At 42.4% G+C, this 121,723-nt stretch overlaps 2 protein-coding genes across 29 annotated transcripts; both read left to right on the forward strand.

The window, feature by feature from the left end:
- The first annotated feature begins 7,939 nt into the window (after positions 1 to 7,939).
- LOC135552441 (ubiquitin-associated protein 2-like) lies at positions 7,940 to 95,083 on the forward strand. Of its 14 annotated transcripts, none has more exons than XM_064984055.1 (30): positions 7,940 to 8,148; positions 14,703 to 14,849; positions 28,088 to 28,165; positions 33,100 to 33,210; positions 33,425 to 33,599; positions 33,851 to 33,946; positions 37,603 to 37,657; positions 40,853 to 40,897; positions 43,572 to 43,678; positions 49,408 to 49,470; positions 49,588 to 49,640; positions 50,033 to 50,118; positions 52,162 to 52,345; positions 60,250 to 60,442; positions 60,697 to 60,989; positions 61,226 to 61,398; positions 61,591 to 61,699; positions 61,919 to 61,955; positions 63,312 to 63,510; positions 74,055 to 74,121; positions 74,267 to 74,591; positions 81,714 to 81,802; positions 84,905 to 84,958; positions 85,184 to 85,265; positions 85,688 to 85,908; positions 86,862 to 86,967; positions 88,770 to 88,895; positions 92,987 to 93,057; positions 93,230 to 93,433; positions 93,556 to 95,083. In XM_064984055.1, exons 2-30 carry the CDS (start codon positions 14,748 to 14,750, stop codon positions 93,649 to 93,651), a joined length of 3,600 nt encoding a protein of 1,199 aa, XP_064840127.1. In that variant the 5' UTR covers positions 7,940 to 8,148; positions 14,703 to 14,747; the 3' UTR covers positions 93,652 to 95,083. The 14 variants fall into 14 exon arrangements, with proteins under 14 accessions (XP_064840127.1, XP_064840125.1, XP_064840126.1 ...); XM_064984053.1 differs by having other exon boundaries at positions 74,267 to 74,590; positions 81,701 to 81,802; XM_064984054.1 differs by having other exon boundaries at positions 74,267 to 74,590; positions 81,701 to 81,802; positions 93,233 to 93,433.
- Positions 95,084 to 95,545: 462 nt separating this feature from the next.
- On the forward strand, positions 95,546 to 109,206 carry hax1 (HCLS1 associated protein X-1). Of its 15 annotated transcripts, none has more exons than XR_010457438.1 (10): positions 95,546 to 95,929; positions 96,319 to 96,569; positions 96,934 to 97,166; positions 97,326 to 97,389; positions 103,652 to 103,782; positions 104,079 to 104,193; positions 105,804 to 107,563; positions 107,799 to 107,843; positions 108,007 to 108,204; positions 108,512 to 109,206. XR_010457438.1 is itself a non-coding variant. In XM_064984067.1 (7 exons), the coding sequence occupies exons 1-7, from the start codon at positions 95,856 to 95,858 to the stop codon at positions 104,535 to 104,537; spliced, it is 1,026 nt and encodes a 341-aa protein (XP_064840139.1). In that variant the 5' UTR covers positions 95,563 to 95,855; the 3' UTR covers positions 104,538 to 105,673. The 15 variants fall into 15 exon arrangements, 3 of the variants coding, with proteins under 3 accessions (XP_064840139.1, XP_064840140.1, XP_064840141.1); XR_010457439.1 differs by having other exon boundaries at positions 105,804 to 106,435; positions 106,728 to 106,763; positions 107,161 to 108,204; XR_010457441.1 differs by having other exon boundaries at positions 105,804 to 105,930; positions 106,728 to 106,763; positions 107,161 to 108,204.
- The last annotated feature ends 12,517 nt before the right edge of the window (positions 109,207 to 121,723 follow it).

Below are 121,723 nucleotides of genomic sequence, written 5' to 3' on the forward strand. Positions count from 1 at the left end.
CAGGTGCATTTATACGGAGACTTGATTACACACAGGTGGATTGTATTTATCATCATTAGTCATTTAGGTCAACATTGGATCATTCAGAGATCCTCACTGAACTTCTGGAGAGAGTTTGCTGCACTGAAAGTAAAGGGGCTGAATAATTTTGCACGCCCAATTTTTCAGTTTTTGATTTGTTAAAAAAGTTTGAAATATCCAATAAATGTCATTCCACTTCATGATTGTGTCCCACTTGTTGTTGATTCTTCACAAAAAAATACAGTTTTATATCTTTATGTTTGAAGCCTGAAATGTGGCAAAAGGTTGCAAAGTTCAAGGGGTCCGAATACTTTCGCAAGGCACTGTAGGGTGTTCCCCCCAGAATTTGTTTGGGTGTCTAAAGCTAATTTTCAGAAATTTTACACATTCAAATATGGCATCTCTAGAACAAAAAGTAAGCAAAAATGCCCACAGTCATCAAGCTAGGTAAAATATCATTATTAAATATGTTTAACTGATTCATAAGACTGAACAAGATGAAAGGTAATTCAATAATAAATATTGTGTTGCACCTTTAACCAATAGCCTAACATATGAAGAACTCTTGAAAAAATACAAAGACTTTTGATTGTATTTCGTAAAACGTCCTCTATATCAAATTTCAGCCAGACCGACCAGCCAGACCGAGCCGCCTGCACACCCGACCCCCACTAGTCTAGTCAATAACTCAATTCTCTCCAAACACAACTTCCCAGTTCACACCTTCAATTTGTTTTATTCCCAAGGGAAAGGTTTTGAAAAAACAACAACAAAAAACTTTACACCTCATACAGACAGAAACAACAAATCCTCCATATAATTAATCTCATAGGACTAATAGTACTGTATAGCTCTTTTTACTTGTACACAATATAGCTCGGTAGCCCCGTCCTGACCCTAGGGGTCCACCACCCTGCAGTGCCCCAACCCAACACATCCCACTCAGCTTTAGGATCTTAGTGAACATTCATTATTGGTTACGGGTGTGTTAGGCTGTTAATTGGTTACACAGTTTCTTCAAATAACAGTCTCCAGTATCAGCATTTCCAAGCAAACAAAAACAGGGAGAAGGGAGACATGCTGAGATAAAATAACATACTCTTTGCCAGAATTCAGCCAGCCTTCACAAGACCATAATATACAGTATGTACATATGTCCCGTTTTGTGTTTTACACCTCCGGCAGAGGAATTACATTTCTCAGTGCTTGATAATCAGTTTCACTGGCATATATGTTCTATGGATGGTCTTAAACGGCAGTAATTTATGTCTGAGATGATGTGAATATGACTGGGCATTCTAACATATCTGATCTGTATTCATTCATCACCATCAATAGCTTCCAGGTCCAGGTCTTCCTCACATTTTTGTTTTACATGTTTTGTGTCATTGGGAAAAGCCGCTATCAACCCTTGATAAAGTTTTGAAATCAACTTTGGAAGTTTGTCAGACTGCCTTAAAATAACATCTGTCTTGTCCAGTGTTTACTGCACAGAGAGAACAAAGTATTGTATCTCCAAGAATTCACCTCACCTCCATCACAGACTGGTCTTCCCTGGCTGCCTGACCCTGTTGAGACCCCTGTCACCATCTGATCCCCCCTACAGTCAGACAAATGACTTTGATATTAAACATTTTTTGTTGTCTGACAGATTATTTGGAATCGGTCTTCTATCTGCTTTGTATGCTTTAACCTTGTGAAGTCTCTCCCAATCTGTCTGTTGGGATTTCCTGTTTGGTACTCTGCTTGTTGCAGGAGGCCAGTGGACAGAGCTGGGAGGATTGTCAGCTGATGTGGCACACCTGGGCAGGCTTGGCCTGCAGGCTACAAAGGGTGGCCACATCAGCCAACACTCTCTCTCTTCCCTGACTGGCAGGCTGGCTTCCATCTCATTTAGTTTTTTTGGTCTGTTTCCACAACACCCACACACTGCATACACTGCTGATCATACAGACATCCACTGCTTATGTTACATTTTTGTATTTATTATTTAGTTTAATAAATGTATACATGTTTTACCTTGAGGTCATGTGTGGTCTCCCTTTGTTGTGAGCCAGGTCGTAACACTGTGGGGGCTAGTCCAATTGGAGACTTTGGTTATATGGGAGTATGTTACTTGTAAATTTGGCAAATTTAATTGGGTCGGCATTTGGTTTGGACCCTGTTGTGTAGGGGTAGTAATTGGGGCCAAATTGGGTTCAGTTGTGTTACTGTAGTTCTTAAAATGCAATGTGGTACATTGTTTGGTAATCTTTGTTAAACAAAGTTTGGGCATGTCACTGATTTGTCTCAGGATTTTTCCTTGATTGTGTAAGCTTTAGGTGTTTTGGTGGATGCTGGAAGGGAAGCAGCTCTTGTTCCCAGTGTTTGTCTACAAAGCCATTTCTTTTCTATTTCCATTGGCGTTTTAGGTGCTGGTACATGTGTTACATTGCTTTGGGAAGGATGTTCACTTCAGTTGGTAGGAACCACATATCACCTTGTAGGTTTCAGGAACTGATCTCCTTTTAAGATCAAGTCATTTTGTTTTCTCCCTAGTGTGGTGGATACTGCAGGTAGGGTCAATTTGTGATACATTGCCTTGGGAGCACTTCCTTGGCTTCAGATCAGTCACTGCATTTTCTGTTGCCTTTCTGATGGAACCAGTGCATAAATGAATACCCCCTGGCGGTATCTGCATGAAGACTAGGGTTGCAATGATATGGTCAGTTAGGTTTATTAGTTAGAATAGGGCTGGGGCAGTACCATTTTTGTATTTGTTGCCCTTCACATTATCAGTGTACACTATATGCCAACACTAGTTGTTGTGTTTTGTCTGTCTAAATTGGTTATTTTATTTGTATTTGTCATGGCTAGTAAATTGATTGCCCGTCTGAAGCACTTTTGGAGCAGTGCACTAAAGAGCAGATGGCACAGACTGCAGAGCACTACAATATTGGATTATAAGCAATTGAAAGACATTATGAAGACGTGTCTAAAAGCCAAGAATTCAGTACCAGTGTGATGCAACTTTATATTAGTGAGCAAAAGGTGAACTCCTAGTGTGGCAGCAGTTCTCAGATGAGTGTCTTGATCTGTAAAAGCTTTTTTTAATGGATCCTGGTAGTCATACTAAAACTGCCCTTAAGGAGTACGCCTCCCCTCGCCAAAAGTTTAAAGCTGAGAGCAGATCAATGTTCTAACGTTGATCATGCCGTACGAGATAGAAATGATCTGAACAGAGTTTGTAACATTGGAAAAGGGGACATTGGAAAAATGAATATCCTGTCCTCAAAGCAAAAAATTCTGGTGGCAACTCACAAGTACAATTCTGGCCTAGCTATGTCACTTAATCCAAGTACTATATCTCAGCTTGAGAAGCATGCAGAACCTTCTGGAAAAGCCAGGGCTTCTGACTGTGCTGCATACATTTCTGAGGATTCCATCTCCCTGGTAGGACGTGATGAGAGGATGCATGTCAAAATCTTGAGACACATGCTCTGTGGAATAATTTGTTTCTGAATCCGTATTGCCGTTCAGATGCAGGTGATTCTATACTAATTTGTGGGATGGGGTTTGTTTTTCCTGTGCATACATTGCAACTTGACTCAGATCCTGTGAAAGGAAAGGTTGGTGTCCCCTCATCTACCAGTGGAGGGTAATGAGCTTAGTCTGGGTAACCAGCTAGCTGGTGTACAGGTCAGGGCTGGGGTGCCACCAGGTTGTGTGGTTATACAGCAAACCCCTGTTATCCCTGCTCCTGAGTTAGAGAACTCTCCGGACAGTCCAGTTATCTATCCAGCTTGTCAGCAACTGAACAAAATTCTATGTCTGTTATAGATCCGCTTGACTCGCCTTTGCCTCAGCTTCTCGTGGTGATTTGAAGAAGGAACATCAGGATGACCCCTCTTTGAAGGAGCTATTTAAGTGTTCCCAGCTGATAGGATGGAAAGCTCTGCACAAGGTTACTCGATTCAGAACAGTATGCTCGCTAGCAGGTCGGTGCTTCATGGGGAAAACTTTGTAGGTGATCCCACCATGCAGATTGTAGTGCCCTCTAAGTTTTGCCAGACAATTCTTCAAATCTCCCATGATCATGTTGCTGGACATTTTGGATTTAGGAATATAACTGTATTTTGCATTACTTTTCTAAGGTTTAAACGTGACATCTCTGCTTACGTTAAAACATGTCACACATGCTAGTTGACTGGTAAGCCAAATTAGTCAATTAAACTTGCTGCTCTGTATCCTATTCCTGCCGTTGGTCAGCGTTTTGAACATTTGGTCATTAACTGTTGGTCCTTTGCCCCGCTCTAAGTCTGGCAGTAGCTATTTGCTTAGTGATGTGCCTTGCAACCAGGTACCCTGTTGCTTATCTGCTACACACTAACTACCAAGTCTGTTGTGAAGGCTTTATCTCAGTTCATCTCTGTATTTGGTATTCATTCAGAGTGACAAAGGCTCTAATTTTACCTCACACATTCTTGCACAAGTGCTACAGCAGCTTTGTGTCAAGTGTAACAGTCCTCTGCCTATCATGCACAGTCTCATGGTGCATTAGAATGTTTTCATCAAACCCTGAAGTCTCTCCTGTGCATACCATACAGAGCAAGATCGTGATTGGGAAGGTTTGCCATGGTTACTGTTGGCAGCTAGAGAAGTTGTCCAGGAGAGAATAAGATTTAGTCTGACTGATCTGTTTTTTGGAAATTCAGTGTGACCCTCTGGCTGTGTTGCAGGACAGGTGGGGAACAGAGCCACCACTAAATGTATTCTTCTGTCAGTGGTTTAGACTGGTAATATACTGTTCTCTGCTGGTGAAATGGCAAAAGAGAAACTAAAGTGCACAAGTAAAGATAAAGCATATTTATGACTGTTGGTCTGAACATAGACAATTTAGCCCTGGTTTCCAGGTTTTAGCTGTTACCTATTGTAGGTTATCCTTTTCAGGTGACGTTTACTGGTCCTTCCATGGTGGTGCGCAAAGTGTCTGAACAGAACTGATTGCAACTCCTAAGCGCAGGAAGGCCACCCAACTTTTTCATGTGAATTTGGATTGTTGAAACCTTAGTACTCTTGTGCATCGACTCCTGTTAAGTCAGGTGATTATTTAACTTAGTTCTGCTCTTTCTGCATTCTCAGTACGTTGTATGAGGAGAGTTCAGCTCCTGATGCTGTTTTGCAAGGCCGTTTGAGACGTTCAGGTTGGGGAATTTGCATGCTCTGCGGCATTTGGATGATGGTAAACATACGGAGTTGGTTGAACACATTGAAAGTTATCCTGCGCCATTTTCTGATACGCCCTCTCGTACTCATCTCATTGACCATGATGTTGGAGATGCTCAACCAATAAGGCATCGCTTCTACCATGTTTCTCCTGACAAGCGCAAGTACTTGACTTCTGAATTTAAGTGCATGATGGGTAACAATATTACTGAACATTCTTCTCGTTCTAGTTGGGCTTCACCTTGTCTGTTAGTCAGGAAGCCTGCATCTTTTAGGCCATGCAGACTATCGTGAAGTTAACATTCCAAAGCCTGATTCCTTTCCTCTTCCTTGTATTGAGGATTGTGTTGATCAAGTGGGTTCTGCACAATTTGTGAGCAAGTTTGATGTTCTGGTAGGTCCCCTAGTTTCTGAGAGCAAGGGAGATATGCTTTAATCACAACCTCTGGACTGTGTTCTTATACACAGTTATGCCTTTTGGTTGCGTAATGCACCTGCAACATTTCAGGGCCTCATGAACCGTGTCTCTGGTCTGGACAGATGTGGGATGTATTTGGATAATGTGGTCATTTTATAGTGACACCTGGTCTCTGCGTGTCCAAAGTATACAAGCTCTGTTTGATCGTTAATCTGGCCAAATGTGAGTTTGCACTTATCTGGGCAAAGTGGTCTGTCAGAATGTGGTTCGCCCAGTGCATGCCAAAGTGGAAGCTGTTGAGCAGTGTCCCATCCCATGACAATGAAGGAGCTTATGCATTTTCTCGATTATGGTTGGTTATTAGGGATAGGCATCCCGTTAACGGGGCAGTTGTAAATCATGCAGCGCCGTGTGTCACGATCGCAGATTTTTAGAGAAACAACAAATGTAGGTACATATAAGTGTATATCGGCTGAAAGCTTGAATTCTTAAATATAACTGCACTGTCCAATTTACAGTAGCTATTACAGAGAAAAAATGCCATGCTATTGTTTGAGAGTTCCTAACAAACCACTTTTTTTCACCGTGATAGGTTTGATAAATTCACCTCTGAAATCCTGCTCTGATTTATCATGCAAAGGGTCCCAGCGATAAAATCCTTTTTCATATCCTGAAAAGGTCCATATAGCATGCACGATCCATTTTGTATTTCCACGCGTTCGTTTTGCAAAGAAAGTGAATCTGTAAAAATAACCCTAAACCCTAAATAACCCTAAACCCTAACCCTAAATGTTTCAACCAGTCAAATCATGTTTGTGTTTATTCCTCAGAGATCCTAGAACGTAACCAGACTTCACTATATCATTAGGAGTGTAGTATATCCTATAGGACACCAAATTTGGTCAGATAGCAAAGCCTTTCATGGCACGCCGATGATGCGGCCGGTCTAAACTTAACTAACTTAGTCAAAAAAGCACCAATCGGTGTCAAACAAAGCTAGCTTGATAGCTAATGAGCTGTGCTTTACGGGAGTAAAGGAAACCCTATATCTGTTGCAAAATGTTGCTGCTAACCTTGTGCGACAGCAAGCCTTTTCCTTTTGGACAAAAATTACAAGAATATGGATAGTTATGAAAATTGGGTGTTTTGCAAATGTTGAACTTATAATATGGCTACTCATACTGGAAAAGCTAAATCAAAGTCCAAGTATACAGATCTGACAATATTCTTGCAGAAAAATGTAACGTAAATGTCTCCTTCACGATTTGCCTAAATGTACCTAGGTGACTTCACACAAAATGTCATGTAGTTTGCTCATACTTCAAGTTATCTGCCTGAAACTTTGCACATACAATGACGTCACCTTGTGGACACCATCAGAATTACAACCAGAGTGATGGCTAGATTTGGGACCTTTCTGTTGCATTTCAATGATTGTGGTAGAAAAATGGTTTTTTTTTTTTCTACCAGATCTATTGTGTGATATTCTTCTACATACAATTTACATTTCCAAAAACTTCAATGTTTCCTTTCAAATGCTACCAAGAATATCCTTGCTTCAGGGCCTGAGCTACAGGCAGTTCATTTGGGTATGTCATTTTAGGCAAAAATTGGAAAAAAAGGGGACTATCCTTATTAAGGCTTAGGTGCAGTATATTTGGTTGGACAGATGCCAAGTTGCATTTTTGAGAATGTGAAGACACTTGTGTTCTGCCCCAGTGCTTGTTGCCGCTGGTTTGAATGATCTGTTCATACTCCATGTACAGTACGCGTCAAAAGTTTGGACACCTACTCATTCAAATATTTTTATTTGTTTATTACAACATTGTAGAATAATAGTAAAGACCAACTATATGAAATAACACATATGGAATCATGTAGTGACCAAAAAAGTGTTAAACAAATTAGCTTTGCGCACACTTGCGAAGTGTGCAAAGCTGTCAAGGCAAAGGGTGGCTACTTTGAAGAATATAAAATATATTTTGCTTTAACACTTTTGGTTACCACATGATTCCCTATCTGTTATTTCATGGTTTTGATTTCTCCGCTATTATACAATGTAGAAAATAGTACAAATAAAGAAACCCTTGAATGAGTAGGTGTCAACTTTGGACTGGTACTGTATATTAGCCTTATAGTGGTCCTGCTAAACACCCAATCAATAAGACAAATCGGACAGTCTAGGATAGGCAATCACTATAAATATTTTAGTTTATCTATTTTATTGCAGTTCTTAGAGGTGGGTGACCACGTGTCGAATGTCGAGCTTCCTTGAAGCGCCCAGTCAACCACATGACGGAGCTATATGAAGCGTCAGAGTGGAAAAGAAACAGGTACATTCCAAGTCCCCCGCTTATTGTCTGCGCGAGTCGGTTCGGCCTAATTCCTCACATAGATACGTGTATTACTCTAGGGGTTTTATTTAGTCGAATTCCGACTAGGAGGTCGGCAGAGAGACCGCTTGGTCGGTTGTGTTGCAGAATCAGACTTCAACTGGGTTTCTGGTCAGTATATCGTTTATTTACATTATTTTGGGCCTACGGGCCTGCCTAGAGCCTCTGTGTGTATATACAAGAACACATCGGTAGCGTTTCTAAAGGGGTGTCTTGGTTCTGCATAGTGCAATTTGTGCGTTAATTACCACGTTAATGTGCGGGCCTATGCGTCTGTGCTCAATAGCATGCGGTACGAATGAACATGTGGATAAGTTAAGCTAACGGTGATGATTTGAGTGGTTGAAAACAACAATGTAGTTAGCTAGTTGCAATGCTGATTGTTAGTCTTATTTTCGCCATCGTCGAGGTTGAGAAGAACGGAATCTCATCGACAACTTCGATAAAGCTAACGTTAGCTGGATGTCCCCTAAAAAATGACATAGCATCTTAGCTAGCTAAATGTTATAATTGTTCCGAAAACATTGACTATTTCTTGAAATACCTGATGTTGACTAACTCATGGTTTTAGTTAAATAATATTCATGGAGTTTATGTAACGTCAGCAAGCCTAGTTACGCCAAAGACACCAATAGCTAGTTAGCGCGCAAACGTCAGCTAAATAAAAACATGTTGAGAATATATCCATAGTGATGTTGCATCGTTCGCTAGTAGACACCATTAAAACATGCTAAGTTAGCTAGCAAGCTACCTAGTAGTTATTTTTAGTTGACGTTAGCTAGCTAACTTCCCAGCAAATGTGGGACAAACGTAATTTTCCTGGTCTCAATTAGTTAACGAACTCCCATTTCATCGGACAGCATTTGCATATAAGAGTTATCTAACGTTACCCAATTAAAGTGAATTAGTTAACGTTAGCTGTCCAATTAGCTAACTTGGTTACAACCAAATTGTTTAAAATTAGTTATCGTTAGCTAGTTAACCATAACTTTGTATGGGTCGTTACCACGACCAAAGTCATAAACCATGTCTATTTCCACAAGTTCACTAATGAAAATTAGGGCTGGGAATTGCCATGATACTATATTCTCAGGTTCTTAAGTGCTACTACGATTTAATTGAACATTTTATTTAACATTCATATTTACAATGACGGCCTACCAAAAGGCCTCATCCTAGGATTAAAAATAAAATAACAAATATATAAATATAGGACAAAACACACATCACGAGACGCAACATAAAGCGAGACCTAAAGTCAACAACATAGCAAGGCAGCAACACATGACATGGTAGCAGCACAAAACATGGTACAAACATTATTGGACACAGACAACAGCACAAAGGGCAAGAAGGTAGAGACAACAATAAATCACACAAAGCAGCCACGGAACTGTCCAGTAAGTGTCGATGATTGAGTCTTTGAATAAAGAGATGTGGGATAAAACTGTCCAGTTTGAGTGTTTGTTGCAGCTTGTTCCAGTCACTAGCTGCAGCAAACTGAAGAGGAGCGACCCAGGAATGTGTGCTTTGGGGACCTTTAACAGAATGTGACTGGCAGAACGGGTGTTGTAAGTAGAGGATGAGGGCTGTAGTAGATGTCTCAAATAGGGGTGAGTGAGGCCTCTGAGGGTTTTTAGAAATGAGCATCAACCGTGTCTGTCTTGCGATAGGTATAAAGAGATGACCAGCTTCCAGAGGAGTATAGAGTGCAGCAGTAGCGTGCCGTGGTTCTGGGTCCTGGGCCTTCAGTGAAGTCCTACACAGTCCCACCTGAATTAATCCACCTCTTATTACCATCATTATGATGCCATGGCTCTAGACACTATACATTTAGACAGAAATGCAGTATAACCAGGCGTTGCGTCACCTTGAAATTGACATTTTTATTCAGAGAATTGCAGGGGAAGAGTACAATACCTTTTTCATTGTGCAGCTTCGTTGCCCTGCGCGCTTGTTCGTTGAGCTGTAGATCCACTCAGGTGTCCTTAAAAGTTTTCAAAAGCACCATTGCTTGTAAGTGCCCAGCCGTACTTTGGTGTCTCGTTGCTGCCTTGGTTCGACAACTCAGGTTTGCAAAGCCAGTGTGGCTCCAAATACCAAATCGATCACTTGCAAATAGTAGGCATTCCCAGCAGTACAGTTTGCAGTGCTTCTCGGAGCCTGTGAGTCATTGATAGCGCCCATAATTGAAAGTGGCGAACGAACCCCTTTCACGCCTGTGACAGGCTTTGTAGCGTCGGCGTCTACCTCTCCTCACAATGTCTCACTTTTCTTGAAAAGTTTGTCTTGAGAATGGCGTTATAATTATATCCTCGACCAAATCGATATATTCTCCTTCCACCATTGTGGGTTGAAAAAACAGCTTAGTAGTATGCGAATTAATTCGTTGATCAATTTCAGTTTCCTAGTTCTGAGACCTGCCCATATAGGACCTGCTTCTCAATATTGGTAATCCAATCAAAAGACGTGCACGCACTACGCCTGCTAGCTGGCTCCTGTGTAACACTGGAGCCAGCCAGCAGGTGTACAATAGCCAACTCTAAAGCTGATTGGTTGACACTAAATTGTAATTTCGATTCACTTTAAGCTACAAGTGCCCGCATTGTTGATTCTGAAGGCCTGAGGGCAGATTTTAGACCCCTGGCAACACATGATGGCTGAATATGATTGAATAAAAGATCTAACATAAAGACCAGCCCTCAATCTCAACCTGGGGCTGGAAGCAGTGCAACCAAGAGGAACACTATGAAATGAAGAGTGTAACTTACTCTGTGGAATAATTTAATACATATTTGTGGGAAAATATATTTTAAAAATATATATATTCTGATGATGTTTAGGCCAGCAGCGAAGGCCTTGCTTGCCCTGACGGCCCACCACTGGAGTGCAGTGATTGTGTCCTATAAGGAGCATTGGTGGCAAATCTTATGGCCGAATGGTAAATAACGTCTGTCTGCTTGAGAGCACCCTTACCTGCCAATCTATAAATTGTCTCTGTAATCTAGCGTGGGTAGGACGGTCATTTGAATCAGGGTTAGTTTGGCAGTTGGGGAGAAAGAGGAAAAATTACGATAGAGGAAACCAAGTCTAGATTTAACTTTTGCCTGCAGCTTTGATATGTGCTAAGAGAAGGACAGTGTACCATCTAGCCATACTCCCAAGTACTTGTATGAGGTGACTACCTCGTGCTAAACCCTCAGGTAGTAATCACACTTGTGGGGAAGGGCATTCTTTATGCCAAACCATATAACCTTTGTTTTGGATGTGTTCATAACAAGGTTAAGGGTAGAGAGAGCTTGTTTGACACTAAGAAAGCTTTGTTGTAGAGTATTTAACACAAAATCTGGGCGGGGCCTGCTGAGTATAAGACTATCATTTGCATATAAATGGATGAGCGCTTCCTACTGCCTGAGCTATTTTGATGTAAATTGTGAAGAGCATGGGGCCAAGGATCGAGCCTTTGGGTACTCCCTTGGTGACGGGCAGTGGCTGAGACAGCAGATTTTCTGACTTTATGCACTACACTCTTTGAGAGAGATAGTTAGCAAACCAGGCCAAAGACCCTGTCGAGACACCAATACTCCTTTGCCGGCCCACAAGAATGGAATGGTCTACCGTATCAAAAACTTTGGCCAAGTCAATAAAAATAGCAGCACAACATTGCTTAAAATCAAGGGCAATGGTGACATCATTCAGGACCTTTACAGTTGCAGTGACACATCATAACCTGAGCGGAAACCCCGATTGCATACCAGAGAGAATAATATAGACATCAAGATAGCCAGTCAATCGATTATTGACAAGTTTGGTCAACACTTGATATAAAGAGCAAAATGGTAATAGGCCTATAACCGTTAGGATCAGCTTGATCTCCCCCTTTTAAATCAAGGATGAACCGTGGCTGCGTTCCAAGCAATGGGAACCTCCCCAGAAAGGAGAGATGGACTTGGCGATGATAGGGGCAGCAACCTTAACTTCTTAGGGCTGCAATCCTGTTAACGGGATCGCTATGACAACAGCCAGTGAAAGTGCAGGGCGCCAAATTCAAAACAAGGGAAATCTCATAATTAAAATTCCTCACATGTATCTTATACCGTTTTGAAGGTAATCTTGTTGTTAATCCCACCACAGTGTCCAATGTCAAATAGGCTTTACAGTGAAAGCACCACAAACGATTTAGGTCACCCACCAACTCAGAGAAAAATACAGCCATTTTTCCAGCCAAAGGGAGGAGTCACAAAATGCACAAATAGAGATAAAATTAATCACTAACCTTTGATCTTCATCAGATGACACTCATAGGACTTCATGTTACACAATACATGTATGCTTTGTTTGATAAAGTTCATTTTTATATACAAAAATCTCAGTATACATTGGCGCGCTACGTTCACTAGTTCACGAGCTCCTTGCGCACCTCGGACTCAGTGACTGCTTGGAGGGAGAAACTTTGTTGAGGGGCAGGGGAAAAAGAGGGAGCAGCATCGGGGATAGTCACATTAGAAGGTGTGGAGGATGAGAATGTTGGACGGGGATGAGGAAATGTTGGACGGGGATGAGGAAATTTTGGATGGGCAAGGAGGCATGGCGGAGTCAAATAGGAATCCTGACTTAATGAAGTGGTGATTAAAGCTCAGCCATGTGCTTCTTGTCAGTAATAACCACATCAACATTAAAGGACATGGGCAGTTGTAAGGAGCAGGGTTTATTCTCCACGTCTTTAACCGTTTTCCAGAACTTCTTGGGGTTAGTCCCACAGAGAGAGAACTGCTCCTTAAACTAACTGACTTTGGCCTTCCGGATAGGCTGAGTGTGCTTTTCCCCCTCATTTGCCTGAATGATATGTATTGCTATTCTCACGATTCTATACAGAACAGAAATATAAACGTAAGATTCAACAAGTTCAAAGGTTTTACTGAGTTACAGTTCATAGAAGGAAATTAGTCAATTGAATTAAATTAATTAGGTTGTAATTTATGGATTTCACATGACTGGGCAGGGACGCAGCCATGGTGCCTTGGGAATGCATAGGCCCACCCACTGGGGAGCTCGGCCCAGACAATCAGAATGAGTCCCACAAAAGGACTTTATACAGACATAAACACTCCACCTCATTCCAACTATCCTGCAGGTGAAGAAAACGGATGTGGAGGTCCTGGGTTGGTGTGGTTACACGTGGTAGCGGTTGTGTGTCTGGTTGGACGTACTGTTAAAGTCTCTAAAATAATATTGAAGGCGGCTTATGGTAGAGAAATTAACATTCAATTCTCTGGCAACAGCCCTGTTGGACATTCCTGCAGTCTCTGCATTCCAATTGCACACTACCTCAACTTAAGACATCTGTGGCATTGTATTGTTACAACTGCACATTTTAGTGGCCTTTTGTCCCCAGAACAAGGAGCATCTCTGTCATGATCATGCTGTTCAATCTTTTTTTGATATACCACACCTGTCAGGTGGATGGATTATTTTGGCAAAGAAGAAATGCTCTCTAAAAGGGGTGTAAACAAATTTGTGCACCACATTTGAGAGAAATACACTTCTTGTGCATAGGAAACATTTCTGGGATATTTTATTTCAGCTCATGAAACATTGGACCAACACTACATGTTGCATTTTTATATTTTTGAACAGTATTTTTATGGCTATTTAATGTTCCAAACAGATTGCTCACCATATGCAGCAGAGGGTAAAGAGAGCCACTAGAATGAGTTTTGAACTGTCATGAAAACAAATTGGCTTCCTATTTAAAAGGATGGTGGACAAGCTATGAAGGAAAAATAGGTTTATGGTACAGGAAACTTGTGCAATTTTTGTTGTTGTTGTGATATTACAAAAATGAGACTATATTCAAATAGTATCCCGATATACAGTGGGGCACAAAAGTATTTCATCAGCCACCAATTGTGCAAGTTCTCCCACTTAAAAAGATGAGAGGCCTGTAATTTTCATCATAGGTACACTTCAACTATGACAGACAAAATGAGAAAAAAAAATCCAGAAAATCACATTATAGGATTTAGAATTAATTTATTTGCAAATTATGGTGGGGAAAAAGTATTTGGTCAATAACAAAAGTTTATCAATACTTTGCTATATACCCTTTGTTGGCAATGACGGAGACTAAATACTTTTTTGCCCCATTGGACAGTATTTACTGTGAGTTTGTCAAACCATTTGGGGGGGGAACATGAAGTTGTTCCTGTGAGAAGTACAGGCAGGGTGCGCATTACCCTGTGGCTGATTACCCCAAGTTACCCTAAGAGTTAGGCCTACATTATATTCCTGTGTTTATGCAAGTTTTTTGGGACATACAATTCATCAATAGGATGCTGATTAGTTAAAATATTTACTTTTGGGATCTAGCTAATGATTAGCCCAATAGGGTAAATGTTTCAGCCGAATTATTTATAGCCACTATGCTGCATCATTTGGACTACATGTGATAATGTTTATTGCTAATAGCATACCTGATAGTATAAACTATATGCATGGTCCTGTATATTAAGAATTTTACCCATCTTATTGTAGAAATCATGTTTCATTCATTTAGGTTGTGGAATGTCCTTCTAAAGTCACCAGAACTGAGCTTCTTAGTCTGGGAGGAACCTGGACCCCTTCTATTTGCCACAGAACCTCACTCTCCCACTTTTCTTTTGCAGGTGTTATTCCTTTGTAAATACTGTTATTTGTATATACTGTAAACTATGACCCCAGTGGGCGGAAACCGAGCCCGCGGCAGCTGGGAGCAGCAGACGCAGACAGGCCAGACGCAGACAGGCCAGACACAGCACAAGCAGAGGCCTCAGGTTGGTACCCGGCCCTCGACCCTGCTGCCCACACAGGATGTCATGCACTTAGTCACCTCACACACTGACCCAACAGCTGATGCATTAGTTTTCATGGTGAAACACATTGGAAGTGGTTCTGGATGATTTTACATTGGGGTGTGTCCCACATGACACCTTATTTCCTAAAGTGCACTACTTTTGACCAGAGCCCTATGGTCAAAAGTAGGGCCAAGACAAACCAGTATCGCGATACGCATTAGTATCATGGCAAGGAATCACAACACAAAGCAGATTGATCTTCTTAAGGAAAACAGCCCTAAAGTTTGAAACAAACATGTTGTCATCCAAACTATAGCACACAGTATTTTACATACAGCAGGTTTTTAAAAGACCTGCTGCATGGTCTGCTTTGTGTCTTCATTTTTGCCATGCAAAAAACATTGGATTTACAGCCCTAGTCAAAATCAGTGCACCATTTTAAGGAATAGGGTGCCATTTCGGGGAGCACACACTGACCCAACAGCAGACGCTTTAGTTTTTATGGTGCAATGCCTTAGTTGGAAGTAATACTCAGTGTTTTCCACAGGTATCTGGAGTAGCCAGCCAAATAAAAAAAGTAACCAGCCAGGCCTCCCCCGAGCAAAAACATTTTTTGCCGCCTGACCCATATTTTGGTGCCTCTGGTACATTCTAATGGTTCCATCTGAAATACACAGCAAAATGATTGAGTACTTTATCAAATTTACCTCCCAGATTAAGAAATGTGATATTTTATTTAACTAGGCAAGTCAGTTAAAGAAAAACTAACAGGTCTGTGAGAGCTGGAATTCTTACTTGGTTGGTAGGTGATCAAATACTTATGTCATACAATAAAATGCAAATTAATTACTTAAAAATCATACAATGTGATTTTCTGGATTTTTGTTTTAGATTCCGTCTCTCACAGTTGTGTACCTATGATAAAAAATTACAGAACTCTACATGCTTTGTAAGTAGGAAACACTGCCGATTTTGCAGGTTATCAAATTACTTGTTCTCCCCACTGTGTGTGTAGACATACATACATACATGAGGTTGACCGATTTTATGATTTTTCAACGCCGATATACCGATTTTATTTGATGATCAAAAAAAGCCGATACCGATTAATCGGTAGTTCAGTTACCTTTGTTCCTGTACCCTAGAAATCAATGGTGGACATATCGAAGCAAGTTGTGACAGCAGACTGGAATAGGGAGAGATTGAACATGCCGTTAACACTCCAGCCAGACATGGAACCCAAACCATCTGTGCTCATGCACCATTGTGCATAAATTTAATTTTGTCCCCCCACACCAAACACGATCACGACACACCGGTTAAAATATCAAAACAAACTCTGAATCAATTATATTAATATGGGGACAGGTCAAAATGCATTAAACATTTATGGAAATTTAGCTAGCTAGCTTGCACTTGCTAGCTAATTTGTCCTGGGATATAAACATTAAGTTATGTTACCTGAAATGCACAAGGTCCTCTACTCCATCAACTCTACTCTAATCCATACATAAAACGGTCAACCGACTCGTTTCTAGTCATCTCTCATTCTTCCAGACGTATTCTTCTCGTGACTTTATATTGCGGTTGGAAACTTTCATAAATTCTGTGCATTTCCGCCACTGACCTCGTTTGTCTTCAGTCACCCAAGTGGGTATAACCAATGAGGAGATGGGAGAGGCAGGACTTGCAGCTCGATTTCCCTTTGTAGACCTTGCCGCTTGTCTCGTGTCTAAGCTGTTGACTTATTACTCCACTTGGTCTCTACTGACTTTTTGCCTGTTTGTTTGCCTTACGGAGGGGACTACAAATATACTTTTCGTATTTGATCATATACCCAGTCACCTTGCCATGGTTAAATGTGGTGGATCGTGCTTTCAGGTTTGCGTGAATGCTGCCATCTATCCACGGTTTCTGGTTTGGGTAGGTTTTAATAGTTCCAGTGGGAACAACATCCCCTATATACTTCCTGATGAACTCAGTCGCTGTGTCTGTGTATACATCAAATGTTTTTCTGAGGCTACCTGGCACATGTCCCAGTCTGTGTGACCAAAACAATCTTGAAGCATGGATTCCGATTGGTCAGTCCAGTGTTGAATAGACCTTTAAGCGCTCGTGATGCACCGATATGACATTTTGGCCGACACCGATATCTGATATTTTCTATGCCAAATAAAAACAATACCGATATTTAAAATTTTGCGCCGCCTTAAGCATTCTAGTACAGTTAAATAGTTAACACACAAATGGAAGCAGCGGTCCAAGGCACTGCATCTCAATACAAGAGGTGTCACTACAGTCCCTGGTCGGATCCAGGCTGTATCACATCCGGTCGGGATTGGGAGTCCCATAGGGCGGTGCATAATTGGCCCAGCATCGTCCTGGTTTGGCCGGGGCAGGCCGAACCAAAACCTATTTTTTTTCACTTACTTACTGTGCTGTTTCGTTCAGTCGTTTCATTCTCAACCAGGATTTCTATGGAAGGCCGTTTGGGTCTTTGCGTGTCAAAAAATGTACTATTTAAGACTTTGACATGTCAAATAAGCTTTTTGACCAATCAGGACCTGATTATGATTGCGCGTCACAATTTAACGCGTTCATACATTTTTTTACGTAGTTATTACACATTGATTACACTCACTCGTATTTCAGATGTCATAACGATTCATCGATATGTATGCTATGATGCTGGTAAAGTTGTCTCGTGCGCCTAGAGTACTGGTCATAAATAAAGCTAGCCAGCTCATGGATGCAAACAATCTGTTTCAGTTACTATAGTTAACTAGCTAACTATATAGCTAGGTGTCATCTAAAATAATCCTAATTTATAAGGCAGTTCTTATTTGATTAATGGTGGTCGGACCCATCTATGTTGTAGCTAGCCACAAAAAGGATTAGCCACAATAGTGGACTTTGAGGTTAGCCTTCAAAATAAAATGATGGCATAATTCCACTATTTGTATAATTTGCATCACTGTCAATTACATACTTGTATTTTGAAGGCAAACTGCAAATTCCGCTATTGTGCCTAATCCTTTTTGTGGCTTGCTCCACAACACATATCCCAGTCCGGTCGAGCCTCACTAGCCAGATGACGCTAGCTGGCTGCTTATACCGTTAGCTTTGGGCAACAGGTTAAGTAGCTGACTAGCTATTTTATATTCATGAACTGAAGTTTAATTTCACTAGGCGAACAACAAGTGGCAACCTAGCTAATACTTACTCACAAGGATTCCTAAATCATTGCTAAGAATAATGAAAATGACTGCAGTTTCTACTGGTCATTGTTTTCAGGCTAGTTGTATTGGTGCTAGCTAGGTACCAAGCTAAAGCTAGCTACCCCAGAAGTTGTGGTCGAACAAATTATGCTGTATTACCAACGTGGTTTTGTAAACACATCGTTCGAGGCCGGTGCTGACTTTTTTGTACAGCTTTGACCGTACTAATATATATTTTTTACACGCAAAGACCCAAACGGTGTTCCATAGTATGTATATCGCGAAGCTAATTACCGTGATGCTATTACTGTAACTCTGGTAGGGCAACATCGGAAAAATAGCGCACTTGGTAGATTTATCCGGTGCTCGACCAGTCGGCGAAAGCCAACATCACCCACAACAGAGAGCGGTTGATTGGCAATGAATTACATTATCTTGGCTTTAATGGATTTCGCCTTTTGAGTTTTCTCGCTGACATTTTGTTACTCTTTCAAATGACTCCTTGACTTGTTTACTGCTTAATCCACACAGCACACATTGTGGGCTAGTTTAGGAATGCTGTGTTGCACGTATTGCGCAAAACATTTTATGTGGCGTCATTACGTCATGTACCTTCGTTATATAGGTAAGCACGTCAGCTTTGATATCGGTTTTGCACATCGAGCGTTAAACTAGACATTGGCCGATAACAATGTTGGCATTTTTAGCTAATATCGTCCGATTCTGATAAGTTCACCGATATATTATGCATCTCTACTTAGCACGGGTACCTTGTGTGTCTGTCTATAGGAAGGGAGGAGCAGAATGGAGTTGTGATTTGATTTGCATAAGGGAAGATGGCCTTGTAGCCATGCTAGGAGAGAGAGTAACAATGGTTGAGAGTTTTTGAAGCGTGAGTACTACAGGCAATGTGTTGACAGAACTTCTGTAGCGTTTTACTCAGATTTTATTTTTTTAAAGTCCTCAGCTAGAATAAATGCTGCCTCAGGATATGTGGTTTGCAGTTTGAACAAAGTCCAGTGTAATTCCTCAAGGGCTATTGTGGTATTGGCTTGAGGGGGAATATACACGGCTGTGACTAACCAGAGATAATTCTCTTTGGAGGTAATACGGTCAGGCATTTCATTGTGAGGTATTCTAGGTCGGGTGAACAAAAGGACTTGATTTTTGTACGTTATCACAATCACATCATGAGTAGTCAATCATGAAACACTCCTCTGCCTTTCTTCTTCCCGGAGAGTTCTTTATTCCAGTCTGTGCGACGTACTGAGAACCCAGCTGGCCTTATGGACGGGGACAGTTCATCCGGAGAGAGCCATGATTTTGTGAAACAGTATGTTACAGTCCCTGATGTCTTTCTGGAAGGAGATCCGGGCCCTGAGCTCATCTACTTTATTGACCAGGGGCTGAACATTAGCGAGTAATATACTCGGAATCGGTGGATGGTGTGCACGCCTCCTGGATTCAGACTAGAAGTCCACTCCTTAAACCTTTTCTCCACCGGTGGCGTCTTGGAGCAGCCTCTGGGATAAGTTCAATTTCCTTGAGGGGTACGTACAAATGATCCAATTCATAAAAGTCATGTTTCTGGTCCGTTGGCACACATTTTAAGGCCTATACAGTGCATTCGGAAAGCTTTCAGACCCCTTTAATTTTTCCACATTTTAAGTTACAACCTTATTTGAAAATGGATTTTAAAAAATAATTAAAAATTATCTAAACACAATATCCCATTATGACAAAACCAGAAATTTTTGCTAATATATTTGAAAAAAAAAAAAGATATCACATTTACATACAGTTGAAGTCGGAAGTGTACATACACCTTAGCCAAATACATTTTAAACTCTGTTTTTCACAATTCCTGACATATAATCCGAGTAAAGATTCCCTGTTTTAGGTCAGTTAGGATCACCACTTTATTTTAAGAATGTGAAATGTCAGAATAATACTAGAGAATGATTTTTCAGCTTTTATTTCTTTCACCACATTCCCAGTGGGTCAGAAGATTACATACACTCAATTTGTATTTGGTAGCATTGCCTTTAAATTGTTTAACTTGGGTCAAACATTTTGGTTAGCCTTCCACAGGCTTCCCATAATAAGTTGGGTGATTTTTGGCCCATTCCTGACACAGCTGGTGTAAATGAGTCAGGTTTCTAGGCCTCCTTCCTTGCACACGCTTCTTCAGTTTTGCCCACAAATCCTGACAAGGATTGTTGTCAGGGCTTTGTGATGGCCACTCCAATACCTTGACTTTGATGTCCTTAAGCCTTTTTGCCACAACTTTGGAAGTATGCTTGGGATCGTTGTCCATTTGCGACCAAGCTTTAACTCCTGACTGATGTCTTGAGATGTTACTTAAATATATCCACATAATTATCCTGCCTCATGATGCCATCTATTTTGTGAAGTGCACCAGTCCCTCCTGCAGCAAAGCACCCCCACAACATGATGCTGCCACCCCCCCAGTGCTTCACGGTTTGGATGGTGTTCTTCGGCTTGCAAGTCTCCCCTTTTTCCTCCAAACATAACAATGGTATTATGGCCAAAGAGTTATATTTTTTGTTTCATCAGATGAGATGCACAATCAAAATGCACGATCTTTGTCCCCATGTGCAGTTGCAAACTGTAGTCTGGCTTTTTTATGGCGGTTGTGGAGCAGTGGCTTCTTCCTTGCTGAGCTGCCTTTCAGATTATGTCGATATAGGTTTTTACTACTAGTTTTTTTTTTACTGTGGATACAGATAGTTTTGTACCTGTTTCCTCCAGCATCTTCACAAGGTCCTTTGCTGCTGTTCTGAGATTGTTTTGAACTTTTCGCGTCAAAGTACGTTCATCTCTGGGAGATAGAACGCGTCTCCTTCCTGAGCTTGTGACGGCTACGTGATCCAATGGTGTTTATACTTGCATACTATTGTTAGTACAGGTGAACGTGGTACCTTCAGGCGTTTGGAAATTGCTCCCAAGGATGAACAAGACTTGTGGAAGTCTACAATTTTTTTTCTGATGTCTTGGATGATTTTCTTTTGATTTTCAAATCTAATTTTATTGGTCACATACACATGGCGAGTGTAGCGATGGCCGAACGGCATATGCAAGATACAGTAGATGGTATAAAGTACAGTATATACATATGAGATGAGTATGTAAACAATATATGAAGTGGCATTTGTTTAAAGGGACTAGTGATACCTTTATTACATCCCATTTTTAATTATTAAAGTGGCTAGAGATTTTGAGCCAGTATATGTTGGCAGCAGCTACTCAATGTTAGTGATGGCTGTTTAACAGTCTGATGGCCTTGAGATAGAAGCTGTTTTTCAGTCTCTCGGGTACCAGCTTTGATGCACCTGTTCTGACCTCGCCTTCTGGATGATAGCGGGGTGAACAGGCAGTGGCTCGGGTGGTTGTTGTCTTTGATAATTTTGGCCTTCCTGTGACATCTGGTGTTGTAGGTGTCCTGGAGGGCAGGTTGTTTTCCCCCGGTGATATGTTGTGCAGACCTCACTACCCTCTGGAGGGCCTTACGGTTGTGGGGGTAGCAGTTGCCGTACCAGGCGGTGATACAGCCCGACAGGATGCTCTCGATTGTGCATCTGTGAAGGTTTGTGTGTTTTTGGTGACGAGCCACATTTCTTCAGCCTCCTGAGGTTTAAAGAGGCACTGTTGCGCCTTCACCGCTGTCTGTGGGTGGACCATTTCAGTTTGTTCCTTGATGTGTACGCCGAGGAACTTAACTTTCCACCTTCTACACTACTGTCCCGTCTATGGATAGCGGGGTGCTCCCTGTGCTGTTTCCTGAAGTCCACGAGCATCTCCTTTTGTTGACTTTGAGTGTGAGCTGGGCCCTCACCTCCTCCCTGTAAGCCATTGTGTCGTTGTTGGTAATCAAGCCTGTTGTGTCACCTGCAAACTTGATGATTGAGTTGGAGGCGTGCATGGCCACGCAGTCATGGGTGATCAGGGTGTACAGGAGAGGGCTAAGAACCCACCCATGTGGGGTCCCAGTGTTTATTTATTTTTTATTTATTTCACCTTTTATTTAACAAGGCAGGCAAGTTGAGAACAAGTTCTCATTTACAATTGTGACCTGGCCAAGATAAAGCAAAGCAGTTTGACACATACAACGACACAGAGTTACACATGGAGTAAAACAAACATACAGTCAATAATACAGTATTAACAAGTCTATATACGATGTGAGCAAATGAGGTGAGATAAGGGAGGTAAAGGCAAAAAAAGGCCATGGTGGCAAAGTAAATACAATATAGCAAGTAAAACACTGGAATGGTAGATTTGCAATGGAAGAACGTGCAAAGTAGAAATAAAAATAATGGGGTGCAAAGGAAAAATAAATAAATAAATTAAATACAGTAGGGAAAGAGGTAGTAGTTTGGGCAAAATTATAGGTGGGCTAGGTGCAGTAATCTGTGAGCAGCTCTGACAGTTGGTGCTTCAAGCTAGTGAAGGAGATAAGTGTTTCCAGTTTCAGAGATTTTTGTAGTTCGTTCCAGTCATTGGCAGCAGAGAACTGGAAGGAGAGGCGGCCAAAGAAGGAATTGGTTTTGGGGGTGACTAGAGAGCTATACCTGCTGGAGCGTGTGCTACTGGTGGGAGATGCTATGGTGACCAGCGAGCTGAGAAAAGGGGGGACTTTACCTAGCAGGGTCTTGTAGATGACATGGAGCCAGTGGGTTTGGCGACGAGTATGAAGCGAGGGCCAGCCAACGAGAGCGTACAGGTCGCAATGGTGGGTAGTATATGGGCTTTGGTGACAAAACGGATCGCACTGTGATAGACTGCATCCAATTTGTTGAGTAGGGTATTGGAGGCTATTTTGTAAATGACATCGCCAAAGTCGAGGATTGGTAGGATGGTCAGTTTTACAAGGGTATGTTTGGCATCATGAGTGAAGGATGCTTTGTTGGTTGCGAAATAGGAAGCCAATTCTAGATTTAACTTTGGATTGGAGATGTTTGATATGGGTCTGGAAGGAGAGTTTACAGTCTAACCAGACACCTAAGTATTTGTAGTTGTCCACGTATTCTAAGTCAGAGCCGTCCAGAGTAGTGATGTTGGACAGGCGGGTAGGTGCAGGTAGCGATCGGTTGAAGAGCATGCATTTACTTTTATTTGTAATTAAGAGCAATTGGAGGCCATGGAAAGAGTTGTATGGCATTGAAGCTTGCCTGGAGGGTTGTTAACAGTGTCCAAAGAAGGGCCAGAAGTATACAGAATGGTGTCGTCTGCGTAGAGGTGGATCAGAGACCCACCAGCAGCAAGAGCGACCTCATTGATGAATACAGAGAAGAGAGTCAGTCCAAGAATTGAACCCTGTGGCACCCCCATAGAGACTGCCAGAGGTCCGGACAGCAGACCCTCCGATTTGTCACACTGAACTCTATCAGAGAAGTAGTTGGTGAACCAGGCGAGGCAATAATTTGAGAAACCAAGGCTGTCGAGTCTGCCGATGAGGATGTGGTGATTGACAGAGTCGAAAGCCTTGTCCAGATCAATGATTACGGCTGCACAGTAATGTTTCTTATCGATGGCGGTTAAGTTATCGTTTAGGACCTTGAGCGTGGCTGAGGTGCACCCATGACCAGCTCTGAAAGCAGATTTCATAGCAGAGAAGGTATGGTGATTCGAAATGGTCGGTAATCTGTTTGTTGACTTGGCTTTCAAAGACCTTAGAAAGGCATGGTAGGATAGATAGTCTGTAGCAGTTTGGGTCAAGAGTGTCCCCCCCTTTGAAGAAGGGGATGATCGCAGCTGCTTTCCAATCTTTGGGAATCTCAGACGACACGAAAGAGAGGTTGAACAGGCTAGTAATAGGGGTGGCAACAATTTTTGGCAGATAATTTTAGAAAGAAAGGGTCCAGATTGTCTAGCCCGGCTGATTTGTAGGCGTCCAGATTTTGCAGCTCTTTCAGAACATCAGCTGAACGGATTTGGGAGAAGGAGAAATGGGGAAGGCTTGGGCGAGTTGCTGTGGGGGGTGCAGTGCTGTTGACCAGGGTAGGAGTAGCCAGGTGGAAAGCCTGGCCAGCCGTAGAAAAATGCTTATTGAAATTCTCAATTATGGTGGATTTATCAGTGGTGACAGTGTTTCCTATCTTCAGTGCAGTGGGCAGCTGGGAGGAGGTGTTCTTATTCTCCATGGACTTTACAGTGTCCCAGAACTTTTTTTAGTTAGTGTTGCAGGAAGCAAATTTCTGCTTGAAAAAGCTAGCCTTGGCTATTCTAACTGCCTGTGTATAATGGTTTCTAGCTTCCCTGAACAGCTGCATATCACGGGGGATGTTCGATGCTAATGCAGAACGCCATAGGATGTTTTTGTGTTGGTTAAGGACAGTCAGGTCTGGGGAGAACCAAAGGCTATATCTGTTCCTGGTTCTAAATTTATTGAATGGGGCATGTTTATTTAAGATGGTTAGGAAGGCATTTAAAAAAAATATCCAGGCATCCTCTACTGACGGGATGAGATCAATATCCTTCCAGGATACCCCGGCCAGGTCGATTAGAAAGGCCTGCTCGCTGAAGTGTTTCAGGGAGCGTTTTACAGTGCTGAGTGGAGGCTGTTTGACCGCTGACCCATTACGGATGCAGGCAGTGATCGCTGAGATCTTGGTTGAAGACAGCAGAGGTGTATTTAGAGGGAAAGTTGGTTAGGACGATATCTATGAGGGTGCCCGTGTTTAAGGCTTTGGGGAGGTACCTGGTAGGTTCATTGATAATTTGTGTGAGATTGAGGGCATCAAGTTTAGATTGTAGGATGGCTGGGGTGTTAAGCATGTTCCAGTTTAGGTTGCCTAGCAGCACGAGCTCTGAAGAAAGATGGGGGGCAATCAGTTCACATATGGTGCCCAGAGCACAGCTGGGGGCAGAGGGTGGTCTATAGCAGGCGGCAACGGTGAGAGACTTGTTTTTAGAGAGGTGTAGAAGTTCAAATTGTTTGGGTACAGACCTGGATAGTAGGACAGAACTCTCAGAATATTTGCAGTAGATTGCAACACCGCCCCTTTTGGCAGTTCTATCTTGTCTGAAAATGTTGTAGTTTGGAATTAAAATTTCAGAATTTTTGGTGGTCTTCCTAAGCCAGGATTCAGACACAGCTAGAACATCCGGGTTGGCAGAGTGTGCTAAAGCAGTGAATAGAACAAACTTAGGGAGGAGGCTTCTAATGTTAACATGCATGAAACCAAGGCTATTACGGTTACAGAAGTCGTCAAAAGAGAGCGCCTGGGGAATAGGAGTGGAGCTCGGCACTGCAGGGCCTGGATTCACCTCTACATCGACAGAGGAGGAGTAGAATAATGGTGCAGCTAAAAGCAATAAGAATTGGTCGTCTGGAACGTCTGGAACAGAGAGTAAAAGGAGGTTTCTGGGGGCGATAAAATAGCATCAAGGTATAATGTACAGACAAAGGTATGGTAGGATGTGAATACAGTGGAGGTAAACCAAGGTATTGAGTGATGAAGTGAGAGATATTGTCTCTTGAAACATCATTGAAACCAGGAATGTCATTGCATGTGTGGGTGGTGGAACTAATAGGTTGGATAAGGTATAGTGAGCAGGACTAGAGGCTCTACAGTGAAATAAGCCAATAAACACTAACCAGAACAGCAATGGACAAGGCATATTGACATTAAGGAGAGGCATGCTTAGTCGAGTGATCAAAAGGGTCCGGTGAGTGGAGAGGTTGGTTGGGGGTCACAGTGATTTTGACAGCTAGCCAGGCCATCGGTAGCAAGCTAGCATAGGATGGAGGTCTGTTAGCCACCTCTTGCGTTCCTTAGCCACCTCTTGCATTCTGAAATAGCTTCTGGCTAGCACCTGGCTAGCTTCTTGGAGTTTCTGGCTAGCTTCTTGGAGGATTACAGATTTGAGGTAAATAATACTTTTTTATAAATTAGTAAGGTGGGTTTGCAGGAGAGTGTTTTGAAGATGAGTTTATGGAAAATTAAAAAAATGTATGTGAAAAAAGGGTAGGAAACATCTCCACGCAGCTGATGCTCAACACTTCAATACTTCTTCCAAGATACCCTCACCACCTGGGGGCGTCCCGTCAAGTCCAGGACCCAGATGCACAGGGCAGGGTCGAAACCCAGGGTCTCGAGCTTAATGACAAGTTTGGAGGGTACTATGGTGTTAAATGCTGTCCTGTAGTCAATTAACAGCATTCTTACATAGGTATTTCTCTTGTCCAGATGCTTTAGGGCAGTGTGATTGCGTCATCTCTGGACCTATTGGGGCGGTAAGCAAATTGGAGTGGGTCTAGGGTGTCAGGTAGGGTGAAGGCGATATGATCCTTGACTAATCTCTCAAAGCACTTCATGATGACGGTAGTTTCCCATGATGTCAAGCACAGAAGCAATGAGTATGAAGGTAGGCCTTGAAATGCATCCACATGTACACCTCCAATTGACTCAAATGATGGCTAGGCTATCAGAAGCTTCTTTAAGCCATTACATTTTCTGGAATTTTCCAAGCTTTTTAAAGGCACAGCCAACTCATTGTATGTAAACATTTGACCCACTGGAATTGTGATACAGTGAATTGTAAGTGAAATCATCTGTCTGTCAACAATTGTTGGAAAAATGATTTGTGTCATGCACAAATTAGATGTCCTAACCACCTAAACTATAGTTTGTTAACAAGACATTTGTGGAGTGGTTGAAAAACGAGTTTTAATGACTCCAACCTAAGTGTGTGTAAACTTCTGACTTCAACTAAGTATTCAGACCCTTTATTCAGTACTTTGTTGAAGCACCTTTCGCAGCGATTACATTGTCGAGTCTTCTTGGGTATGATGCTACAGGAGTGAGAGTCCTTTTAGGTTCCTTTTGGCGTACTCCAAGAGGGCTATCCTGTGCCTTTTACTGAGCAGTGACTTCTGTTTGGCCACTCTTCCATGAAGGCTTGATTTGGTGGAGTTCTGCAGAGATGGTTGTCTTCCTGGATGGTACTCTTATATCCACAGAGGAACTCTAGAGCTCTGTCAGTGACCATTGGGTTCTTGGTCACCTCCCTGACCTTATATACACAGGTGTGTGCCTTTCCAAATTATGTCCAGTCAATTGAATTTACCAGAGTTGGACATCAATCAAGTTGTAGAAACATCTCAAGGATGATCAATGGAAACACAATGCACCTGATCTCAATTTCAAGTCTCATATCAAAGGGGCTGAGTACTTATGTACAGGTTTTTCTGTTTTTTATTTTGAATAAATTTGCACAAAAAAAACAACTTGTTTTTGCTCTGTCATTAAGAGGGAATTGTGTGTAGATTGTGAAAAAACATTTATTTAGAATAAGACTGTTACGTAATAAAGTTGAGAAAGTCAAGAGGTCTGAATACTTTGCGAATGCACTGTATATGAGTAAAATGGTAGTACAAAAGAACCCTGAAATTCTCTCACGAACGATGAAGCATTTTTCTCTCCTCACTCCGTGTAATGAAATTGAACTACAACCACCCCAGTGCACAAATAACACTGCCCACATGTACTGTGATGCGGAGCAGACTGTCAAACCAGCAGTGTTTTTCTGTCATCACTCGCTTGATGACTGACAGGGCGACACCTGTCCTAACAATAGATAGCTAGGAGATGCATATTGTTCCTTCTAGTGGAGAGGGCTCGGACAACTTTTATTTCTGACTAGCGAATTGAAAAATGACCTATATTAATTTATGTTGTCAGGATCACCCACCTGTGCATTTTTTGACTTGGGGCTCTATCCAATCTGTATCGCTGAAGCGTTAGATTGCGCAATAGAAATGTAAAGGTAATTTCCGATTGAGCAGTCATGCAGCATTTGCCGGATTGAATAGACCCTTTAATTGTTTGTTTAATAGTGATGGAAAAGCTACACGAAGTACCGAACCAATTCTTAATGGGTGGATAAGCGATTGTCATTGAGATGACATAAGAGACCCCTTTAAACAACTTTGTGGTGACTTAGAAGTTGATGTTCCACCCTTTCTCCACACAGGCCACTGCTGAGCAGATCCGACTCGCGCAGATGATTTCGGACCACAATGATGCTGACTTTGAAGAGAAAGTCAAGCAGGTGAGAACTTAGCCTTCCCTTCATCACATGTAGCATCCCACTGCACTTTTAGACCCTTTTTGCTGCCTGAAGGGAGGTCCGTTACATTGATGTACATTCAAAGAGATTTCGTATTGTTCCAGGGTTTCCCTTTAGGAAATTTTGGCGCCAGCCAACGTGTCCGGGAAAATGTTTAATTTACTGATCATTTGCAAAAAATTTCCGGACCCCTTCATTACTCATCTCTAATGTGTGTATGTATATACTGTATTCTATGCAATCTACTGCATCTTGCCTATGCTGCACGGCCATCGCGCATCCATATATTTATATGTGCATATTCTTATTCATCCCTTTACGTTTGTGTGTATCAGATAGTCGTGAATTTGTTAGATTACGTGTTAGATATTACTGCACTGTTGGAACTAGAGAAGCAAGCATTTCGCTACACTTGCATTAACATCTGCTAACCATGTGTATGTGACCAATAAAATTTGATTTGGTGCACAGCCCATTAATGAGTCCGCCCACTGTGCTTAGAATGATGGAAATCACATTTAGATTATGGTAATGCATCTTAACAGAACATGCAACTCATGTAATGAAGCAGCCAATAAAACATCACTTTCAAACATTTGCCAAATTTCAATTTGCGGGGGAGAACAGCTCACCTGGGAAAACACCATTCGAAACAGCGCATCTGATAGCATTCCATATGTGACCGAAGAAAATCGCTGTTAGAAACCTAGATAGAGGGGGAATCTAAGATGCAACAACTAGGATGGGTTGCTAATACGACGAGGCGTGTGTCTTTGGCTTCTAGACAATGAAAAAATGTTGATAAGAACCAATAGAACAGGAGAGAAATGGCATAGCTATGAGTCCAATAGGGAAGTAAATGGAAGTACTGTTGCCAAAATTATGTAATTACTCCAGTCTATACAGAAATAATCATTAAAAATACTTCACCAGAAAGCATGTATTAGCCACAGAGGAATCGAGGATCATTAGCTTCTATAAAAAAAATAGCTGTGGATTGTTTGAAATCACTAGCCGTAGGTCTATGACTGTTTGGCAAGCCCACACTTTAAGTAGCGCACGTGGCAATAGGCCTGCCTGGTTGAGTTGCGACTGTCAATGAAAAGCATCTAAACTGTGTGTGTTGATAATGTCTTGAGTATAATTTAAAATGTTAAGACGAATGGGAGTGGTGTGGCAGAATGGTTCTTATGTACAATGATGTCCTAACCCGGACAACACTGGTCCAATTGTGCGCCATCCTATGGGACTCCCAATCACGGCCAGTTGTGATACAGCCTGGAATTGTTTCAATTGTTTCATTGTGTGAATTGTTAGCCCTTTGTTTTGTTTTTGTCAATTCTCCAGTAGTAAATATGTCGTTAATCCCCATCATTTGGTTACATAACATTTGTGTAATGCATGTTAATTAGCCAATTACAGTTATCATTCTGGGTGGAAATGTTGTTTGCAGAGTTCACAACCTGCTGCATATGCGATAAACCAGTTTGGGTTTATTTCATAACCATAATCTACGAGATTTGTCAATTATTTCATTCTTTTGTTTTGAGTGAGCAATGTGCAAGTGTCTTTTTTTTCTCTGTCCTGATAATGTTGAGGGAGTGCCTGCAGCTGAACATGCATAGAAGTACCTGACCTGCTGTGCGGAAATGTAGGAAGGCGTTTTTTTTTCTCCATCCATTGCGAATTATATATTGAAACTATAGTTCCTCACAGTAAGTTTTTAGAAAAATCTTTACAACAATCTCCCCCTCGATAATTACCCATCCTCGGTGTGAAAGGGCAATGGAAGTTGTAGGCCTACTGCTGTGTTTCCATTCACTCATATCTTTAGCCACCAATGGATCACAATGTCTCAATGTGTCTTGTGATCTTGCATAAGTTGACTTTTAGATTTGTATAATTTCTTTTCAGATTTTTATGATTAACCACGTGGCAATGATTTTGAGAAAATAAAACGTTATTATTGAAATGAAACTGTTCCACAAAAATGTGCATATGAAAATCATACCTGGCACACTGAACTGTAGAAATGGTAGGAAACTCACACGCACCTAATGAAGTCTTTTATAAAAAAGAATTGCCTCCACATTTCCATGGTTGGAGTTTGCCTATTGCCTACTTTGATGCCAGGTAAGACATGCCTCATAATATGAAATAAAAATTCAGGTTTCAAACAATTAAGTATGTCTCCAACTCACATTGTAAAGTGATGGGTAATGTGCTGATAGCCCGTTGCTTGCACTTGAATTGTGAATGGGAGGCGCTCTTCAATTACCCGTTGAGAAAAAAAATAATGCTTTAATCATGCACCAAAACTGTTTTTAACACGCAATTGTATTGAGAATTGTTGCGCAATGAATGGGCTTATAAAAGCACACATTTTACTCTAGCAGCAACCAGCTGAAGAGCTGCAAAAGAAATCCTTCTCAAAATAGGCTCTGCATGCTTTTCGCGTGTGATAGTTGTTGAATAAATTAGCTGCATGATGACTAATGAAAATACACAGGACAATTTTTAATTACACAAAATTATGCAATTTAACCTATAGACCTATAAGCATGACGGTCAAATGTATTTCCTTCAACTGGCATTTCTATCAATGAAAAAAGCATTGCAAATTTTATTTTTATTTTTTTCTCGTGGCCATTTTGGCCTGCAACTGATTTATTTATCGACTTTGCATATATTTTATTGTCCAAAAGCCGCCAATTGCCAACTAACAGAAACCCTGTAGTAGAGGTCGACAGATTTATGATTTCAACGCCGATACCTATTATTGGAGGACCAAAAAAGACGATACCGATTTTAATCGGCCAATTTTAATAATTTTTTAAATTTATTTATATATATTTTTATTTATTTTTATATATATTTATTTACAATTTCACCTGGTTAATATTGCCTGCTAACCTGGATTTCTTTTAGCTAAATATGCAGGTTTAAAAACATATACTTCTGTGTATTGGTTTTAAGAAAGACATTGGTGTTTATGGTTGGGTACAGTCGTCCAACGATTGCTTTTTTCGCAAATGCACTTTTGTGAAATCATCCCCCAGCGTTGCATCGATTATATGCAACGCAGGACATGCTCGATAAACGAGTATCATCAACCACGTGTAGTTATAACTAGTAATTATGATTGATTGTTTTTTAATAAGATACGTTCAATGCTAGCTAGCAACTTACCTTGGCTTCTACTGCGTTCGCGTAACAGGCAGGCTCCTCGTGGAGTGCAATGAGAGGCAGGTGGTTAGAGCGTTGGACTAGTTAACTGTAAGGTTGCAAGATTGAATCCCCTGAGCTGACAAGGTGAAAATCTGTTGTTCTGCCCCTGAATGAGGCAGTTAGTTAACCCATCGTTCCAAGGCCGTCATTGAAAATAAGAATGTGTTCTTAACTGACTTGCCTAAATAAAGGTATAAAAAAATATATTTAAAAAAAATCGGCGCCCAAAAATACTGATTTCCAATTGTTATGAAAACTTGATATCGGCCATACCGATTTAATCGGTCGACCTATACCCTGTAGTGTCCTCACTTGCAGCATCAAACCACCTTTTAGGATCTTTTTATCTGGTCTGCTAACTAGAGCTGAGCTTTACTTCACTTCCTGAAGTATAAATTGATCAGAGGTGTTCCTTAACAGTTGGGGTAATTGGCCTGTGTGGGCTATATTGAAATCTTTCTTACAGAATAAATAGGAAAGGCATAAGCATGGTAGCAATTGAAAGGGAACAGTTCTGAGATTATGGGACAATTTATTAGACAAGCTGAGGACACAACAGGTTCACCTACCACAAGACTGAATCCAAACATACGGTTTTATGTGGATTTTACATTTACATTACTTTTTGCCGCATTTGTTGATTACGAAATCTGAAAATACTCCATTTATTCAGTAACATTCCTGGAAAGTATGCGTTAGGAGCAACATAAGACTAAAAAATGACGGGTTTGACAGGACTAACTGGTGTCTCCCAAGTGGCAACACACCTCTCCAAAGTGTGCACAGTTCCTAAGTAATTTCAATGTACTTTTATGACTCAAAGAAGAGTGTTCAAATACAATGTGCTTTTTTTTTTAGCTGACCTAGCTGTGTGGTTTCGGGACTAGAGCAGGCACACTTGTAGTTTTGTTCGGAATTACAACACTACGTCCCCGCCATTGCACCTATTACTTTTTACGCAATCCAAAAACGGACCATTTTAAATTACAAACTGGGTCAGGTGGGCGTCATTTCAAAGCTTGTTCTATTGCCAACATGTCTAGCTAAGTTATAAAATACAATCTTTGTTAGGCTTTCACAAAGCAATTCAGAGATACTTATTTGTAATTTTGGTGTGCATAGGAGTCATAGTGCATTCAGGTGCGTGTTACTTCACAATAGACAAACGGGCTCATTCTGTTCAGATCAATCCAGGGTATGATGCCATCTCATCTTGTAACTACATCAGACATAGTAATGATAAATGTTGACACTGTATATGATCTAGAAATGTGAAGTGCACATTTGGAAGGGTGTTTTGGCTTGTTTGTATGACATCAGTGGTATTTGTTAAAATAGTCTCATCTTTCAAAATACATCGAGTCCTCTTAATCTACAGCATTTCCCTCATTTCCCAGTCAATTTTTTTTGCAAAAGTTTCCCAATTAGGAGGAGGGATGTTGGCAACTTCTTGTCATGTGCAGTGTTCAAGTTCAGAACGGCTGTCAATCAAAATCCATATAGCACTGTGAAGTGTAGAGCCTGAGCTCTGATGTAATTTATAGCATGTTACTGTACAGTCGCTGCATTCCAATTTAGGCGCTTATCAGTGACCAAATCTGCCATTTTCAACCCATATATCGGTACGAGTGTATTGGGCTACATGGCAATATACTCACTGAAGATTCTCATCCATTTCCCCCGTCCAGCTGATTGACATCACAGGCAAGGACCAGGATGAGTCCATGATCGCGCTGCACGACTGCAACGGAGATGTCAACAGAGCCATCAATGTGTTGCTGGAGGGTAGCCCAGATACTGTGAGTTTGGCCTTTGTCGGGGCTTATGAGTTAACAAGGTTACCCACTACTACAGCTCACTACAGGGCAAATCCTAACTTCCACTTAAGTCAATTTTCATTTAGTCTTGCATTCATGTCAGTGGGAGACTACGTACAAACTTGACTTAAGTGGAAGTTAGTTTGCCTAACATAATCAAACTGAACCCTGTCGGTCACCTCACCGGTCTCCTCAGGACTCTTGGGAGATGGTGGGGAAGAAGAAAGGAGTGTCTGGTCAGAAGGAGCCTGGCCACGCCGAGACCGGAGAGGAAGGAAAGGATAACAGGGAGAGGGGAGCAGAGAGGGACGTGGCACGTCGTAGAGGTGGGGCCCCACGCAGGGGCCGAGGGGCCAGCAGGGGACGAGAGTGTGAGTAGAGATCACATACTTTTGCATTGTCATGGGAAGTGACACTGGCACCCCAGTGTAGACCCTTTGTGGCTCCTGCCGTTGTCATGGAGGGGCAGTGTGTGCCACAAATATTCTCACCTTAGATTCCTGAAGAAAAAAACATTCCCCGCATTGTAGCGACTTTACCGACATTCTAACTTCAAACCTAATTTCTGACTTCACGCATCTGTTTTCCCTCACTACCTCATGCGTGTTCCCTCTCCTCTCAGTCCGTGGACAGGAGAATGGTCTGGATGGCGGAAAGGCTGCTGGGATAGCAGGCAGGGGCACAGAGCGAGGCCACAGGGGGAGAGGCAGAGGAAGAGGTAAGTTTCTCCACTACATAGAGTGCATTCGGAAAGTATTCAGACCCCTTGACTTTTTCCACATTTTGTTATGTTACAGCCTTATTCTAAAATTGATTAAATAGTTTTTTCCCCTCATCTACACACGCTATCCCATAATGACAAAGCAAAAACAGGATTTTAGAAATGTTTGCTAAAAAAATAATATTACTTTTACAGAAGTATTCAAACACTTTACTCAGCACTTTGTTGAAGCACCTTTGGTTGCGATTACAGACTTGAGTATTATTTGGTATGAAACTACAAGCTTTGCACACCTGTATTTGGGGAGTTTCTCCCCTTCTCTGCAGATCCTCTCATGCTCTGTCAGGTTGGCTTGTCTCTCAGTCCCTGCCGCTGGAAAAACAACCCCACAGCATGATGCTGCCACCACCATGCTTCACCGTAGGGAGGGTGCCCGGTTTCCTTCAGACGTGACATTTGGCATTCAGGCCAAAGCGTTTAACCTTGGTTTCATCAGATCAGAGAATCTTGTTTCTCATGGTCTGAGAGTCCTTACAGCCCACTCCACGTGGGCTGTAATGTGTCTTTTACTGAAGAGTGGCTTCTGTCTGGCAATCTACCATAAAGGTCTGGTTGGTGGAGTGCTGCAGAGATTATTGTCCTTCTTGAGGGTTCTGGCTCTCCCGTCTCCATAGAAGATCTCTGGAGCTCTGTCGGAGTGACCATTGGGTTCTTGTTCACCTACCTGACCAAGGCCCTTCTCCCCAGATAGCTCAGTTTGGCCGAGCGGCCAGCTCAAACTTCTTCCATTTAAGAATGATGGAGGCCAGTGTGTTCTTGGGGACCTTCAATGCCGCAGACATGTTTTGGTACCCTTCCCCAGATCTGTGCCTCGACACAATCCTGTCTCGGAGCTCTACTGGCAATTTCTTCAACCTCATGGCTTGGTTTTCGCTCTCACGTGCACTGTCAACTGTGGGACCTGATATAGACAGGTGTGTGCCTTTGCAAATCATGTCCAATCAATTGAATTTGCCACAGGTGGACTCCAATCAAGCTGTAGAAACATCTCAAGGATGATCAATGGAAACAGGATGTACCTGAGCTCAATTTTGAGTCTCACAGCAAAGGCTCTGAATACTTATGTAAATAAGGTATTTCAGTCTTATTGCTAATGCATTTGCAAAAATATCTTACCCTGTTTTTGCTTTGTCATTACGGGATATTGTGTGTAGATTGATGAGGATTTTTATTTATTTAATCCATTTTAGAATAAGGCTGTAATGTAACAAAATGGGGAATGGGTCTGAATACTTTCAGAATGCACTGTAATATAGCCAATGGGTTTCGGTGTGGAGAGCTTGTTGATTGGACTCCTGAAACGAGCTGTGTTCAAATACTCACACTAACCATACTATTTGTGACATAAATTGAGTATATAGTATGCTTATTGGCCATTGTATGGATATAGTTAGTATGCCAAAAGTTCCCGGATGTTGTGCTAAATTTGCCAAAATATGAAGTATACACGCAGTGGACACTATCTGTGCTTTTTGGGCCCATAATGTAATTCTTCAGAAAATGGGCATTGCTTCACAACGTTTTCAGATTTGAAGAAATTGTCAGAAAATATGCAGCCGACGAGAGCGGATACAAATTTGTTGCTTTAACTATTTATGACAAATGTTTAGAAAATGTTGAGCAATGTAATTAATGTCTTTTCAAATAAGTTATGTTACGCGTTATGTTGGCTGACAAATTGTTAGCTACGCTATCCTTACGCACTGCACAGCATATCATTACAACAGGATGTACCAGGTATGTTAGTTACCTAACTGTAACATTAGTAGGCTGCTCGTACAACAAACTTGCCAGTATATTTTCTTTATGCTATCAAACTAACTACTCAACTTTTATTTACTTGATTATTCACATCATTCATAGCTTAGCTAAATGGTATAGTCGTACAGGTCGTAAATTCGCTCTGGCTATCTACCCAGATTTCAGAGCAATCTGACTACCAGAGGCAGAGCGCAGAATAACTGATGAATTTACTCAACACCTGTTGAATGTGGCTGGTGTCATTAAACATCGGCTTAAAAAGTAATTAAATTGTTGGCAGCATCACAGTTAGTCACCAACGCTCTGGATAACATGAAAACAGTTTAACCAGCTCTGCTAAGGCGAGTAAAATGGTCAGCTTGAGATGTTAGCCAGTTAGCTTGGGTGCTTGATTGCCGTTGTGAGTTCAGAACGCTCAGATCAACCCTATTCCACAGCCATAGTGTCAAGTGTGCGCTCTGAATTTAAGAACCGACAATCTGACAACGCCCTGAATTTACGAATGCTCAGAGCGCACTCTGGCATTCCAGATTTGAATTTACGAACACACCCAAAGTCTAGCTAAGTCATTTCTTATGCTAACAAGCTAGCAAGAGGTTGCATAGCAACAGCATCAACTTCTGATAGACAGGCAAGGTGCTAGTACTCTCAACTGAAAGGATACTGTTTGTTTACAGAAAAATAAAATTAACTAATAGTATGTAGTGTATACTCATTATGTTAATATGTATTCAAACACAGCTAAGGTCTCAACATAAACTAAGGTTAATGTCCCCTCTAGAGTGTCAAAACAAAGCTATCATAGCATTCCAGGGCTCCAGACTAACATTTTACCCTGGTGGCACTGGTGCCACTAACCTTTTCATTTGGTGGCACCAGCCCATGATTTTATAGCACCAAACATGTTTTTCTTGTTGTCACGCAATATAAATAATTGGTTACCATCTCATAAAGTCACTCCCAGATCTTTATTAAGTGTAAATAGACTACTGAGATGGTATTCAAGAAATGTGTTTTTTTCCTAACGTCCAAGCAGGAGCGCTTGAGTCAAGATATTTTTATGTTCACCCTAATCTCATGATTGTCATTACATTTTGGGTTGACAGTTAGGTTCTTACATTTTACTGTCAAAATAGGGCCTCAAAAAAAAAAAAAAAAAAAAAAAAAAAAATATGTATATATATATATATATATATATATATATATATATAATGTAATCTTAATTAGCATCCATCTTTGTGCACTAATATGACAGGCTAATTCATTTGGTGCTAATTCAGCACCTGAGAAAGTAAAATAAAAAACACATTAGCTAGCTTGTAAACTCTAAATATAATACCTACTGCTAGTAGCCATGTATTAATCTAACAGTAAATTTGAGGCCTGTTATATTTAGGTGATGAGGCTTATATGCACTCGCAATGGCCTGTGTGCATTTTGCATGCTCCGTAGCTCAATGTCATATCTGATATCTCGATTGTAAAACTGTGCCCTATTAGCTCAATATTGACGTATGACAATAATGCACTTTACTGTTTCACCAAATCATGGTTTTAGCCGCCCAAAAAACATGACTTTGGAATGCGGTGACTAGGTAGAATGTGCAGCTTGCATCGATTCCACCAAATAAACATTTTACTCTTACAGCCAAGTCAAAGGGTCACAAAATGCGACTAAATTGTTGCAGAATGCCAAGCTCCATCTGTTGTAGGGCGCGCAATAAGATTTGAATATGCATTCAAGCAGGCAAATGTTCCACAAGGACAATGCATTGTATTTTCTGTAGTGTTATGTTTTTTTCAATAGTGTAACTTGACTGTCCCTCTCTCTAGGGGAAGAGCGTGAGCGAGGCAGGCGAGGGAGCAGGTTTTCAGCACAGGGCATGGGGTAAGTGAACACCTGTGCTGCTCACAGAGAGCGATTTATTTTCCCGCATACCTGTTGCCATGGTCACCAGAGAGCAGGACCTCAGCCTATTGTTAAGACTTAATACATCGGCCAAATCTATTTGAAATGCGGGGCTGTACATAAACCCTTATGTAATTCCACTGAGCTCTTCTGTCTCTGATTAACTGATTTGCATTAAAGTCAAATATAGATAGACCCACACCATATCTGTAACTCAATGGGTGGGTATTGAGATTGTTGCACATAGGGTTCTGCTCTGTGTCTGTGGCATATGGTGTGTTCTAGTTCCTTGTCCCTTCCCTTTGGGTTAAATGGGGCACAGGTTTGTATGTGTGAGTTGTGTGTTTTGTCTGTCAGTATGCATCGTCTCACCCAACCCTGGTCATTGAGTGCCCTAGATGTCATCACATAGGAAGTGGTTAGGCCTATATACTTGCAATTGCTTTGAAGATGATCACAGTGCTGAGATTTTAAACCAGCTTTGATAATGAGTAGTATCAAATTCACTCAACATAAGACATATTAGTGTATCTTGTAGAGTGGGGCAAAAAAGTATTTAGTCAGCCACCAATTGTGTAAGTTTTCCCACTTAAAAAGATGAGGCCTGTGATTTTCATCATAGGTACACTTCAACTATGAAAGACAGAGAGAAAAACAAATCCAGAAAATCACATTGTAGGATTTTTAATGAATTTATTTGCAAATTATGGTGGAAAATAAGTATTTGGTCACCTACAAACAAGCAATATATTTAGCTTTCACAGACCTGTAACTTCTTTAAGAGGCTCCTCTGTCCTCCACTCGTTACCTGTATTAATGGCATGAAGACTTACAGAAAACATTTGACCTCTGTCATTGCCAACAAAGGGTATATAACAAGTATTGATAAACTTTTGTTATTGACCAAATACTTATTTTCCACCATAATTTGCTAATAAATTCATTAAAAATCCTACAATGTGATTTTCTGGATTTGTTTTTCTCATTTTGTCTGTCATAGTTGAAGTGTACCTATGATGACAATTACAGGCATCATCTTTTTAAGTGGGAGAACTTGCACAATTGGTGGAGGACTAAATACTTTTTTGCCCCACTGTATGTCACTTTGTATTGAATTATAATTAACACTTAGTTGGCTATATAATTCGTCCTAGGTGTTAGGACTAGCATTAAGCGAGATGAGATGACAGTCTACTATTTCTAGGGTTGTCAAAGACCGGGCTTTGTGGGGTTTAGATGGCTTTGTGGGGTTTAGATGGCTTTGTGGGGTTTAGATGGCTTTGTGGGGTTTAGATGGCTTTGTGGGGTTTAGATGAATGGGTGATGATAGGTTGGGCTCTTTCCCAGGGGGTGCAGCAAGTTTAAACGCTTCCTCAAAGTAGGGCTGGGCGATATGGCCTACAAATCACATCTACATTTTTTTCAAACTTATGGGCGATTTTGTGTGTGTGTATAGATAGAGTATATGTGTGTGTGTGGACACCCCTTCAAATTAGAGGATTCGACCATTTCAGCAACACCCGTTGCGGACAGGTGTATAAAATCAATCACACAGCCATGCAATCGCCATAGACACACTTTGGCAGTAGAATGGCCTTCAGTGAATTTCGACGTGGCACCGTCATAGGATGCCACATTTCGAACAGGTCAGTTTGCCAAATTTCTGCTCTGCTAGAGCTGCCCCAGTCAAGTAAGTGCTGTTATTGTGAAGTGGAAACATTGAGGAGCAACAACGGCTCAGCCGCAAAGTGGTAGCTCACGGAACGGGACAACTGAGTGCTGAGTAAAGCTCCAACATCTGGTGGACAGCTTTCCCAGAAGAGTGGATGTTGTTTATAGGAGCAAAGGGGAGGACCAACTCCTAGACAGCTAGCGCATAAGTCTGTGGCTAAAATGCTGCTAGCATACATGGTACTGCAATGCCGCGCTTGACAAACTGAGCATACATTTCATGTTCATTGTTACTCCCAAGTACAGTCTGCTAAGTTCTGAAATGTGGGAGTTGAGACCTAAAAAGGGTATTGTTACAAAGGTTAAGTTTTCCTCTTACAGTAAAATGTCTCAATGTGTTTCGGTTTCTATATGACCGATTTTGTTGGACCGAACCTCAAATGCAAATAGTGAGTTGAAACCGCTTGTCTGAGAGGAAGAAGTGATCTTTAGTTTCTTTGTTGTTGTGGGGGCAGAGGGAGAGACTTGGAGTCTGTGTGCAAGTGGGAAGGTGCACACCGCACAGAAGGAGCGAAGGAGATGAGCCCAAAAAGACACGCTCATAAAAACTTTATTTTTTTATTTTTACCTTGACTCTTGCGATACAGGCATTAGAAACATTGCTCTGAAACATACATTCAAATGAATTATATATATCGCCCAGCCCTACCTCAGACAAACCTGCATGTTAATTTCATCCCTTTCAAATAATTAACACTGATTTATTTCTGAGGCACCTGGTTTGTGGGACATTAAAGAAAATTTTGCTGATCATAAAGTATAAATAAATAATAATTTGCTTCAGCTGCGTCAGTCCTTAACTTGTTTCAACGTAAAACAAATATCTTAATGTTCTACGGTTTAATAGGGAGACGTTAGCGGAGAGGGGGCAATGCCTTTGCTGTGGCAGAATGGCTCCAGTCAGCTGGCTTGTGTATGTGTCCGCAAGTTTGGCTTGGTCCGGATAGCAACTAACCTGGCGCGTGAGTGAGCCAGCGCCATAGGCTTGCATAGATGGACAGCCAGGCAGTTTGTTGCGTTGTCCCCAACATGCCTCTTTCTCATAGGGTGTGTCGCTTTCGCAGCTGCTCTTGTGTGGCCTTTGGGAGCCTGTGTTTGCAGTTTGCATGAGTGTGTTCTGATGGTTCTAACTGTGCTTCCTATCCTGATCATAATGCAATTATTGTTACTTATGGAACACAGTTTTCAGTTTGAGTGTTTGTTTGGCAGCCATGTTTCCCCTTTTTTAGTCTACCAGCTACACCTATAGAAAGTGACACTGCCCCAACAATGCAGTGGTCACAGATAATGTGTGTTGCAAAAGTGTGAGTGTAGTGACTTATCCATGCATGTGATTTCCTTACATTCCTCTGTAAAATAATGAATACTCTAAAACCACACACTGCATCCCCTACTGTCCCCGTTGTGCTGCTTGTAATCGTTGCTGTTGTTTTTCCTCTAAAGCCAGATTGATAAGGGGCCCAGATATGATTTTTCAGGAGAAGAGAGGTGAGTGCACCGCCACTGGTGTGTCAGTCTTGCTATCTGTTGGGGGGGAACATTCTGCCAAATGCCACGAGAGAGAAGGATGGAGGCACACATGAAACAGGGTATCAGGGCAGACTAAACCAAAATGACATGCACCCTGGTAACATGATATGGAATGAAATGACAGCTGTCTTTTGAACATCGAGGGTATAACTGTTCACACAAGCCCCATAAGAAATCTAAGTGTATTGGTTGTGTACACAGCTTAGCAGGTGTTATAGTGCTGTAGTGAAAATGCTTATTTTACTAGCTCCTAAAATTGCAGTCGAATGTCAAAGAACTAAAATGTAAGGATGTTAAATAAAAAGCAAGAATGGCAAGACTAATCCAATTAACCCAAATAGCACTATAGCAGTATCAAAATGCAATCTTTACATAAGCACACTGGGTGGACTTTACACAATCCGAACTAAGAATATGTACAGCAGTAGATGTATTAGTGAGCTTTGTCAAGAATCCAGTATATACAGTGCATTCCGGAATTGCAATATACTTGACTTTTCTCACATTTTGTTACATTACAGCCTTATTCTAAAATGGATTAAATACATTGTTTTCCTCCTCAATCTACACACAACACCTCATAATGACAGTGAAAACAGGTTTTTAGAAATGTTTGCAAATGTATTAAAAATACAAACGGATACCTTATTTACTTAAGTATTCAGACCCTTTGCTATGAGACTGGAAATTGAGCTCCGGTTTATCCTGTTTCCATTGATAATTCTTGATGTTTTTACAACTTCATTGGAGTCCACCTGTGTTAAATTCAATTGATTGGACATGATTTGGAAAGGCACACACATAACAAACACCAAGCCATGATGTTGAAGGAATTGTCCGTATATCTGTGCCTCGACACAATAGTGTCGAGGCACAGATCTGGGGAAGGGTACCAAAAATTGGCTGCAGCATTGAAGGTCCCCAAGAACAGTGGCCTCCATTCTTAAATGGAAGCAGTTTGGAACCATTGACTCTTCCTAGAGCTGGCCGCCTGGCCAAATTGAGCAATCGGGGTCGAAGGGCCTTGGTCAGGGAGTTGACCAAGAACCCGATGGTCACTTTGACAGAGCTCCATAGTTCCTCTGTGGAGACGGGAGAGCCTTCCAGAAGGACAACCATCTCTGCAGCACTCCACCAATCAGGGTTTTATGATAGAGTGGCCATGACAGCCTGCTTGGAGTTTGCCAAAAGGCACCTAAAGGCTCTTAGACCATGAGAAACAAAATTCTCTGAAACCAAGATTGAACCCTTTTGCCTGAATGCCAAGCGTCACATCTGGAGGAAACTGGCACCATCCCTACGGTGAAGCATGGTGGTGGCAGCATCACGCTATGGGGATGTTTTTCAACGGCAGGGACTGGGAGACTAGTCAGGATCGAGGGAACAATGAACCGAGTTATGTACAGCGAGATCCTTAATGAAAACTTACTCCAGAGCACACAGGACCTCAGACTGGGGCAAAGCTTAACTTTCCAACAGGACAACGACCCTAAGCACACAGCCAAGACAAAACAGGAGTGGCTTTGGGACAATTCTCTGAATATCCTTGAGTGGCCCGGACTTGAACCCGATCGGACATCTCTGGAGAGACCTGACAAAAGCTGTGCAGCGGCTCTCCCTATCCCACCTGACAGAGCTTGTGAAGATCTGCAGAGAAGAAGAATGGGAGAAACTCCCCAAATACAGGTGTGCCACGCTTTTAGCATCATACCCAAGAAGACTCAAGGCTGTAATTGCTGAAAAGTTCCAACAAAGTACCGATTTTTATGGGGTATTTTTTTGCTTTTTCATTATGGGATATTGTGTGTAGATTGAGGGGGAAAAAACAATTTCATCCATTTTAGAATAAGGCTGTTAATGTAACAAAATGTGGAAAAAGTCGAGAGGTCTGAATACTTTCCTATACGCTGTAAATAAATATGCAGTGTATAAACAGTGTAACTAAAATGCAATGTACAGTAGTGCAAATATTAGAATAAGCTATGTTGGGGATACTGTATTTAAATACATTATGTGGAACAGGAGTTACCAGTGGTTCACTCAACAGTCCCTCCCTGCCGATATACAGCACCCCTGTTATTGTTGGTTCTCATTGGCAGCTCGTCAAACATGAGTAGTCTACATTCCAGTCAGATCCTGGAAACTTCTGAAGTCAGTCTACTAAACTGCGCTAGGTTGTAGTGCACTGTACAACTTGAGGCGCCGTACCATTTCTGTACCTGAGCCTGAAAGAAGCAAGAGAACAAAGTTAAGGATGTGCTTTTTTCTTTTGCTCCATAATTGTCTCTGAAGCCATGATGTGATATGATGCGTCGAAAGACTTTTATGGAAGATGTTATGTTTTTTTTGCCACCGCACACAGTGCCAGAGAAAGACTTGAGGAAAATGAAGCACTTACTGGATTATTCTCCCATTCCTTGGTTGTCCTCCAGTCTTTGAATCTGTTCGCCTGACATTTTTCCGATGAACTTTGTCTAACTGCGACACATCAGATCTCCTCAAAGACTTCCTCTCCTATCGCTCTGCTTGCTTATGTCCTCCTTTTAAAGTATATCTCCCCACAGTCAAATGTTCCTATTGGTAGACCCATAGGAAGTGGTTGTGCTCAAAACCACGGCTTCTTCTCTTGCAGAACGTTCAACCCGGCAGACTACGCTGAGCCGACCCAGACAGAGGAGAGCTATGGCAGTGGAAGCACCTGGAACAACACGGGCAACCTGGAGCCAGAGGAAGGAGCCAGTAAGGAACCCAGTTACTGCTCAGCCCCAGTCCAAAACAACCCCAACCTAGGCCTAGACACTTACTGTAGATTTACAAGATGGTGTTTTAGCAAGTGAGTGTTAGCAAAATGGTGGAAAGTCCATCGAGCTTATCTAGAGCCAGAGGAAGGAGCCATTAAGAAACCAAGCTACTGCTTGATCAAAAACACTCAATAGACACTTCTTGGGATCTGATGGAGCTTAATCTGCCTGTCTTGGGAATGATCTGAGGTGTACTAGGATGCATGCAAGATCTATTCAGTTTTTTCTAAAGCTAGACAGCGTCAGTTAGCTTCACATTCCAGTTCAGGCTTCATCCGTACTACAACGGTGGATATTGCTTGTCCGCCTGCTTCTAACTCTAGCAGACTTGTAATCCCGAATGCCACATTTTAATTTGTGCCAAAATCAAAATTAAATCTATTTTGCAAATTCATCAAGCTATGGCGTGAAATAGGCTTTTAGAAGTGCCGTCTTCATTGTATTGTTAATGCCGTCTTTGGTGTGCTTATTAATGTACAAGCACCTTTTTCCGCTACTATCAATTTTAAAGTAAGTTCATTAACCTGTCTGGGAACGCTAGTGGAACACCTCACCAACCAATGAAATTGCCTGGCGCCAAATACAAATCAACAGAGATCTCAATCAAATTTCTCAAACATACAATTATTAGGCACCATTTTAAAGATAAAATTCTCGTTAATCCAGCTAGTGTCTGATTTCAAAAATGCTTTACAGCGAAAACTCCACAAACGATTGTTAGGTCTGCACCTCGTCACAGAAAAACACAGCCATTTTTCCAGCCAAAGAGAGGTGTCACAAAAAGCACAAATAGAGATAAAAATTAATCACTAACCTTTGATGATCTTCATCAGATGACACTCATAGGATTTCATGTTACACAATACATGTATGTTTTTTTTGATAAAGTGCATATTTATATCCAAAAATCTCAATTTACATTGGTGTGTTATGTTCAGTACTTCCAAAACATGTGGTGATTTTGCAGAGAGCCACATCAATTTAGAGAAATGCTCATTTATAAATGTTGATGAAAATTCAAGTGTTATGCATGGAACTTTTAGATAAACTTTTCATAGTGCAACCGCTGTGTCACATTTCAAAAAGACTTTACGGAAAAAGCATACCATGCAATAATCTGAGTACGGCGCTCAGAGCCCAAACCAGTCAAAATAAATACTTCTTCCATATACGTTTTATATATCAGCCACTCAGATTTTTTTACCAGCCAGTTGAATCCGCAGACTAAAACTAATGTTGAAAACAACTGAGTTTATGACCAAAACAATTTAAATGAAAACGAGGACAATCTCACTTTGTAGACTTTTGAGTAAATTAGACCAACTTGTATACCTGTGCGCAGCCCCCCAAAAATGTATTAACACTTCACTCATTGCACACAGGTCTCCTGCCAGGCAGCGTTTCTGCACAGGGGGTGATTATATAGGATTTATATTTCTTTGTGCATGAAGCAGCTATGAAACAAAAGCAGAAATAGTTCTGCAGAATTTTTCTAGCTTGAACATAACAATATTCAACAACTGAGACATGAACTGAACAAATTCCACAGACATGTGACTGGAATGGAACAGAAATTGAATAATGTGTCCCTGAACAAAGGGGGGGGGGGGGGTCAAAATAAAAAATAACAGTCAGTTTCTGGTGTGGCCACCAGCTACAATAATAACCTCTTGCAGCTCCCCCCCTACTTTGTGCAATTTCCGCCTGAAGACATACCCAAATCTAACAGCCTGTAGCTCAGGCACAGAACCAAGGGATATACATATTCTTGGTACCATTTCAAAGAAAACACTCTGAAGTTTGTGGAAAAGTTAATTGAATGTAGGAGAATAACACACAATAGATCTGGTTTAGATAAAACAATGCATTTTTAAAATATATTGTATCTTTAAAATGAACAAGATAAAACAAACATTCAGATAGGATGATGGGGACAATTTCAGTGAAAAATATAAGAGGGCAACACTTGTGCAACGTTTCAGAATGATAACTTCTAAAATGAGTGTGCTTACATGACATTTATCATGAAGTCACCCAGGTGTCCCACATGGTGTCCCACATGTACCCAAGTGGCCAAATTGGTGAAGGAATACATTTTGTAACATAACTATATACAAAATACCAAAATGGTATTCTAACACACCCCCCATCAAAGAATTAAGAAGAAAAAAATGGAAAAAAAATAATTATTGATAAAAAAAATATTTTTTATTTATTTTATATTTACAAAATAACATTACACACTTTCAATATTTGGAAGACCCTCAGTCAAATATCAAATCAAATCAATTTATATAGCCCCAGCCTAAAACCCCAAACAGCAAGTAATGCAGAAGCACGGTGGCTAGGAAAAACTCCCTAGAAAGGCAAAAACCTAGGAAGAAACCTAGAGGAACCAGGCTATGAGGGGTGGCCAGTCCTCTTCTGGCTGTGCCGGGTGGAGATCACAGTGGTTGTAGAGGGTGCAACAGGACAGCACCTCAAGAGTAAAAATGAACAGTTTAGGGTTCCATAGCCGAAGGCAGAATAGTTGAAACTGGAACAGCGGCAAGGCCAGGTGGACTGGGGACAGCAAGGAGTCGTCATGCCAGGTAGTCCTGACGCATGGTCCTAGGGCTCAGGTCCTCAGAGAGAGAGAATGAGAGAATTAGAGAGAGCATACCTAAATTCACACAGGACACCGGATAAGACTCCCATTCGGAGTTAGTGTCACTGTGAAAGAAAATGTTCAGTTAGAATAGTTTCACATATGAACCCTGTATCAACAGGTATAATAAACAGATATATATGAAGGTTGAAAGTTAATATATTATTATTACCTGCTAGATCTACTGTCTCTTTTATATTATGACAGACCAGCTAGATCTGTCTTTATTATATTACAACAGACCAGCTGCATCTACTGTCTCCATTTCACTTTGGCCATTGATGTGGTCCTGCCCTCTCAACAGCCTCAAATAGGCTATTTCATGTGGGTTGGGGTGGGGCGGCAGACACGCATCTCACATTTCATGACATTGCATGTTTATATATTGCTTCTAAATTTAAAAAAAAAATCACATTTTATATTATTAATTTCAAACAAGGCATTAGCATGATAAGAACTTACCAGTCCAAAACGATGTCCTCTCCCGTTCAAAATATATTCCTCCACAATCGCTAAATGAAGCGTCCTTCAACAATCTCTCTCACCTTCCCAATCAATTTATTCTAAAATTGTGTGTAAATCTGTATATTTAGATTTAGCTTTCCCTGACTTAGTCGCCATAATGATTTGATATATAAACAGCTGAATCTGCGCATTCACCAAACACTGCAGTGAGTAATATGTGTAGCTTCTTCCGGTATGAAACTTCTATAGCGAATGACTCACTTTACGCTGAAGCTTACTACATGGGTTGGTTGGTCTTGCAACACATAAACATGGCGTATTGCCTTTTAGCTCAGCTCATTGGCTATCTACCCAGCTAGATTTCAAGACAATCAGTGGTCATTGGGTTAAAAGACAGTCAATCAACGAAACAGTGGGCAAATCATTGGTGCACAATGATGTCATGACTTGTTGTCTTCAAATCGGTTTCTTTCAGTCAATATGTCCCGCGAAATGGCCCATCACGTTTGATTGTGTTACAAACAAACCAGTTGATTGCAGTGAAACCAAACATGACTGGAAAAGTCACGTTCTGTGTGGGTTATTTACCTGGAATGTGTCGTCAAAAATGGAATGAGACGGAATTCACGACACAAGCGGTTCACAAAATGTTTTGTGTTAGGCTATAAAAACGGATTTTATCAAACAAAAGATCATTCATTGTGTAACAATGAGCATTGGAAATGCAAACAGAGAAGATCGTCAAAGGTAAACGATTTATTTTAATGTAGTTTGATTATGTTACGCCTGTGCTGTTTAAAATTGTATTTTTTTTATGGGGCTCTATGCTCAGATAATCGCATTGTATCCTTTCGCAGTAAATCCTTTTTTAAATCTGACAACGCAGTTGGATTAGCAAGATTCTAGGCTTTCGATACATGTGAGACACTTGTATTTTCATGAATGTTTAATATGACTATTTATGTAGCGATCACCGTATGTTGTGGAATTTCAGCCCGCTAGCGGGTTCCGTGCGCAGAGAGGTTAAGTACTGTAGTGCATCTCTTCCTCATGGACTGCACCAGCGTTGCCAGTTCTTGCTGTGAGATGTTACCCCACTTTTCCACCAAGGCACCTGCAAGTTCCTGGACATTTCTGGGGGGGAATGGCCCTAGCCCTCACCCTCTGATCCAACAGGTCCCAGACCTGCTCAATGGGATTTAGATCTGGGCTCTTTGCTGGCCATGGCAGAACACTGACATTCCTGTTTTACAGGAAATCACGCACAGAACGAGCAGTATGGCTGGTGGCATGGTCATGTCAGGATGAGCCTGCAAGAAGGGTACCACATGAGGAAGGAGGATGTCTTCCCTGTAACGCACAGCGTTGAGATTGAGCTTGTTGTCATTGCAGGCAGTCTGATGATGCTGTGACACACCACCCCAGACCATGATGGACCCTCCACCTCCAAATTGATACCGTTTGTTGCCATCCTGTACCTGTCCCCCAGGTGTGATGTTCGGATGTACCGATCTTGTGCAGGTGTTGTTACACGTGGTCTGCCACTGCGAGGACGGTCAGCTGTCCGTCCTGTCTCCTTGTAACGCTGTCTTAGGCGTCTCACAGTACGGACATTGCAATTTATTGCCCTGGACACATCTGCAGTCCTCATGCCTCCTTGCAGCATGCCTAAGGCACGTTCACGCAGTTGAGCAGGGACCCTGTGCATCTTTCTTTTGGTGTTTTTCATAGTTTCACAGTTGAAAGGCCTCTTAGTGTCCTAAGTTTTCATTACTGTGACCTTAATTGCCTACCGTCTGTAAGCTGTTAGTGTCTTCACGACTGTTCCAAATGTGCATGTTCCTTAATTGTTTATTGAACAAGCATGGGAAACAGTGTTTAAACACTTTACAATGAAGATCTGTGAAGTTATTTGGATTTTTACGAATTATCTTTTGAAAGACAGGGTCTTGAAAAAAGATCAGTTTCTTTTTTTGCTGATTTTAGTTCCCCGTTGCTCCTAACTAATGCTGTTTGAAATGTACCAATTAAGATTAGAATTTTGATAAATGTTTGCATAGGCTCTTGTTATAACGGAATAGTCTGACATGTTATTTTCAGCTCAGATTTACTCAAGAGGCACAGGCCTACAACGCAGTGTAGGTATTATAACAAATGTATGTATTCATTTGGATTCAGCGCAACCCGAGGTCTCAGTTCAACTGGACCAACCGGTATGAACATGTGTACAGTTACACCTTTGTGTAAAAAATTACACAATGTTTTTATAAAATATTTAATCAGTTTTCCTCAAATAAAGGGCATGAGGAGGTAGTCTTTGCAAGAAAGAGGGAATCTGATTTCATTGCTCCTCAACTCACGGCTCAGACACGTCATTCAGGATAAATGGAGTTAGCCAGGTTAGTTCTGAAGGATTTGTTGCTATGGAAATTTGCCTGGCTAAAATGTGAGCTACTTTCGTGTTACCGGTTATCCCTAGTTGAACTGAGAGATGACCAAAGTTCTCGCTAACTCCTCAATCACAGGTCTCACCTCTCACTTCTCCTTTCTTGTAGGGATTGAGTACACAGCGGGAGGAGAGGGAACAAACTACCAACCCAAATTTGACTCTGTCCCTAGTAAGATTGAAACACCACCTGAGGCCCTAAACATCGCATCTCATTTTCTGTTTGATGCCTGTTGGTTTGAAACCTAGTACTCAGTACAGTTTGTTTCTTTCTTTTATATTCCAATAGGTGCCTGGAGGAGTGCAACAGAAGAGTGGGGCACTGAGGACTGGAATGAGGACGTGAGTACCTTTTTTACTATGCCTATTTATTGATTTGGTGGTATGCCTATTTGTATGCCTTGATGTACTGTCCATATTTTGGCAGATCCTCTTTTGACCAGTTAAAAAAAAAATATATATATATATCACCAAAATCACATTTTATGGACGTTCTGCATATGTACCCGGATGTTCAAATAAGCCTGAACACTAAACTTGGTGTTGCTTATGCCCAAATAGCTACAGATCTAACAGAGGGTCTCTGGTGTTATATAGGGAACACTCTGATTGAAATACTCCAGCCATCTGCTTTATTCTTCTGTTTGTAGTTTTAGGTTAATGCATTTAGTTATGGCTTGATCCCTTTAATGCTGATACATTTATCTGAATCATTTCTCTGTCGTTCTCTCTAGCTGTCAGAGACCAAGATCTTCACGGCCTCCAGTGTGGCCTCCATGCCACTCCCCCGGGAGAATGTCACCATCACTGCAGGACAGCGGTGGGCAGGCCTGATGCGGCATGCAGACACACAAACAGCTAGTCAATCTACAGTCATGCTATCACACATAATACAGTTGAAGTTTACATACACTTATGTTGGTGTCAGTAAAATTTGTTTTTCAACCACTCCACAAATTTCTTGTTAACAAACTATAGTTTTGGCAAGTCGGTTAAGACATCTACTTTGTGCATGACACAAGTAATTTTTCCAACAATTGTTTACAGACAGATTATTTCACTTATAATTCACTGTATCACAATTCCAGTGGGTCAAAAGTTTACATACACTAAGTTGACTGCCTTTAAACAGCTTAGAACATTTCAGAAAATGATGTCGTGGCTTTAGAAGCTTCTGATAGGCTATTTGGCATAATTTGAGACAATTGGAGGTGTACCTGTGGATGTATTTCAAGGCCTACCTTCAAACTCAGCGCCTCTTTTCTTGACATCATGGGAAAATCAAAAGAAATCAGCCAAGACCTCAGAAAAAAAATTGTAGACTTCCACAAGTCTAGTTCATCCTTGGGAGCAATTTCCAAACGTGTCAAGGTACCACGTTCATCTGTACAAACAATAGTACGCAAGTATAAACAGTATGGGACCAGGCTGCCATCATACCGCTCAGGAAGGAGACGCGTTCTGTCTCCCAGAGATGAACGTACATTGGTGTGAAAAGTGCAAATCAATCACAGAACAACAGCAAAGGACCTTGTGAAGATGCTGGAGGAAACAGGTACAAAAGTGTCTATATTCACAGTAAAACGAGTCCTATATCGACATAAGCTGAAAAACCGCTGAGCAAGGAAGAAGCCACTGCTCATAAACTGCCATAAAAGAAACAGAGTACGGTTTGCAACTGCACATGGGGACAAAGAAATAGAAATAAAGAAATGTCCTCTAGTCTGATAAAACAAAAATAGAACTGTTTGGCCATAATGACCATTTTTATGTTTGGAGGAAAAAGGGGGAGACTTGCAAGCCGAAGAACATCATCCCAACCGTGAAGCACGACTGGTGCACTTCACAAAATAGATGGCTTCATGAGGGAGGAAAATTCTGTGGATATATTGAAGTAACATCTCAAGACATCAGTTATAGCTTGGTCACAAATGGGTCTTCCAAATGGACAATGACCCCAAGCATACTTCCAAAGTTGTGGCAAAAAGGCTTAGGGACAACAAAGTCAAGGTATTGGAGCTGCCATCACAAAGCCCTGACCTCAAGCCTATAGAAAATTTGTGGGCAGAACTGAAAAAGCGTATGTGAGCAAGGAGGCCTAGGAACCTGGCTCAGTTACACCAGCTCTGTCAGGAGGAATGGGCTAAAATTCACCCAACTTATTGTGGGAAGCTTGTGGAAGGCTACTCGCAATGTTTGATCCAAGTTAAACAATTTTAAGGCAATGCTACCAAATACTAATTGAGTGTATGTAAACTTCTGACCCACTGGGAATGTGATGAAAGAAATTATTCTCTACTATTATTCTGACATTTCACATTCTTAAAATAAAGTGGTGATCCTAACTGACCTAAGACAGGGAATTCTTACTAGGATTTAATGTCAGGAATTGTTAAAAAACTGAGTTTAAATGTATTTGGCTCAGATTTATTTGGCTGAACTCCTCACCCACTCACTGAAAGCCATGCATTTTTGTTATAAGGGTGTGTATCTTGTCTCATGTCCATTTAAACAATTCATCTTCAACATCGCCAAACTGCAGTCTAATCATATGGCCAAAGTTACTGAGAAAATCCATTTTTGTAATTCAAGCACTTCTTGTGTTATGCCTATGATTTTCAGCTCTGTATCTGGTTTCATCAACCCCAAAATGTACTATCATACATACAATTGGTTAGCTAACACGAATCAGAACAACATCTGTTGCACAGACCCTGTAATAGGTTAGCATTCTGTCCAGGGGGTGTACTTGTACATCAAGCTGACTCGCACTACAGAAGCAAGAGATTAACTACTGCCCTATGGGCCATTCTGGCTTGAACAAGGCTAATTACTAACGATTTCTGACCTATGTCCCCTGCAGGATTGACCTGGCTGTGCTGCTGGGGAAGACTCCCCCATCCTCCTCAGAGGCAGAGGCCCTGGGCCCCATGAAAGCCATCCAGCCCCCCTCTCTCCCCCAGTCACTGGTTTTCAGCAACTCCAAGCAGGGTGTGCCACTGTCACAACCCCCCTCCAGCAGCACCTCTTACAACCAGCACAGCGTGGTGAGCCCACAGGACACACAACAGCTTCTTCTCAATTCTAAATTTTTACTGACTATACTTAAAGTGGAACTGACCGTGTTTTAACTACTTTGTCCAACAATATCAAATTCAGTTTATTCTACCAAACCAACTTGAGGTTCTAAAAATATGTTCTATTTGACTCAACATTCCAGGATGTACAGTAAGGCATTGTTGGCAGAATAGATGGCTGCAGTTCAGTGTATGATTAATATCATTCTCCAATACATTTCTTTGTAGTCCAGAGAATATTGCTATCCGGTTGTAAATCACAGTTGGCCTGGTACATTGTTTGCTGCCTTCATTCAGGATGCGCTGTTTGTTTCAATGACTCAATATTCTTGCCAAAAACTGACAGATGTAACTAAGCCTGGGAATGTCAATTAGGGCTGGTGGGTATACTGTATTTGACAATATACCGGTATTGATGCACAAACTGGTTTGTTTACCTTCTATAATGGTATTTGAATGTTTGGTTTGCTAAATGTGATATGCTGTGTGTAATGTCTATTTTTATAGTTTACTCCACTTGAGTCCTCTCTCTTTCTCCATGCCGCTTTCCACACAGACCTAGACCCTTTTCACTTTGCTTCTTAATATAAATCCACTAGCGTTCTATAATTACACTATTAGTTTGTGTTTCTTACATCTGCAAATGGTTTGTGTTTGATAGTTTGTCTTAGCAAGATGGGCCTAAATCGCGTTAGCTGCTAATTGCTAGCCGACTGGCTATCTAGCTAGCTAATAAATGTACTGAGTCAGAGCAAATGCAACTAGCTATACAGCCTGATAATTGGTGTAGACACAATCGGCATGTTTGTGCAACAGTATCTTCTAAATCAAAGAGGAATATGCATTGCATGAATGTTAGCTACAGAGATGGCCGCCTCGCTTCGCGTTCCTAGGAAACTATGCAGTTTTTTGTTTTTTTACGTGTTATTTCTTACATTAATACCCCAGGTCATCTTAGGTATCATTACATACAGCCGAGAAGAACTACTGTATATAAGATCAGCGTCAACTCACCATCAGTACGACCAAGAATATGTTTTTCTCCGACGCGGATCCTGTGTTCTGCCTTACAAACAGGACAACGGAATGGATCGCATGCAGCGACCCAAAAAAACGACTCCGAAAAAGAGGGAAACGAGGCGGTCTTCTGGTCAGACTACGGAGACGGGCACATCGTGCCCCACTTCCTAGCATTCTTCTTGCCAATGTCCAGTCTCTTGACAACAAGGTTGATGAAATCCGAGCAAGGGTAGCATTCCAGAGGGACATCAGAGACTGTAACGTTCTGTGCTTCACGGAAACATGGCTCACTGGAGAGACGCTATCCGAAGCGGTGCAGCCAACGGGTTTCTCCACGCATCGCGCCGACAGAAACAAACACCTTTCTGGTAAGAAGAGGGGTGGGGGTGTATGCCTTATGGCTAACGAGGCATGGTGCGATGAAAGAAACATACAGGAACTCAAATCCTTCTGTTCACCTGATTTTAGAATTCCTCACAATCAAATGTAGACCGCATTATCTACCAAGAGAATTCTCTTCGATTATAATCACAGCCGTATATATCCCCCCCCAAGCAGACACATCGATGGCTCTGAACGAACTTTATTTAACTCTTTGCAAACTGGAAACCATTTATCAGAAGACTGCATTCATTGTTGCTGGGGATTTTAACAAGGCTAATCTGAAAACAAGACTCCCTAAATTTTATCAGCATATCGATTGCGAAACCAGGGGCGGAAAAACCTTGGATCACTGTTACTCTAACTTCCGCGACGCATATAAGGCCCTGCCCCGCCCCCCTTTTGGAAAAGCTGACCACGACTCCATTTTGCTGATACCTGCCTACAGACAAAAGCTAAAAAAAGAATCTCCCACGCTGAGGTCTGTCCAACGCTGGTCCGACCAAGCTGACTCCACACTCCAAGACTGCTTCCATCACGTGGACTGGGACATGTTTCGTATAGCGTCAGATTACAACATTCACGAATACGCTGATTCGGTGTGCGAGTTCATTAGAACGTGCGTTGAAGATGTCGTTCCCATAGCAACGATTAAAACATTCCCTAACCAGAAACCGTGGATTGATGGCAGCATTCGCGTGAAACTGAAAGCGTGAACCTCTGCTTTCAATCAGGGCAAGGTGTCTGGTAACATGACTGAATACAAACAGTGCAGCTATTCCCTCCGTAAGGCTATCAAACAAGCTAAGCGTCAGTACAGAGACAAAGTAGAATCTCAATTCAACGGCTCAGACACAAGAGGCATGTGGCAGGGTCTACAGTCAATCAGACTACAGGAAGAAATCCAGCCCAGTCACGGACCAGGATGTCTTGCTCCCAGGCAGACTAAATAACTTTTTTGCCCGCTTTGAGGACAATACAGTGCCACTGACACGGCCTGCAACGGAAACATGCGGTCTCTCCTTCACTGCAGCCGAGGTGAGTAAAACATTTAAACGTGTTAACCCTCGCAAGGCTGCAGGCCCAGACGGCATCCCCAGCCGCGCCCTCAGAGCATGTGCAGACCAGCTGGCTGGTGTGTGTACGGACATATTCAATCAATCCCTATACCAGTCTGCTGTTCCCACATGCTTCAAGAGGGCCACCATTGTTCCTCCACCCTACCTGACACCCTAGACCCACTCCAATTTGCTTACCGCTCAAATAGGTCCACAGACGATGCAATCTCAACCACACTGCACACTGCCCTAACCCATCTGGACAAGAGGATGTGTGAGAATGTGAGAATGCTGTTCATCGACTACAGCTCGGCATTCAACACCATAGTACCCTCCTTGGCTCGTCATCAAGCTCGAGACCCTGGGTCTCGACCCCGCCCTGTGCAACTGGGTACTGGACTTCCTGACGGGCCACCCCCAGGTGGTGAGGGTAGGTAACAACATCTCCTCCCCGCTGATCCTCAACACTGGGGCCCCACAAGGGTGCGTTCTGAGCCCTCTCCTGTACTCCCTGTTCACCCACGACTGCGTGGCCACGCACGCCTCCAACTCAATCATCAAGTTTGCGGACGACACAACAGTGGTAGGCTTGATTACCAACAACGACGAGACGGCCTACAGGGAGGAGGTGAGGGCCCTCGGAGTGTGGTGTCAGGAAAATAACCTCACACTCAACGTCAACAAAACTAAGGAGATGATTGTGAACTTCAGGAAACAGCAGAGGGAACACCCCCCTATCCACATCGATGGAACAGTAGTGGAGAGAGTAGCAAGTTTTAAGTTCCTCGGCATACACATCACAGACAAACTGAATTGGTCCACTCACACAGACAGCATCGTGAAGAAGGCGCAGCAGCGCCTCTTCAACCTCAGGAGGCTGAAGAAATTCGGCTTGTCACCAAAAGCACTCACAAACTTCTATAGATGCACAATCGAGAGCATCCTGGCGGGCTGTATCACCGCCTGGTACGGCAACTGCTCCGCCCTCAACCGTAAGGCTCTCCAGAGGGTAGTGAGGTCTGCACAACGCATCACCGGGGGCAAACTACCTGCCCTCCAGGACACCTACACCACCCGATGTTACAGGAAGGCCATAAAGATCATCAAGGACATCAACCACCCGAGCCACTGCCTGTTCACCCCGCTATCATCCAGAAGGCGAGGTCAGTACAGGTGCATCAATGCTGGGACCGAGAGACTGAAAAACAGCTTCTATCTCTTGGCCTTCAGACTGTTAAACAGCCACCACTAACATTGAGTGGCTGCTGCCAACACACTGACACTGACTCAACTCCAGCCACTTTAATAATGGGAATTGATGGGAAATGATGTCGACTGCATCCTTATGTAATACATGTATCACTAGCCACTTTAACGATGCCACTTTGTTTACATACTCATCTCATATGTATATACTGTACTCGATACCATCTACTGTATATTGCCTATGCTGCTCTGTACCATCACTCATTCATATATCCTTATGTACATATTCTTTATCCCCTTACACTGTGTATAAAACAGTAGATTAGGAATTGTTAGTTAGATTACTTGTTGGTTATTACTGCATTGTCGGAACTAGAAGCACAAGCATTTCGCTACACTCGCATTATCATCTGCTAACCATGTGTATGTGACAAATAAAATTTGATTTGATTTGAATAGCTAAGAGAACATTCAATGTAGCCAAATAAGTGCAGGAAATGCAGAGATTGATAATGCTGAAGATAATTGTTGGTTGAATTGAACAGTATAAAGCAATCAGAATAGAGAAAGACCCATTGAAATGACTTAATATTAATAAAACATAATATTGTCTTGTTTTTTTATACCTGATATATTTTAGCCATATCGCCCAGCCCTAATGTTAATACAATCAAACTAGCAAGGGCAATGATCACAAGTCAGTCATAATGTAGCTAATAGGCTAGCATATATATTTATGGAGCAAGCTAAAAATACAGAGCCTAACGATAGCTAGCTTCTAGGAGGATGTCATTGGAGCAGTTGGTGAGTGAGTGACTTTTTCCCCTCATAACATTTTTCACTGGCTACACAGCTAGAGATGCACGTGCAGCTAGGTTAGCTAGCCAGAAATGTGAATCACTATGCTGAACCTTGAACGACTGTTATCCAGTTAGCCAGAGTCCATTTGCGAATGCAAGATATGCTATCAACTCCGATTTCAGAGCACTCTCATCTGTGTGCCAGAGTGAAGAATAACAGATGAATTTACGAACGTGCAACACCTGCAGAATATGACTGGTGTCAGTAAACAAAGGCAAAATAAAAAGGTTATGGTTAGTCACGAACGCTCCAGATATCATGTAAACAGCCTAACCAGCTCTGCTATGGCAAGTAAAATGGTCAGAGTGAGGTGTTCTCTCATTTGTGTCCGGAAGTAACAAGCTAGCCAACTTTAGCCTGTTAGCTTGGGTTCTTGGTAGGGATGAGAATGCATTAGCAGGCAAGCTGCAGAAGGAAGAACAGGCTACTTACTATTTATTCCCCATTGTTTATTAGTGCAGTTGTGATGGCCCACTAGAGCAGAAAAAGTTTGAGGGTTTATCTAATGTTCCTTCGTTAGATTTTAGCTCATCTTCCTCTGGCTAGCATTAGTTGTTGATCTTGTTGGCCTGCCTTTTTATGGTTGTTTGATCAATAGGACTGTAAAGTTCCCAAATGTAAGGACTCCCATGGTATTTACATACAGTACCAGTCAAATGTTTGGACAACTACTCATTCAAGGGTTTTCTTTATTTTGACATATCTATGAATGAACACACATGGAATTATGTAGTAACCAAAAAAGTGTTATAAAATATATTTGGATTTGTTTATTTTTGACTCTTCAAAGTAAATCAACTTCACCTGGAATGCTTTTCCAACAGTCTTGAAGGAGTTCCCACATATGCAAAGCAGTTGTTGGCTACTTTTCTCTCACTCTGCAGTCCAACTCATCTCAATTGGGTTGAGGTCGGGCGATTGTGGAGGTCAGGTCATCTGAAGCAGCACTCCATCACTCTCCTTCTTGGTCAAATTGGCCTTACACAGCCTGGAGGTGTGTTGGGTCATTGTCCTGTTGAAAAACGAATTATATTCCCACTAAGTGCAGACCAGATGGGATGGTGTATCGCTGTAGAATGCTGTGGTAGCCATGCTGGTTAAGTGTGCCTTGAATTTTAAATAAATCACTGACCGTGTCACCAGCAAAGCGCCATCACACCTCCTCCATGCTTCACGGTGGGAACCACACATGCGGAGATCATCTGTTCACCAACTCTGCGTCTCATAAAGAAACGGCGGTTGGAACCAAAAATCCAAAATTTGGGCTCAGCAGACCAAAGGACAGATTTACACCGGTCTAATGACCATTGCTCGTGTTTCTTGGCCCTAGGAAGTCGCTTCTTCATATTTGTGTCCTTTTGTTTCTTTGCAGCAATTCGACTATGATGGCCTGATTCATGCGGTCTCCTCTCAACAGTTGATGCTGAGATGTCTGTTACTTGAAATCTGTGAAGCATTTATTTCGGCTGCAATCTGAGGTGCAGTTAATTGCTGATTTCTGAGGCTGGTAACTCTAATGAACTTATCCTCTGCAGCAAAGGTAATTCTGGGCCTTCCTTTCCTGTGGTGGTCCTCGAGAGAGCCAGTTTCATCATGGCGCTTGATGGTTTTTGCAACTGCACTTGAAGAAACGTTCTTGAAATTTGACTGACCATGTCTTAAAGTAATGATGGAATGTCGTTTCTCTTTGCTTATTTGAGCTGCCATAATATGGACTTGGGTCTTTTAACCAATAGGGCTATCATCTGTATACCACCCCTACCTCGTCACAACACAAATTATTAGCAAGTTACACCTGTTAATTGAAATGTGTTCCAGGTGACTACCTCATGAAGCTGGTTGAGCGAATTCCAAGTGTGTGCAAAGTTATCAAGGCAATAGGTGGCTACTTTGAAGAATCTCAGATATAAAATGGATTTTGATTTGTTGAACAATTTTTTTGGTTACTATATGATTACATATGTGTTATAGTTTCATAGTTTTTTTTATGTCTTCGATGTAGAAAATAAAGAAAAGCCCTTGAATGAATAGGTGTCCAAACTTTTGACTGGTACTATATTTGCAGAAATCTGTGTATTTGGTGGCTTTCGCAGAATGTTTCTAATCTAAAGTTGTGCTGTTGCAACTGCCTGTAAAGACACAGTCCCATTCAAAGTGAATGATGGCAGACCCATGTGGCAAATGGCTTGTTTTATAAAGGCCTACTGTAGCTCTGATTTGGCTATGGTGCACCGGTCTGCGTAGACTTGGGTCATGGACGAGACATGTTTTTATTAGGTTTTATTTACTGTAGTGACTATTGTCCAATCGCACGGCCGCTTTCCCACTCTATACTAATGTGAGGTCAGGGGCATCCTGTTTTCGTTGATCATCCTTGATGTTTCTACTTGATTGGTGTGCATGTCAGAGAAAACACCAAGCCATGAAGTCGAAGGAGATGTCCGTAGAAATTCGAGACAGGATTGCGTCAAGGCACAGATCTGGGGAAGGGTACCAAAACAACATTTCTGCAGAATTGAAGGTCCCCAATAACACAGTGGCCTCCATCATTCTTAAAGGGAAGAAGTATGGAACCACCAAGTCTCTTCCTAGAGCTGGCCGCATGGCCAAACTGAGCAATTGTGGGTGAAGGGCCTTGGTCACGGAGGTGACCGAGAAAGATGAATGGAGCAAATTACAGAGAGATCCTTAATAAAAACCTGCGTCAGAGCGCTCAGGACCTCATACTGGGGTGAAACTTCACTTTCCAACAGGACAACAACCCTAAGCACACAGCCAAGTCAATGCAGGATTCTCTACATGTCCTTGAGTGGCCCAGCCAGAGCCTGGACTTAGCTGTGCAGCGACGCTCCCCATCTACGTGTGCAGCGACGCTCCCCATCCAGCCTGATAGAGCTTGAGTGGATCTGCAGAGAAGAATGGGAGAAACTTCACAAATTTAGGTGTGCAAAGCTTGTAGTGTCATACCCAAGAAGACTCTAGGCTGTAATCGCTGCTAAAGGTGCTTCAACAATGTACTGAGTAAAGGGTCTATATACTTATTTAAATGTGCTATTTTCAGTAGATAAAAAAAATTAAAATACTTTTGCTATAATTTCTAAACATTTTTCTACGTCATGGAGTATTGTGTGTAGATTGAGGGGGGAAAAAACAATTTAAGTGGAAAATGTCAAGGTGTCTGACTACTTTCCAAATGCACTGTAAGAACAGATTTGAATAAGACTTACGGCAATGTTATTAAAATCCAGTCAGTTCCACTTTAAGTGTTCAAGCAATAAACTGTTCTATTCACACTCATTCCCTAAAACTTGCAGAATGTCAGTTCTTCCTCTTTTGTTCCCATTGCAGGTGAGCATGCTAAGCAAGGGCTTCGGTGAAGTAGGGGACCCTAAAGGAGGCAGCACAGGGACGACCAGCGGCTCCCAGTTCTTGGAGCAGTTTAAGACAGCCCAGGCCTTGGCTCAGCTGGCTGCCCAGCACTCCCAAACAGGACAGCCTTCCCCCTCTTGGGACACCAGCCCTGCAGCGCTGGGCCAGTATGGTAAGAGGACACTCAGGGAGATACCGGGACTATAGAGGCAGTTTGGATGGTTGTCAAGTAAAGTAGGGGGTGTATATAGAGGCTAGACTGACTTTGGTTTGCAGAGAGTTAGAAATGCCTACATGACTGGTATTTCTGTTTATGAAGAGGACGCATGTTAATTGCCTTATGCAAGGTTCAGATTCAGATATTTGTTTAAAGTTTATAGCCATCAGGTGGAGCCCCTACCTTCCTTTCTCTAATCACCCCCCCAGACATGAACGCCCAGCCGGAGCCTGCGGCCCATAGCCCCTTCACAAAGCTCCAGCCCTACCAATCCACCTCCGTGTTGGATGCCTTCCTCCCCCCTTCTGTCTCCTCCTCCCTGCTCCCACAGAGCACTCCCTCGTCCCTCATGGCGCCCCCCGTGTCCTCCCTCCCCAAAATGACGGTGCCCCCTGGGCAGCAGGTGTCCCCTAGCTCGCCGGATGCCCAGGGCTCCAGCCCCCTGCCATTGCAGCAGCACAAGCTCAAGCAGCAGAAGAAGAGGACCTCCATCACCACCAAGGTAACAGCTCAACACTGATACAAAGACGATGTAAAGAGAGTGAATGGCCGGTCATGCTGCGTCCAGCTTCTAATTATTTTCCTCACTAGCTCACTCGCAGCAAACAGTAAGCACAAATTCACTTTACTTTCAGCACTCTTTGCCTAACACCTATGTATCCCTACCTCTCCCTACTTTTTCATAACTTAATTTCCTTGCTTTCACTGACATCAACCATTTATTATATTTTATTCCAGATCCCAGCAACGCCGGTGGAGATGCCTGGCTCGGCAGACATCTCTGGGCTCAACCTGCAGTTTGGAGTGCTGCAGTTTGGCTCTGAACCCGTGCTCCAGGAGTACGACATCATCCCCGCCACCACCTCACCAGTCTGCCAGGTTCAGAACTGCCTCTACACAAGCCCCTGCAGGTGAGCACTCATCTCAGTCATACCAGACACAGCACAATGTGTAAGATGGGGTCTTGTACAACTATAACACCACAAACAGACCCATGTGAAGCATCTCTTGTCACTTGGCTCCACTTGAGTTTTGAGACTGGACTCCTCCTCCTTTTTCAAAGTAGACTTTGGCTATATATAATCACCCTGCTTTTCCTCCAGTGAGGCAACTCCCTCCCTGTCCAACCCCAGTCAGATGGACATGTATGACCAGAGGGCTCCTCAGGCCCGACGCTACCCCACCGTCTCCTCCCCGCAGAAAGACATTGAGGTAAGCCTCCATTCATTCATTGTGCCGTTCATATCGCTATGCCTCCTTGAGCTCCATTCCTCCACTCATATTGTGTTTATTCCTAGATAAATACAAAATAAATTGCTCTGTTCACTTTTCTTTGAACAGCTCCCTCTGTTACTGAATGGACTGTTGTTATGGAAATGTCTCCCCTATGTTACTGTACCTTAACAAGCCCACTTGAACTTGTTTTTTCAGAATGGATTCAGTTCAGTACATACGCAATCTGTAGAAGGTGAGTCATTTTAGTAGTTGTGTGGGTTTGCAGTGAAGGAAGTCTGAATATATGGGAGTTATGGCCGTCCTGGCAACTGTGTGAAGTGGTACTCCGCTACCATGCATTTCCTGGATGTAGGTTAAGTTAACCTCTTGCGACGAGCAATCCCGTATCTGGTATCCTATTAATAGCCTCAAGCTCATTACCATAACGCAATGTTAACTATTCATGAAACTATTCACTATTCATATATTTGCTCTCAAGCTTAGCCTTTTGCAACACTGTCATCTCAGATTTTCAAAATATGCTTTTGAACCATAGCTAAACAAGCATTTGTGTAAGAGTATTGATAGCTAGCATAGCATTAAGCCTAGAATTCAGCAGGCAACATTTTCACAAAAACAAGAAAAGAAAAAGCATTCAAATAAAATCATTTACCTTTGAAGAACTTCAGATGTTTTCAATGAGGAGACTCTGTTAGATAGCAAATGTTCAGTTTTTCAAAAAGTATTATTTGTGTAGGACAAATCGCTCCGTTTTGTTCATCACGGTTGGGTAAGAAAAACCCCCAGAAAATTAAGTCATTACAACGCAAACTTTTTTACAAATTAACTCCATAATATCGACAGAAGCATGGCAAACGTTGTTTAGAATCAATCCTCAAGGTGTTTTTCACATATCTATCGATGATAAATCATTCGTGGCAGTTGACTTTCTCCTCTGAAGAAAATGGAAACGCGCATGGAGCTGGAGATTATGCAATAATTTTGACGGAGGACAGCGGCCGGACACCTGGTAAAAGTTGTCTCTTAAGGTCAATCTTCCAATGATATGCCTACAAATACGGCACAATGCTGCAGACACCTTGGGGAAACGACAGAAAGTGCAGGCTCATTCCTGGCGCATTCACAGCCATATAAGGAGACATTGAAACACAGCGCATTCAAAATCTGGACCATTTCCTGTATGAAATTTCATCTTGGTTTCGCCTGTAGCATTAGTTCTCGGGCACTCACAGATAATATATTTGCAGTTATGGAAACGTCAGTGTTTTCTTTCCAAAGTTGTCAATTACATGCATAGTCGAGCATCTTTTCGTGACAAAATATCTTGTTTAAAACGGGAACGTTTTTTATCCAAAAATTAAGAGCGCCCCCTATCTCGAAGAAGTTAAGTACTCTTGAACCATGGCCTGTTAATTTGTGGTCCTCGGTTAGTATTTTATGGCTATTCATTCAAAGTAACCCTTAAAGAGGAAACCGCTTGGAATGGCAATCTCCCCAATCAGACAGTATGTGTATTGTAGAGCTTTTGTCGATCTGGGTTGGCACTAATTCCAGAATCCACCTCTCCCCCCATCTTGTCTCTGTTCAGTCTGCCCACCTGCAGCAGGATCTGCAGTGTCTGTGAAGTCAGCCTCTGATTCGGCCGCACCCGCGTCAGTCTCCATGGCTACACTAACGGACAGTGGCTCAGGGCCCGCCTCTTTGTTGACCACATCAAAGCAATCGTCACTCAGCGCTCTGGGGCACAATGAAGACCTGCCCCCGAATACCATGCCTCAGCACAGCAAGTAAGAGGGTACCCTGGATGGTTTGAACAAAGGGCTTGAGTGTCATTTTTATATAAATATATATTCTGTTTTTTCAGCTTTCATTTTTCAGAAATTTCTCATATACATTTCATGGCTTACAATATCAGATTACTTCACACAGTCATATATCTTTAGATGGGTCATGTACATTTATACATTTTTAGAAGGAAGTGCTTGGTCCCAGGGACCCAAAAGGGTGCACCATCCTCATACACCCAACCCCAATGAGCGGTTTGAGTCCGGAGGGCCAGCACCAGCTGAGGTATACGGACAGATATGGTTGCAGATTCTCAGCTGTACCAAGCCATCCACACAATGAGTGCAAATTACAACAACAAAAAACTTCAATCAGTCAAGCAATTTATAAGTCGAAAGGAGGGCCTGGCATTTGTAGGTCTCCCCCAGGTGGAATGAAATACATAATTTCCTTTTAAAGTATAATATATATATATATATTCTAGTTTTTAAAAGGTGAATTAAATACTGCACTCACTTTCCACTCAATAATGTGTCTCTTGGCAAGGATAGTAGAGAAAGCAATTGCAGCCTGCACTGCCAGGACAGCAGTAAACCAGTAGGTGGTAGACCGAAAGGTGCCACCAAATTTTATTTGTCACGTGCCGAGTACAACATTTGTAGACCTTACCGTGAAATGCTTACTTACTAGTCCATAAAGCAACAATGCAGTTTTAAGAAAAACAAGTTCAGAAAAATATTTACTATATAAATTGAAGTAAAAAAATTCAAGAGCAACAATAAAATAATGTGGCTATATACAGGGGGTACCGGGACTGCGTCAATGTGCGGGGGTACAGGTTTGTCAATGTAATTGAGGTAATATGTACATGTAGGTAGGGTTAAAGTGACTATGCATAGATAATAAACGGGACCTAGACTTGGCGCTCCAGTGCCACTTGCGCCAAGTCTGGTATAGAGGTCCTGGATGGCAGGAAGCTTGGCCCCAGTGATGTATTGGGCCGTATGCACTACCCTCTGTAGCGCCTTGCAGTCGGAGGCCGAGCAGTTGCCATACCAGGCGGTAATGCTCTCGATGGTAAAGCTGTAGAACTTTTTGAGGATCTGAGGACTCATGCCAAATATTTTCAGTCTCCAGAGGGGGAATGGGCGTTGTCGTGACCTCTTCACAACTGTCTTGGTGTGTTTGGACCATGATAGTTTGTTGGTGATGTAGACACCAAGGAACTTGAAGCTCTCAACCAGCTCCACTACAGCCCTGTCCATGGGAATGGGGTGTGCTCGGCCCTCCTTTTCCTGTAGTCCACGATCTTCTACTTTGTCTTGATCACGTTGAGGGAGAGGTTGTTGTCTTGGCACCAGTTCTCTGACCAGGTCTCTGACCTCCTCCCTATAGGCTGTCTCATCGTTGTCGGTGATCAGGCCTACCACTGTTGTGTCGTCGGCAAATTGAATGATGGTGTTGGAGTCGTGCTTGGACAGGGAGTACAGGAGGGGACTGAGCACGCACCCCTGAGTGTTTCCTGTGTTGAGGATCAGCATGGCAGATGTGTTGTTGTCTACTCTTACCACCTGGGGTAGCCTGTCAGGAAATACATGATCCAGTTGCAGAGGTAGGTGTTTAATCCCAGGTTCCTTAGCTTAGTGATGAGCTTTGAGAGCACTATGATGTTGAATGCTGAGCTGTAATCAATGAACAGCATTCTCACATAGGTGTTGCATTTCCCAGGTGCGAAAGGGCAGTGCGTTATCTGTGGATCTTTTGGGGTGGTATGCAAATTGGAGTGGGTCTAGGGATTGTGGGATGATGATGTTGATGTGAGCCATGACCGCACTTTCAAAGTGTTACGGGTCGGTAGTCATTTATGCAGGTTACCTTGGTGTTCTAGGTAAAGGTTGAAAGAACAGGTTGAAGCGGACAGGTTGAAAATGTCAGTGAAGACACTTGCCAGTTGGTCAGCCGATGCTCAGAGTCCTGGTAATCCGTCTGGCCCTGCGGCCTTGTGAATGTTGACCTCTTTAAAACAAACTTACTCACATCGGCAGTGGTCTGGAACAGCTGGTGCTTTCATGCATGCTTCAGTGTTGATTGCCTCGAAGTGCGGATAGGAAGTAATTTAGCTCGTCTGGTAGGCTTGTCACTGGGCTTCCCTTTGTAAGTCCCTAGTAGTTTGCATGACCTGCCACATCCGACGAGCATTGGAGCCGGTTTAGTAGGATTCAATCTTAGTCCTGTATTGATGCTTTGCCTGTTTGATGGTTCGTCTGAGGGTGTAGTAGGATTTCTTATAAGCGTCCAGGTTAGAGTCCAACTCCTTGAAAGCGGCAGCTCTACCTTTTAACTCGGTGCGGATGTTGCCTGTAATCCATGGCTTCTGGTTGGGGTATGTACGTACGGTCACTGTGGGGACAATGTCACCGATGCACTTACTGATGAAGCCTGTGACTGATGTGGTATATTCCTCAATGCCATCGGATGAGATCCGGAACCTAGTCCATTCTGTGCAAGCAAAACAGTCCTTCAGCATCTGACCGCTTTCATATCGAGTCAAGGAGGATTCCTGCTTATGGTCAGATTTGCCAAATGGATGGCGAGCTTTGTTATGCATCTCTGTGTGTGGAGTAAAGGTGGTCTAGAGTTTTTTTTATTGTTTTTTTATATATATATTTTTTCCCTCTCCCTCCCCCCTCTAGTTGCACATGTGACATGCTGGTAGAAATGAGGTAAAACAAATTTAAGTTTGCCAGCGTTAAAGTCCCCGACTACTAGGGGGAGTGCCTCCTCTGGATGAGCATTTTCTTGTCTGCTTATGGCTTTATACAGCTTGTTGAGTGCTTTTTTAGTGCCAGCATAAATGTGCAACTACGAAAAATATAAACTCTCTAGGTAAATAGTGTGGTCTACGGCTTATCATGAGGTACTCTACCTCAGGCGAGCATACAGACCACCACTCGTTGTTTTACCGGAGGCAGCTGTTCTGTCTTGCCGATGCAAGAAAAATCTGCCTACTGTATATTATCTGTGTCGTCATTCATCCACGACTCAGTGAAATGTAAGATATTTGTTTTTAATGTCCCGTTGGTAGGATAGTCTTGAACGGAGCTCATCCACTTTATTCTCCAAGGATTGCACGTTGGCCAACAGGCGGGTTAACCGCTCGCTGACGAATTCTCACAAATTCTCTCTCCATGTGAATGATGGTGATTTGGGCCTGGTCGGGTATCTGGTGTAAATCCTTCACGTCCGAATTTGTTCTTAACTGGCTTCCCTAGTTAATTTTATTTAACGCCTGTATACTTGGATATTGGCAGAGATAAGAGTGAATAAAGATGTTTCACCGGCTGATTCTTCAATTTGCACCTAAAAGGGTGCAAAAGGGTTGAATAGTTATGAGAGTCAAGCCAGTACATATATCATATTTATATTTGCAGACCAGTAGAACTGCATGTTGGATAATGCCAGACCACCTTGGTTTTTAGGCCTTTGAAGGAATATTTGATGTCCCCGAGTGGTTTTCTTATTCCAAATGAGAGGTAATGACATGATCTAGATTGTTATAGAACGATTTAGAAAAAAGTATTTATTCGTCCAGATAGAGGGGAAGAAGCAACCAGCGCTCAAAGTCAGGTTTAGTATTTTTTAATAACTTTGTAAAGTTTGCCTTCAGGAGGCCTTTAAAATGGCGATTAACTGGTGGACATTTCACATTTATGCAGGTTCAGCTTATACCCAGATATGTCCCCCAACAGTTTCAAGAGTATTCAAAACCATTGTTGCAAGATATAATGGGGGGGGGTGTATTGCCTTGTTGCAGAATTTGTGGAATTCAGTGCACACATTTTTCATTAAGTTTATATCGTATACCTTAGGGGCTTAAATATTTACCAGAACCACAGGAATATTATACAGCGTCTCTGAGACCACAGTAGATCAACCATTAATGTATTGAGAACCTGGGAAAGTGTAAAATGTGTATTATGATTGATCAGAATGGCTGTCCCACATGAAGCATGAACTGGTCATTTGGTTAGCCATATTTCTTGTAAAAAAAAAAGAAGCTATATTTGCCTTGAAGTTGTAAGTGTGCCCAAGACCCTGTTGCATTAACAAATTTCAAAATTCCTTTGACATTCCAACTCATACAGTTGAGCCCTAGGCCCCCCTTGCAAGCCTATTATCTTACTTTCGTGTACAACAAATGGCAAGTCATGTGTACAAACATTTAAAAGGAAAAATAGGGCTGTCCCCGACTTAAGGAATCTTGGTTGACCGAAGTTATCTACTATTTTGACCAATCAGTCTTTTTCCATATATAGTGCATTCAGAAAGAATTCAGACCCCTACACTTTTTTCACATTTTGTTACGTTACAGCTTTAATCTAAAATGGATTAAAACCCCCAAATTCCTTCATTAATCTACACACAATACCCAATAATGACCACGCAAAAACAGATGTTTAGACATTTTTACAACCCTTTGCTACGAGACTCAATATGTAGTCATCCTTGAGTTGTTTCAACAACTTGATTGGAGTCCACCTGTGGTACATTCAATTGATTGGACATGATTTGGAAAGGCACACATCTGTATATAAGGTCCCACAGTTGACAGTTATGTCTGGGGGAAAAAAACAAGCCATGAGGTCAAAGAAATTGTCAGTTGAGCTCCAAGACATGATTGTGTCGAGGCACAGATCAAGTGAAAGGTACCAAAAAAATTCTGCAGCATTGAAGGTCCCCAAGAACAGTGTCTTCCATCATTCTTAAATGGATTAAGTTTAGAACCACCAAGACTCTTTCCAGAGCTGGCTGCCCAGCTAAACTGAGCAATCGGGGGAGAAAGGGCCTCTGTCAGGGAAGTGACCATGTACCCGATGGTCACTCTGACAGAGCTCTAGAGTTTCTCTGTGGAGATGGGAGAACTTTCCGGGAGAACTTTCCAGAAGGCCAACCATCTCTGCAGCTCTCCATCAATCAGGCCTTTATTGTAGTGGCCAGACGGAACCCATTTCTCAGTAAAAGGCACATGAAAGCCTGCTCGGAGTTTGCCAGAAGGCACCTAAAGGTCTCTGACCATGAGACAAGATTCTCTGGTCTGATGAAACCAAGATTGAACTATTTGGCCGGAATTCCAAGCGCCACGTCTGGAGGAAACCTGGTACGGAAAGTATTCAGACCCCTTGACTTTTTCCACATTCTGTTACGTTATGCTGTTGGGGATCTTTTTCAGCGGCAGGGACTGGTTTACTTGTCAGGGTCGAGGGAAAGATGAATGGAGAAAAGTACAGAGAGATCCTTGATGAAAACCTGCTCCAGAGCGCTCAGGACCTTAGACTGGGGTGAAGGTTCACCTTCCAACAGGACAACAACCATAAGCACACAGCCAAGACAATGCTGGAGTGGTTTCGGGACAAGTCTCTGAATGTCCTTGAGTGGCCCAGCCAAAGCCTGGACGTGAACCCGATCGAACATCTCTGGAGAGACCTGAAAAAAGCTGTGCAGTGGCATTCCCAATCCAACCTGACAGAGCTTGATAGGATCTGCGAAGAAGAATGGGAGAAACTCTCAAAATACAGTTATGCCAAGCTTCTAGCGTCATACCCAAGAAGACTCAAGGATGTAATTGCTGCCAAAGGTGCTTCAACAAAGTACTGAGTAAAGTGTTTTTACTTTATTTTTATAAATTTGCAACAATTTCTAAACCTGTTTTTGCTTTGTCATTATGGGGTATTGTGTGGAGATTAAGAGAACACATCTATTTTATCCATTTTAGAATAAGGCTGTAACGTAACAGAATGTGGAAAAAGTCTAGGGGTCTGAAGACTTTCCGAATGCACTGTAGACACACCCTATGTGTTTAAATAAAATCAACTACAGTGGGGAGAACAAGTATTTGATACACTGACGATTTTGCAGGTTTTCCTACTTACAAAGCATGTAGAGGTCTGTAATTTTTTATCATAGGTACACTTCAACTGTGAGAGACGGAATCTAAAACAAAAATCCAACTAAGGAGTGGCTCCGTAAGAAGCATCTCAAGGTCCTGGAGTGGCCTAGCCAGTCTCCAGACCTGAACCCAATAGATAATCTTAGGAGGGAGCTGAAAGTCCGTATTGCCCAGCGACAGCCCCGAAACCTGAAGGATCTGGAGAAGGTCTGCATGGAATGGGCCAAAATCACTGCTGCAGTGTGTGCAAACCTAGTCAAGAACTACAGGAAACATATGATCTCTGTAATTGCAAACAAAGGTTTCTGTAACAAATATTAAGTTCTGCTTTTCTGATGTATCAAATACTTATGTCATGCATTAAAATGCACATTAATTACTTAAAAATCGTACAATGTGATTTTCTGGAATTTTGTTTTAGATTCCGTCTCTCACAGTTGAAGTGTACCTATGATAAAAAATTACAGACCTCTACATGCTTTGTAAGTAGGAAAACATGCAAAATCGGCAGTGTGTCAAATACTTGTTCTCCCCACTGTATGTAATTGAGGGTATCCGAGATCTAGATAACCAACCAGAAAAAAATAAACCTGATCCAACTATTCTCCTACCGCTCCAGCTGGCTTTCGCAGACTCTTACCTGGCAACTTCAGGAGAGTAATGGCAAAGGCTACATGAGGAGTCGGCAACCCTTCCCATGTGGAATGCAAATTTATCTTACCATTTATACCAATCTGCATGCCAGTTCTGGTTTTCATCTGCACATTTTTGTGAAACAATTTAATTTATAGGCATCTCAAAATCATTGTCATGTGGTTAATCAAAATTCTATAAAAATGAAAATGATTACAAACCTATGAAGTAACTTCTATTGCCATTGCCTACTATATTAAAAAAAAAAAGTTCACCTGAAAGCCAACAAATAAAAACATTGTAGCCTGGAGGTAGAAAATACCTTGATTTTAAAAATAAATATCTTACATATCACATGGCCTGTCCGCAACGAATTTGAAACATTGTATAAACTTTTAACTTTGGTCCAGCCTGAAGCTTGCTAGCAAACTTGCAACATTGTAAAAAATATTCTGGGCCCTCAGTTTTCCACCCCCATGAGCTCGGGACAGACACAGCTGTAGGTTATTTGCGCAAGGGATAAGAAGCAGTGCTTGCCTTTGGCAGGAGCTCACCGGAGCAGAGTACCGGCACCTCAAATGTTCTACTGCTCGATCTCCTCCTGTTCCTCTTAAATAATATTAGCTCAAAAGTATTGTGGAGCTCCTCCACCTAAATATAAACAGTACCAGCCCAAAATGAGAACCGGAACCTATTTCAGTCTAGTCAAGCACTGATAAGCACTATTTTATGACGTTTCCATTGGATCAGAGTATGACATTTTTTCCCTTTCACGTTGCTGTTTGATGTGAAGAAAACATTTCTTTGAAAAGCTCCACAGGTCATTTAGTGGTGGTGTGTTAAGTCAATCAGAAATACTATCAGATCCCCAAATGGGCACATTTTGTATGCCTACATTTGTGCCCAGGCCAGGTAGCCTATAGGCCTACTTCTATGCATACGCGTCTTTACTCAACATTGACAGGAGAGCTCCAAACAAAAGAAAATTACTAAATTGACAAAACTCGTAAATGGAATGAAATAAACCAAAACGTGTTACTCAATTGTAGCACAAGTTGTGCACACTGCAAACAATGTGTCCACTCTGAAAATGAGAACATTAAGACTGGAATGATAATATTGAATGCATTAAAAGCTTGATTTGGCCACTGCATGCCTAGAGGCTCGGCAATTGCGTCACACCCTCGGCATGGAGCCTCTGACTGCCTCAGCAATTAATTAGTTCACTGAGATGTATGTGTGTGTATATATAAACTCAGCAAAAACAGAAACGTCCCCTTTTCAGGATCCTGTCTTTCATAGAATTTGTAAAAATCCAAATAACTAAACAGATCTTCATTGTAAAGGGTTTAAACACTGTTTCCCATGCTTGTTCAATGAACCGTAAACAATTCATGAACATGCACCTGTGGAACGGTTAAGACACTAACATTTTACACGTTAGGCAATTAAGTTTACAGTTATGAAAACTTAGGACACTAAAGAGGCCTTTCAACCGACTTTGAACACCAAAAGAAAGATGCCCAGGGTCCCTGCTCAACTGCGTGAACGTGCCTTATGCATGCTGCAAGGAAGCATGAGGATGTGGGCAGGGCAATAAATTGCAATGTCCGTAATGTGAGACGCCTAAGACAGCGCTACAAGGAGACAGGACGGACAGCTGATCGTCCTCGCAGTGGCAGACCACGTGTAACAACACCTGCACAGGATCGGTACATCCGAACATCACACGTGCGGGATAGGTACAGGATGGCAACAACTGCCTGAGTTATACCAGGAACGCACAATCCCTCTATCAGTGCTCAGACTGTCCGCAATAGGCTGAAAGAAGCTGGACTGAGGGCTTGTTGGACCAGACAGGACTGGCAAAAAGTCTCTTCGCTGTTGAGTCGCGGTTTTGTCTCACCAGGGGTGATGGTCGGATTTGTGTTTATTGTCGAAGGATTTAGCGTTACACCGAGGCCTGTACTCTGGAGTGGGATCGATTTGGAGGTGGAGGGTCCATCATGGTCTGGGGCTGAATGTCACGGCATCATCAGACTGCGCTTGCTGTCATTGCAGGCAATCTCAATGCTGAGCATGAAATGGAAGACATCCTTCTCCCTCATGTGGTACCCTTCCTGCACGCTCATCCTGACATGACCCTCTAGCATGACAATGCCACCACACACAGATCCGAGCAGTATGGCTGATTTCCTGCAAGACAGGAATGTCAGTGTTATGCCATGGCCAGCGAAGAGCCCGGATCTCAATTCCATTGAGCACGTCTGGGACCTGTTGGATCGGAGGATGAGGCCAATCCCCCTCCAGAAATGTCCTTGAACTTGCAGGTGCCTTGGTGGAAGAGTGAGGTAACATCTCACAGCAAGATCGGGCAAATCTGGTGCAGTCCATGAGGAGGAGATGCACTGCAGTAATTAATGCAGCTGGTGGCCACCAGATATGGACTTTTGATTTTGACCCCCCCCCCCCCCTTTGTTCAGGGACACATTATTCCATTTATGTTAGTCACTGTATGTCTGTGGAACTGTTAAGTTTGCTGAAAATAAACTCAGTTGACAGTGAGGACATTTCTTTTTTTTGCTGAGTTTATATACACACAAACAAATCAAAATATATTTGAGATTCTTCAAAGTAGCCACCCTTTGCCTTGATGACAGATTTTCACACTCTTGGCATTCTATCAACCAGCTTCACCTGGAATGCTTTTCCAAGAGTCTTGAAGGATTTCCCACATATGCTGAGCTGTTGGCTGCTTTTCCTTCACTCTGCGGTCCGACTCATCCCAAACCATCTCAACTGGTTTGAGGTCGGGTGATTGTGGAGGCCAGGTCATCTGATGCAGCACTCCATCACTCTCCTCCTTGGTCAAATAGCCCTTACACAGCCTGGAGGTGTCATTGTCTTGTAGAAAAACTAATGATAGTCACACTAAGCGCAAACCACATGGGTTGGCGTATCGCTGCAGAATGCTGTGATAGCCATGCTGGTTAAGTGCGCCATGAATTCCAAATAAATCAGACACTGTCACCAGCAAAGCACCACCACCCCATCACACCTCTCTGTGCTTCATGGTGGGAACCACACTTGAGGAGATCATCTGTTCACCTACTCTGCATCTCACAAAGACATGGCAGTTGGAACCAGACATTTTAAATTTTGACTCATCAGACAAAAAGACAGATTTCCACCGGTCTAATGTCCATTGCTCGTGTTTCTTGGCCCAAGCAAGTCACTTCTTATTATTGGTGTTCTCTAGTAGTGGTTTCTTTGCAGCAATTCAACCATGAATGCCTGATTCATGCAGTCTCCTCTGAACAGTTGATGTTGATGCGTTTTTTACTTGAACTTTGAAGGATTTATTTGGGCTGCAATCTGAGGTGCAGTTAACTCACAACACACCTGTCTATATAAGGTCACACAGCCATGAGGTCAAAATAATTGAGATCTGAATAATTGAGATATTCTATACTTACAACGCCTTCATAATACATCGAAAGTAGGTACATTTTGTGATTCATGAGCGTTTCAATAAATAGGGCACGGCCCGGTAGTATTACCTTGGCCCGGTATCTTTTCTGGTAAGGTTATTCTCTCCTAGGAAGGCAGCGGCTTCAGCCGTGGAATGCAAAGAACAAGCATTTCTTTATGTTCATGAAGGCGCTTCTCTTCTGAATCTCCACCGAGTATTCGGATCTGTGCATTTTCAATGCTCAGATGGCCCTTCCCTCGAGAGTACTATGTGTTATTTGTCTTGGAATCTCAGAAATCTTACGTAGACATTGCACGGTGATTGACCTGTGCACAATCTGTAGGTCAATTCACGCGAGGATATGAGCTGAACAGGTTGAAGAATGTTTCAAAGAATGCTGCAGGATCATGATTTTGAGTGACATTTGGATTTTAGTAGTGCAAGTGGACAATGGTTATTCAACTAAATTGATGGATGATTGTTTGTTCTCTCAGTTCCCTTTCTACACAACAGAACAGTCTTGCTCTGTCACAAGTCTGCATATCCAACGCCAGTCTAATGGTGAGTGTGTGAGCGAGAAGAGAGAATTTCCTGTGATAGATTAAGTAGTAATTGATGCATCCTTTAACCTAGTGGGGATTTAATCCTGTTTATCATGATAATCTCCTCTTCTCTCCATCTATCCCCTCTTCATCCATCCTTACAGCTCCAGAGCGTAGACAATTCCAGCTTGCACTCCTCCTCCTTCCCCTCTGTCTCAGCGGGGTCCTCTTCCTCGGTCCCCTCTTCCTTGTCGGTGACTGCAGCAGCTCAGCAGGTCTCCATGGGGGCCCCTCAGCCCTCTTCAGTGAACACAGTTTCTCAGTCGGTCCCCTCGGGCCTGGGCTCCGTCAGCAGCCTAGTTGCTATGGGCCTCCACACAGAAGCCAACATGGGACCTCCAGCCATAGCTTCTGCAGCCATGTCCACAGCAGCCCAAGCCCAGGCTATCGCTTCCTCTGCCTCCTCACGCAGCTCTGCAGTCTCCTCAGGTTAGACATGGGTTTTTGTTAAGGGGAGTGTGTCCTAAATGGCATCCTATTCCCTATATATAGTGGACTACTTTTGACCGGAGCCTAAAAAGAAAGTATTCACACCCCTTGACTTATTCCTGATTTTGTTGTTACAGCCCAAATTACAATTGGGTTAAAAAAAAAATGGTAATCTCACCCATCAACACACAATACACCATAATGACATTTTTATGTTTGTTTTTTTTACATTTTTGCAAGCGTATTGAAAATGAAATACAAGTCACACCCCTGAGTGAATACTTTGTTGAAAAATCTTTGGCAGTGATTACAGCTGTGAGTCTTTCCGGGTACCATCTTTAAGAGCTTTCCACACATGGATTGTGCAACATTTGGCCATTTATTATTTTTGAAATTCTTCATGCTCTAAAATTGGTTGTTGATCATTGCTAGACAACCATGTTCAGGTCTTGCCATAGATTTTAGTCTAAACTGTAACTCGGCAGCTCAGGAACATTCACTGACTTCCTGGTAAGCAACTCGTGTAGATTTGGCATTGTGTTTTAGGTCATTGTCTTGCTGAAAGACAAATTCAGTGGCTGGTGGTAAACAGACTGAACCAGGTTTTCCTCTAGGATTTTGCCTGTGGTTAGGTCCATTCCATGTATTTCTTTTTAGCTGAAAAACTCCCCAGTCCTTAACTTCATGCGACGAGCAATCCCGTATCCGGGATCCTATTTATAGCCTCAAGCTCATTAGCATAACGCAACGTTAACTATTCATGAAAATCGCAAATGAAATAAATATATTTGCTCTCAAGCTTAGACTTTTGTTAACAACACTGTCATCTCAGATTTTCAAAATATGCTATTGAACTATAGCTAAACAAGCATTAGTGTAAGAGTATTGATAGCTAGCATAGCTATAAGCCTAGAATTCAGCCGGCAACATTTTCACAAAAACAAGAAAAGCATTCAAATAAAATCATTTACCTTTGAAGAACTTCGGATGTTTTCAATGAGGGGACTCTCAGTTCGATAGCAAATGTTCAGTTTTTCAAAAAATATTATTTGTGTAGGACAAATCGCTCCGTTTTGTTCACGTTTGGCTACGAAAAAAACCTGTATCCAGTTATAGCCTCAAGCTCATTAGCATAATGCAACGTTAACTATTTGTAAAAATCGCAAATGAAAGGAAATAAATATGCTAGCTCTCAAGCTTAGCTTTTTCTTAACACTGTCATCTCAGATTGTTCTTTAGCTAAACAAGCATTTGTGTAAGAGTATTGATAGCTAGCGTAGCATTTAGCGTAGCATTTAGCGGGCAACATTTTCACAAAAACCAGAAAAGCATTCAAATAAAATAATTTACCTTTGAAGAACTTTGGATGTTTTCAATGAGGAGACTCTCAGATAGCAAATGTTCAGTTTTTCCTGAAAGATTCTTTGTGTAGGAGAAATCGCTCCGTTTTGTACATCACGTTTGGCTACCAAAAAAAAAACATTCAGTCACCAAAACGCCAATTTTTTTCCCCAAATTAACTCCATAATATCGACTGAAACATGGCAAACGTAGTTTAGAATCAATCCTCAAGGTGTTTTTCACATATCTCTTCATTGATATATCGTTCATGGAAGTCTGCTTTCTCCTCTGAATCACATGGAAAAATACTTGCAGCTGAGGTTTACGCACCAATTTCGACGCAGGACACCGGGCGGACACATGGTAAATGTGGTCTCATGGTCAATCTTCCAATGATATGCCTACAAATACGTCACAATGCTGCAGACACCTTGGGGAAACGGCAGAAATTGTAGGCTCGTTCAGGGAGCATTCACAGCCATATAAGGAGACATTGGAAAACAGCGCTTCAAAAATTTTGCTCAATTCCTGTTTGAAGTTTCATCTTGGTTTTGCCTGTAGCATCAGTTCTGTGGCACTCACAGATAATATCTTTGCAGTTTTGGAAATGTCAGTGTTTTCTTTCCAAAGCTGTCAATTATATGGATAGTCGAGCATCTTTTCGTGACAAAATATCTTGTTTAAAACGGGAACGTTTTTTTTATTCAAAAATGAAATACTGCCCCTAGAGTTCCAAGAGGTTAAGATTACAAGCTTACCCATAACGTGACGCAGCCACCACCATACTTGGAAATATGGATAGTGGTACTCAGTAATATGTTTGGGGCAAATCCAGCACAACACATCACTTTGTATTCAGGACAAAAAGGCAATTGCTTTGCCACATTTTTTTAGTATAACTTTAGTGCATTGTTGCAAACAGGATGCACGTTTTGGAAAAAAACATTCATTCTGTACAGGCTTCTGTTTCACTCTGTCAATTAGGTTAGTATTGTGATGTAACTACAGTGTTGGATCAGTTTCTGTCACAGCCATTAAAGTCACTATTGGCCTCATGCTGAAATTCCTGAGCGGTTTAGTTCCTCTCCGGCAACGGAGTTAGGAAGTACGCATGTATCTTTGTAGTGACTGGTTGTAGTGATACACAATCCAAAGTGTAATTAATATGCTCAAAGTGGATATTCAATGTCAGCTTTATTTTTATTTTGTACCCATCTACCAATAGGTGTCCTTTGCGAGGCATTGAAAAACCTTCTTAGTTAGTCTTTGTGGTTGAATCTGTTTTGAAATTCACTGCTCAACTGAAGGACCTTACAGAGATGTAGTGCTGCAGTGCATCTCCTCCTCGTGGACTGCAGGTATTTGCCAGGTATTGCTGTGAGATGTTACCTCACTAATCCACCAAGGCACCTGTAAGTTCCCGGACATTTCTGGGGGGAATGGCCCTAACCCTCACCTCTGATCCAGCAGGTCCCAGACGTGTTCAATGGGATTGAGATCCGGGCTCTTCGCTGGCCGTGGCAGAACACTGACATTCCTGTCTTGCAGGAAATCACTCACAGAACAAGCAGTATGGCTAGTGGCATTGTCATGCTGGAGGGTCATCTCAGGATGAGCCTGCAGGAAGGGTACCACATGAGGAAGGAGGATGTCTTCCCTGTAACGCATAGCAAGCTCAATCCAATGATGCTGTGACATACCGCCCCAGACCATGACGGACCCTCTACCTCCAAATTGATCCCACTCCAGAGTACAGGCCTCACTGTAACGCTCATTCCTTCGACGATAAACGTGAATTTGACCATCACCCCTGGTGAGAAACAACCGCGACTCGTCAGTGAAGAATCCTTTTTGCAAGTCCTGTCTGGTCCAGCGACGGTGGGTTTGTGCCCATAGGCGACGTTGTTGCCGGTGATGTCTGGTGAGAACCTGCCTTAAAACAGAACAAGCCCACAGTCCAGCCTCTCTCAGCCTATTGCGGATAGTCTGAGCACTGATGGAGGGATTGTGCGTTCCTGGTGTAACTCGGGTAGTTTTTGTTGCAATCCTGTACCTGTCCCGCAGGTGTGATTTTCGGATGTACTGATCCTGTGAAGGTGTTGTTACATGTGGTCTGCCACTGCGAGGACGATCAGCTGTCCGTCTTGTCTTAGGCGTCTCACAGTACGGACATTGCAATTTATTGCCCTGGCCACATCTGCAGTCCTCATGCCTCCTTGCAGCATGCCTAAGGCACGTTCACGCAGATGAGCAGGGACCCTGGCGGTGATACAGCCCAACAGGATGATCTCAATTGTGCATCTGTAAAAGTTTGTGAGGGTCTTAGGGGCCAAGCCAAATTTCTTCAGCCTCCTGAGGTTGAAGAGGTGCTGTTGCGCCTTCTTCACCATACTGACTGTGTGGCTGGACCATTTCAGATTGTCATGGTGATGTGTACGTGACGGATCTTGAAGCTTTCCACCTTCTCCACTGCGAGTGTAGCCACGCAGTCATGGGTGAACAGGGAGTACAGCAGTGGGCTACCTGTCAGAAAGTCCAGGACCCAGTTGCACAGGGTGGGGTTCTGACCCAGGGCCCCGAGCTTATTGATGCGCTTGGAGGGTACTATGGTGTTGAAGGCTGAGCAATAGTCAATGATCAGCATTCTTAAGTAGCTATTCCTCTTGTCTAGATGGGATAGGGCAGTCTGCAGAACACTATTACACACAGTAAGTCCATGGAACTTATGTGACTTGTTAAGCACATTTTTACTCCTGAACTTATTTATGCTTGCCAAAACAAAGGGGTTGAATGCTTATTGACTGAAGGCATTTCATCTTTTTGTTTTAAAACATATTGACATTGGTATTATATGTGGCGACAAATCTCAATTTAATCAATTTTAAATACAGTCTGTAACTCAACAAAATTTGGAAAAAGTCTAGGGGTGTGAGTACTTTCTGAAGGCACTGTGTAAGGCACATATGTCAGAGTCAAGGCCCGCGGGCCACATCCGGCCCGCGAGAAGGTTTTTTACGGCCCCTGGGATGATCTTGATTTATTATTAGAACCGGCCCGCAGACCGCAGCAAGCCGGCAGCCCGCAGATCTTTTACACGCACCAATACTACATTTCCCACAATGCAACGGTGACGCACCGAGCAGTAGGCTGCTTCATTTCAATATTTATTGGCACAGCAGTCGTCAGCATCACAGTAAAATTAACTTTCAGATACCCATCAAAAATGGCAAAACGGAAGGTGGACACTGAGAACCGGGGGTTTCAAACAAGGTGGGAGTCGGAGTATATGTTCACGGAGGTAGCTGGAAAACCTGTGTGTCTTCCGTGTGGAGAAAGTGTGGCGGTACTGAAAGAGTATAATCTGAGACGACATTATGAAACGAAACACGCGGACAAAAACAAGAATATGGACATGGAACAAAGGCTACAAAAGGCAGAGGAATTAAAACGAGGCCTCAAATCTCGACAGGCTCTGTTCAAAAAAGCCAAATCACAAGGCCAGGCTGCTGTCAAGGCCAGTTTTATTTTGGCAGAAGAGATCGCTAAATCAGCCCGGCCATTTACGGAGGGGGATTTCATCAAAAACTGCATGATTAAAGTTTGTGACGAAGTTTGCCCAGAAAAAAGGCAACTCTTTTTAAATGTGAGTCTGAGCAGAAACACCATTGCCGAGAGAGTAGACCAGTTGTCCATCAATCTAAAAGAGCAGCTTGTGAAAAAGGGAAAAGATTTCATTGCATATTCCTTGGCTGTGGATGAGAGCACCGACATTTCTGACATTGCCCAGTTGTCAATTTTCATCCGCGGAGTGGACTCCAGCCTAAGCGTGACAGAGGAGTTTTTGGCTTTACGTCCTATGCATGGCACAACTACGGGGCATGATTTGTATGAAGAGGTGTCAAGATGTGTAAATGAGATGGAGCTGCCTTGGGAAAAACTCGTGGGTTTGACAACCGACGGAGCACCTGCGATGTGTGGACACAGGAGCGGACTGGTGGCGAAGATACGGGAAAAGATGCAAGAGGAAAACGCGACAGGTGAGCTGACAGCTTATCATTGTATCATACACCAGGAAGCGTTGTGCGGTAAAGCCTTGAAAATGGAGCATGTAATGAGCATCATCACGCGCACAGTTAACTTTATCAGAGCCAAAGGTTTGAATCACCGCCAGTTCAAGGCATTTCTGACGGAGTTAGAAACGGAGCATGGTGATTTGCCTTATCACACAGAGGTGCGATGGCTAAGCCAGGGAAAGGTGCTTCAAAGATGTTTCGAGCTTCGTGAGGAGATTTGTCTGTTCTTGGACAGCAAAGGGAAAGACACAACACAACTCCGAGACGAAATGTTTCTGTGTGAAATGGCTTTTCTGTGTGACATTACGAGTCATCTGAATGCAATGAACTTGCAGCTGCAGGGTCGGGATCATGTCATCTCTGATATGTACAGTACAGTGAAGGCATTTAAAACCAAACTGACTCTGTGGGAGACGCAGATGCGGAAAGAAAATTTGAGCCACTTTCCCAGCTGCCAGACCATGAAAGAGAAGCTCTCTACCAGTGCGTTCCCGAGCGCACAGTTGGCTGATAAAATAGGTATGCTTGCCGCTGACTTTCGACGCCGATTTGCTGACTTTGAAGCACAAAAAAGCAGGTTGGAACTGCTCGGTAACCCATTTGCTGTTGACGTGGAAAGCTCACCACCAAACCTCCAAATGGAGTTGATTGACCTCCAATGCAATGATGCACTGAGGGCAAAATATGCGGCAGTGGGTGCTGCGGAGTTCGCCCGTTTCCTCCCGACACAATGCCCCAGCTGCGCATCCAGGCTGCTCAAACGTTGTCTATGTTTGGCAGCACATACCTGTGTGAACAACTTTTTTCTTTGATGAACCTGAACAAAACATCACACAGAAGTCGACTTACTGCTGAACACCTCCACTCAATTCTGAGGATTTCCTCAGCTCAGAGCCTTACCCCGAACATTGATGAACTTGTGGAAAAGATGGGACACCACCAAGTATCACCCTCAACCTCAAACAAGTGAACATTACTGTGCAATCACATATTTAGAGTTTTTACTCAGTTCAAGTTTAAAAGTTAAAGTTTAATATTTGTTTTCACTGCATGTTACTTCTCCTTAAACAAAGTGTTGTTTTTGATTAATAGATTTTTGCACTTTATTTTATTGTATTTCAATCCAATTATATTTTAAAAATATTTCAGTTGAGTGGATGATAGAAAATTGCTATTATTGTTTTTTTCTTTGAAGTAAATTTAGCCCACTTTTGCTAAAATAGAAAATATAGGCTACTGATGGTGCCTTGAATACCGGTTTCTTTCATTTAATGTTCATGTTATGGGGATTTTTATATAAAGGAAATTTGTCTTTTGTGTCTGTTGAAAATTAAAGATTACTGACAGAGCCATAAGAAAATATTGCTTTATTTATCTGATCATATTGGAATATATTTGTTAGGTTTTCAGTAGGTTCAATTAGGTTCACTAGACTATATGCGTCATTTAAAAATTTTTCAATGAACATTCGAACAGTCCGGCCCTCGGCTTGTAGCTAAATTTTTTATTTGGCCCTCCGTCCATTTGACTTTGACACCCCTGGTGTAAGGAATAGGGTGCCATTTGGGACGCAACAGGGATCTCCGGTTTAGATGTGGGATATAAGCGTGTTGTAAATCTGAAGTGTGTTTTATGTGTTTGCTTTTTCTAATAATTTCCATCCTATTATTTCATATGTTTTGTCTTGTTTCTGCTGGTCTCTTTACAGGGAAAGCACCTCCAAACCTTCCGCCTGGGGTGCCTCCTCTGCTGCCCAACCCATACATCATGGCCCCCGGGCTACTCCATGCTTACCCTGTAAGTAGATCTTTCTATAAATAATGGGGCCAATGTATGACATTGGGATCAACATAAAAAAATAAACTAAAACAAACACTATTTTTAAAGAGTTTCACATGTGTACTAATAGGAATATATTCAAATTGGCCCATAACTCCACCTACGTAGGCCTCGGACTGTACATATTTTAAGCAGAGTACTTACAGACATTGGCAAGTCAAATTCAAAGACTTTCAGGGACTATTTCAAGCACTTAATTGTAATTTAACCTCCAGCGTCGAGCATTCCCGTATCCGGGAGCGTAATCATAGCCTCAAAGCGCATTACCATAACGCAACGTTTCCTATTCATGAAAATCGCAAATGAAATATTTTATTTCATTTGCGATTTTCATGAATAGGAAACGTTGCGTTATGGTAATGCGCTTTGAGGCTATGATTACGCTCCCGGATACGGGATTGCTCGACGCTAGAGGTTAAATTACAATTAAGTGCTTGAAATAGCCCCTGAAAGTCTTTGAAAATGACTTATATATTGAAACACAAGCTTAGCCTTTTGTTAACAACACTGTCATCTCAGATTTTCAAAATATGCATTACAGCCAATGCTAGACAAGCATTTGTGTAAGTTTAGCATGGCATAATGCTATGCTAGGCTGTGCTGGCAGCAGGCAACATTTTCACAAATAAGAAAAGCAACCAAATTACATCATTTACCTTTGAAGAACTTCAGATGCTTTCACTCAGGAGACTCCCAGTTAGATAGAAAATGTACCTTTTTTCCAAAAAATAATATTTTTGGAGGCGAAAAACATCACGTTTGTTCATCCTGCTTGGCTGAGAAATCGACCTAAAATACTTAACGCAAAAGTTTTCAAAATTTGCTCCATAATATCGACAGAAACACGGCAAACGTTGTTTAGGATCCATCCTCAAAGTGGTGTTAACATATGTATTCAATAATATATCCGTGGAGGGAGTTGGTTTCTCATAAGAAACTATTGGAAAAATGGCTACCTCAGTATTTTACGCAACGTTTTCTCCGGGAGACACCATGTGTCCACTCGCCCTATATGGTCTCTTACAGCCATTCTCCAATGGAAATGCCTAAAAAGACGTCACAATGCTGCAGACACCTTGGGGAAAACATGGAAAACGTAAGCTGACTCCTAGCTTCTTCACAGCCATATAAGGAGTCATTGGCATGAGGCTGTTTCAAAAAATGCGGCACTTCCTGATTGGATCTTTATATGGGTTTCGCCTGTAACATCAGTTCTGTGGCACTCACAGACAATATATTTGCATTTTTCGAAACGTCAGAGTGTTTTCTTTCCAAAGCTGTCAATTATATACATAGTCGAGCATCTTTTCGTGACAAAATATCTTGTTTAAAACGGGAACATTTTTCATCCAAAAATTATATCCAAGAAGTTAAGTCATGGAAATCATGAAGTCTATATAATGTGACTGACTGCCTATATGGGCATATAGTTCAATATTCTGATTTTTACAGTTTATATAAGTTGCGATTTAGAGCTTCATAATTGTATAGTGGCAAGAAAAAGTATGTGAACCCTTTGGGATTACCTGGATTTCTGCATAAATTGGTCATCAAATTTGATCTGATCTTCATCAAGTCACAACAATAGACAAGCATAGTGTGCTTAAACTAATAACACACAAATTGTGTTTTTCTTGTCTATATTGAATACATAATTTAAACATTCAGTGTAGGATGGAAAATGTATGTGAACCCCTAGGCTAATGACTTCTCCAAAAGCTAATTGGAGTCAGCTATCCTTGGGTCCAATCAATGAGATGAGATTGGAGATGTTGGTTAGAGCTGCCTTGCCCTAAAAAAAAAAAGACACAAAATTTTGAGTTTGCTATTCACAAGAAGCATTGCTTGATGTGAATCATGCCTCAAACAAAAGAGATCTCAGACGACCCAAGATTAAGAATTGTTGACTTGCATAAAGCTGGAAAGAGTTATTTGAGTATCTCTAAAAGCCTTGAACACCGTAAGACAAATTGTCTATACATTGAGAAAGTTCAGCACTGTTGCTACTCTCCCTAGGAGTGGCCATCCTGCAAAGATGACAGCGCATGATACTCAATGAGTTTAAGAAGAATCCTAGTGTCAGCTAAAGACTTATAGAATTCTCTGGAACATGCTAACATTTATGTTAACACGTAAAACACTAAACAAGAATGGTGTTCATGGGAGGCCCTCACGTCTGAAGTTTGCAAAAGTGCACCTGGATGGTCCACAGCGTTACTGGCAAAATATTCTGTGGCCAGATGAAACTACAGTTGAGTTGTTTGGAAGGAACACACAGCACACCAGCAGCAAAACCCCATCCCAACTGTAAATTATGGTGGAGGGAGCATCATGGTTTGGGGCTGCTTTGCTGCCTCAGGGCCTGGACAGCTTGCTATCATCGTCGGAAAAATTAATTCAGAAGTTTATCATGTTATTTTGCAGGAGAATGTTAGGCTATCTGTCCGCCAATGGAAGCTCAACAGAAGTCGGGTGATGCACCAGGACAACGACCCAAATCACAGAAGTAAATCAACAACAGAATGGCTTCAACAGAAGAAAATATGCCTCCTGGATTGGCCCAGTATAAGAGAAGTGACTTCAACCCGATTGAGATGCTGTGGCATGACCACAAGAGAGCAGTTCACACCAGACATCCAAAGAATATTGCTGAACTGAATAGAAGAATGGTCCCAAATTCCTCCTGACTGTTATGCAGGTCTGATCCACAACTACAGAAAATGTTTAGTTGAGGTTATTGCTGCCAAAGGAGGGTCAACCAGTTATTAAATCCAAGGGTTCACATACTTTTCCACCCTGCACTGTGAATGTTTACACAGTGTGTTCAATAAAGACATGAAAATGTATAATTGTTTGTGTTATTAGTTTAAGCAGACTGTTTGTCTATTGTTGTGACCTAGATGAAGATACAGATCAAATTTTATGACCAATTTATGCAGAAATCCAGGTATTGCCAAAGGGTTCACATACTTTTTCTTGCCACTGTATATTGCAATTGGAGAAGAATTGAAAACATTATTTTCCTTCTGTTGTCTTGTCTCACCGCCTTTTGCCTCTCAGCCTCAGGTGTATGGCTATGATGACCTACAGATGCTCCAGACAAGAATACCACTGGTGAGTCTAAGTTATCTGGATCTAAACCCATCCATTTATTGGGTTGGCCAAATATGACTTCTGGCATTTACTAGTAACAACAGCTGCAAACTGATTTTTAAAGAAGGGAAGAACTGGCTGTCTAGCCAAACTGTTCTTGGAACTAATTTCTTTCCAGGAACTGTGCTCTGTTGCGAGTTAATGATAGCCGTACAGGTAAAAACTGTGCCTCTTCTGTCTTCTCAGGATTACTACAGCATCCCGTTTGCCACCCCCAACACAGCACTGACTGGCAGAGATGGCAGTTTGAGCAACAACCCGTACTCTGGTAAGCACCATTTTATCCCCCATCTATGGTCTATAACTAACTCTACTTTCCTATTTTATGGACTGTGTACTGAATGCTAACACAGTGAAGATAGGAGTTTGGTGTTAGGAAGGAACACATCTGTTGATCCTGTCCTGCGTCGCCATGGTGAAACTGGACAGTGGTGTGCTAGAACAATGTACAGCCACCACCTTCATCACCGTGACTGACTGGAACTGATACGCTGCTTCAACGCTATTGTCCATTGTTCTGGTGTAGTAACTGATTTCTGAGAATCACCCACTTGTTGCTTGAACATAACGGAAGTTATTCTGTCACTTTTTGCTCATCTCTCTCCCACTCATCCCCCTTTCACACACTTTTTTTTCACACTTGCCCCTTTTCTTTGCCTTTAATCTCTCTCCCTCGTTCCCCTCCGGTAGGTGACTTATCAAAGTTTGGTCGAGGTGACGCGTCGTCCCCGGCTCCGGCCACCACGTTGGCTCAGCAGACGCAGCAGAACCAGAGTCAGACGCACCACACCACGCAGCAGCCCTTTCTCAACCCCGCACTGCCTCCCGGCTACAGCTACACCAGCCTGCCCTACTACACAGGCGTGCCGGGCCTGCCCAACACCTTTCAGTACGGCCCTGCCATGTTCCCGGTGAGGTTTCTCATGATTTGTCTGGGTATTGTCATTTTGGATGTTTTTTTCAATTATATGAAGTTATCAAGGGTATATTTTCGTGATGCATGTACACATGCATTTTGCAGTCCCTCCAGGATTTAGATTTTTTTTTGTGTGTAATTTTTGCGGCAGCTTTTCTGAAATTCTGTGATAGATTTTGCGATGTTTTCACGTTAATTTCATAAAGCATTTAAAAGTCATATGTGCTCAGTTTTAGGTTGATTTTAAGCTGAATACAAAAACCATTAGAAACATCGAAATTGCTCAATTTTGTTTATTTTCACACACTCCTCTCCATCAGGCTTGGGGCTTGCTATCAACAGAAGATGCACTTCCTATTCACGCTCTCTCACGCTCAAAAAAAACAAATAGATTCAAAGCTGATCAATCAATTTCAATTTGCTTGCCAGTCTTCCCTGCTACCACTTCGGTCATGGTGATCTTCCGCTGCTGTGGGAACTGTTCTGACATTCTCATATTCTCATATTTGGGTTCATTGTACTGCTGGTCAGCCATCAACAATCACCCATCTTCGCACGTGAATACGCTGACAGGCCGGGGGAATACACGTTGTTGACGTGTGGTTGAATTGTGCCATTTTCCACGGTAACATTGCAGTAATTGGTCAAAATTACGAGCTCTCACATAATATGCGCTGTGATTGGTTGATTTTGCATTGAATTATGCAATCACGGAATCCTGGAGGGACTGATTTTGTAGTATGACATGCGAACTGTCCTCATTTATAATTGGGGGACACAAATCTATTGCAGACTGTTTTTGGCAAAATGTCCTCTAATGCAGCTTCAATTGAGAGAATCCAGTATGCTGTAAAAGGAATTTAAATTGCATGTGTTAGCAGCTGATATGTTATATACTTTAGACAACTAAGTATATTAGTTTCACCTCTAACCTGTCTGTGTTTCCAGGTTGCTCCTACCTCGTCGAAGCAGCACGGTGTGAACGTTGGAGTCAACGCCTCGGCAACAGCCTTCCAGCAGGCCAGCGCCTACGGTTCCCATGGCTACAACACTGGTAAGACTAAACACACCCTGTGGAACAGCAACTGTTCAGGGGTCATTCAGTTCAACTCTGTACATACTGATAGGATGGCTATCAACAACACTGCATGCAATTGAAAGTCAGTAGTCGACACTGCCTGCATTCACTTTTATATTTAATAGGCTTCTCACATTCAAAGGTTTTTTTGGATTTGAATGCAACTAATTTCAGTTACACCAAGTTGGAGACATTAACATTTGCCTGTCCCTAAGCCTGCTAAGGCTGACATTGCCCACATTACCGGTCTACATCAACCGCTCTTCAACATGGTTAGTAGATGAAATGGCACTAACTCCAACCTTTCTAATCAGGCACGCGTAGTCACAGCCACTGATGTTGTTGACCAGCTGTTATGGAGCGATTTCTGTTGCTTGGAGACACTGCCTGCTGCCGTTGTTACCAACAAATTATTCTAACCAACCAACCATGTGCACTGTCTGATATGGGCCAGCTATTCATGGGTTGCATCTCTGTCACTCGATCGCGTTGTTGGCATTGTTATCAATTTTCTACAGATGCTGCAGCAATATTGATGTTCAAAAGTAGAACTGGGACTAATGACTTGGAACCGGGTCTAATGACTCATCTAAATTACACTATAGGAGCTTGGGAATACGATGACATTGCTAAAGTAGTTACATATTTAGTAGGAAACAACTTTGCCATCAGGTTGTCAAATTTACTTTAGACAGATGGCAATGTTATTAGGTAGCAAAGTTTGTCAGAAGTAGCTAGCAATGCTAATGTTAGCTAGCTAAAATCTGGAGGTCTCCCCTCAATCTTACATGGCTAGCTAACGTCCTACTGCATCGAATGTCAATCTGGCAACTTAAATGATAAGGTTTTTGCACTAATTATTTGCCTTTAGAAATGTCATCGTGTTTAAGCAACAGTAATGCACTTTAGACAACCTTCATCAGCTCTCAGTGGGGCATCAGTCTTAAAACTTACAGTTTAAAACAATATTGTGGCACAACGCGTAACCCAAGAATAGAGTTATCTGGTCCCAATATAGATTATTAGTTTTGAGGCTCGTGATTTTAATTTATTTTATAAAAATGTTTACAGGGTTTGCATGAAGACTTGTCTAAAATGGGAGTGGAAATGGTAGTTTTATTATTGTGCAACTCACCATTCTTTTGAATGGGGAAGGAGATCTAGTTATCTTTTTGTTAGAAAAGTAATTTGTTCTAGTTTTAGTAGTTTTGGACTGGAAAAGTGGACTGTCGATATTTCCTTTGCCCTCCTACATGTATTATGGGGCAGTAAGGTGGTGGGTGTTCTGTTGCTATTATTGTGCAACTCACCATTCTTTTGAATGGGGAAGGAGATCTAGTTATCTTTTTGTTAGAAAAGTAATTTGTTCTAGTTTTAGTAGTTTTGGACTGGAAAAGTGGACTGTCGATATTTCCTTTGCCCTCCTACATGTATTATGGGGCAGTAAGGTGGTGGGTGTTCTGTTGCTATTGCCTCTCATTGCTTGCTTCTGCTCATTCAATAAGTGGAGTTGGGTTTCCGGCTACACCCTCCATCCCATGAGGTCATCTAAAAACCTGTTTCTTTCTCTCTCTCCATCTGTCCACCTCTATCCTTTAGTCTTCCTCTATTTGTCTCTCCCTCGATCTACCTGGTCACACTGCATCTATTATCCACACCACCTACTGCTTCCTGCCTCCACCCCTCCCTCCCCCTGCCTGACGCCCCAACACCCACATCCTAACCCTGCTTGGTGTGTCTAACGCTGTGGGCTGCGGCTATGTGTCTGACTGTTGCAGGCTATGAGGATATGGGCCAGGCTTCGGGGAGTGGGGATTTCTGTAAGGGTGGATATGGCACTGCCGTGGCTGCCGCCGCTTCTGCTCAAAGCAAGCAAGCCAGCTCTGTCAGCGGGCCTGGAGTCGGTGAGTGCCGCCACACACCAACCCTCCCTTCCTCCCTCGCTCCGTCATCACCTCCATCCTCTCCCTCATTGCTGCTTACCATCCACACCACAGAGAAGTGTGGACACCTGTTTTGCAGTCAACCGTCACCCTCTGTCTGCCTCCATTCTTCTGTTACTCCTCTGTTCTGTCCCCCAGGACTACTCATCATTAGGCACCAAGATGCTGTAGGAAGGGTCAAATGTCCTCAGAATTAACACTGTCAATCATATACCTTAGCCATAGGACAGCATTGGTTTTTGCTCTAGCATTTCAGATTAAAATATTCAAAGCTTGATGAGTTGATTATTTCAATCTGCTGCGTAATGCTAGGGCAAAAACCAAAATGTGCTCCTCTTTGGGACCAAGTTTGGGAAACGCTACCATAGAGGCTAGCTAATTATGTTAAATTCTTACATATCTAAAGCGGTCAGGGGAAGCTAAAGGAGGGCTAACTAGGTAGCTGCTAACCATTTTAACAATTGATGAGTAGCCCTGGTCCATGCTCCCCTCACACACTGTGCTGCTAGCTTTCCACCCATGGTGTGCTTGCTTAAGTGTGTGCCAGAAGTACCTTGCTGCCCGCTGGCCTGTGCGGTTGACAGGATGTACACACACCCCAAGGGTGGGGAACGAGTGACAAAATGGAGGTCCTGCCTGTTGAACTGCCATGCTCTGAAATGGGGATACTAAGACTATGGGGTGTGAAGGTAGCATGTTTCCAAAGTGATAAGGTCCCTCAAACTCAATGTATTCTCTCAATTACAGAAGATAAAAAGAAATGGATTTTTTATGTAGATGAACAGTGAATTTCCTGAGTGTGGTTGACAGGATTCGTACAAAGTGCTTAAGGTACTTTAATCTGGCACTCTAAAATTCAAGTACTGGAATGCCTTAAATCACATTTTCTCAGGTTGGTACTTGTAAAGTAGTTGAATTAAAATGAGAGGAGAACAGAAAATGATCAAATACGTTGATTTGAAAACTATTAGAAAAATGTATTGGTCTTGCAAGTTCATTTCCAGGCAGAGTACAGAATTTTACAGCTCGCGCATTCTACCAACACGGCCACTCAGCCAGGCAGGTAAAGAACTGACTGCTTAGGCGCCACCAAACGTCACATTGATAGCTAAAATGCCGGGCAAATGTAGATTAAATCCTGCCTGGCAGGATATTGTTTATGAATGGGTTTTGCCAGACACAACCAGGGATTTAGTGGAGAGTAAACACTGTTTATGCACCTTTTTTGTTTGTGAAAGTGTTTACTCACCTTTTTATTTAGTTAATTATTGTTTACCCACTTATTGCTTTCCCAGCGTTAATCAATGCACAGAAGGTTTCTTGATTGGAGTTCTAACCGTGCCTACCTCTGCGAACGAGTGGAAACATTGAATGGGTCATGTATGCTAGTTATTGTCGCCTGCTCCCCCAGATTTGCCTGTTCCCACAATGAGAGGTGAAACTAACTACCTTAGCCCAGACCTACAGTGGCAAGTAGCAGAGACAGTGCTGGCAGTGGATTTCTTTTTTACATCCCTAGACTACTGCCGTGTCAACAGACATGTCCCAAACAAAGTAAAAGTGACTCTCAGAATGAGTGTTCAACCGGTAAATAGTCGCAGATATTTCAGTCCGATGTCTAGTTAGCTAGGTTGCTCAAGGGCTCTGGCTATTAGCCAGGTAGCTATCTATAAATAGCTGGCTAGAAAGATGAAGTTAGCTTCTAACGTTGAACGGAGCCTGACCTCCAACAGGAGCATTTGACTGAAATTAGGCTAGCTATAAATCAAAAGATGGACTACTCTAAGTTCTCATAACAAAATACCTTTTCTTTATAGAGAGTAGTGAGTCAGGTTGCAAAGGAGATACAGAGAGAGGAATCGTTGAAGCAAGCAGGGAGAGAGGTTAGTAGTAGAGTGGTTCCCAAACTTGGTCTGGGATCATGTGGTGTCCCCTAAAATTTAAATTGGGTCCCCTGAGAGAGTCTTTAGTCTTCTCATGGCAATACAGGGGGACTAACCTAATAAAATATCACCTTACTGCACAAAGGGAACTGTGAAGAGACAGCAATTTTATATATTGTATTGTAATTTGCACTGTACTATGTATTAAACCAAGATAGTGTGTATGTGCTGATATATAGGCTGTGTGACATTTAAAATGTATTTCAATCCTTGACTAATAATGTTCTGTACTATGTATCTTTTCATGTGGATCCCAGGAAGAGTAGATTATGCTTTTGCAGTGGCTAATAGGGATCCTAATAAATACCAAACGTAGCAGGCATAAAGGAAATGCCTGAGCATGGTCGAAAGAAAAATGTAAAGCTTCCGGTTTTCAGACTTCGCCTCCTCTTTTTTCCTGAACGAGATGCTTCCGGTTCCTACTGACCCGCTGAGGGTGCATGGGGACAGTCGTGTGCTAGAACAATACGTAGCCGCCACCAGATGCAGTCAGACCTTCTTTGCAGTGGATGACTGGAACTGATTTTTTAAAATCCTTTCTGTTTTCCTCTGCGCCATCTCATGTCATTCCTTCACTGCTCTTTTTGCTCTCCTTCCCCGACATTGATGCATCTAATACTTTAGATTAGCATCTAGTGACCATCTTCTAGAAAGTGCTGTATTGCTCCTTTACAGCCTTGTACTGAGAATGTTTTGATCCAAGGTGTATATAATTGATTAGATTTATAATGTTGCTTTTCCGGTGCTCGAAGTGCTTTGCATAGTAAGGGGGGGTGCAACTCCTCTTCCACCACCAATGTGTAGCACACATTTGGCACACCCACCGTTTTGTGCCAGAATGCTCACCACACATCGGCTATAATGATGGAGTGGTGAGGAGTGTAATGTATGCCAATTTGGGAGTAAGGGACCTGACAATCGATCTGTCTCGGCTCGAAACATTGTCTTGATTAAAAGTGGTGTAGGGGAAATAATGGTATAGGAGCAAATCATGTGCAAGCCTTTTTGTGTCTCTGTGAGCACACGTCCGAGTAATCCATCTGGCTCCGCGGCTTTGTGAATGTTGACCTGTTTAAAGGTCACATCGGCTACCGAGAGCATGATCACACAGTTGTCTGGAACAGCTGGTGCTCTCATGCATGCTTGCTTCGAGGCACTGGGCAGCTCGCGGCTGAGTTTCGCTTTGTAGTCCGTAATATTTTTCACACCCTGCCACATCTGACAAGTGTCAGAGTCAGTGTAGTAGGATTCAATCTTAGTCCTGTATTGATGCCTGATTGTTCGTCGGAGGGCATAGCGCGATTTCTTATAAGCGTCCGGATTAGTGTCCCGCTCCTTGAAAGTGGCAGCTCAAGCCTTTAACTCGGAGTGGATGTTGCCTGTAATCCATGGCTTCTGGTTGGGAAATGTACGTACGGTTACTGTGGGGACGATGCACTTATTGATGAAGCCGGTGACTGAGGTGGTATACTCCTCAATGCCATTGGATGAATCCCGGAACATATTCCAGTCTGCTAGCAACACAGTCCTGAAGCGAAGTATCTGCGTCATCTGACCACTTCCTAATTGATTGAGTCACTGGTGCTTCCTGCTTTAGTTTTTGATTGTAAGCAGGAATCAGGAGGGATAGAACTATGGTCAGATTTGCCAAATGTAGGGCGAGGGAGAGCTTTGTATGCGTCTGTGTGTGGAGTAAAGGTGGTCTGGAGTTTTTTTTTCATCTGGTTGCACATGTGACATGCTGGTGGAAATGAGTTAAAACTGATTTAAGTTTGACTGCATTAAAGTCCCCAGCCACTAGCAGCACCGCTTCTGGATGAGCATTTTCTTTTTTGCTTATGGCCTTATACAGCTTGTTGTGTGCTGTCTTAGTGCCAGCATCGGTTTGTGGTGGTAAATAGACTGCTACGAATAAGAATGGAGAAGAAAACTAGTCATTATAATGTGATGTACATTTGACTGCATTACTTTCTATCTGGAAACTACTGCCTTACTCCCGGACCATTCTGTGGATCTGACACCCAGGGGTTTCCCTACCTCTCCTGCAGGGGTTGTGACCTGTAGACATGGTGAGGTAAATATGTCCGAACCCCTTTGTTTCCTCTGCAGGAGTCTCGGTCACGTCAAGCAACACAGGGGTCCCAGACATTTCAGGGTCTGTTTACACAAAGACACAGCAGGTGAGTATGATGCTACAGTGGTACAAACACTGGAATAAATGTATCTGTTCTGAGACATACAGAACGTTTATGACCAGTGTCTGTATGAAAGGTTGTATGTACGCAAACAAATGTAAAAAAACGCACACTAGTAAAGACAGGGCGACCAACGTTGTTGTGTTTAACCCTCCAGCAGCAGTCTTTTGAGAAGCAGCAGGGTTTCCATGCAACCACACCTGCAACTTCCTTCAGCCTGCCCTCGGCCCTGGGCAGTGGTGGTCCCATCAACCCCCCAGCCGCGGCTGGTTACGCTCCGGCCCCCTTCATGCACATCCTGGCACCGCACCAGCAGCCCCTCTCTCAGATCCTGCACCACCATCTGCAGCAGGACGGACAGGTACGGTGTGTGTGTTGTGACTGCGTTTGTGTGACGGTGCATATGTCACACTGTATCTTGGGGAGAAATAGCTAGCACTGGATACCTTGCCTATGATCTTTTCCTATTTTCTCTCATAACAGAGTGGCACTGGACAGCGCAGTCAGAATGCTTCACTTCAACAGAAAACCCAGATCAACAAGTCTGCATACAACAGCTACAACTGGGGGGGCAACTAACACCTGGCCCTATGTGTCCCAAAGTCTGACACACCGGCAGTACTCACCCCTGTCATGGGTGTTGCTGAGCTGAGAGGCAGTCTTGTAAGGGGGGGATGGAGTTAAAATGGTTATAGTAACAGACCATTAAGAGCAGAGTATTGAGTGTCTGGAATTTGTATCATGTCCAATCCCCCTCCCTTCCGCTCTGTTGTATGTAAACATAGAGCTGTTTTCTAATATAAATGTTTTTTTTTTTTTTTTTTTTACTGATGGGAGGAACAAAGAAAATGTTGAAGGCGGGAGACAGGCTGGTTTTCTATTCTCACCCTCTCCCCCTTATACTTGGGTGAAATGTAACCTTCCCACCATAAACCCAGACAGATTAACTTTTTCCTTTGTTTCCCATTGAATTTGTTCAACATTTTAGTTTTAAGAATGGATTTTCTAAATTGGCAGAGGAATTGTGAAGTGTATTTTTACCATTATATATGTGTGTATGCACATGTGCGGAGTGTTTTTGTGTGTACACTGGTGGGCCTTGGTTGTGTACCGGTCCTCTCGTTAGTCCCAAACGCAGTGAGTTACACACTCGTACCATGTAAAATGATTTCCCATGTTTCCTATGTTGTAAAATAGCTTTACCCCTGATTAAAAATGTAACATTTGTAGATTGTTGCTTATTCTGCAAGACAGCTGGAGTACAAAATGATGTCGTACTAGAGGCCAGGGGCACACCCTTACCTACTTATGTGTTGAAGTTAAGTTATTTTTCTAACCCCCCCCCCAATATATTAGGAAAGCTGCAGCAATGATTACTGATGGACAAAATTGTACTATGGTTTTGTCTGATTTTCTTTTTGTACTGTGCGTTAAAATATATTTAAATGGCTTAACTTGTCTTGTACATATATAGAAAAACAAGTACTGTAGTCCTTGTTTGTTCAATGGCTTCCCCCCTCCTCCTTCTCAGATCCTCACTTGTTAGTTTCATGTTTGTTTGTTTTTTGTTTGTTTTTTAATATATAAATATTAAGTAAATAAAACAGGAAAAATACATTTTCATCATTTTGGATGTGAATGTCATTTTATTTTTTAGAAACTTTATTTTTCTATCATGTGGCTTGAAAATACGCCAGTCTTTTTCTTCAATTTAGTCAGCTAAACATAGTGGTGCCCAGTCTTGGTCTTAGTTGGGGCAGTCATTCTGCAAGTTTCCCTTTCTCATTTCTATATACAACAATATTGACATCATTTGGTTGAATACAGTACCTCATTCAAAAGACCTGGATTGAAGGAAACACTCAAGTCTAAATTTACCAGGATTGGACATCACTGCTCTGTAGTCATCCAAGGAAGTGGAGTGGGCAGGGCTGTGTTCTTACACAGTTGGTTTGGAGGACCAGCAATATCAAATAAAACTAAACTCTGATTGTTTCTCTGTAGAACTCTGCATGGTGCATCCTTGTCTTTTTTTCCAGAAAAATAGCATTTTGATGAGCTAGAAGGTAACATATCAAGTAATTTCATTGAGTCAAATTTGCAGACTAACCTGTTGCACTTCAAATTCAAAGCACATCTAATTTGTTAAATAAATCCATTGTATTGACCTGAAATAAATTAACTTGCTACACAATTACTTTGAGGGGACTACTAATCACTCACACCAGTGCTGCCGCTGGTCCTCTTGAATTGGAGATCTAGGTACAACAAAAGATGTCTCCAGATTGTAGTCCTTAAAACCCGGAAATTGGTTTACTTTTGGTTCTTTCAGCATCCCTATGCGAAAAAATATGAATGGGGAACAAATATGGTTTTGGAATAAACGCCGAAAATAAGGTTTGAGATAATGGAAGTCGGTTAACATGACCATTATTGAAGCCTTTGTGCTTTTTTTTATTGCATAGCTAAATTACGTTTGCTAATTGAGATTATCGCAGAACAAAATATATAAAAAATATCCTAAACCTGTGTTTACCACATTATTTTCGTTGTTTATTCCAAAACGCCCTTAATTTTCCCAATAGGCTTTGTCCAAGCGAACCATGGAGTTAGTGCCTACAAAAATACGCCATTACTATTGCCCTACGGTAAACTGTTCGGTGTGTTCCAAAACCGTCGATTGCTTTATTCTCCAGGGAAGTCTGGCTTTACGGCAGTCTTGAAGTCGTCCTTCGACTAGTTTAGCATGAAGTAGCTACATTTACATCAAACGTTTGATTCAAATGAGCTTATTTGATCTATTTCGTGGATTTTTTGGGGTACCTGGAGGAGGCCATGATCGTGGTGAGGGCCGAAGGTGAGATACCTAAAGCCAACTAGCATCAGGCTGGTTTACTAACTAACGTTAGCCACTTGACTAGCTAACTAGATAGCATAAATGGCGTTGCATAACCAGCTTCATAATTCGTGTCTTTGAAGCCAATTAAACCACCTCTGTAACTAGTAAAGCTGACTAGCTATATGTTTGGCTAGGTATTTAGTGTTGCGTATTTTATTTGCTTGTCTTCTACCGCGAAAGAAGTATTGGATTTGACATAACTTCTAACGTGTCATTTGCGTCAGAGACCAGCAGGTGGGGCTAAAGTGTAGGTTGAATGGTACTTTCTTGTACAAGCACTGCTGCTAAGATGCACAGTGACATGTCTTTAAAGTTTATCCTGGCTCACTTTTCCTAATCTTGCTCAGGGACCCCTTCTTCGATGGCATGACCCACGACGATGATGATGATGAAGAGGAGGATGGAATCTACTTTGATGGTTCACAGGGTGGTGGTGGCCAGCAGGACCTGTTTGATAATCAGTGGAGGTTTGGGTTCAGCATGGGCCCAAACGGAGTGAGGATCCAGGAGCCTGAGATGTTTAGCCAGTTCTTCAGAGAGATGGAGATCTTCTCACAGCTAGGGCGATACGATGGTCAGTTTGGAGTAGGACAGTTTGGTAGGAGCAGTCAGTCATCCTTGGCCTGGTCTCAATATTTTTTTTGTCATGACAAGGAGAGTTGGTATGACACAAAACCAAGACAACCTTCAGACATGCCTCTACCAAATTGATATTGACAGGGGAATGCTGATTCTGTGTAGTGTGAAGGAAATTCCCTGGTTAATATGGTTATAGATGAGCCATGTCGTTACTACTGGTTTAGTTATTTAACTAAGAAATATGTGTTCACTAATGTTTGCCAATTGCCATAACCATAACTGAGCATCATCTCTGTAATAGACTGGTCTAATAAAACTATTACGCTAATTACTTTTTAATATTCTAAACACTATCTGTCTCTGTGACCTCTCCCTCATTCCAGGTGTTACCGGTATTGAGGCGCCCCTTTCCCAGGACAGGTCAGAGAAAGGTGGGGGAGGTTCCAGTGGAAACTCATTGAGGGACTTCATGTTGAAAGGCCCCAATGACTGCCCGTGTGGGTCGACTGGGCTACCCTCAGGACCATCAGAAGGCCCCAGGGTCGATAAGAACCCTCCATCTGGTGGCCCATGCTTCCCCAACACACCCTTTGATTACTGGACACCCTTTTCTAAGGTATAGGAGAGATCTATCCCAGTCATCATTCTCAAATTACAATATAGTACATTCTGAATAATAATTTTATGAGCTACACATCCTACGGGTGGTAACTTTTTGTGTACAGTTTATTCTCTTCATTAATCATGTACTTTGATTATCTTTTATTTTCTCCAGTTCAATGATAGTTGGAGAGGAAGGCTACAAAGGGGTCAAAAGCAGGAGCCGAAAGCAGACAGAGGTATGGGCATGTTATTGTCAAACGGCCAAGTTATTTGGATTTAGGCGCAAGGTCCTGTAAAATCAAATTTTATTTGTCACGTGTGGCGAATACAACAGGTTGACCTTACCATGAAATGCTTACTTACAAGCCCTTAATTAACCTACAATGCAGTTTTAAGAAAATACATAAATCAACTAAAGTAAAAAAAAAAAAATGCAAATAAAAGTAACACAGTAAAATAACAATAATGAGGCTATATACAGGGGGTACCGATACCGAGTCAATGTGAGAGGCTACAGGTTAATCGATGTAATTTGTACATGTAGGTAGAGGTAAAGTGACTATGCATAGATAATGAACTGTGAGTAGCAGCAGTGTAAAAACAAAAGGGGTGGGTGTCAATGCAAATAGTCCGGGTGACCATTTTGATTAATTGTTCAGCAGTCTTACGGCTTGGGGGTAGAAGCTGTTAAGGAGCCTTTTTTGACCTAGACTTGGCGCTCTGGTACCGCTTTCTGTGCGGTAGCAGAGAGAATAGGTTGGTTTGGTCTTTGACAATTTTTTGGACCTTCCTCTGACACCACCTAGTATATACAGTTGAAGTCGGAAGTTTACATAAAATTTGGTTGGAGTCATTAAAACTCATTTTTCAACCACTGCACAAATTTCTTGTTAAACAATGGTTTTGGCAAGTCGGTTAGGACATCTACTTTCTGCATGACAGAAGTCACTTTTCCAACAATTGTTGACAGAAAGATTATTTCACTTATAATTCACTGTATCACAATTCCAGTGGGTCAGAAGTTTACATACACTAAGTTGACTGTGCCTTTAAACAGCTTGGAAAATTCTAGAAAATTATGTCATGGCTTTAGAAGCTTCTGATAGGCTAATTGACATAATTTGAGTCAATTGGAGGTGTACCTGTGGATGTATTTCAAGGCCTACCTTCAAACTCAGTGCCTATTTGCTTGACATCATGGGAAAGTCAAAAGAAATCAGCCAAGATCTCAGAAAAAAAATTGTAGACCTCCTCAAGTCTGGTTCATCCTTGGGAGGAATTTCCAAACGTCTGAAGGTAGCACGTTCATCTGTACAAACAAATCAAATCAAATTTATTTGTCACATACACATGGTTAGCAGATGTTAATGCGAGTGTAGCGAAATGCTTGTGCTTCTAGTTCCGACAATGCAGTAATAACCAACAAGTAATCTAACTAACAATTCCTAAACTACTGTCTTATACACAGTGTAAGGGGATAAAGAATATGTACATAAGGATATATGAATGAGTGATGGTACAGAGCAGCATAGGCAAGATACAGTAGATGGTATCGAGTACAGTATATACATATGAGATGAGTATGTAAACAAAGTGGCATAGTTAAAGTGGCTAGTGATACATGTATTACATAAGGATGCAGTCGATGATATAGAGTACAGTATATACGTATGCATATGAGATGAATAATGTAGGGTAAGTAACATTATATAAGGTAGCATTGTTTAAAGTGGCTAGTGATATATTTACATTTCCCATCAATTCCCATTATTAAAGTGGCTGGAGTTGAGTCAGTGTCAGTGTGTTGGCAGCAGCCACTCAATGTTAGTGGTGGCTGTTTAAAAGTCTGATGGCCTTGAGATAGAAGCTGTTTTCAGTCTCTCGGTCCCAGCTTTGATGCACCTGTACTGACCTCGCCTTCTGGATGATAGCGGGGTGAACAGGCAGTGGCTCGGGTGGTTGATGTCCTTGATGATCTTTATGGCCTTCCTGTAACATCGGGTGGTGTAGGTGTCCTGGAGGGCAGGTAGTTTGCCCCCGGTGATGCGTTGTGCAGACCTCACTACCCTCTGGAGAGCCTTACGGTTGAGGGCGGAGCAGTTGCCGTACCAGGCGGTGATACAGCCCGCCAGGATGCTCTCGATTGTGCCTCTGTAGAAGTTTGTGAGTGCTTTTGGTGACAAGCCGAATTTCTTCAGCCTCCTGAGGTTGAAGAGGCGCGGCTGCGCCTTCTTCACGATGCTGTCTGTGTGAGTGGACCAATTCAGTTTGTCTGTGATGTGTATGCCGAGGAACTTAAAACTTGCTACTCTCTCCACTACTGTTCCATCGATGTGGATAGGGGGGGGTGTTCCCTCTGCTGTTTCCTGAAGTCCACAATCATCTCCTTAGTTTTGTTGACGTTGAGTGTGAGGTTATTTTCCTGACACCACACTCCGAGGGCCATCACCTCCTCCCTGTAGGCCGTCTCGTCGTTGTTGGTAATCAAGCCTACCACTGTTGTGTCGTCCGCAAACTTGATGATTGAGTTGGAGGCGTGCGTGGCCACGCAGTCGTGGGTGAACAGGGAGTACAGGAGAGGGCTCAGAACGCACCCTTGTGGGGCCCCAGTGTTGAGGATCAGCGGGGAGGAGATGTTGTTACCTACCCTCACCACCTGGGGGTGGCCCGTCAGGAAGTCCAGTACCCAGTTGCACAGGGCGGGGTCGAGACCCAGGGTCTCGAGCTTGATGACGAGCCAAGGAGGGTACTATGGTGTTGAATGCCGAGCTGTAGTCGATGAACAGCATTCTCACATTCTCACACATCCTCTTGTCCAGATGGGTTAGGGCAGTGTGCAGTGTGGTTGAGATTGCATCGTCTGTGGACCTATTTGAGCGGTAAGCAAATTGGAGTGGGTCTAGGGTGTCAGGTAGGGTGGAGGTGATATGGTCCTTGACTAGTCTCTCAAAGCACTTCATGATGACGGAAGTGAGTGCTTTCTTGGGAACAGGAACAATGGTGGCCCTCTTGAAGCATGTGGGAACAGCAGACTGGTATAGGGATTGATTGAATATGTCCGTACACACACCAGCCAGCTGGTCTGCACATGCTCTGAGGGCGCGGCTGGGGATGCCGTCTGGGCCTGCAGCCTTGCGAGGGTTAACACGTTTAAATGTTTTACTCACCTCGGCTGCAGTGAAGGAGAGACCGCATGTTTCCGTTGCAGGCCGTGTCAGTGGCACTGTATTGTCCTCAAAGCGGGCAAAAAAGTTATTTAGTCTGCCTGGGAGCAAGACATCCTGGTCCGTGACTGGGCTGGATTTCTTCCTGTAGTCTGTGATTGACTGTAGACCCTGCCACATGCCTCTTGTGTCTGAGCCGTTGAATTGAGATTCTACTTTGTCTCTGTACTGACGCTTAGCTTGTTTGATAGCCTTACGGAGGGAATAGCTGCACTGTTTGTATTCAGTCATGTTACCAGACACCTTGCCCTGATTGAAAGCAGTGGTTCGCGCTTTCAGTTTCACGCGAATGCTGCCATCAATCCACGGTTTCTGGTTAGGGAATGTTTTAATCGTTGCTATGGGAACGACATCTTCAACGCACGTTCTAATGAACTCGCACACCGAATCAGCGTATTCGTCAATGTTGTTATCTGACGCAATACGAAACATGTCCCAGTCCACGTGATGGAAGCAGTCTTGGAGTGTGGAGTCAGCTTGGTCGGACCAGCGTTGGACAGACCTCAGCGTGGGAGCTTCTTTTTTAGCTTTTGTCTGTCGGCAGGTATCAGCAAAATGGAGTCGTGGTCAGCTTTTCCGAAAGGGGGCGGGGCAGGGCCTTATATGCGTCGCGGAAGTTAGAGTAACAGTGATCCAAGGTTTTTCCGCCCCTGGTTGCGCAATCGATATGCTGATAAAATTTAGGGAGTCTTGTTTTCAGATTAGCCTTGTTAAAATCCCCAGCAACAATGAATGCAGCCTCCGGATAAATGGTTTCCAGTTTGCAAAGAGTTAAATAAAGTTCGTTCAGAGCCATCGATGTGTCTGCTTGGGGGGATATATACGGCTGTGATTATAATCGAAGAGAATTCTCTTGGTAGATAATGCGGTCTACATTTGATTGTGAGGAATTCTAAATCAGGTGAACAGAAGGATTTGAGTTCCTGTATGTTTCTTTCATCGCACCATGCCTCGTTAGCCATAAGGCATACACCCCCACCCCTCTTCTTACCAGAAAGGTGTTTGTTTCTGTCGGCGCGATGCGTGGAGAAACCCGTTGGCTGCACCGCTTCGGATAGCGTCTCTCCAGTGAGCCATGTTTCCGTGAAGCACAGAACGTTACAGTCTCTGATGTCCCTCTGGAATGCTACCCTTGCTCGGATTTCATCAACCTTGTTGTCAAGAGACTGGACATTGGCAAGAAGAATGCTAGGAAGTGGGGCACGATGTGCCCGTCTCCGTAGTCTGACCAGAAGACCGCCTCGTTTCCTCTTTTTCGGAGTCGTTTTTTGGGTCGCTGCATGCGATCCATTCCGTTGTCCTGTTTGTAAGGCAGAACACAGGATCCGCGTCGGAGAAAAACATATTCTTGGTCGTACTGATGGTGAGTTGACGCTGATCTTATATACAGTAGTTCTTCTCGACTGTATGTAATGAAACCTAAGATGACCTGGGGTACTAATGTAAGAAATAACACGTAAAAAAACAAAAAACTGCATAGTTTCCTAGGAACGCGAAGCGAGGCGGCCATCTCTGTTGGTGCCGGAAGTATAACCAATAGTACACAAGTATAAACACCATGGGACCACACAGCCGTCATACTTCTCAGGAAGGAGAAACGTGCTGTCTCCTAGAGATGAACGTACTTTGGTTCGAAAAGTGCAAATCAATCCCAGAACAACAGCAAAGGACCTTGTGAAGATGCTGGAGGAAACAGGTACAAAAATATCTATATCCACTGTAAAACGAGTCCTATATCGACATAACCTGAAAGGCTGCTCAGCAAGGAAGAAGCCACTGCTCCAAAACCGCCATAAAAAAGCCAGACTACGGTTTGCAACTGCACATGGTGACAAAGATTGTACTTTTTGGAGAAATGCCCTCTGTTCTGATGAAACAAAAATAGAACTGTTTGGCCATATTGACCATCGGTTTGTTTGGAGGAAGAAGGGGGATGCTTGCAAGCCGAAGAACACCATCCCAACCATGAAGCATGGGGGTGGTAGCATCACGTTGTGGGGATGCTTTGCTGCAGGAGGGACTGGTGCACTTCACAAAATAGATGGCTTCATGAGGCAGGAAAATTTATGTGGATATATTGAAGCAACATCTCAAGACATCAGTCAGGAGTTAAAGCTTGGTCGCAAATGGACAATGACCCCAAGCATATTTCAAAGTTGTGGCAAAATAGCTTAAGGACAACAAAGTCAAGGTATTGGAGTGGCCATCACAAGCCCTGAACTCAATCCCAAAATGTGTGGGCAGAACTGAAAAGGTGTGTGCGGGTTATTAAGCCTACATTCTGACTCAGTTACACCAGCTCTGTCTTGTGAATTTTGGCCTATTCCTCCTAACTTATTGTGGGAAGCTTGTGGAAGGCCCTTTTTAGTGAAGGATTTCTCCCCACTTGTCATCCAAGCCTCCCACGGAACACGGAGCGACACCTTGATGGGAAGTTTGAGCGCGCTCTATTTACGTCACATTATGTGACAGTGCTCAGTTTTTTGGCGGCATGAATCTTGTGAAAGCGGTAAAAATCCATAAATTAGCCGCGTCATTGTATAAGCTGCGAGGTTCACAGTGTGGGGGGAAAAAGTAGCGGCTTATAGTCCGGAAATTACGGTACTTAAAAATCATACAATGTGATTTTCTGGATTTTTGTTTTAGATTCCGTCTCTCACAGTTGAAGTGTACCTATGCTAAAAATGACAGACCTCTACATGCTTTGTAAGTAGGAAAACCTGCAAAATCGGCAGTGTATCAAATACTTGTTCTCCCCACTGTAGATGTTGTCCAGGTGGGAGAAGGGCAGTGGGATTGAGATTGCGTCAGCTGGTGCTCTCATGCATGCTTCAGTGTTGCTTGCATCGAAGCGAGCATAAAAGGCATTTAGCCTGTCTGGTAGGCTCGCGTCATTGGGCAGCTTGCGGCTGGGTTTACCTTTGTAGTCCGTAATAGTTTGCAAGCCCTGCCACATCTGACCAGTGTCAGAGCCTGGTGTGTTGGGATTCAAACTTAGTCCTGTATTGACGCTTTGCCTGTTTGATGGTTCGTCTGAGGGCAGAGTGGGATTTCTTATTAGTGTCCTGCTCCTTGAAAGTGCTTTAGGTTTGGGTTCTGGTATAATACTCATCATATTAACAAATATCAAACTTTTTAACACTGTCGTTTGATAAAGAAGCTGTAACAAAGGTAGATGATGAAAATATCTGACTTCTGCAGCCTTCTCTACAGTTACCTGTCTTGTTTTTTTTGTTGGATTTCCATTTCAATTTCCCAAACATCATCTCCTCAGATCTGGACTCACAAGTCTCCTTTGGAGGGCTCGATCAGATTCTAGCGCCACCTGCTTGGTCTTCCACTCAGCCAAAGATGCGCTCTTACTTCCAGTCGGTCACTGTCACCAAAGTGGTGAAGCCTGATGGGGTAAGAGATACAGTTCACCTTGCAATGGTAAACAATAGAAATATGCATACTTATTTTTGAATGTTGTATCTTGGTCTACAGTAAAGTGCTCCCTGTTTTTTCCAAGATGGTCAATATGGAGGCACTCCATTTCTGCGCCCCTATAGGCCCTGGTCAAAAGTAATGCACTACATAGGGGATAGGATGCCATTTGGGATGCACACCATGTTCAATCCACTGTTCAGAACCATTGCGGAGTTATAGAACCCTTATAGAGTTTCTATGACAGTCTGTTTGACAGTCTGTGTTTTGTTTAGAGTGTTGAGGAGAGGCGCACAGTCCAAGATGGCCAGGGGAACAAGGAAACCACAGTGACTTATATAGGGGGGCGCGAGGGGGTACAGGATCAAGCCGGACCGCTCTTACCACCAGGTCAGTGTCCTCCAGTAGGGTTTATGTTTCTAGTCACCAAACTGATGCCCTGTTTACTCTATCATATCATAATGTCATTTAGCAGATGCAGAAATGGCATCATGAAATGGCAGATCATATTACGCCTTTTCAACCTCCAACAGAACGTTGTACAACAGACTTAACAGTATATTAACCCCCCCCCAGGTGGCACACCCCCTTTTCGGAAATGCACGATGATCTTTCCTTGTTTTCAAAATTCTTTGGAGGCAGGAGGTGAACCTATCGATTGGGAGCTCGGAAGAAGAATAAATGTCAAAGCATTTCTAGACATTATTTCACTGTATTACATTGTGGTAAAGTAATGTTTATTGTTGGTTATATTTTCAGTGAGGATTTAATGTTGTTTATTGCCCCTCTCTTAACTTTGGGTAGGCTGGATAAACTAAGCTTGGTCCCAGATCTGTTTGTGCTCTTGCCAACTCCATTGCTCATTGTCAAGCCAAAAATGACTTGGCATGACAAATGAGTGACAAGGAGTTGGCATGATGGTACAACAGAATGGCACTCAGGCTAGAATCAACTATGATTGCCAAAATAACTGAGTATTTCTGTTCAGTAAAACATGTAGCATTGCAGTGTGATTCTTAATTGACCAATACCCACTAAGTGAGCTAGGCAGAAAATATTATGGACAAAATTGAAGAGTGAAATAACCCTTTTGTGAATAGTTTGCAGAAACAGCTCAACCTAAATTGAGCATAAGAAAATTCTGACCTGTCAATATGCATATTTTATTTTTGTAAAGTCCTTTTCAAATTCTGCAATGTGAATTTATGACTGAACAATAGAGGCGTAATATATTTGTAAAAAAAACACTGAGTGTTTTTTATAAAATTGCAATGCTTCAATTGCCTCAATTTGCGTCCCACTACTCAGAAGCATTTGCATTTTTTGTAGATCACACCAAAAAATAGTTTTGCCATTTCTATGAGGTAAGATTAAAAGAAACTAGGCTCTTGCAACAATGAAATGGTATTTCCAGAAAACAAGCGTAACGTGTACCTTTTTGTTGTTGCCTAATTTTGAAGGTTGTTGACCTGCCTTCAACAAAAGCATTGCTACATGTACTCTGTAATATGGGTTAACTTTAATGTGATCTTCATTATGACACCTGCTATCACATTTTTGCTTTGCAAAAGACACACAATCTGATGTATGGCTGGTGTATGTTTTTGCCAGATACTTCTGTAGGTGTGGTGTTAACTGTTGCCTGTTAAACAACAGTCCAAGGCTTCTGAATTTAAAATGTACTTGATGTCATACACTTATTTCTTGAGAAGCAAGAGAGCTAGTAAAGTCTGTTAGAAAAGATAGGATGGTCATTTTATTGATGATGGATGATTATCATAATTTAGCTAAATGCTCACCTCTGACCTAATCTGTTCCATTATATGGTCAGAGACTCAACTGGTTTAAGAAATAAAAAATGTAATCTGCAGTTTGTTTTTGACCTCGTGCTTGGCTACAGTAGTGTCAATTGTCTTAATGCAAATAACTTATCTAGCATAGTTGCAGACTTTATTTGCTAGATTCTCCTACTCCCAGTGACCTGCTTATTGTGTTCATAGAGGGGACATATTGAATGGACAAGCTGAGATATCTGGACAGAGCCTCTACAGACAGACGGAGGCTCAAGGGGATGACATCAGGCATACTCAGCCGGTTTAATCCCAGATTACCAGTCTAGAGTTAGTTGTAAGTATTTTTGCTTTAACACAGGACCACCAGGACAGGAGACAATCGTAGACCTAAGAGGTTGATATGATAGAGAACAATTGGGGGTTATTGATTTAGTGGGGACAGATAGGTACGAAGGATGGAGGTACTGAAGGGAAGGCTGAGGGTGAGGAATATGCCATTTAAGGAGTTAATGGCTGAGACCTTGGCTATGTTCGTCCTTATGGTGAGTACTTCATCTCAAAATGTCTTTCTTCAAATTATCAATGATCAAGGGTTGTTACTGTTTTATGCATTCTTAAATCTCATGAATTTGTTTATTCTGTGTTTGAAAGTGCTTGGGAGCAAAAGCTACCTCACCACAATTGAGGAACATATTCAAAATGTTCTAGAGTAGCTGTTCCTCGAATCCATTGGCCATTCAAAGATTTGTTTCGACACGGTCAAGACTTGAGTTGGAATGAGATCCAGAAACGTGGAACTGAACAGAGCAACCCTGGGTTAAAACGGAATCTTCTAGAACGTACTTAACTCTTCTATCACCTCCCCCATTGCAAGGGACTTGCCTAGTTAAATAAATGTTCAATTAAAACTAAAACAACAAAGTCTACGTGCTGCTTTTAGTTCTCGCCAACCTTGTTGTAATTTACATATTTTTGTCTTCATCTTTTCCTTTATCAGTGTCTTTTGAAGATGTTTGGCAAGCATGCATGGTGACTACTAATTTGACCTTTATCTCTCTTCCCCCTTTCTTGTCCACCCTTCCTCTTCTCTCCCTACTCCGTCCCTCTCTCCTTCCTCGATCTCGCCCTCAGCGATGGCCCAGGTGAAGTTGACTCGAGGGGCCAAGGGTGAGTACCTCTCGGTCAATATGGCCTTCTCAGTGGGCGTCATGAGTGCCATGTACATTGCCAGGGGCGTCTCTGGTAAGTGGTAATTCAAGACAACTACCGGTAGCCTCGTAAATGCATAACCCTTCCCAAGTATAAGACAGAGAACCCAAATTGTAGTGATAACTTTCTCACTGCTTTGACTTGATTTTCATTGAACTCTTCTGTAACCCTATTGTTATTAACCTGACCCTTATACTGTAGACTCACTACATATACTGAATGTTATCAATATCGTACCATACATAACAATAAGGTAGACAGTGCAAATGGTGCTTTATCAGATTATTTATCATCTTCAAATAGATACAGATTTTTCTCTTACCTCTTCTTCCCTCTTTCCTTTTCCCTCTCTCAGGAGCCCACCTGAACCCAGCTGTCTCCCTTATTCGTTGTGTGCTTGGGAGGCTAAGTCTAAACTGCTGCCCTACTGCATGTCTCAGGTTCTTGGGGCCTATATAGCTGCTGCTGTGTTCTTCTCCGTGTACTATCGTGGGTCCGATAAAACGTGTAGAAGGAAACACTGCTGAAATTACAGTTGTCTTAGATATTTCTAACTCTCTTTCTTGGTTTTCCTCTCTCTGTCCCTCTATCCATATGCTACTCCAGCGGTGGCGTCCTGACTGTGTACAGCCCAAATGAAACGGCCTCCATCTTTGCTACCTACCCATCTGACTACCTTTCTCTATGGGGCAGCTTCTTTGACCAAGGAGGAGAGAGGGAAAATAATCCGTGCATACAGTAATGCATTCTTGAGGATTGTGGGTATTGTACCTCTGAGGATATTTTACAGATGGATCTTAATTTGACCAGTATTGTACCAAGAAAAATAATCCTGCAGCAACACGATTTGAACATTTAGTCCATGTTGCTTTATTGGTGGTTAGAAGTAGGCTAAATGAAAAGTGCAATGCTGTTAATATAACCGTGTGTTATTGCGTGTTTTCAGTTAATGTATGTCAATCATGACTCTCATCTGCATTTCCTGTGGTTCAGGAAAATTCTCAGCAACAGAAGTGATCAAATAAACATCCTACATCTGTACGTCTAACTTCATCACTAATCCTTTACACTGTACATGCTTTTAGTTTTATATGTTATGCCTTGTTGTATCTACCATTCCTTCCCCACACACAGTTAGTTCCCTCAGGAAATAAAACATATTTGAAAATGTAACTAATCCATACCTTTCTGTTTCCTTCAGTTGGTGGGCACAGGTATGATCATGATGTGCTTCCAGCCCCTGGATGAACGGCGGAACAAGCCTTCCCCCTTCTGACCTGGTCCCCCCCCCTCACCGCCGTGGTTCTCACAGGGATCTCCCAGTCCATGTCTTCAAACTGCGGGGGAGGGATCAACGCCTCCTCACTCTGACCGCAGGATGGGGTACAAAGGTCTTCACGTGAGTAATCTCAGCAACCCAGAACCAAAATCTCATGTCAGCTACTCGATTACATACATTTATGTACGTCTGTCCACAAGAGATTAGACGAGTGTCTTTGGGGAGGGAGAATGGAGGAGATGCAGTGAGACATATTTAGATAATGCAACATTTAGATCAAGGGACTCACATAGAGGTTCAGCACCTCTTATGTGCAAATACATTTGACAAATAATGTACATACCATGTGCACAGTCTAGAGCTCAACATAACAATGAAAAACCTCCCTAATCTGCACTAACTAACCTCACTCTCTCTCACTCTACAGGTGCTATAACTACTGGTTTTGGGTCCCCATCGTGGCTCTGGGCTCTACCTGGTCTTCGTCCAATGGCACTTACCAGACTGAGATAAATTAAACCAATGACTTGCAGTTCAAGACCATGGATAAAAAGCTGGAAATCATCAAAAACAACAATGCTGTAGAGCTGGCCCACAAGTTCTAGTTGGCATAACCTTGTCCCCAGGCTCAATTGCTACACAGAGAGAGTGCCGGCTGGGTGGATGAGATTATAGTTGGTGGTACAGATGAAGGATATACTCGTTTTATCTCTTCTTTAGCCTTTTTATGAGCAAAGTAACCATCTGAATAACTGAACATGGTGTTCAGAATATTAGATACATTTCCTTTGGTGTTGATAGTACTGTGGGACTTTATACAATATTTTGAAAAATAATGAAAATGACATGCAATGAACTTGTAACAGACTGCTTTATGACATTCTCTATCAACTATACAGAGCCATATATTTTCAGAAATATTTGGATCTTGAGCAATCTATAGATCACTTCATTCCATTTAACGATACTGTTGATTACAACAACAAAATAACACCCCTCACCTTTCTGCATTGATGAACTATAGGGCAACCGACATTAATGATGTCATACAGGGGTCGGTTCACAAATAGAGTACATTTTGTGTAGTGTAACTTGGTAAATAAAAAAATAATCAAATTTTAACATTGTCATAAAGAGCACATGTTCAACTTCATTAAAAAAATGTTTTCCCACCAAGAAAAATAAATCATATAGTAAGTGCATTAAAATAACAGGGTTCAGCCATAAATCCCCTTGTGACAGGGGGGAATGGAAGCTTGTTGTGTGGAATAGGGAGGGGCAATTGAATGCAAGCTTCACAAAAATGTTTTAACAATTACAAACATTTGTAGCCCATCTATGGGTAACAGTTTTGACTCAGTTTTTCACCACAAAACACCAGAAATGGCAAAGAGGAGAACCAGCTCACATGCTTTTAAACTCATTTGAGTATATGTATACTTGTTTACATGCTGCTGTGCGTTTTGTTGCTAACGTTACCTGCCAACTTTATGGTTTTTACTTTTAAATTACCGTTTATATTTTTTGTTTTTCCCTCGCTCTACTTTTTTCATTCAACTTTTTCACTCCGGACGCGAATCTGGACATGGTTCGTCAGGACCTCCAACAGCCGAAGCTAAGTTGTAACATTAGCACGATGCCTTCTAAATGCAGTCGCTGTACTCATAATATACAGGAGAGTGATCGCCTTACGGCGAGGATAGCTGTGCTGCAAGCCCAGCTTCAGACGCAAGCCTTAGGCAAGGGTAATTTAAGTGAAGGAAAGAATGAAACAGCGTCTGTGCCACCAGTAAGTACAGATAGTAGTATAAATCCCCTCACAGTCCCCGCAGCCAGACAACTTTCTCATGGCTTCTGGGGGGGAAATGCAACCAGGAATTCTCTGGTTGAAACATTATTGAAGATTTATGATAAAAACATCCTAAAGATTGATTCTATACTTTGACATGTTTCTACAAACTGTAATATGACTTTTCATCTGGACTTGTGTAACAGTATGATTTTAGACCGTCCCCTCGCTCATACCCGGGTGCGAACCAGGGACCCTCTGCACACATCAACAACTGACACCCACGAAGTATCATTACCCATCGCTCCACAAAAGCCACGGCCCTTTATAGAGCAAGGGGAACTACTACTTCAAGGTCTCAGAGCAAGTGATGTCACCGATTGAAACGCTATTTAGCGCGCACTGCTAACTAAGCTAGCCGTTTCACATCCGTTACACTTGCCTGCGAGTCTGGATTGTGTACTAAACGCGCGAACAAAAATGAGGTATTTGGACATAAATGATGGACTTTATCGAACAAATCAAACATTTATTGTGGAACTGGGATTCCTGGGAGTGCATTACGATGATCATCAAAGGTAAGTGAATATTTATAATGCTTTTTCTGACTTCTGTTGACCCCACAACATGGGGAATATCTGTAGGGCTTGTTTTGTTGTCTGAGCGCTGTACTCAGATTATTGCATGGTGTGCTTTTTCAGTAAAGCTTTTTTGAAATCTGACAGCGGTTGCATTAAGGAGAAGTTTATCTAAAGCCCATGCATAACACTTGTATCTTTTATCAATGTTTATTATGAGTATTTCTGTAAATTGATGTAAAATCACCGGATGTTTTGGAAGCAAAACATTACTGAACGTAACGTGCCAATGTAAGATTTTTGGATGTAAATATTAACTTTATCGAAAAAAACATACATGTATAGTGTAACATGAAGTCCTATAAGTGTCATCTGATGAAGATCATCAAAGGTTAGTGATTCATTTTATCTCTATTTCTGCTTTTTGTGACTCCTCTCTTTGGCTGGAAAAATGGCTGTGTTTTTCTGTGACAAGGTGCAGACCTAACATAATCAGATGGTGTGTTTTTGTCATAAAGCCTTTTTGAAATTGGACACTGTGGTGGGATTAACAACAAGTTTATCTTTAAAATAGTGTAAAATACTTTCATACCTTAAGGGAACTTTTCGACATTTTCTGTATGGCTAGTGAGAAAGTCCATATTGCAAATGTACCGTCCCTTACTAGACGTCCGAAAACATTTGTAAAACTCGGGGACGGCGTCGGGCCGAGCGGCAGGGCCAGACCTACCGGGAAGTCATCAAATGAACTTTGTCGGACATTCGGTTTTTGTTTTATAAAATAATCACATTTTGGTCATTTTTCCGCTATCCCGGAAAATCCCACAAGAGGGCATAAGCAATCAGATTGCAATTTGACAAAACATCACGAATCACGACAGGCCTTATCTCGAAAACTGAAAATATTTCGAAGACGAAACTTGGTGAGCATAGGCTTGGCATAATGAATGGGCAGGTGGCCCCGAACAAGATGGCGTCTAGGCCTCAACGGTTTTTGAGTTATGGCCATTTTTCTGGGATTAAAGGTCCAAAATGAAAATAGAGAAATTATTTTTTCACATCAAAGTCAAGGAGCCTCCGGTGTCAATAAAAAAAAATCAACCATTTATCTATCGTCAATTAAGAGAAATCGCACAATGACAGATTGGTGATGTTCAAATATAGGTGTTTTTTTTCAACAGTTACAGATCCAGTTGCACGGTGTTCATACGAATATTTTTAAAGTGTGCTGCGGAGCTCTGCGAGATTTCTGTGATTTTCTATGATTTTCTGAAATAACACACACTCACTAAACCCTCCGTAAATAACTCAGTTCTTAACGTAAAGACTTAAAACTCAGGATTCTGTAAAGGCATACCCCAATCAGGATATGGGTTTATTTATAGCTTCCTGTGCCAACAGGAAGTGCCTTAAATGGTGTCATAGTGGCAGTTTCCAAGGGTTAAAAAGGTCAGATCTTTTCAAAACTTCATATGTGTGATTAGGCAACCCTCCTGAACTGTAAAATCAGTCATTTCTCCCAACAGATATCAAAGAAAAGCTCTCACACACACACACACACACACACAGCAAGGATGGAGTGACAAAGCGCGGTGCTTAAAGACACAGAGAGCAGGCAATGGCATAAACATAATCCCAAGGCCGTGCCGAGTTCAACGAGATATCCCGCTTGACCGTAGCTCGCTCGGTCTAAGCGCAGCGACCATGAGAAAAGTAGGCCCAAAATGAAGCTTGCACCACAACGTCATTTGATTTTGGGTGACAGCGGCGGAACCGTTAGGTTTAGAAGGACAATTGAAACACAGGAATGTTCCTAAGGTCCTCCCGATCCTAACCTTGACCGTGTGGCATTAACCCTTCACAGGTAAAAGAAGGTGTTTACATCAAACAGTTTGCATTGACTTCTCTCCCCACAGGAATACATTGCCTGCTCCTCTAAATTCAACCTGAGGCCTATGTGGGTTATGAATGCCTTATGAACCTGTCTTTGATGACAGTCCATCAGGACACTATGAGGTCTACTTGTGTCGATTCTAAGCTTCCTGGAGCAACCGGAAGTGGTTAAATTCACCCAAAATGTATTTGGATGTGCATCACCAGCAAAGGTGAAAATGACTCTGCATTCAACAACTGTGTAAATCAGTCAGTTTTTATGGTAAAGACTTCAAACTCAGGATTCTGTAATAGAATACCCCAATGAGGATGTGTGTTGAGTTATAGCTTCCTGTGCCAACCGGAAGTGCCATAATTGGTGTCTCATGGGCTGTTTCGAGGGGTTAAAAAAATCAGATCTTTCCAAAACTTCATATATGTGATTAGGCAACCCCCATGAACTGTAAATCAGTCATTTTTCCCATAAAATTTCAAAGGAAAACTGTCATTGCAAATGTACGAGGCTGTTTCTCGGTCCGAGAACCTTCTAGAGCGCCGTAACTCACCACGCACTATCGACCTGAGGTCTAGAACAGGATTCTAAAGTTTCGGAACTCTAGGTCTGACGGTTCTTTAAAAGTTCCAACAAGGTTAACTAATGCAGGGAGTGTTATGTCTCTACGCACCCCAATGGGTCCCTACTTCCAAGCTGTGTGTGTGTGTGTGATTTAGTTTTCCTTTGAAATTTTATGGGAAAAATTACTGATTTACAGTTCATGGGGGTTGCCTAATCACATTTTGGAAAGATCTGATTTTTTTTTAACCCCTCGAAACAGCCCCTGAGACACCAATTATGGCACTTCCGGTTGGCACAGGAAGCTGTAACTCAACACACATCCTCATTGGGGAATTCTATTACAGAATCCTGAGTTTTAAGTCTTTACCATGAAAACTGACTGATTTACACAGGGTTGAATGTACTATGTCTATCAAACTGCAGGCAGGTTATGGGTAAACACTTTTAGGGCGATTGTAACCACTTCCGGTTGGTCCAGGAAGCCTAGAATCGACACAGGTAGACCTTATAGTGGCCTGATGGACTGGTACCGAAGACAGGTTCATACAGCATTCATAACCCATATAGACTCCAGGTTGAATTGAGCAGGCAATGTATTCCTATGGGGAGAGAAGTCAATACAAACTGTTTTTATGTAAACACCTTCTTTTAACTGTGAAGGGTTAATGTCACACAGTCAAGGTTAGGCTTGCACAGATCGGGAGGACGTTAGGAACAGTCCTGTGTTTGAATTGTCCTTCTAAACCTAACGGTTCCGCCGCTGTCACCCAAAATCAAATGACGTACTGGTGCAGGCTTCATTTTGGGCCTATTTTTCTCATGGTCGCTGCGCTCAGACCGAGCGAGCTACGGTCAAGCGGGGCGCCTCATTGGACTCGGCACAGTCTGGACACTATGGTGATGCCATTTTTTGTGTTGATTTCAGAATGTCCATTTGGTAATGTTTTCTCACCCTTTCAAAGTCACTGTGCATTTGCAATATGGTTAACTGGGCATTCACCATCACCAATTTGTCATGCTATAAAAATCATGCAGGAATGCCAAATTGACTGGCCCGATGAACTCGGGATGGCTGGGCAGTGATTCTGGTACCTCTCCATCGCTCGTTAGGGTTGATTTCAGAATGTCACTTTTGGTGATGGTACCTCACCGCTTAAACATATTGCAAATGGACAAGAGTCACCGTCCATCAGTCAATTTGATATCATTCAAAGCTAACTATTGGAGGCAGTGTCAGTCTCTACGCACCCCAATATGTCCCTCCATCCAAGTTGTGTATCTGTGTGATTTAGTTTTCCTTTGAATTTTTATGGGAAAAATGACTGATTTACAGTTCATGGGTGTTGCCTAGTCACACATATGAAGTTTTGGACAGATCTGATTTTTTTAACCCTTCCAAACAGCCCCTGAGACACCAATTATGGCACTTCCGGTTGGCACAGGAAGCTATAAGTACACACATGTCTTGATTGACATAACTCAGGATTCTGTAAGTTTCTAAGTCTTTAAGTTGAGAATTGACTGATCTACACAGGGTTGAATGCAGAGTCATTTTCACCTTTGCTGGTGATGTACATCCAAATACCTTTTGGGTGAATTTAACCACTTCCGGTTGCTCCAGGAAGCTTAGAATCGACACAGGTAGACCTCATAGTGGTCTGATGGAATGTCATAGAAGACAGGTTCATAAGGCATTCATAACCCACATAGGCTTCAGGTTGAATTTCGAGGTGAAGCCAATGTATTCCTATGGGGAGAGAAGTCAATGCAAACTGTTTTTATGTAAACACCTTCTTTTAACTGTGAAGGGTTAATGTCACACGGTCAAGGTTAGGCTTGCACAGATCGGGAGGACCTTAGGAACAGTCCTGCGTTTGAATTGTCCTTCTAAACCTAACGGTTCCGCCGCTGTCACCCAAAATCAAATGAAATTGTGGTGCAGGCTTCATTGTGGGCCTATTTTTCTCATGGTCGCTGCGCTCAGACCGAGCGAGCTACGGTCAAGCGGGGCGCCTCGTTGGACTCGGCACAGTCTGGACACTATGGTGATGCCATTTTTTGTGTTGATTTCAGAATGTCCATTTGGTAATGTTTTCTCACCCTTTCAAAGTCACTGTGCATTTGCAATATGGTTAACTGGGCATTCACCATCACCAATTTGTCATGCTATAAAAATCGTGCAGGAATGCCAAATTGACTGGCCCGATGACCTCGGGATGGCTGGGCAGTGATTCTGGTACCTCTCCATCGCTCGTTTGGGTTGATTTCAGAATGTCACTTTTGGTGATGGTACCTCACTGTTAAAACATTGCAAATGTTTTCTCACTTTTGCAAAGTCACTGAAAATTCGTGCAGGAATGCAAAATTCACTGGCCCGATGAACTCGGGATGGCTGGGCAGTGATTCTGGTACCTCTCCATCGCTCATTAGGGTTGATTCCAGAATGTCCATTTGGTGATGTTTCTCACTCTTGCAAAGTCACTGTGCATTTGCAATATGGTTAACTGGGCATTCACCATCACCAATTTGTCATGCTATAAAAATCATGCGGGAATGCCAAATTGACTGGCCCGATGAACTCGGGATGGCTGGGCAGTGATACTGGTACCTCTCCATCGCTCGTTAGGGTTGATTTCAGAATGTCGCTTTTGGTGATGGTACCTCACCGCTTAAACATATTGCAAATGGACAAGAGTCACCTGCAATTCACCGTCCATCAGTCAATTTGATATCATTCTGACACCAAACTGATACAAACTGACACCAAACCCACTTTTCCCAACTCGTTTAGGAGCCAAGTATCACATACTTCAGAGCTGGCCCAAAATTCACAACGCCTTCGGTTCAAACCATAAAAAAAACATAAAACACATAGTTACTTTCTAACTGCGGGTCCAGTTCGGACATTATGTGTAGTCCTATGTGAGGCGACGACGAATCCCGAGTTTCGGCTCGATAGGTCATTTGGTGTCCGAGTAAAACCCTAATTGGTGCTGAAAATCCACTTTTTTCCATGCCTTGCTATGGGGTCCTTGAATGAGCTATCGGACAGAAACGTTGGGGTCCGTGTCTATGGGCCGAGCCGGTTTCAATGCACCTAGTCTTGTGTCTCTGAGACTTTTCTAAATGTCGCCATTTTAGTAATGGTCAAAATGAATTGAAGTCATTGCAAATGTACGAGGCTGTTTCTCGGTCCGAGAACCTTCTAGAGCCACCTAACTCACCGCGCACTATCGACCTGACGTCTAGAACAGGTTTCTAAAGTTTCGGAACTCTAGGTCTGACGGTTCTTTTTTAGCTCGAACAAAGCTAACTATTGGAGGCAGTGTCAGTCTCTACGCACCCCAATACGTCCCTCCATCCAAGTTGTGTATCTGTGTGATTTAGTTTTCCTTTGAATTTTTATGGGAAAAATGACTGATTTACAGTTCATGGGTGCTGCCTAATCACATATATGACGTTTTGGACAGATCTGATATTTTTAACCCTTCCAAACAGCCCCTGAGACACCAATTATGGCACTTCCGGTTGACACAGGAAGCTATAACCCAACACACATCCTCATTGGGCTATGCTTTTACAGAATACTGAGTTTTAAGTCTTTACGTTAAGAATTGACTGATTTACACAGGGTTCAATGCACTATGTCCATCAAATTGCAGGCAGGGTATGGATATACACTTTTAGGGTGATTTTAAGCACTTCCGGTTGGCCCAGGAAGCCTAGAATCGACACAGGTAGACCTTATAGTGGCCTGATGGACTGGTACCGAAGACAGATTCATAAGGCATTCATAACCCATATGGGCTCCAGGTTGAATTTAGGGGAGCAGGCAATGTATTCCTATGGGGAGAGAAGTCAATGCAAACTGTTTTTATGTAAACACCTTCTTTTAACCGTGAAGGGTTAATGTCACACGGTCAAGGTTAGGCTTGCACAGATCGGGAGGACCTTAGGAACAGTCCTGTGTTTGAGTTGTCCTTCTAAACCTAACGGTTCCGCCGCTGTCACCCAAAATCAAATGACGTTCTGGTGCAGGCTTCATATTGGGCCTACTTTTCTCATGGTCGCTGCGCTTAGACCGAGCGAGCTACGGTCAAGCGGGATATCTCGTTGAACTCGGCACGGCCTTGGGATTATGTTTATGCCATTGCCTGCTCTCTGTGTCTTTAAACACCGCGCTTTGTCACTCCATCCTTGCTGTGTGTGTGTGTGAGAGCTTTTCTTTGACATCTGTTGGGAGAAATGACTGATTTTACAGTTCAGGAGGGTTGCCTAATCACATATGAAGTTTTGAAAAGATCTGACCTTTTTAACCCTTGGATACAGCCAGTATGACACCATTTAAGGCACTTCCTGTTGGCACAGGAAGCTATAAATAAACTCATATCCTCATTGGGGTATGCCTTTACAGAATCCTGAGTTTTAAGTCTTTACGTTAAGAACTGAGTTATTTACGGAGGGTGTAGTGAGTGTGTGTTATTTCAGAAAATCATAGAAAATCACAGAAATCTCGCAGAGCTCCGCAGCACACTTTAAAAATATTCGTATGAACACCGTGCAACTGGATCTGTAACTGTTGAAAAAAAAACACCTATATTTGAACATCACAAATCTGTCATCATACGATTTCTCTTAAATGACGATAGATAAATGGCTGATTTTTTTTATTGACACCGGAGGCTCCTTGACTTTGACGTGAAGTGAAAAAATCATTTCTCTATTTTCATTTTGGACCTTTAATCCCAGAAAAATGGCCATAACTCAAAAACCGTTGAGCCCTAGAAGCCATCTTGTTCGGGGCCAACTGCCCATTATGCCAAACCTATGCTCACCAAGTTTCGGCTTCGAAATATTTTCAGTTTTCGAGATATGGCCCGTCGTGATTCGTGATGTTTTGTCAAATTGCAATATGATTGTTTATGCCCTCTTGTGGGATTTTCCGGCATAGCGGAAAAATGACCAAAATTTGATTATTTTATAAAACGAAAACCGAATGTCCGACAAAGTTCATTTGATGACTTCCCGGTAGGTCTGGCCCTGCCGCTCGGCCCGACGCCGTCCCTGAATTTTAAAAATGTTTTCGGACGTCTAGTAAGGGACGGTACATTTGCAACATGGACTTTCTCACTAACCATACGGAAAATGTCAATGTTCCCTTAAGGTATGTAAAATTGGACAAAAGTATATTCATACAGTTCTTACACATGTGTAATTGACAAAAAAAGCGAATTTCGAAAAACGGTCCAGAAAGCACTTTTTTAAGGGGTGATGAATTTTTTGTCAAACTTATTTTTTCAAAATTTGGCTTTTGGATGTTGACTTGGGGTCCATTTCCTATATGAAAAACCAAGGTGGAGCGCACACTCCACCTGTTGGATTTTTGAAGTGTTACAACTGGCAATTGCCATATGGCATTTGCAAAACATTTTGCATGAATCAACGCCGATTTGGGTGGTATTGTCCATCGTGTATATGGTTTGTACTATGCCAATGCTTTCCCATTCATTTTTGTCCATTTCAGGGGGGTATTCCCTTACATGTTTGAGGAATTTTAATTATGAGATTTCTGTTGTTTTGAATTTGGCGCCCTGCACTTTCACTGGCTGTTCGATCATATCGATCCCATTAGCGGGAAAGAAATTAAGCCTGATTAATTTACTGTGTTAAACGAGGCCTCACCTCCTGGTTACACTCGTGACCTCATCCCGCGGAGGTGTTGCAAACATTTATGATAGCAAATTGCAATTTACAATTGTCAATTTACAATTGCCATGAGCTTTTAGTCATGAAATCTATGCAGCCTACTCAATCACTTTGTATAGCTACAGTTTACAGGCCTACTAGGCCATATACAGCGTTCCTCACTGGGTCCCTGAATTCCTATCGGACCTTGTAGTCATGGCAGATAATATTCAAGTTTTTGGTGACTTTAATATTCACATGGAAAAGTCCACAGAGCCACTCCAAAAGGCTTTTGGAGCTATCATCGACTCCTTGGGTCCTCCTCCTCCAACTTGTGTCCGGACCTACTCACTGCCACAGTCATCCTCTGGACCTAGTTTTGTCCCATGGAATAAATGTTGTGGATCTTAATATTTTTCCTCATAGTCCTGGACTATCTGACCACCATTTTATTATGTTTGTAATCGCAAAAAATAATCTGCTCAGACCCCAACCAAGGATCATCAAAAGTTGTGCTATAAATTCTCGGACAACCCAAAGATCCTAGATGCCCTTCCAGACTCCCTCCGTCTACCCAAGGACGTCAGAGTACAAAAATAAGTGGTAGTAATAAAAAAGTAAAATTGAAAGGAATTGAAAAAGTAAAACCTTGATCCAGAAAATATAACTCACTGCCTTCCTGAAGACAAACAATGTATACGAAATGCTTTAGTCTGGTTTTAGACCCCATCATAGCACTGAGACTGCACTTGTTAAGGGTGGTAAAATTACCTTTTAATGGCGTCAGACCGAGGCTCTGCATCTGTCCTTATGCTCAAGTGCTGCTTTTGATACCATCGATCACCACATTCTTTTGGAGAGATTGGAAACCGAAATTGGTCAACACTTGACAAGTTCTGGCCTGGTTTAGATCTATATCTGTCGGAAATATATCCGTTTGTCTCTGTGGATGGTTTGTCCTCTGACAAATCAACTGTAAATGTCGGTGTTCCGTTTTAGAACCACTATTGTTTTCACTATATATTTCACCTCTTGGTGATGTCATTTGGAAAAACAAAATGTTAACTTTCACTGCTATGCGGATGACATAGAGCTGTACATTTCGATGAAACATGGTGAAGCTCCAAAATTGCCCTCCCCTGGAAGCCTGTGTTTCAGACATAAGGAACTGGTGGCTGCAAATGTTCTACTTTTAAACTTGGACAAAACAGAGATGCTTGTTCTAGGTCCCAAGAAACAAAGAGATCTTCTGTTGAATCTGACAATTAATCTTGATGGTTGTACAGTCGTCTCAAATAAAACTGTGGACTTCTGTGTTACTCTGGACCCTGATCTCTCTTTTGACGAACATATCAAGACTGCTTCAAGGACAGCTTTTTTCCCATCTACGTAACATTGCAAAAATCTAACTTTCTGTCCAAAATAATGCAGAAAAATGTATCAATTTTTTTCACTTCTAGGTTAAATAACTGCAATGCTCTACTTTCCGGCTACCCAGATAAAGCACTAAATAAACTTCAGTTAGTGCTAAACACGGCTGCAAGAATCTCGACTGGAACCAAAACATTTGATCATCTCTACACTGGCTTCCTGTTAAGGCAAGGGCTGATTTCAAAGATCTTACTGCTAACCTACAAAGCATTACATGGGCTTGCTCCTACCTATCTTTCCAATTTGGTCCTGCCGTACATACCTACACGTACGCTACGATCACAATACGCTGGCCTCCTTACTCTGTCCCTAGAATATCTAAGCAAACAGCTGGAGGCAGGGCTTTCTCCTATAGAGCTCCATTTTTATGGAATGGTCTGCCTACCCATGTGAGAGACGCAGACTGTCTCAACCTTTAAGTCTTTATTGAATACTCATCTCTTCAGTAGATCCTATGATTTAGTGTAGTCTGGCCCAGGAGTGTGAAGGTGTGAACGGAAAGGCACTGGAGTAACGAACCACCCTTGCTGTCTCTGCCTGGCCGGTTCCCCTCTCTCCACTGGGATTCTCTGTCTCTAACCCTATTACAGGGGCTGAGTCACTGGCTTACTGGTGCTCTTCCTGCCCCCCCTTGGGTGGTGCCGTGGCGGAGATCTTTGTGGGCTATACTTGGCGTCGTCTCAGGATGGTAAGTTGGTGGTTGAAGATATCCCTCTAGTGGTGTGGGGGCTGTGCTTTGGCAAAGTGGGCGGGGTCATATCCTGCCTTTTTGGCCCTGTCTCCCAACCCCTCCTGTCTCAGCCTCCAGTATTTATGCTGCAGTAGTTTGTGTCGGGGGGCTAGGGTCAGTCTGTTATATCTGGAGTATTTCTCCTGTCTTATCAGGTTTCCTGTGTGAATTTAGGTATGCTCTCTCTCTCTCTTTTCTCTCTGTCTCTGGCTCTCTCTCTGAGGACCTGAGCCCTATGACCATTCCTCAGGACTACCTGGCCTGATGACTCCTTGCTGTCCCCAGTCCACCTGGCCGTGCTGCTGCTCCAGTTTCAACTCTTCTGCCTGTGGCTGTGGAACCCTGACCTGTTCACCTGTCCCAGACCTGCTATTTTCAACTCTCTAGAGACAGCAGGAGCGGTCAAGATACTCTGAATGAATGGCTATGAGGACCTGTTGCACCCTCGACAACCACTGTGATTATTATTATTTTACCCAGCTGGTCATCTATGAACATCTTGGCCATGTTCTGTTATCTCCATCCGGCACAGCCAGAAGAGGACTGGCCACCCCTCATAGCCTGCTTCCTCTCTAGGTTTCTTCCTAGGTTCTGCCCTTCTACACCTGCATTGCTTGCTGTTTGGGGTTTTGTACTAGGTTTCTGTACAGCACTTTGTGACATCAGCTGATGTAAGGGCTTTATAAATACATTTGAGTGTTCCTTTTATTTAAAAAATATTTTAAAAGGAATAGTTTCACCATATTCAAATGAGTATATTTCATATAGCAGGGTTGGATGTAAAATGAGTGACAGGTGTAAATTAATCACTAAGCACATTAAATAAATAATATTCAGAAATGACTGTCAAAGCAAAAACATAGCTAGGGGCTTCACAATGATGGTGAAAACTTGGATATATATTGGGGTTAAGGGTTTTTGATCTTTCGTAGAAAAACATGGTTGTCTCATCGTTGTTGGTGATCAGGCCTACCACT

The sequence above is a fragment of the Oncorhynchus masou genome, chromosome 13, assembly GCF_036934945.1.
Source record: "Oncorhynchus masou masou isolate Uvic2021 chromosome 13, UVic_Omas_1.1, whole genome shotgun sequence".
NCBI classification, from domain to species: domain Eukaryota; kingdom Metazoa; phylum Chordata; class Actinopteri; order Salmoniformes; family Salmonidae; genus Oncorhynchus; species Oncorhynchus masou.

Coding starts and splice junctions, on each gene's coding strand:
- LOC135552441 (XM_064984053.1), top strand. CDS start 14,748: ATGACCCCAGTGGGCGGAAACCGAGCCCGCGGCAGCTGGGAGCAGCAG. Junction 28,166..33,099: donor TTGAAGAGAAAGTCAAGCAG/GTGAGAACTTAG, acceptor TCCCCCGTCCAG/CTGATTGACATCACAGGCAA. Junction 33,600..33,850: donor GGCCAGCAGGGGACGAGAGT/GTGAGTAGAGAT, acceptor CTCTCCTCTCAG/TCCGTGGACAGGAGAATGGT.
- hax1 (XM_064984067.1), top strand. CDS start 95,856: ATGAGCTTATTTGATCTATTTCGTGGATTTTTTGGGGTACCTGGAGGA. Junction 95,930..96,318: donor GATCGTGGTGAGGGCCGAAG/GTGAGATACCTA, acceptor AATCTTGCTCAG/GGACCCCTTCTTCGATGGCA. Junction 97,167..97,325: donor ACTGGACACCCTTTTCTAAG/GTATAGGAGAGA, acceptor TATTTTCTCCAG/TTCAATGATAGTTGGAGAGG.